Below are 143,813 nucleotides of genomic sequence, written 5' to 3' on the forward strand. Positions count from 1 at the left end.
TTCCCATTCTGGCTCTGTGGCTTGGGGGAAGGGGGTGGGGGATGTGGGGCATTCTGGGTCCTGTCCCAACGCCCCATGATGCATTGGTTCGCATCCCAGCAATCCCTGTGCTTCCGTCCACATTTGGCGCATCTTTCAACATTTTTTGTGCTGTGCGCTCTGTCTTCCTTTTCGGTCTGCGGGAATGGAGCCAGAACTGCTGAGGAGTATGCTGATGAGTCTCGCCAGCACATCACCTTTGGCAGTCGAGTTACTCCTTAAGATCCAAACTGACAGTGAGGACTCTGATGATAATATTGACTCAAGTAACACATACAACACGAGATTGCTTGTGGCATTCATGGACATGCTCACCACTGTGGAATGCCACGTTTGGGCTCGGGAAACAAGCACTGAGTGGTGGGATCACATCATCCTGCAAGTCTGGGATGACGAGCAGTGGCTGCAGAACTTTCGGATGAGAAAAGCCACTTTCATGGGACTGTGTGAGGAGCTCGTCCCCACCCTGCGGCGCAAGGACACGAGATTGAGAGCTGCCCTGCCAGTGGAGAAGCAGGTGGCTATTACAATCTGGAAGCTGGCAACTCCAGACAGCTACCGCTCGGTCGCGAACCAGTTTGGAGTGGGAAAGTCGACTGTTGGAATCGTGTTGATGCAAGTTTGCAGGGCCATTAATTGCATCCTGCTCAGAAGAACCATGATTCTGGGTAACGTGCAGGACATTGTGGCAGGGTTTGCACAAATGGGTTTCCCTAACTGTGGAGATGCAATAGATGGGACGCATATTCCAATTCTGGCACCAGCCACCTAGCCTCTGAGTACATTAATCAGAAGGGGTATTTCTCTATGGTTCTCCGGGCACTTGTGGATCACTGTGGGTGTTTCATTGACATTAACGCAGGCTGGTCTGGAAAGGTGCATGATGCACACATCTTTCGGAACACTGGCCTGTTCAGGAAGCTACAAGCCAGGACTTTTTTCTCAGACCAGCAGATCACTGTAGGAGAAGTCAAAATCCCCATTGTGCTCCTTGGAGACCCCACTTACCCTTTAATGCCGTGGTTCATGAAGCCCTACACAGGGAGCCTTGACAGCAGCAAGGAGCGGTTCAACAACAGGCTGAGCCGGTGCAGAATGACTGTGGAGTTTGCTTTTGGCCATTTAAAGGGCCACTGGTGCTCTCTGTATGGGAAGCTGGACCTGGCCGATGACAGCATCCCCGTGGTTATATCTGCGTACTGTACCCTCCATAACATCTGTGAAGGGAAGGGTGAAAGATTCACTCAGGCATGGACCTCCGAGGTTCAACACCTGGAGGCTGAATTTGAACAGCCAGAGAGCAGGGCTATTAGAGGGGCCCAGCGTGGGGCTGCAAGGATTAGGGATGCCTTGAGGGAGCAATTTGAGGCTGAAAGCCACCAGTAATGTCTGGTGCCCTGCACCAATGGTTCCAATGTGGTTCCAATGTGAGTAGGAATCTGTGTTTGCTACGCTGACTTGCAGTGCCTGTTGCTTTCCTGCGCTAAGTTATCTTTTCTTTATGCATTAATAAAGTTCTGGATGAGACCTTTGAAGAGATCAGTGAGGCCGATTACCCCGATGTGAGAGAGCACATCAATGCCCTATTCCGCCTCTAGGCATGCATGCAGCCCTAACCCTCCTCGCCCCAAGAGCCCGCACTGAATAACTTCCTTCCCAAAATAAAAGCCGCTTACTGGGCACCTCCTCTGGTGTTTGTCCTTCCCCAAGCACCAGCCGCCATGACTGGCTACCTTCCTCCTGGCTTGAGAACAGCTGCTGGCTGCATGCATCTAGGGATCTCGGGGTTTCTTCCTCCTCAGCACCCTCACTCCCGCTTTCCTCCTCCTCCTGCCTTGTTGCACTGGGCTCTGAAGTGTCCATGGTGGTACTTGAAGTGGAGGTGGGGTCACCCCAAGTATCGCATCCAGCTCTTTGTAGAAACGGCAGGTTGCAGGGGCAGCACTGGAGTAGTTGTTTGCCTTGCAGGCTTGTGGTAGGCATTCCGCAGCTCCTTCACTTTAACCTTGCACTGCAGTGCGTCCCGGTCATGGCCCCTTTCCATCATGGCCCTTGATATCTGCCTGAAGGTATCATAATTCCTATGGCTGGAGCACAGCTGGGACTGGACAGCTGCCTCCCCCCAAACACTGATGAGGGCCAGCACCTTGCCATTGTTCCATACCGGCGATTGCCTGGCGTGTGGAGGCATGGTCACCTGGAAAGATGCGCTGAGAGCACTCCGCCCCTGGCTGAGCAAACAGGAAGGGGATTTTCAAAATTCCCAGAGAATTTAAAGGGCGGGTCTGATGGTTGGTCACCTGAGGGCAGGGCAGTAGAGTTCAAAATGATGACCGGAGTGAGTAGAATAGGCATTGTGGGACACTTCTGGAGGCCGATCAGAGCACATTAACAGACCAGGGCGTCCACACTGGTGCCACAGCGCTCCAGCGAGGGCGCATCAAACGTTATGCCACTCGCCAATGTGGAGTACTAGGAGCGCTCTAGCCATGGAGTCAGAGCACAGTATGTGCCTTGCCAGTGTGGATGTGTCGTGAGTTAGCGTGCACGGGGCTGCTTTAATGCGCTCTAACTCGCAAGTGTAGCCATGCCCTAAGTGTGGCTTGGCCAAGGTTACAAAAGAAGTGATTCGCAGAATCAAGAATAGAACCCAGGAGTCCTGACTTCCAGTCCTTTTGTTCAAATCACTGGACATTCACTTCCTTTTAATAAACTAGAGGATTATAATCATAATTTTGGAGGTTTACTTACAGGCATCACAGACTTTGATTCTTCTAAGTTCCTATTGCCAAAGGAACATTCCTCTGCCCAGGTGAAGGAATTCAGCCTTTTGAATTGTGCAATACTGTAGATCTGTGCTGAGAAGTCTATCTTTGAGGAGGAAAAGGGTGATTGATTTCTTCAGGCACAGCTTCATGTATTATTTATAAAGCCAACGGGAATCTGGTGGGCGTGAAGACAATGTGGATGTGTTTGAAGTCATGGGAGTGGTGTTAACCCAAAGAGAGAACCGGCTGATGTGCTTTGCAATATGTAGGCTGTGTGGTGGTAGAGAGAGACACATAGGTGATTCAGATACATTAATGAAGAGAGTGACAGTGGTTGGTCTTAAAAACTTGCCAGAATGGGTTGAGCTAACTAGATAATGCGTCTGTTCTGTTGGCAAAGCGCCAAGCATTGTAGCATCTCAGTGCTGCCTGTGGATTAAAGACACCTGGAGAGCTGCCTGGGGGTGTGTGAGGGACTCAGCCGGTTCTCTATCAAATTCTGGGTGCAAGCAGGCCCCTCACTTGGAGCTCAATGCCAGCGCTCCACCCTGCACTAGGTGTGGTGCCTTCGAGTGCACTCTCAAATTTTCTTCATGCCAGTCCGGGGATGGCAGGGTGATGAGGAGAATCTTATGGCATGAGCTGATGGGAGGACTCTGGATATCATCTCACGAGAGCTCAAGAAGGGCGACAGGCCTGCACGCTGGTTTGGATAAATCCAGTGTGCCAGCTGATGGGAGGAGTGAAGGCCTCTGCCACTGAAGGGTTTGTGCCTGGACTGGATCCAGAGGCCGTGCATAGGGAAAACACTCTAATCCATTCCCTGGTGAGGGTGCTCACCTCCCACCTGTGCTCTGACAATCTCCCCCTGGACCTGCCCCTAGTGGAATGCATCTGTGAGTGACACATCCCCTGGGGCCAGGCAGTGCTGTAACACATCTGACTTCACCTCGCAGCACAGCATGGGACTTGCAGCAAATGGAGACAGACTGTGCCTGATACACCTGGATCATCACAGTTTGCTTGGCCACCAGGACCACCTAGACGATAGCCTGGAAGGCTGCTTGGGGCAGGATTCATGATAATTGAGGAGACGGCCCCAAAGCCCCCAACCCGACTAACTTTGCTCTCACAATATATTTTCAGCGCAGCGATAGGCTATCAAGCAACGTTCTGTTCTGCAGCAGCGGAGTTCCCTCAGCACAACCTTTGCTGCTGCTGCTATGATGTGAGGGGCAAAGACAGCCCAGCTCTTTATAATCCGATCCCTGGTGAGCTTTTAGCACTGGCAGTTTGGGTGGGGCAGGAGATCATCATTTATCTTGTAAACAGGGAGAACCTGGTCATTACGGTGGTTGGGCAAGTCAGTCTGAATGCCCTCAAAGTCGGTTTCGCCGTGATTACAATCACACTGTAAAGGCCAATGGCTTTGTGCTCCCAGGGGATCTTGGGATGTGCTAGTGAAATGCCACTGGGTGCTCAGTTTTAGAGCTCTGCCTGTGTTCTCTGAGGGGGCTGATTCTGCTCCCATACCAGCTGTAGACCACTGATTTCAGAGACTTCTGCCTGAGCTACACTTGGGGATAGTTTAGCACCTGATTCTGGTCTCACTTACACCAGTGTAAATGGAGAATATAATACGCTGGCCCTAAAACATTCTAGGCTAGATTTTGGAGTCATTTCTTTAACCTTCTGGTTTCGGATCCTTTACATGTGTCATAAACAGATAGTTAAGGGTTAATGTCTCTTTTACCTGTAAAGGGTTAAGAAGCTCAGTAAACCTGGCTGACACCTGACCAGAGGACCAATAAGGGGACAAAATACTTTCAAATCTTGATGGAGGCAAGTCTTTTGTTTGTGCTCTTTGTTTGGGGGTTGTTCGCTTTTGGGACTAAGAGGGACCAGACATCAAGCCAGGCTCTCCAAATCTTTCTAAATCAGTCTCTCATGTTTCAAACTTGTAAGTAACAGCCAGTCAAGGCGTATTAGTCTTATTTTTGTTTTCTCAACTTGTAAATGTTCCTTTTGGCTGAGAGGATTTTACCTCTGTTTGCTGTAACTTTGAACCTAAGGCTGGAGGGGGTTCCTCTGAGTACCCTGTAAAGTATTTTCCATCCCAATTTTACAGAAATAATTTTTACCTTTCTTTCTTTAATTAAAAGCTTTCTTTTTAAAAACCTAATTAATTTTTCCTTGTGTTAAGATCCAAGGGAATTGGATCTGAACTCACCAGAAATTGGTGGGGGAAGTGGGGGGGATGGTTCAATTCTCCTTGTGTTAAGATCCAAGGGGTTGGATCGGTGTTCACCAGGAACCTGGTAAAAAAGCCTCTCAAGGCTGCCCAGGGAGGGGAAGGTTTTGGGGGGACAAAAAGTAATCCAGACACTAAAATTTCTGAATGGTGGCAGTGTTACCAGATCTAAGCTAGTAATTGAGCTTAGAAGTGTCCATGCAGGTCCCCACATCTATACCCTAAAGTTCAGAGTTGGGGAGGAACCTTGACATGGTGCTAGTGGTGGGATTTTTTAGGAACCAAAAGCCAGTAGGATTTTTTTTCTTTTCTCCTGAAGGCAGAGGTGTTAAGTTTTTTTAACAAGGGTCTTTCTTAAGAGGAGGCTTCAAGCTGTGAGCAAGCAGCCAGCAAAAGGAATTTACAAGCTGAATTGTTTTCTTTCTTTCTACCTCTCGGGTATAGCTAGTTAGAAAGTCTCTGTTAACCAAGCAGCCCTGAGCTAAGTGCATCCCAGTTTCAGTAAACTGCAGAGGGGTATGGCCAGCACAAGAAAGCAGGAAAATGAGTACCAGTGAAGCAACTAACAAACTAAAACTGGCTAGGCTGGAAGCAACAAAAAAAGACAACAAACATAAGAGATGGATGGAACTAAAACAATTAAAAATTAATGCAAAAATAGCCAGGGAAGAAGCGGCCCACAAAAGAGCTATAAAAATAAAAAATAAAAAGATGGAAATTAAAAAAAAAAATAATAAGTTGGAAAGAAAAGAAAAAGAAAGGGAAAAAGAAAGAAAGCATGAACTGAAATTAGCAAGGACTAAGCAGGACGTACCAGCCAACCCTAACAACCCTTCTCCAGGTACTGTTTCCCATCCCAGAAAATTCCCCACCTACAAGGCAGGTGATGATACTGAGGCCTTCTTAAAAAATGTCGAAAGGGCCTGCCATGGGTACAGCATCTCTACAGACCAGTACATGATAGAGCTGAGGCCACAGCTCAGTGGACCCTTAGTAGAGGTGGCGGCTGAAATGCCTAAGAAACACATAAACGATTATAAACTTTTTCAAACCAAGGCCAGAATCAGAATGGGGCTAACACCTGAGCATGCCCGTCGGTGGTTCAGAGCCCTAAGGTGGAAACCAGATGTGTCATTTACCCGACACGCCTACCACGTTAAAAAGAATTGGGAGGCCTGGATATCAGGAGCAAGTGTTAACTCTCTGGAAGAGCTGACCTTCCTAATGCAAATGGAGCAGTTCTTAAAGGGTGTTCCTAAGGAAATAAAAAGGTACATCCTAGATGGAAAGCCCAAAACTGTAACCAAGGCAGGGGAGAAAAAGTGGCCAAAAAAAAAAAAAACTACTAGCAAGGGGAGCGAATATCAGAGGCAGCAAACCAAAAATAAACCCTATCACCGGGGGCAACCCAAGACCCCACCTACAACCCAAGAAAAGCCCCAGACACCCTATTGTCCCACCTCACCAGCCTCCAGCAACCCACCTCAGCCCAGTGACCAGTCAGCTGGGCGATGTTTTAAATGTAATGAACTGGGACATATAAAGGCCCACTGCCCCAAAAACCCCAACCAATTACAGTTCATTACACCACAATCACACCAAAAATCTCCAGGCCCAAATGCCTCTCAAATACCCTCGGAGCAAAGGGAAAACTTGAGAGTGGGCAAAAAGAAGGTTATCGCTTGGAGGGACACTGGGGCACAAGTGTCAGCTATCCACCAATCCTTAGTAAACCCCAAATTCATCAACCCAGAGGCCCAAGTGACAATTCACCCATTCATGTCAAAATCTGTAAACTTGCCTACAGCTGAATTGCCTGTCCAGTAAAAGGGCTGGTCAGGAATGTGGACTTTTGCAGTCTATGACAATTATCCCATCCCCATGCTACTGGGGGAAGACTTGGCCAACCATATGAAGCTGGCCAAGAGAGTGGGAATGGTCACCCGCAGCCAGGCCAAGCAAGCTTCCACACCCATCCCTGTTCCTGAGCCTTCCACAAGGGCCCCGTCTGTGTTACCAAAGACCCAGACCGAGGTGGTGGAACCAGATCCCCTGCCAACAACTAAAACAGCCATAGTGCATCCAGTCCCAAAACCGGAACTGAAAAAGCAACCAGCACCAGAATCATTGCCAGCACTGACGCCAGCGCTTGCAAACCCGTCTCCAACTCCAACGCCAGAGGGCACCAGCGGGCCTAAACTGGCAGAAGCAGCAAACAACCCTACCTAAGAGCCTCAGCCAGAGCCTGAAATATCACATAGTGCACCAGGGAAAAGCGGTTCACAATCAACTAAAACAACCTCATCATCTACATCGCTTCCACAGGGACCAAGCCCAAGTCCACAGTCTAAGAAGAAGCTGATGTCTCCAGCATCAAAAAAACAGTTCCAAGCTGAGCAAAAAGCAGATAACAGCCTTCAAAAAGCTTGGGTGGCGGCACGGAGCACCCAGCCGCCTCTCAGCTCTTCTAACCAATCCCGGTTTATTGTAAAACAAAAACTTTTATACAAAAAAACTCTTTCTGGTGGACACCAGAAAGACTGGCATCCTCAAAAACAGTTGGTAGTTCCAACTAAATACTGGGTAAAGCTCTTAAGCTTATCCCATAATCATCCCAGTGGCCATTCTGAGGTAAACAAAATCAAAAACCGGTTAAAAAAGTCTTTCCACTGGAAGGGAATGGGCAAAAACGTTGCTAATTATGTCCGGTCTTATAAGGTGCGCCAACAAGTAAAAAAGCCCCAAAACCAGGTCAAAGCCCCTCTCCGGCCACTCCCCATAATTAAGGTCCCATTTCAGCAAGTAGCTGTGAATATTCTGGGTCCTTTCCCAAAAAAAAAACCCCACAGGAAAGCAGTACCTACTAACTTTCATTAATTTTGCTACCCAATGGCCGAAAGCAGTAGCTCTAAGCAACACCAGGACTAAAACTGTGTGCCAGGCCTTAGCAAACATTTTTTCCAGGGTAGGTTGGCCCTCCGACATCCTTACAAATTCGGAAACAAATTTCCTGGCAGGAACCATAAAAAATCTGTAAAAAGCTCATGGGGTAAATCACTTGGTTGCCACCCCTTACCACCATCAAACCAATGGCCTGGTGAAGAAGTTTAATAAAACTTTGGGGGCCATAATACGTAAATTCGTAAATAAACACTCCAATAATTGGAACCTAGTGTTGCAGCAGTTGCTTTTTGCCTACAGGGCTGTACCGCATCCCAGTTTAGGGTTTTCACCATTCGAACTTGTGTATGGCCGTGAGGTTAAGGGGCCATTACAGTTGGTAAAGCAGCAATGGGAGGGGTTTACGCCTTCTCCAAAAACTAACATTCTAAACTTTGTAAGCAACCTACAAAGCACCCTCTGACACTCTTCAGCCCTTGCTAAAAAAAACCTAAAGGATGCTCAGGAGGAGCAAAAGACCTGGTATGATAAACATACCAGAGAGCGTTCCTTCAAAGTAGGGGACCAGGTTATGGTCTTAAAGGCGCTACAGGCCCATAAAATGAAAGCATCATGAAAAGGGCCATTCACGGTCCAAAAGCGCCTGAAAGCTGTCAACTATCTCATAGCATTCCCCACCTCAACCCTAACGCCTAAAGTGTACCATGTTAATTCTCTAAAGCCCTTTTACTCCAAAAACGTAAAGGTTTCTCAGTTTACAGCCCAAAAAAAAAAAAAACGCTAAATGGCCTAAAGGTGTCTACTACAACAAAAAAAGTAACGGTGGCGTGAAAGAGGTGAACCTCTCCACGGCCCTTGGACGTCTGCAGCAACAGCAAATCAAAAAGCTGTGCACTAGCTTTGCACCAATGTTCTCAGCCACCCCAGGACGGACCGAACGGGCATACCACTCCATTAACACAGGTAATGCACACCCAATTAAAACCCCACCCTACCAGGTGTCTCCTCATGCCCAAGCTGCTATAAAATGGAAAATCCAAAGCATGCTACAGATGGGTATAATCCGCCCCTCTAACAGTGCATGGGCATCTCCAGTGGTTCTAGTTCCCAAACCAGATGGAAAAATACGCTTTTGCGTAAACTACCATAAGCTAAATGCTGTAACTCGTCCCAACAACTATCCAATGCCACACACCAATAACCTATTGAAAAAATTGGAACGTGCCCCGTTCATCTCCACATTAAACTTAACCAAGGGGTACTGGCAAGTACCGCTAAATAAACCCGCCAAAAAAAGGTCAGCCTTCATCACCCATGCGGGGATGTATAAATTTAATGTGCTTCCTTTCGGGCTGCAAAATGCACCCGCCACCTTCCAAAAACTTGTAAATGGTCTCCTAGCAGAACTGGAAAAATCTGCAGTTGCCTACCTCAGTAATGTGGCCATTTTTTCTAATTCATGGGCAAAACACCTAAAGCACCTAAAAAAAGTCTTCAAGCGCATCAAACAGGCCAAACTAACTGTTAAGGCTAAAAAGTGTCAAATAGGCCAAAACAAAGTAACTTACCTTAAACACAAGGTGGGTCAAAAAACAATAAATCCCCTACAGGCCAAGGTAAATGCTATCCAAAAGTGGCCTGTCTCAAAGTCAAAAAAACAGGTCCAATCCTTCTTAGGCTTGGCCAAATATTACAGGCAATTTGTACCACACTACAGCCAAATCGCTGCCCCGGTAACAAACCTAACCAAAAAAACACAGCCAAATGCAGTTAAGTAAACTAATAAGTGTCAAAAGGCCTTTAACCAGCTTAAGGCAACACTCATGTCTAACCCTGTGCTAAGGGCCCCAAACTTTAACAAACCATTCCTAGGGCTTGGCTACACTTACAAATTTGCAGCGCTGCAGCAGGGTGTGAAAACACACCCTCTGCAGCGCTGCAAATTGCGGCGCTACAAAGCGCCAGTGTAGTCAAAGCCCCAGCGCTGGGAGCCGCGCTCCCAGCGCTGTCCGTTATTCCCCACAGGGAGGTGGAGTACGGACAGCGCTGGGAGAGTTTTCTCCCAGCGCTGGCGCTTTGACTACACTTAGCGCTTCAAAGCGCTGCCGCGGCAGCGCTGCCAAATGCAAGTGTAGCCAAAGCCCTAGTAACCACAAATGCATCTAAGCGTTGTTGAATCTATTTCCCTATGTTAAGTTCTCCTCACACCTTCTATGGGCCATCTTAATTATCACTTCAAAAAGTTTTTTTCCTCCTGCTAAGGATAGCTCATCTCAATTGATTAGACTCTGCCTGTTGGTATGCATACTTCCACCTTTTCATGTTCTCTGTATGTATAAATATCCCCTGTCTGTGTGTTCCATTCTATGCATCCGAAGAAGTGAGCTGCAGCTCACGAAAGCTCATGCTAAAATAAATTTGTTAGTCTTTAAGGTGCCACAAGTACTCCTGTTTTTGTTTTTTTTCTAAGCGTTGTGTAAAAGCAGTTTTAATGCAAAAAAAAAAAATCAAAAATTTCATCCTGTCGTGTTTCTCAGCAAAAAACTGTCTAAAAGAAAAAGCCACTGGTCAATCAGTTAAAAAAAATGCTACGCCATTGCGTATGCCCTAAAAAAGCTACGCCCATATGTTTGGGGACGGCATTTCCAGCTACAAACCAACCATGCTGCGCTAAAGTGGCTTCATACTGCCAAAAAAAAAAACAAAAAAGTTCTTCAATAAAGTTTAGCTCTCCAAAATTTTAATTTCAAAATTCAACACATTTCAAAAGCTTCTAACAAAGTAGCTAATGCACTCTCCCATAAAAGTTTCCCAAAATCAACTGGTTAAAAATTGTCCCTAAAATGAAAAACATCTTGTAGTTTTACATAATTAGTAGTATATATAAAGGTGCATGTGTTTTATTAATCTGTTTATTCTAAAGTTCTAAAAAAAAATTTTAGACAGTGGTTCCACACTGTCTAAAATTTGGGAGGCGTGTCATAAACAAATAGTTAAGGGTTAATGTCTCTTTTACCTGTAAAGGGTTAAAAAGCTCAGTAAACCTGGCTAACACCTAACCAAAAAACCAATAAGGAAACTAAATACTTTCAAATCTTGGTGAAGGAAAGTCTTTTGTTTGTGCTCCTTGTTTGGGGGTTGTTCGCTCTTGGGACTAAGAGGGACCAGACATCAATCCAGGCTCTCCAAATCTTTCTAAATCAGTCTCTCATGTTTCAAACTTGTAAGTAACAGCCAGGCAAGGCGTGTTATTCTTATTTTTGTTTTCTCAACTTGTAAATGTTCCTTTTGGCTAAAAGGATTTTACCTCTGTTTGCTGTAACTTTGAACCTAAGGCTAAAGGGGGTCCCTCTGGGCTATAGAAATCTAATTACCCTGTAAAGTATTTTCCATCCTAATTTTACAAAAATAATTTTTACCTTTCTTTTTTTAATTAAAAGCTTTCTTTTTAAAAACCTAATTAATTTTTCCTTGTGTTAAAATCGAAAAAAATTAAATCTAAACTCACCAAAAATTGGTGGGGAAAGGGAGGGGGAATGGCTAAATTCTCCTTGTGTTAAAATCCAAGGGGTTGGATTGGTGTTCACCAAAAACTTGGTAAAAAAGCCTCTCAAGGCTGCCCAGGGAGGGGAAGGTTTTGGGGGAACAAAAAGTAATCAAAACACTACAATTTCTGAATGGTGGCAGTGTTACCAAATCTAAGCTAGTAATTAAGCTTAAAAGTGTCCATGCAGGTCCCCCACATCTGTACCCTAAAGTTCAAAGTAAAAAAAAAACCTTAACAACATGGCACACAGGTTTTAATTTGCAGCTTTTCTCTGCAACCAGGAAGACTAGTAGAACCTTACTTTATCTTTAATGATGGCTGAGATGTTCATGTATTCACCTGACTCCAGGAGATGGGGTGTAGAAGGGCTCAGCCGAGGCTTATCCCTCCGCAGGGCTGTGGGGTATCCCACCGCCTCGCTACATGGGGCTTCAAGAAAAATACCAAATATTGCAAGACATGTGATGAAGTTGTGAGAGTTGGGGACAGTATTGCTATGACTGTGCCCATGACAGAGGCTGCACTGATTTAATGACATCGATGTAGTTACTGTTATATCCTTGGGGGCAGCCAGTTTAGGAAGAAATCACTTGAGGCCAGACAGCAGACAGCTAACAAAACTACCATTTTATTACAGACACAGAGCTCACCCAACCGGCCAAAACTGGCTGGGCTATCCCCTAATAATCTAACTCAGTTGTCATAGGAACAAAAACCATGACAACCAAATACACAACATATTCCTCCCCCCCAATAAGAACATCCCCTAAATAAAACACACACTAGACTAGAGAAGGAGGGTAGACTGCCTCAATTCCCGGCTAAACCCTGGTGATTATTTTGCCCCATAACCGTGGGTTCGCCCTAGCTAAAGATCCAGCCGATGAGGAGGCCTTCTGTCTCTAGGTGTATTATGGCAAACTTCTGGTGTTGTTGCACCCGAAAGTACCATGGGCTCAGGGTCCGCAGCACGAACAGATGAGGAGGTGGTATCAGCTCGTGCTGGGCAAAGGGGTATCTCAGCCGCCGGCAGTAATGGAGGAGAACAGTCAGGAACAGGTGATTCGTGATTCGGTGTCTCACCAGAAGAGGTGAAGTCAGACCACTCAACTGCAGATGTGTCCTGAGGAGTGGCATGACCTGGCAACAGCTGATCTACATGTCGCCACCAGGTAAGATTCTCTGCAGTCCGGACTGTGTAGGAAACAGGTCCTGTTTGAGTGATGATTGTGGCAGGGACCCATTTAGCTCTGGAAGTATAATTCCGAGCCAAAACTGGCTGTCCCGGACTAAAGGTTCAGTCTTTTGCTCTGGGTGCCCGTCTGATGACTTGATATTGCTGCTGACGTTGCACAATTTGTCGGGGTTCAGAAGGTTTCAGCAGATCAAAGCAAGTGGGCAGCTGTCGTCCCATCATTAGAAAGGCCAGGGATGCCTGGGTCGTAGCATGAGGTGTGTTTCTGTAGGAAAGTAAGAAGGTATCCAGACGCTTTTGAATGGAGTGTTGTCCCCTTGCTGATTTCAAAGTGTGTTTCATTGTCTGCACAAATCTTTCAGCTAATCCGTTGGTGGATGGATGATATGGTGCTGATGTGATGTGGTGTATCCCATTTGCCTTCATAAAATTTTGAAACTCCTGAGAGACGAACTGTGGTCCGTTGTCGCTCACAAGTTGTTCTGGCAGACCAAAACAACTAAAGAGTCCTCGTAGTTTTTGGATAGTACTCTCTGCAGTAGTGGACTGCATTATAGAGACTTCTGGCCATTTAGAATGGGCATCTACTGCCACCAAGAACATGCTTCCTTCAAGGGGGCCAGCAAAGTCAATGTGAATACGTTGCCACGGGTTTTCAGGCCAGTCCCATGGGTGTAGGGGTGCCCACTGGGTGCATTCCTCACACCCTGACATGACATACAAGCTTTTGCCTTCTCTTCAATAGCACTGTCCAATCCAGGCCACCAAAAATAGCTTCGTGCAATTTCCTTCATGCGCACTATTCCACAGTGACCGGAATGTAGCTGTTCTAACATCTGTGATCTCAGTGGTGGTGGAATAATGACACGTCTCCCCCACAACAAACAACCAGATTGGACCAATAACTCCGTCCTCCTGGACATGTAGGTAACAAGGTCGGGTGAGACCAGAGAGGTTTGTCGAGATTTTCCATGCATCACCAGGTCCATAACTTGGGACAATACTGGGTCAACGCGAGTTGCCTTCTTTATCTGAGTAGCAGTGATGGGTGTATTCTCTACCTGTTCAAAGTAGAAGATTTCCTTTTGGGCACTATCTTGATGTTTGACTGGCAAAGGCAACCTTGAGAGGCCATCTGCATTGCCGTGCAGAGTGGATTTCCGATATTTGATTTCATATGTGTGTGCTGAAAGTAACAATGCCCAACGTTGCATACGACTAGCAGCTAATGGGGGGATGCCTGTGTAGGGTCCAAAAATTGATGTCAGAGGTCGATGGTCTGTGAGAAGAGTAAACTTTTGCCCAAACAGGTACTGATGAAACTTCCGAATTCCAAAAACAATTCCTAATGCCTCACGTTCGATTTGAGCGTAGTTAGTTTCTGCTTTGCTTAGAGTGCATGAAGCAAAAGCAATAGGTCTCTCTTCTCCCGAAGGCATAATGTGTGACACGACTGCTCCCACTCCATAAGGGGAGGCATCGCAGGCCAATTGTAGGGGTAAGGATGGATCAAAGTGCATTAGAACTTCAGAATTTAGCAATGCATCCTTAGCTTTGTTAAATGCAACATCACAGGCGTCAGTCCACTTCCAGGCCTTGTTCTGCCCAAGGAGCTCATTAAGTGGTTTTAGCAGTGTGGCTAACTGTGAGATGAACTTTCCATAATAGTTCAGTAGTCCTAGAAACGAGCACAGCTGGCTTACATTTCGAGGTGGGGGAGCCTCCACAATAGCTTTAACTTTTGCAGGGGCCTTATGAAGACCTGCAGAATCAATGATGTGTCCCAAATATTCAACAGAGGGCTTGAAGAATTCACACTTGTTTTTGCGAACTCGTAGGCCATACTCTTCCAGTATTTGTAGGGTAGCCTCTAAATTCTTTAAGTGCTCCTCTTCATTTCTTCCAGTGACCAGGATATCATCCAGATAGTACTGAACTCCTGACAAGCCACACAAGATCTGGTTCATAGCCCTCTGGAACAGGGCGGGAACAGACGTTATTCCGAAGGGTAGGCAACAGTATCGATAAAGCCCCTTATGAGTCACAATAGTCAACAGCTCTTGGGACTTTTCATCGACGTGCATCTGTAAATATGCTTGACTCAGATCAATCTTAATGAACTTTTGTCCCCCAGCCAGGCCTGCAAAGAGGTCATCGATGCGGGGAAGCGGGTATTGCTCTGCACACAACACTGGGTTGACAGTGACTTTAAAATCACCGCAAATCCGGAGAGAGCCATCTTTCTTCACTTCTGTAATGTCATTTGCAATACCAAAAAGCTCAAAACGCTCAGTATACACATGCCACTGCTCTATATTCTCATCTAAAGGTTCCAGTGGCCTGGTCAGAGTAGCCATGATTTTTAGTTTCACTTTCACAGTCAGTGCAAACAAGCAGGTTTTTTGTTTGTTTGTTCTTTACCTTGACTTCTACTTCCTTCTGTTACTGGAGCAGCACTGGAATCCCATCCATCGTCGCCACTTGTTATATCCTTGGGGGCAGCTGGTTTAGGAAGAAATCACTTGAGGCCAGACAGCAGACAGCTAACAAAACTACCATTTTATTTACAGACACAGAGCTCACCCAACCGGCCGAAACTGGCTGGGCTATCCCCTAATAATCTAACTCAGTTGCCATAGGAACAAAAACCATGACAACCAAATACACAACAGTTACATTGGTGCAAAATCTGTGGGTAGACCAAATGTGAGTTTTAGCCTCACCAACTAGCGGAGATAGGGACTGAATGCCATGGTGCCTCCCTGTTTATCTTTTCACCCATTTTGTGTGATGGAGGGACTATTTAATTATCCCTATGTTAGAAGTTAGTCATTCATGTTTGTGACTTTGTCTTTTCCTTTCAAGTTAATTTCACCCTAATCTTTAGCTGGAATAAAATCTCTTTTTCTGACTTTTATTTCCTGTCAGTGCCATTCCGAATGTCCTAGAGGTCATAGGAACTGCATATTAGTGAGTAAAGCTGTTCCATTCCTACTCAAACAGGAGACACTGTGCTCTAGAACAGGTATTTCAATCAGTACTAAGGAGAAGCTGCCCACCTTGTCTCTCTAGTGTCCTGGGAGTGACACGGCTACAACAACCCTGCATATCCATAGTAACACAGATTACACACAACTACTATTGACATGTCATGAAATAAGGCACAACTAATGCAGAATATCAAATGAGAACCTACAAAATGACATTTTGAAACTTTCCGAGATGAAATTTCTTCTTTCATGACAAATGTTGATAAAATTGAGACGATTGTGACAAATTTCTGATGTCCCATAGGAAGCTGTACCTGTGGCTGAGCCAGCGCCTGGCCTCTAGCTGCAAGGAGAGGATGTGTGATAGCATGATAGGCAGCGTGGCCTACTAGCCTCAGCAGGGGACTGAGAATGGGGGCTGAGCTTAGCTCTGACTTCTCTGGGCAGATGTCTGAAGTGGGGTGCGGACACAGGGCTGAGGGTGATGTGAGGTCAGGGGAACTGCTGGAGCTCTTCAGGGTCAGGTGGGGGCTGAGATCCAGAACACTTCCCCTGTACTGCTGCATTAAGCTGGAGAACAGAATCTGGATCAAATCTATTTCCTTTTCTTCTTTCCAATACTGGTTCTCCTCTGTCCCCTCCACCTCCTGCCCTTTGTTTTACTTGAACTTGGCAAAATAAAGATCCAGTGTTTTGTCTGTTTTATTCCTGCAGACGTCTGGCCCCAGTCTCTGCCCTGGTTGTCCCAGTAGCCAGTGCTGGAGTTCAGTGTCTAGGAGTTTCTGCTCCCTGCAATTTTATGAGGACTCTGATTTATCTGAGAACGTCTGCAAGAGCCGTGTGTGAAGGCACTGGTACGGAGCTAGGGCTTTGCTGAAATGCAGCACTGGCATTTACACAATGGCAGAACAAAAAGGAGAGAGCAAGCCTGAGCTTTCAGGGCCTGACATGGGACCAGTCATCTGTGGAGGACCAAGGGAGCTGTAATTGCTGTAGTGAAATAATCAAAGCTGACCCTTAGAGAACGGATTATAGAGAGAGAAAAGCATTTCCCTGAATCAGCACAGAGCCCAGGCTTAGGGCTGTCGGCTACGTGAGCCGGCTCACGGATGGACTGGAGGGGGGAGCAGGCTGGCTGGCTCGCTTTGGCTCAGTCACACACTCCTGCCAGTGTGAGCAAGATCCTGGAAAACAGGCAGAGACCTGCGCTGACGTTGAATTCAGCCCCCAAACCTTTGGGGAATAGCAAATGAAAGACACAAAACCACGCGCTACAGGCAGGCGCCTGTGTACATCTATAGGGACAATCAGAAGCCAGGATTGGGATGGGCACATGGAGCCTTTCCCCTCCACCACAAGCATGAATACAGCCCAGGTGGGAAGCGGGCAGAATTTGTTACCCTCCCATGGGAGTGCCATCAACTGTATGCAGTGAGTTTTACCATTGGTTTCAATGGGAACAGGATCAGTTCCTACTTTTATGATAGGGACTGAAGACTGGGAGGGATCTCCTGGACCACTGAATCCAGGCCCTGCTATCACAAGCCACCCCGTCATATAATCTTGTTCACAAATTTATCAAACTCTATCTTCAAACCAGTTAGATTGTTTGCCCTCCCTGGTCCTATTGGGCAGCTGTTCCAGAGCCTCCCTCTTCTGATGGTTAACCTTCCTCTAATGTCCATCCTGAATTTATTCATGGCCAGTTTATCCTCATTTGTTCTTATGCCACCATTGTCCTTCAGCTTCAAGGGTGTTCACATCCTGCTGTATTTATAGAGAACAACCAGGGCCCCTTCTGCCTGCAAAACAAGCCGGGATCTTTCATTCTCGTCTCCTAAGATAGGGTGTCCATTCCCCTGAGCATCTTAGCAGCCCTTTTCAGCACCTCTTTTCTTTTGAATTCATCTTTCTTGAACATGGGTGACTGAACATGGACGGTCATAGTCTGGCTCCTAGGGGCTCTTAGTCAAGCTCTCATCTGCCCACCATGTTGGCTTTCCCAGCTTGGGACAAGGAGTTTGAACTTTGTTCTCATTCAACAGTTGCTTCCTTCAGGCTAGGGTGGAATACATTGGGAGGGGAAGGTGCCAGGGAAGCTTGCACCATCCTGTCTGTTTTGTAAGCCAACAGAGCCTGGCTTTTCAGAAGTGCTGAGCACCCAGAGCTCCATTTGAGATCCGTGGGAGCTGCGGGGGAATATCAACTGAGAGCAGTGAGTACTATTGTGTATGGCACTGGTGAGACCACAACTGGATGTTGTGTCCAGTTCTGATATTAAAGGTCTGTCTACACAGCAATGGGGCAGTGTAATTTCTAGCTCAGGTAAACATACACAAACAAGCTCTGCTAGCACCTAGGCTATGGCTACACTTAGCACTGCACAGCGCTGCCGCAGGAGTGCTCCCGCGGCAGCGCTTTGAAGTGCGAGTGTGGTCGGAGCGCCAGCGCTGGGAGAGAGCTTTCCCAGCGCTGTCCGTACTCCACCTCCCTATGGGGATTAACGTACAGCGCTGGGAGCCCGGCTCCCAGCGCTGGGGCTCTGATCACGCTGGCGCTTTGCAACGCCGCAACTTGCAGCGCTGGAGGGGGTGTTTTTTCACACCCTGCTGCAGCACTGCAAATCTGCAAGTGTAGCCAAGACCCTAAACTGACCAGCGTGGCTGCAGTGGCCTAGGCAGCGGCTCAGGTTTGCTGCCACTCCGCCCGACCCCTGGGTCAGTGCTCAGATGGCTAGCCTCATCTGCTCCCATGACGCTGCAGCTGCCCAGCTATTTTTAGGCACTAGCTCGAGCAGAGCTGGCACGTCTGTCCACCCGAGCTGGAACTCGCGCCTCACGGCTGCAATTGGACGTAACCTAAAAAGGATGTTGACACATGAGAACAAGTTCAACAAAAGAGCTCCAGGAATGATTTCAGGCCTGGGAACCCACTGTGAGAGTGAGACACTAAAAAAGCTAAATTGACGTAACTTAACAAAGAGGGGACATAATCACAGCCATTAAGAACTTACACAGGGAGAAGATTTCTGCTAGCAGGAGGCTCCTTAACTTAGCATAAAAAGAAAGCACAAGATCCAGTGGCTGGAAGCTGAAGCTAGAGGAAGCTGAAGCTGGAGATTAGGTGCGAACTTTCTAACAATAAGGATGATCAACCACTGGAAGAGCTTCCTAGGGGACATGGTGGATTCTCCCTCGCTAGTCTTTAAACCAAGATGGGATGTCACTTTCTAAAAGATCTGCTCTAGCTTAGCAGGAAATTCTGGGCTGGATGCAGGAGTGGATGGGTGACGGTCTCTGGCCTGTGGTAACAGGAGGTCAGACTAGACTATCATAATGGTCCCTTCTGGCCTTAGTGTACGCATCCAGGCTCACCAAGGGCTTTGGACCCCACGGCCTTCCCCAGCATCGTTCTGAACATTGTTTCACTTTCACACACAGGCAAAGTAGGTTTCTTTGGGCTATTGGAAGCCTACTGGAACTCTCACCAGCTGCCCCCAGAATCCTTGGGGCCAGTTATGGCTGGGGATAGAGAACCTTGGTTCCCTGGAGACTTTTCTTCTCCACTTCCACTTTGCTTTGGGACCGTGAGCACGGAAAAGTCCCTGGATCTGTCAGCACTGACTGGCGGGAGGCCCCAACTGGAGGAGAGAGGCAGGGTCAGGAGCCTGCGGACTCAGGGGAACTCAGTGGTGGAGGTGAGGGAGTAACAGCTCCCGAGGTAACAGACTGAGCCAAGAAATCCAGGTAATAAACAAGCTTCTAAATATCCCTGGGTTGAGATGTTCGCAGCTGCCTAGGGGGCTGAGCACAAAACCAGCACCTCGTTCAGTGCCTGCAGGGAAGCTGCCCTCCCAGGCGGGGTTTGAACATCCCAAACTGCGCAGAGAGGCAGGAAATGTATTGGGGAAGGAGGAAAAGGAGGTTGGAAGAGGTTCTTGAGGGGACTTCACTGTTATGGTGACTGACAGGCCCTACAATGGTAACAGATGGGGCCCTTCCCACTGGGGCTGGTTCTAAATGAGAACGGGCCTGTTCCCAGTTCCCTGCCCTGGATTCCTCTCGTGCCCTTTTGTGACCCTGAAGTCACCATACTGGGAGTTGCTATGGTCACTCGCACCAGTGTCCACGGTGAGAGTCTGACACTGCTCTGAGGCCTGTGTGGTGCCCAGCTCCAGAAGGTGAGCCCAGGCTGGAGCAGCAGCCCTGAATTTCAGCCTTAGCGCTGCATTCCCAGCCATTTCCATACCGTGGGCAGGGCTGTGCCCAGCTCTAATGGGGACGCAGCATCATGCACCTCGCTGTGCTGGCCTGGGTGCAGGGGCTCTGAGTCAAGCAAGGGCAGATCCTTCCTCTTGCACCTGGCCTGAGTTCCCTGGCTGGGCACTGGGAGCGCTGTAGGACTCAATGTGTGAGACCAGCGTTCTCAAACTGTGGGTCAGGACCCCAAAAAGTGGGTCACGACTCCGTTTTATGGGGGTTGCCAGAGCTGATGTTAGACCTGCTGGGGCACAGGGCCAAAGCCAAGCCTGATCCCACTGCCCAGGGGCAGAGTCCAAGCCCCACAACCTGGTGCCGAAGCTGAAGCCCCACTGCCCTGGGCCAAAGCCCAAGGGCTCAGCCATGGCTGGCGGGGTCAGGTTACAGGCCCCCCTGCCTGGGGATGAAGCCCTCGGGCTTCAACTCCCTCCACCCCCGCCCAGGGTCATGGGACTTGGGCTTTGCACCACCACATTGTGTTGCCAACTTTTTAATCGCTCAAAACCGAACACCCCTGCCCTGCCCCTGCCCCGAGGCCACGCCCCTGCTTGCTCTATCCTCCCTACCTCCATCGCTCGCTCTCCCCCGCCTTCACTGACTTTCACCAGGCTGGGGCAGAGGGTTGGGGTGCGGGGGGGGTGAGGGTTCTGGTTGGGGGTGCAGGCTCTGGGGTGGGGTCAGGGATGAGGGGTTTGGGTGCAGGAGGAAGCTGGGAAAGAGTGTTTGGGGGGGGTGCGGGCTCCAGGAGGGAGTTCAGGTGTGAGAGGGGACTCCAGGATGGGGCAGGGGATTGCGCTGCAGGGTCCTGGAGGCGCTTACCGTGGCTCCCAGGAAGCGTCCATCAGGTCCCTGCAGCCTTAGGTGCATGGGCTGCCAGGGAGGCTCCACACACTGCCCTTGCACCTGCAGGCACCACACGCCCCAGCTCCCATTGGTTGTGGTTCCCGGCCAATGGGAGCTGCGGAGCCGGCCCTCAGGTGGAGGGGAAGGGCAGTGCATGGAGCCTCCCTGGCTGCCCATGCATCTAAGGGCTGCAGGGACTGACGGCTGCTTCTGGGAGCTGCATGGAGCTGAGGCAGGCAGGGAGCCTGCCTTAGCCCCAGGCCTCTGCTGTGCCACTGACTGGACTTTTAATAGCAACCATACCCCTCCGCCTGGGGTGGCGGGGCTCGGGGGGCTTGGGCTTTGGTCCCCCTTCCTGGGATCATGTAGCAAGTTTTTTTGTCAGAGGGAGCTGTCCACGTGGTGAGTGGGGAGCGGAGTTACACGGTCCGCAGGGCGGGGTGGTGCTGGGGCCCCCTCCGGCCACCCGGAGCCAGGTGGCGGCGGCTCCCCCAGTGGTGCTGCGCTGCCACTTCGGGGTGGGCTTTTCCCCCAGCTCGCAGCTGCGCCGGCTTGCTGCACTTCCTGGGATGGCAGGAGCCCGGGGCGATGCTCTCCGGTGCTCTGCGCCGCGCATGGGGCCCTGACCATAAGAGCCAGAGGGACCTGCCGGGGGGTGAGGTGGGGAGTCCTGGTGGTGCTTACCTGGGGCGGCTCCCAGGAAGCATCTGGCAGGTCCTTCTGGTTCCTAGGGTTGGGTCGGGTTGCGGGGGGTGGGCAGGGACTCTCTGCCCGCTGCCGGCACCTGCTCCCCCCCGCCAGCTCTATGCCTATGCCTTGGTAGTGATGGTGAGTGGTCCCCGATATCGGGACAAAGGGCGTCCCAACCAATATGCAGTTAGGACACAGGACAAATGTGTTAAAATCGGGACTGTCCTGATAATATCGGGACGTCTGGTCACCCTAGGGCTCACTTCCAGTCAACTGGCAGATCCCTAAGGAGCTGCAGGATCCCCATTGATCTGCAAGGAGCCAGGACAATCTGCACAGAGGGTTCTGCAATAGGTGCCCTACCGGGAAGGGGATGGGGCAAGGAAGGGCATTTGCCTTGTGCTGACTAGGAAAAGGGGCTGAATTTCGGTCAGGCTCAGCAATCCCTGCGCTGAGTGAACACAAGGCCTTGGTGGAGCAAATGTAGCAGCAGGAGCCCAAGGTAAGTGAGTTTGATGAAAGACAGTGGAGAAATTAAGGCTGAAAGCAAGATTAGGCAGCAAATAATATTAAAACGATGTCAGAGCAGTGGTGAGACACGCAGGAGAAGCTCCAATGGCAGGAAGCAAAGGCTGTGAGTCCAGCAAGGAATATTTTTTTACCAAGACCCACAGAGCAACACTGGGTAAGCACATGCCAGCATTGTCACTCTTGTGACGTAGTGTGAATCTTGCAGTAGTTGATGTTTTTTCTTAAAGCCCCAGCTCCTGAAGCCAGGTGAATACATGAGACTCTCAGCTTTGTTTATATAGATTATAAAAGTAAGTCTCTAGCCTTCATGGGGAGAAAAGATTGAATATGTTACCTGCATGCAGCTTATAGGCTCCAATAGGAAGGCAAAGAAAAACACCTTTTTTTAAAAACACTCTTAAGCCAATCTCACACCCCGTTTTGGGGCCAGACTCCTAAATTTGGAACATTCTTCTGGCTCCCTAAAACCATAACAGAAAATGTCAAGCACCCGCCCACCCCCCATCCCGGCAACTGAGAAAGACAGCGCTTCTGGCTCGGCACCTGCCTCATCTCACCCAGAACAGCTGGAGGAGGCGGTGCCCAGCTCCTGGGCTCAGAGTATTCACAGGAACTGTGGGGAAGTGAATTGAATTCCCCCCTCTGCTGGAGAGGGGGAAAGGATTTGAGCAGAGATCTCCTACATCTCTCAGGAGAATCCTTAAACCGCTGAGCTGTGATATTCTGATGTGGTGGGGGCTCCCTCAGTCTCTCCCGTTGAAGCTGTTCCATGCTGTATAAATATTTGAGTCACTGGGCTAGAGAGAGAGGGTGACTCTGTAGCCTGGGGGTTGGAGCACCCACTTGGGAGGTGGACACTGGGTGTCAGGTGCCCCAGGCTATGGGGTGGTTCTCTCTCTCCCCCCCGCTCTCTCTCCACATGGAACAGCATCAATATGAGAGACTGAGGAAGCTTCATAGGCACCAACTTCTGCTCCCGCCAGTGGGTGCTCGACCCCCCTCTGCCCCCGGCCCCCCCACTCCACCCCTTCCCCCAAGTCCCCTCCCTTGCCCTGCCTTTTCCCCACCTCCTCCCTTGAGCGCGCTGTGTTCCCACTCCTCCCGCTCCCTCCTGGAGTGCTGCCAAACAGCTCAAGGGAAGAGGCGGGGGGAGCCTGGCTGCTGGTGGGTGTGGAGCACCCGCTAATTTTTCCCCGTGGGTGCTCCAGCCCCAGAGCACCCACGCAGTCTGCGCCAATGGGAAGCCCCACATGGGAGTCTCCCAGACCTCCGTGGTTCGCGCACTCTCCTGAGAGGTACAGGAGACCCCTGTTCATACTCTTTCTCCTCTCAGGCAGAGCGGGAATTGAACCTCCCACATCCCAGCTGTGTCCTCTAAGCACTGAGCTGGAAGTTCACAACCTCCTCCTGTCAGGCTTTGAGTGGGGCCTGGTTTGTGTCCCTGGAGCACATCTACCGGATTGCGCCCCCAGGTGAGGTAGGAAGAGAGGAGGGCCTGTCTTCCCCAGTTTGTGACTCACTCTGGGGCTGAGGTGGAAGATCAGTGCCCAGATGCCCACAGGGAGGCCGCACTGTGCATGCCCAGGGCAGAAATTTAGGTGCAGAGGGAATGTTTACTCTGAAAATGTAGGTGCTGAAGAGTCGAGGTGCCTACAGTGTTTGCCAACAGCTGAGCGGAGGGTGTGGGATCACAGGGGAGCCCACGTAACTGTGGGGATCTAGGCTACAGTCACTTGCTCTGGGGGTTTCTGCAGTAGAAGACAGGGAGGCTCCTAGACACTGCCCGACTCCTGCACACTTCGCCTTCCCTCGCCTGGGCCTTGGAGGCAGCTCCTGTGAAGAAGGGGAGGGCAGCAGGGAAGAGTGGCCAGGGATTGTCCCCCCACAAGTACCCACTAGGGAAAAGTCACGGCAGGCTACCCTATGGGAACCTTCCTCCATGGAGGCCTAGGGGCAGCTGCTGAGTCAAGATTCCCAACAGCCTGGCTCCAATAGAGCCACCCTGCCAGGGGTATCAGAGCCAGCCTGCAGGCACTACAGGGGCCTGGCTGCAGAGCTCTGGCCTCTGACCTGCAGATCTCTGGTGTGGGGAGGGGCAGAGGGGAGGAAGAGGAAAGAGGGGATCTTCCGGGGATTTCCCTCCTCCAGGCCCTTTCACAGGGAAGATTTCTTTAGAAGGCAACTGAACCCTACATAGATCCCTCAGGATCTGACCCTGTGATGCCTAATAACAGCTCTTTGTGTCAACGGAGCTTTAAAGCACAATGTCTGAGATAATGCAATGCACCTAGGTCTGGGCCTGAAGGTCACTGGGGCACGATCTCCATCAAGAGCTTTGTAGAACAAGAGCCCAGTCACCCTAGAGAAAACGTTAACATTTCAGAGCAGTTGGATTAACTAGGGAATTTGTCCCACTAGCAATTCCATGCACAGTCAGAGGGGCTTTGTAGTTCTATTGAGTATTTTGCAGCCATTTCCGTTTCCAAGTCACATTGTTCATCTAAATTATTCCAGCCTGATTCATGCTAATCTTGGGAACTAAGAAAACAAATAAAATATCTTCATTTCTTGTTTAACAAGGCAACTTTCCAGGTCCAGGGATCACCTGAGCAGTGTAGCCTACTATAAAGAGTACTTCCGGAGTCAGGTTCTTATCTACAATTACAGAAGGTAAATACTGGATCTTGTATGTAAACTGGGTTTCAGATCAAATGGTGGTAGTCATTAGCATTGATATCAGTATAGCTAGAACATGATTGGCTGGCAAAAATGCTTTTGGTGAAATGCACTGTGATGAAGAAGGCTTGCAGAAAGCTTCTGAAATCCCAATTAAACTCAGGGTGTTGGTGTTGGAAGGAATTGAACAAAATTTTTCCATCAAAACTTTTGTCCATTGGAAAATGCCTTGGCATGCTGGCAAGGAGTAAATTTCATCCCCTGAGAATAGGTTAACTAGGGAAACATCAGCTGTTGTAGTTCAACAAAATCAGCCCAGGACAGTTAAACTAGACTGGGCGAATCACTAGAAAATAAACTCAGGGCCACCACTCTTGCCTTGCCATGGAGATAGATTCTACTGAGACCCCCCTCACTGCTGCTAGCTGCAGGTACAATAGGATCAACTGGCAGACTGGATGACTTAATAGATTTGAACTTAGGTGATTCTTTTATTTTATCAGCAGTTAGTCTAACACTCTGGGGGAAATATGGCACGGTTGGATGCTAGATAGACCAGTATTTCTGCAAAGCTTGAGATATCAACTAAATATGAATGGGTGTCTATGACAGGGCTGCAGGGACTGGACCTGATGACCCAGGAGGTCTCTTCGAGTCCTATATTCCTAAATAAAACAATTCTCTCCCCTTTAAGGTTCCACTTTAACCAGAGGCGACCAGTGCCTGCCAATGGGGAGGGGAAGGAGGAGGGCAGCCAGCTTCGCAGTGTTGCCGAGCATCCTCAGTACAAGCGAAGCAGCAAACTGGGGAGGGAGGGACGTTACCCTCCATGACCCCCCACACATTGCCTCTGCCTTTAACTATAGGTTAATGATTCACTCTCTGTTTCTCTTTTGTCCTTCCTGTGATATAGCTTTTGCTCTGTAGAAACAATGGTAACCACAGCTGACAACGATCCAGTGGATATGGGACTGGAGTGGCTCTCAGGAGACCTGGGTTCTGTTCCTGGCTCTGCCACTGACTTGCTGGGTGATCTTGGGCAAGTCATGGCACTGCTCTGTGCCTCAGTTTCTCCATCTGCAAAATGGGGCTAAATTATACTTCCATGGTGAAGTGCTCTGAGATGGATGGATGAGAGACGAGCCAGCTGGGTATTACAAGTGGATTTTCAACTATGATAACACTTTGAAATGCTTTATTATTCAAATACTATGCATTGTGCTGTCTTCCCAGATTTTGATCTCTGCTTGCTGTGATGCTGACCACAGAGCGTGGTACGGCCAAAAACAACAGCTACTCAACCTAATCATAATTCTCTCCGTCCTGAACTTTAGTGTGACTTTGGTCTTCAGTGTGTCCAGAATCCTGCTGCCAGCTAACTCACCCTCCAGACTTGACATCTTTGGGGTTTGTAGTTGAGTAGACTCCCTCAGACTATTCAAAATTTACATTTTTTTCTCCTTTTTGCTTTACAGCCCCCTAAATCCAGCCCGTCTCCATCCGGCGTTTGCACTGCTCTCCAGCTGTGAGTTCCATGGCCAGCGTGAGGTGCTTTAGGGAAAGCCTGCTGTTTGCCGTGCTGCTCCTCGCTGAAAACATGCAAAGAGATTCCAAGGCTGGTAGGGGCCATTGTTATCCTGTAGTCTGGCCTCTGGCACAGCATAGGCCAAAGAACCTCCCCCAGGGATTTCTCATCATGGCCAGTAACTTGTGGTTAAACTAGAGTCTTTAGCAGACAGCTAACCAGTGTTCCCTCTGAGCTTGTCACTTTGAGTCCTTAGCATTAGGGGCAAGGCTACAACCTGTGTACCTGAGTGGACTCACTCCAATCTCTACAGCACTCTCAGGTGCTAAGGGTACGTCTACAGTGCAAAAAACACCCCACAGCGCCAAGTCGCAGGGCCTGGGACCTAAGTTCCCTGTAAGTTGTGTGGCAGCAGCCTATTTAGCACCATGCAGGCACTCAGAGAACCCGCCCGGGGACCGGCCAGGGGAGGGGAGGGGAGGGGCACCCCTCCCTCGTCCCCAACCTAGCCCGGCCCCCAGCCTCCTGCGGCCGGGGTGGCCTGGACCGGCCATGGCCAGGGTGCCCCTACCCTGGCCCGAACCCAGCCAGGGTGGCCCATCCCCAAACCCAGCCACAGCTGGGGAGGCCCAGCCCAGACCCAGCCCAGATCTGCCACGGTGCCCCAGCCCCGGCCCAAACCCAGCCCCGGCTGGATCTGCAGGGCCGGGGGAGGGGTGCCTATCCTGCGGCCCCAGCGTGGGAGGTGCTGCAGCGGGGAGAGGCACCTTTCCCCCCCAGCCCAGGTGCTGCTGGGGGATTCCACTCTCTCTGCCGGAACACCCTCCTGCACCCCAAACCCCTCATCCCCAGCCCCACCCCAGAGCCTGCCCCCCCCAGCCAGAGCCCTCCTCACCCCCCACCCCTCTACTCCAGTCCTGAGCCCCCTCCCACACTCCGAACCCTCAGCCCCATCCCCACCACATGCATTTTGTTATGTTCACCGATATGAAGGTCCTGTGTCACATCACTTCCATAGCGGTGCACATAACAAAATTCATTCTGCACTTTTTTTTTTTTTTTTATTTACATGGGTGAGAGAAATTCAAGGGAACCCTGCCTGGGACCTGGGTCAGTTGACTCAGGCTGGGGGCTAAAAAATAGTAGTGTAGATGTTCCTGCTCAGGCTGGAGCTGGGCTTTGAAACTGAGGGTCTGGGAGCTCGAGCTCCCACCGGAGCAGGAATGACTACACCCGGCCCGACCTCCATGAGCCTGGGTCATTTGACCTGGGCGCTGGGACTTGGCACGGTGGGTTTTTCTTTGCAGTGTACACAGAACCCTAGGTCAACTAATGGTGTTGTCATGGAAAAGCCTGATCAGGTCATTTTATCTCTCTCTTCCTTCCCCACTCCCCCCAGCCCCCCCTGACCCAGTGCCCTAGTCATAGCAGAATTGCACCCCACAGGGTTTTCTCCCATGGGCTGGCCAGTGTGTTTTGAAGGTAAACAGCAAATCAAACACAATTTGCCACGCCTGTATTCCCAAGTGCAGACAAGGTGAGAAAGAGCAAAGCAACTAGCGGGCAAAGGCTTGAAGCTCCATGTGTCAAAGCCACCACCTTCCACGTTGCCCTGCTAACAGCACTATCCTTGCCCCAGCTGCGAGCAGCTCTGGCTGATATTAGAAGGGTACAGGGCAAGCAGGACAAATGCTGCAGTAAATAACCCAGCAGAGGCCAGGCCTAGTCTCCTGCACTCTCTGTTTCACAGCTATTCTCCCCTAGGGAAGCGTAGGTTGTTTTCCCCGTGATGCACATTAACTGCTATGTGCATGCCTGGGGGAGTCCTTCACACACAAAGAGCTGGAGGAGGGGAATGCAAGATACAGGAATACAGAGGATCCAGGTCAGAGCTGCCGTCTTTGTCCTCCAAACCTTCCCTATACTTGTTCCATCTCCTGGAGCTCCCTGTTCCCTTCATCCCTCTCCACGGCCTCTGCTCAGCTAGCTCAGTCCCTCCACAATCTTCCCACATGAGCCTTCTCCTCCACAGCACTCACTGTCTGGAAATCTATTTCTCACTTCCTGGCTGCCTGTCTTAGGGCAGGTCTACACTAAGGGCGGGGGTCGAACTAGGGTACGCAAGTTCAGCTACGTGACTAGCATAGCTGAACTCGAAGTACCCTAGTTTGAATTACTTACCCGTCCAGACACCGCGGGATCGAAGTCCGCGGCTCCAAGGTCGACTCCGCCACCGCCGTTTGCAGTGGTGGAGTACCGGAGTCGACCGGAGCGCACGGGGAATTCGAACTATCGCGTCCAGATTAGACGCGATAGTTCGAACTCTGAGAAGTCGAACTCACCGCGTCGACCCGGCAGGTAAGTGTAGACTAGCCCTCAGGAGGAGTGGTTAGTAGCACTAATTTCCACAGCATGCTGCTTCCTGCCAGCAGGCCTCAGTCTGCCATGGAGGAACCGTCTCCATGGGTAAGAAGGAAGTCCAGACACCCTGGCCATCCGTTCCTCAGCCTCCCTGTTGAGACTGCAACATTCACGGTGATTGGGAGATAAAGTGATTCCACCAAGGTCTTTTTGTTCTGTCTGTACAGTGCCTAGCACAATGGGGTCCTGGGCCACGGCTGGGGCTCCTGGGCACAACTGCAATAGAAATAATTAATAACAACACTCAATCACCCAGCAGATGCTAACAAGGACTGATCACTGCTAGCACCCTCCAACTGGTGAAAAGCATCTGTCACCATCACTGCCCTGCCTGAACAATGCAGTCCAATAGCTCTCAATTCTCACAAAGATCCTTGTTACAAGAATCAGAGAAATGTCAGGCTGGAAGGGACCTTGAGAGGTCCTCTCATCCAACCCCCTGCACTGAGGCTGGATCAAGAGATCCTAGCGCATCCCTGCCAGGTGTTTGTCTAACCTGTTCTAAAAAACCTCCAGTGACGGGGATTCCACAACCCCCCTTGGAAGCCTGTTCCAGAGTTTAACTACTGTTATACTTTAAAAGTTTTTCCTAATATCTAATATGAATCTCCCGTGTGGATTTACCCAATTCACCCAGATTACAAAAATCTGTAAACTCCCCAGTATTCTCTGTGACTATAATCTGTGTGTTTGTGTTCCTCCTGCTTTGCAATCTGTAATGCTTACTGTAAACGTCTGACTACGGGTTGATTATTGTCTCCTGCTAGCAATTCAGCCATGTTCCCTGTACAATAAGAAAGAGACTCAGCATTAAAAAAAAAATAGAACTTTATTGTGTGCAAAGAAACAGTCAACAACATTAAAGTGCCCCCCCCCAAAAAAGTGAAAACAGTCTAGCCACAGTGTCATGAGGGAGTCATGGGGGAGCCGTACTTTACTCTAAACCCCCTGTCCAGAATGGAATGAAATGCAGGTGCCGTCTGTCTGGTTTTCACAGGCCGTGTGTGTAGCTGCAGTTTGCCCTGTTTTACCCTGGTGTGGAGTGGTGGGGTACACCGTGCTGTCAGCCATTGCGTTCGGGGTGCAGAGCACCGGCCATGGAGTTCCAAGGATTGGAAAGGCTGCAGAGGAGGGGGTTTGTGGACATGTAGGCCAACGATGGTCTGCAACAATTGTGTTTTGTGGCCTGATTAAACCCAGGATATCTTGGTGCAATCCCCAGTGAGCCTCTTGGTCCTTGTCCCTCTCTTGCAGCAGCCAATTTCTGCCATTTCTCAGTCTGTCTCTGTGGTCTCGGGCATATGGCCCCCCAAGCCCTGTGTTCACAGACCGAGGCTGGAGAGAATCAGAGGAGTTCATCGAACATATCGTATCCCTCCCTAATCCTCGTCTTTCCTCTCCTGACCAGGGTCAGACATTCACAGGATGACCTCACAAGACCCCCGCGGTAGAGGCAACTGACTGAAACAGACAGATACACCATTAGCTTTATCATTACAAAGCCTTTAGCTTTGGAGTGCCTCCTATGGCACCGCTCTGCGGCACTACCCATGGTACCTGGGAGCTTTAGTGAATAGTGGCACCGTTTTCATAGGCAGTGGTGATCTTGGCTGATATTTCACTCCTAAGGGTGACACAGGCACAGAGAATACAGCTGCTGGTGGTGTTCTGAAGCCCCCTGGCCCTTGTGCTATCAGCCTGTTTACTGCAATGGTGCCAGCCAAACTCATCGCAGAGCGGGATGGGAAGAAATAAGGCTGCCTCCCTAGAAATCTTCAGGAGAGGATTGCAGAGTATCTCCATGATCTCTCAAGAGAGCAAAAGGGACATCTCTACTCAGATAGCCAGAGTACTCCACATGGCTCTCACGGCCTCGCCCAGTGGTTCTCAACCTTTCCAAACTACTGTACCCCTCAGGAGTCTGATTTGTCTTGTGTACCCCAAGTTCCATCTTACTTAAAAACTACATGCACTCCCTGCAGATGGCATAGCGCTTACAAAAGCTTTTTTCATTTTAAGCTGGCAAGTCTGGCACTCTGAGAGCTTTCTTTGAAAAACTTCTACTGGCTGACTCACATGCACAGGGTGTTTTGCCTTCAAATGTTGTTGCAAATGCTTCATACTGTTATTTGATCATTTCTCGGCAAAGGAAACAAAGCTTGAGATGGATTTGCTATTTGTAGATGTGAATCCAAAAGCAATATATTCCTTGCAGAACTGACGACAGGTTTTTTTTCAGTCATTTTCACTTTCTTACAATTTTCACTGTCACCACTACTGCTGCTTTCAGCTCCTTGTGTTAAATATCTATCCAGTTTTACATCACAACTGCATATACACCATGACAACCTCAACTTCAGTAACGTGCTTGCATACATCAGTAAATGACATAAAATGCATGTCTAATACAGTGTGTATACGCACATTATGTTACCGTATAATATAGTATATAGCACAATATAAACAAGTAATTGTCCGCATGAAATTTTAGTTTGTGCTGACTTTGCTAGTGCTTTTTCTGTAGCCTGTTGTAAAACTAGGCAAATATCTAGATGAGTTGATGTACTCCACAGCAAACCAAAGAATTGAAAAGCAGAAGCCGACTCTACCTCTGTTTCTTCTGCATCTCCCTCAGCACAGGACCCTGATCTGGTGTGGATTGTGTAACTGGACTGCCAGATAATTTTTTTAAAGTATTTTCTAACACTACACCAGTAAAGTAACCAATTAAAAGTCAAACCTTTGTTCTGTAACAATTTTTCACAGGCATAAAACACCACATTGTACCATAAACAACATGGAGTCTGTGCCATGTGCTGTCCACGTCCAGGAAATCTGAATGCAGGACTACATTCCCGCACACAACTGTGCAATCCCCTCAGTGCGCCCTGGGACGGATGGCAGGAGTAGCGATTACCGGGTGCTCCATGCCATGGCAGTGGCAGCGTGTAGGAACAAATAGGGCAAGCGAAGGCCCAAAGAGAATCCTGCTCCAACGTTAACCACCAGAGCCCAACATTGCTCGAGTGTCACTGGATCTGGGCTCTGGCGGCCATTGCTTTCAGTTGCGACCCTGGTGAATATTTCCGATCGTGGGCACTGGTGGGAAGTGAAGACTGGAGTGGTTAAACAGAGGAAATGCCACAGTCACCACTGCATCGGGCTGGGACAGGAGGTGATGATGTGAGAGCCAGCAGGGAGGCCCCAGTATTCTGTTCCTTCTGCCACTAGCCAGCTGGGTGACCTGGGGCATGGCACCTCCCCACCTTCCACCCCCCTTTGTGTGTGTCAACTGTAAGTTCTTTGGGGCAAGGACTGTCTCTGTGTGTCTGTGCAGTGCCCACACACAGTAATGGAGCAATGCTAAACCAGAGACCCCACCTCTCTCCAACCTGCTGGCAGGATCAGAGCTGTTTCCCAGTCTAAGCTGGCAGTAAAGCTCTTTATCCTGACAGCCCTCTGTCTTGCACTGCTTTATAAAACATGCCTGAAATGGCTCTTACTCACATATGGCCCCTAAGTCCCCTCCCTGCCACACACACAACCCTCTGACATGTGTTTGGTGTGTTCAATACAGGCTAGCTGGCCTGGCTGGTGGTGGGTTAGAGTCCAGGTGCCACAGTCACTCAGGTGCATAGCCAGTCCACTTTGCAGGAAGAACATAAGAACTGGGTCAGACCAATGGTCCATCTAGCCTGGTATCCTGTCTCTGACAGTGGCCAGTGCCAAGTGCTTCAGAGGGAAAGAACAGAACAGAGCAATTATCAAGTGATCCACCCCCTGTCACCCATTCCCACCTTCTGGCAATCAGAGGCTAGGGACATCCAGAGCATGGGGTTGCATCCCTGCCCATCCTGGCAAATAGCCATTGATGGATCCATCCTCCACAAACTTATAGTTTTGGCTTTCACAACATCCCCCGGCAATGGGGGGGGGGGTGTGTGTGAGAGAGAGAGAGAGAAAATACTTCCTTCCGTTTGTTTTAAGCCTATTGTCTCTGGATGTCATTGGGTGATGCCTTGGTTCTTGTGTTATGTGAAGGGGTAAATAACACTTCTTTATTCACTTTCTCTATACCAGTCATAATTTTATAGATCTCGATCATATCCCTGCTTTTTCGTCTCTTTTCCAAGCTGAGAACACAGGCTAAGTCACTCAAGTGCTGATAGTCCTCCGCTGCCTTCGCACAACCCTCCCATGTGTCCAGGTCAGGCAAGTTCTCCCACAACTCACTGGGAAAGAACCACAGAGCAGCTCAGCTTGCTGCAATACGAGGAACCATGGGATGTACCCCCAGAAGTCCTAGTGACATACATGGGGGATGCCCTTCAAGCTGCAGATCTCATGCTCCAAGGACAGGCTCCTGATTGGAGGGCACTTCCCCATACACCCCACCAGGGATGCTCTCCTGGAGCACCCCACCGTAATGCTACACACACCCCAGGGATGGGGTCCTGCCCCCCTCAGATTTGCTGCCCCAGGCTGAGAAATGCCTGATTTGGTTGGGTTTGTGGTCCCACTGGGCACAGGGACTTGAACCTTGGCTTCCCCTCCCATCAGCTGAGTGCTGTAACCACTAGGCTGAACAGCCGTTCTCTCACCTGCACTTTCTGGCCCAGCATGAGCTATTTGCTTTTCAGGCATTTGGTTTTTCCACAAAGCCTGGACATTTTCTGCAGAAAGCTGGCACCGTCTGCAAAACACCTTCATTCCATCAAAAACCCACTTTTCTACTGAACTCACTTTAGACAGAACGTTTTCAACCAGTCCCTCTGAGGATGCAGCTCCTCTTGTAGGACTCACTCCCGCCCACCTGTCTGGCACTGGCATGCCAAGTCCATCCCCCCAAAGGTATATACAGGCTGGGTGCCCTGATGGCAGCTGTTCTTCATCCTTCCTGGGCTCGGTGTCAGGCCAGCGGTGGTATCAGCCATGCCGGTGAGTGCAGGGCAGAGAATGCTCCTGGCCCTACACAGGCCACCACTCCCTTTCACTCTGACACATCTCAGATAGGGTTGCCAACTTTCTAATCATACAGAATCCAACACCCTAGCCCCGCCCCTGCTCACTACATTCCCCCTCCCTCAGTGGCTCACTCTCCCCCACCCTCACTCACTTTCACTGGGCTGGGGCAGGGGGTTGGGATGTGGGAGGGGCTGAGGGCTCTAACTGGGGGTACGGACTCTGGGGTGGGGCCAGCAATGAGGGGTTCAGGGTGCAGGAAGGGGCTCGGCGATGGAGCAGGGAGTTGGAGGGGGTGAGGGCTCTGGCTGGGGGTGCAGGCTCTGGGGTGGGGCTGGAGACGAGGGGTTTGGGGAGGAGGAGGGGGTTTCAGATGCTGATCTGCAAGCCCCCCCGGCATTCATTTAAAGAGCAGACACATCCCAGAAGGGGCCTCAAATATCCATGCTACATGGCAGCCTAGCTCATTCACTCCTGGGGAATTATATTACCACAGCAATAGGTCGTGCACATCAGGACCCCTGGGAAGACCCGTCCCTTCTCTTCAGTCATGTCACTGTACAACTCCCAATAAACTGATGCAGCCTCTCAAATTAGAGGCGATCGCAATTAGAGAGCAAATTAAGGTCAGACAAACAATTATGTAACTCAGGGACCGGGAGGACTTGATGCTAATGGACAAAACTCACAGCACTAAGAAGCCAGAGAAGAAGTCCAGGAATCCATTGAACCAGACTGGCTGAGTGGGGACCATTGTCACCAAGTACAAGGGGCTTTTGTCTGCATGGAAAGTGCAAACCAAACGGCAGGTGGGAGGGTGCAGAAATGGTTGTGGAGGGCCATGTCCTGAGCCCCAGCTCCTCCCACCCCCTGGGAGGTGGAGTCATTTGCATCATGACACTCTGCTTACCAAAGCTGAATTTGCAATAGATTGGGCAAGGTCTCCTGGCCCTTGGAGGCGCGGCTTTTTGTCTTGCGCTGGGCACTGCCAGCGCTGCCCTCTCTCAACACCTGGCAGTGGTGTTGTCTCTCCTGCCTTGGCCACTTCCAGCTCTCCCCTTTCCTAACTTGGGAGCAATTCCACCTCTCTTGTCCTAGGCACTGCCACCCTTCTTGGGACACGGCTGAGTCTCCCGTCCTGCAGCTACCAGCTCCAGTCTTCCATGGTATCTGGCTGTCTTCTCCTGGTCACGGGCATCCGGTCTCATGGGGGCATGGCTGGCTCTGCTTATCCAGGGCACTGCCATCTCTTCTCTCTCCTGGTTGCTGGGGTTCAAAGTCATGACTCTAGAGCAGGGGTAGGCACATGTGCCGAAGGTGGCACGCGAGCTGATTTTCAGTGGCACTCACGCTGCCCGGGTCCTGGCCACTGGTCCGGAGGGCTCTGCATTTTAATTTAATGTTAAATGAAGCTTCTTAAACATTTTAAAAACCTTATTTACTTTACATACAACAATAGTTTAGTTATATATTATAGACTTACCCTTCTAAAAACGTTATAATGTATCACCGGCACATGAAACCTTACATCAGAGTGACTAAATGAAGACTCGGCGCAGCACTTCGGAAAGGTTGCCAACCCCTGGCCTGGAGCCATCGGCGAGCCACAAACATGCCCCAGCAGAGAGGATGCTCACAGGCATTAGCTCAGCACAGGCTTCTGGCTGGCAAGCTGGGGCAGTTGTACTCGCTTAGCTAGCAGGAGAAACCCATCTCCAGGGGATGCTCTTCACATGTTGTCAAGTATCAGAGGGGTGGCCGTGTTAGTCTGGATCTGTAAAGGCAGCAAAGAGTCCTGTGGCACCTTATAGACTAACAGACGTTTTGCAGCATGAGCTTTCGTGGGTGAATACCCACTTCGTTGGATGCAATTCACCCACGAAAGCTCATGCTGCAAAACGTCTGTTAGTCTATAAGGTGCCACAGGATTCTTTGCTGCTCTTCACGTGTTGGCACCCACAGTGTGGAAGCTGTTTGCTGTTGGTGGCAGTGTCTTTCTGTTGTGTGATGTAGCCACTCTCCTCGGCCCAGAGTTTGTCTGGGGGTTGGATTCATTTGGAAACTAGAGTGAATTTGTCTGAATCATAGGCCACAACAGGCTCCATCAGCACTGTAATCAGCAGGGATTGGGGGAGATTTGTGGAAATTGTACTGGAGTCTGAATAGCAACTCTAGTTTCATCCTGTAGTAAAGAGGAACCATCCGGAGCAGATAAAATAAGAGTATACCCCACCCTCCCAAACTGCACCTTCCTCTAAGGATGGGTGGTCTTATGGTTAAGGCATCAGCCTTGGCCCACCCATTGTGTGACCCTGGGCAGTTCATCTTCATTGCTCTGTGCCTCAGTTTCCCCATCCGTAAAGTGAGGATTATGATACTGGTCTGTCTCACAGGGCTGAATTCACTGAGAGTTGTAAAGTGCTTTGAGATCCTCTGATGGGAAGTGCTCGAGAAGGGCAAAGCATTAAAGAGAAGAAAGTCAGTGTGGTTGAGGCGCAGGACTGGAGCTCAGGGGATCTGGGTTCAATCTAAAATGATGGGTGAAAACATTTCTACCATGTCTCCTAACCCCTCCCAGGACTAGGGGCTTGACTCCCAGCTCACTGAAGTTGAGGGATACTCAGCTGGAGGAATGTATTAGTAATGGGACATTGAGCCATTCATCTCTTGGCTCAGCCCCATGTATTCCATAACTCCTTGTCTGTGGAATTAGCTGCACAATCCAGCCTCACTGCAGAACTGGGCTCCAAGATCTAGGCTTTCCAGACCATGTGGTAGCAGACAAACATGCAGTGCTGTCTTCCAGGCTCTGCAGAGAGCCTCAAATGTTGGCTCTGAAAGGTGTGAATTGCCCTGTTCATCTCAGTGCTGTGTTAACTCTGAAACTTAATGATGTTTTAATGCTCAACACAATTATGTGTGTCACTATGTAAATCCACCTCAGAACTAATGAGCATTATTACTGAATATCGCGGCTGAGAATTTAAGGAGAGACCAATATGGAAGCTAAACTCCCCTTTTGACTCTGAGAAGAGGTCTATCCAGGCATAAGCACCGATTCCGTGGGTGCTCTGGACCTCAAGCATCCCTGGAAAAAAATAGGGGGTGCTCAGCACTCACCAGCCACAGCTGTTCGGCAGGGCCGCTGATCAGCTGTTTGGTGGTTGGCAGGAGGCACTTGGAGGAGGGCGGACAGCAGTGAGCAGAGGCGGGCAAGGAGGCTTTGGAAGAGGGGACAGGTGGGGCACGGCCTCAGGGCAGAGCAGGAGGTGGAGTACCCACCAGGCAAAATAAAAGTCAGCACCTGTGTATTCAGGATGGAAACTGGCTGACTTGGCTAATTTTGCATGCTGCTGCCAAGCTTTACCTGCTGAGTGGATGAAAAAAAGATTTCAGTTTCCAGGGCTGCCAGCCTAGCACCTTTCATGAGCATTAAAACTCATTTAAGAAACCAATCGTGATCCATGACCTTATCAGAACACTGTCATGAAAAGTGTAGCCTTTCTAATCACTTCCTGCCTAGGAACTGCATTGTATTACAGACACGCATGGATCACCTGACCCTGTCTGCCTGAAGTGCTAGGAGATGGTTTTCATCAGAGATACTGGCATTTCATAATGGTTGAGTGAGTCTGACAAAAAGGCAGTCATTCTGAGTCTAAGGGACTCCGCTGACTACAACCTAATCCACTTCAGGCTACTTAAAATAATACGGGCATTATATATTGTAACGGGAAAACTGTGATGAATCTGCAAGCCATTGCAAAGTGATTCAAATTGCTCTAGGGATGCAGGGGGATATTTTTAAAAGCACCTCAGGGATCCATGTGACTCGTACTCCCTTAGCTGCTGCTGAAAATCTGCCCCACAGTCTCACTGTGAAAGGAGTTCAGATGCTAGAATGCAAAAGCAGCGCTGCCAACCCTCATGACTGTATCATGAGTCTCATGATATGTGATGTTCTTACAGCCCCAGTAGGTGTTGGGGCAGGTTTTGTTTTGTTTTTAATTTTCTGGGAATTGTCAGGTTTTATTTTAAAATTTTAAAAACGGGAGAAAATTGGTAAAGGCTACAAGCGAAGGGCAGCAGGTGAAGGGTGCTTGGTTCTCACAGGGGCCGGGGATGGAAATAGGGTGCCCATTGCTGCCAGGGGTGGGGGAGGGGTGCCCGGTGCTCCCGGTGGTCAGGGATGGCTGGGAGGGGTGCCTGGTTCTACAGGGGCCGGGGCTGGAAATAGGGTGCCCATTGCTGCCAGGGGTGGGGGAGGGGTACCCAGTGTTCCCGGTGGTCAGGGATGGCTGGGAGGGGTGCCTGGTTCTCACAGGGGCTGGGGGTGGAAATAGGGTGCCCATTGCTGCCAGGGGTGGGGAGGTTCCCGGTGCTCCCGGTGGTCAGGGATGGCTGGGAGGGGTGCCTGGTTCTACAGGGGCCAGGGCTGGAAATAAGGTGCCCATTGCTGCCAGGGGTGGGGGAGGGGTACCCGGTGTTCCCGGTGGTCAGGGATGGCTGGGAGGGGTGCCTGGTTCTCACAGGGGCTGGGGGTGGAAATAGGGTGCCCATTGCTGCCAGGGGTCGGGGAGGCGTTCCCGGTGCTCCCGGTGGTCAGGGATGGCTGGGAGGGGTGCCTGGTTCTCGCAGGCCCAGGTGTCATGGAGAGGGTTGCCCAGTACCGGGGGGGACAGGGGCACTTGCCATGTGGCAGTTGAGGAAGGTGTCAGCTCCCTGCAGTGGTCGGGCAGTCTCAGCTGCCAGAACCTGACTCTGCCCTTCTTGCTCCCCTCCCCACCCCTCACGAAGGAACCGGACGGGTCAGGGCCTGGAGGGGAGTGGATGTACAGCCCCTCCCCGGCCAGACAGAGCCTCCTCTTGACTGCAGCCATTCAACACAGCCCCATCCACTTCCCTTGCAAAAAATTCCTTTGTGATCCAGTGTGCCTGGGGCAGCCCTCACTGAAAATGCTGAGGTTGGGGCAGGCTGCAAAAACCAGAGCAGATTCTCCCAAAACTGATGGTTAACAGAAGTTAGACTCACAGCCAATCACAAACTGTGCTTCTGATCCCCCCCACTGGTTATCAAGAAGTCAAAAATGAAATCACCCAGCCCCCTTTCTTGCATTCCAGTTCTCTGGCTCCTGATGAGCACATAGGTCCAGTACAGTGAGAAGTTATTTAAAACCTGTGCTCAGGGCCAGACATGTTACCAGGTCAATATTAGTTTGGATCTTACCTGAACTATCACGCTGCCAGTCAATCCTTTACCAACTAAAACTAAAGATTTATAGAAGAAAGAAAGAACGAGAAGAGAGTTGTTAAATGGTAGAACAATCAGATACATACATGAGACTACAAAATCCATATATCAGGTTCTTAGTGGTGTTGGTGAGTTTGCTGGCTTGAAAGTCCTTCTTGAACACATCCACAGATTAAACGGGTCTATCAGTCCTTTGTTCAGAGCTTCAGTTTGTAGAGAAGTTACTCCAGAGGTGAGAAGCAGGAATGAAGACAAAATGGAGATAATGCAGCTGCCTTTTATACCTTTTTCCATGAGGCTTGTACTTCCTTTGTCCCAAGGAGCACATAGCATGGAAAAACCTCAGAGTCCCCTGTCCATAGGCATGTCCCTACAAGTCTGCTGACTCCTAAGGTGAGTCCCTGGCTTTTTTCAATGGGTTCATTGGACAGATACTGTCCCTTGATGGGCCATCAAGCAGGCTAGTGCTGATGCCATTCTGTCTGAGGGTGTCACCCAGAAACACAGCACAAGTTTTGAAATACAGATATACCTTAGTATCAGAGGGGTAGCCGGTTATCTAACTCACAATACAAACGTGAGACAAACATCTAACCAAGATTATCGTACTTGGCAAATCATAACATTTTCACTGACACCTTATATGGCATATCTGGTAAGATTTCTTGCAACTTTATAATATTGGTATTAATAATATTATAAAGTGTCTCTTATTCCATACAGTGTCACATCCCTGGTCCCAAATAAGCAGAAATGTGGGTGAAAATGGGTCAAACCCCAAATACCGGCTCTTTCAAAAACCGGGACATTCTCAGGGAAAAATCCGTAAATACCAATAACGAAGGGCTTTACAAGTAAGGGACAGCCAGGGTGTGCCAGGCTGGCATGGCTGTGCCAAGCTGCTGGGCACTGGGATTTGGCCCCAGGTGTACTGGTATATGGGCAATAAATTAACTTCCTCTGTGTCCTGTCTTGCCAGGGGCAGGATTGTTTCCACTGAGAGAGGAGAGAAGCTGGACCGGGAGAAGCTGAAAAGAAACAACCCATAGAAAGTTATAGGGAGAATTGTGCTGGCTACCAGCCCATTTATCACCAGTCTCCCATCAGGTAATCCTGCAGCCCTGGGCCAGTTTACCTGGGACTAGAGAGGGCCCTGCAGTAGTAAATGGCAGAGTGTTGGTAGGTGCTTTAGAAATATGTATAACATGAGTAATAACAGTTGGTAGTAATCCATAATTGACATTGAATTTGTAATAATAGTTTTGTATCTGATGCACTGGGAGGCTGCGTCTTTCCCCAGCAGTGGGATGGGCACATGGTCTAACTGTGCTTTTCAATAGCTAGCTACTATGATCCTGTAGGTCAGAAGCTGATCACTGACCTGGCTGTCAGTTAACACCATTATGGTTGTTTCAGCCACAGCATCGGTGCAGGTGCAGCCTGCTGGTGAGTGGTTCGGTGTCCTCCACTGTGTCTGAGCCCAGAGAACATGAATTTGCTACAGGCCCAGCTGGACGATTGTAGCTCTGTAGCTGAAGCTATAGCTCTGGAGACCCCTGGTGCAATCCTGGTGAGTTGGCCGAGATGGTAACTCGGCAGACAAAGGGTTTCCAAAATGACTCCTGACTCTGAGGGCCTCCATTTTTGAGACACTCGAAAGGGGCTGATTTTCAGAGGGCAGGTTCAGGGTTTTCAGCATTTTTGGAAAACCAAGTCCTTTGAAGGTATCTCAGCTTGGCACCCAAAACTTGGGGACCCCCAATCCCTAGTCACTTTGGAAGCTATTGGTCCTGGGGTGCCGTGCTGCTGCTCAGAGTAAAATAACCTAACTTTGTAAAATGAAACAACATGGGAGATTTTTGTGCCAAATTTTAAAATGCAAGAGCCCAGAGTTGCACCCCCAAAATCAAACACACACAGGCCAACGCCAGCGACTATTGTTGTCAATGGGAGACCAGAATTAGACCCCCCAGGAGTAAAATTCAGTCCTCCACATAGAGGGCCTATGCAAGCCTTGTGCGGCTTTATGCCTTGGGAGCAATTTCACCCATAGTGCATAAAGGTGATGCAGTGGGTAACTGCCTCTGCAAAAGAGGTGATTGTGGGTGCTCACTCATTGGGCACCCAGTTGCTGAGTGACCTTGGCCAAGTTGCTGTGCCTCAGTTTCCCCAACTGGAATATGTTACCCTGCTGGAAAACCCACTGATGAAAAGTGCTCTGTGGTTTGGGGATGATTTTTATGTATGACTAGATGTTAGGAGCCTATTGGAAAACCAGTACTTACAGCCCCCAGCCTCTGTCTCTGCCAAGTACTGTCCACAACTGTGCAGGGCTAGTGCATTATTCCAAGGAGTATTTCACAGAAGGCTGCATTTTTCTAGCCCCTTGGAAATGATTAGCTGAAAGCGCCCCACTCTATTTTTGGCACCCCCATGTGCGTTGCTTGGGAACAGGAGCAGCAACCAGCAGTGAAGTTGTTAGCTTGTTGGTAAATTGCTGAGCCTGAGCATCCAACAGCATCCAAAGACGTAAGGCCCCTGAAGTCTGCACTGGGCTAAGTTGGAGAGGAAAATACACTTCAATAAAATCCTCTCCCTTCTCTCTGAAGGCATGATGGTCTGAGGGATGGTAAATTGGCTCTGAGAGCCGACCTCTAACCATCAGACCAGGTATCCATCCAGACTGAGCCCTCGGCACACACTTTGTCCCATTTGATCCTCCACTTTCTGCGAAGCACACTGAACGAGGGAGTGAGTGCTCTCCTGTGACTGTCATAGCCAGTCACAGGAGAGCAACATCAAGGGACGGTGAATACGCAAGCCCATTATGCTGTAGAACATATTAGCCCCTTGCACTTCTACAGGTCTTTGCCTCAGAGGGCCTCAAAATGCAGTTAACAAAACCGACTATCTTCTGACTCTGCTCCGCAGAAAGGTGAGGATTGCCCCCATTTTACAGATGGGGAAACTGAGGCATGGAGCCATGACATGACTCGCCCAAAGTCTGATGGTGAATCAGTAGCAGAGAGAGGAATAGAAGTCTGGTGTCCTGGCTCCCAGTCCACTGCTCTAGCCACTAAACCTCATGATTGCCTTATATGCTACCTAGGGCCTTATATGCCTTATATGCACCGTGCACATCCAGAGGGCCTAATTCTCCACTGCCAGCCATGCCCCCTCCCAGTGTAATCAGCTCCCTCGCTTCTCTGGCCTGCCTATATGCTCTCTCCACTCTGTCCACAGCCCCACCCACACTGCTGCCCCCCAAGCCAGAGCCACTGTGGAGGTGGCAGAGAGTTAGGGTGACCAGACAGCAAATGTGAAAAACCAGGATAGGGTGGTGGGGGCGGGGGCGGGGGGAGTAATAGAAGCCTATATAAAAAAAAGACTTCAAAATCAGGACTGTCCCTATAAAATCAGGACATCTGGTCACCCTAGAGAGGGTACAGGCAGCTCTGTGGGGGCCCCCTATAGCAGGGAGCATTCCCCGGAGGGGCCACGGGCCTGCCCTGCAGTCACTTTGCCCCAGGTTAGCAGGTGCAAAGGGGCCACAGAATTAGGCCCCTTTGGTCCCTCTGAAATCAGTCAGGGCTGGGCTGCACCATAATTTCCTGCTGTTGAACGCTTCAAACCCTGATGGGTAAAAAGGGCGTTTTGTTCCATGTCTCTAGCTCTGCTCTCACCGCACCGTCCAACATAAACGTTGCTTGGGAATTTGGGAGTGTCACTTCGTGCTAAACGTTCCTTGAACTGCCACCTTCCCCTCCCCTGTGAATGCCGTTCACTGCCACAGTCCGGGCATGCTGCCAGCGTCCGTCCTCCCCCTGCTGAAACCCTGCAGAACGGCTCCCAGTCTGGGCCATTCAAGTCTCTGTTATAATCTCTCTAGCGCCTCATTCTCAGCCTCATTTCTCAGGAGTGAAAACCAGCATGGCCTGCGTCCTCGGGGGGGTTATAGGCCTGGATTTCAGCTGGAGTTGGGTGCCCAAATACCTTGGAGGCTCCACGCCTAAAGCTTATGTTTGTCACTATAGGGTGAGTCATCCCTAGAGAGACCAGCTAGCCCTGGTCTTTTGGGAGTGCACGGACCAGAACCCCATTGTGCTTGGCCCTGTCCAGACACAGAAGCAAGAGTCTCTGCTCCGAAGAACAGACCATCTCAAGGCTCACGTACCACTTAAGCCTTCCAAATAGGGTTGAAGTTGCACTTAACTGGGACAGGGACCTGGAGCTGGGACCTTTATGAGCATCAAAGGTTACACTTGCCTGTAAATTGCTCTTGGCGCTTGGATGCTGCAGGTCAGACACATGCCGAAATGCTGAGCTGGAGATTCACCTGGTGGGGCCACAGTTTGGAACACACTCAGGCACAGAGCCTTCAAGTGGGATCAGTGGGAGGTAGGCTCAGAACATAGGATCTGGGCCTCAGCTCCCATTCAGGACCAAAATAAGGGCCAGGTTTGCAAAAGTGCTCAGCTCTCAGCCAGATTTTTATAAAAGCTCAGCAGCAGCCAGAATGAGCACCCTGTGAAAATACTGTCCCTAGTGACCACACCTGACTCTGGTGCCCACAGAGCTCTGGGTTCTCTGATGGGGTGGGCTCCCCACCCCTGGAAGATTTGAAATAGGCTGGGTGGGCCCAATCAGCCAGTTAAGCTCCAACCAGGGGAGATGTAGGCTGAGTGGAAGGCACTAATTAGAAGGAAGCCCACCTGTGAGGGACTAGACAGGGCTTCTGTAAAGCCAGGGGCTGATGACAGTGGGAAGGGTGCAGTAGGGAAGAAGCCTGCAGTCTCTCCCCCCGAGGTAAGGGAGAAGGAACGGGGTAGGTGATAACAGCCCATGAGGGCCCTAGAAGGCCTAAGAGAGAGGGGTCTGATGAGGAAGGCTGGTGAAGGAGAAGCTTAAAGAAGCTCAGCAGGAAGTAGTCCAGGGAAGAAAGCAGTAAGATTGGTAAAAACCCAGAACTTAACTTCTCGCCGGAGGGCCTGGGACAGGAACCCAGAGTAGAGGGTGAGCCTGGTTCCCCTGCCATCCACTGCAGAGGAGTGTTTCTTGGGGCAGTGACAAAGTCTCTGCAGGAGTGACACAGTCAGGGCAGCAGGTGTGAGGGCCTGAACCACAGGAGACCTAGCAGAAAAACAACAAAGAAACATGCTGCACATTCCACGTGTTTTACTAAATGGCAGTTATTGTGGTTCTTGATTCCAACTCTGCGAGGTCTCCAAATAGCTGGGAGGGAGCATATGCTCTGGAATGCCTTCGCTTCGTGCGAGTGCGTGTCAAGAATGGCTCTTTATTCCTGGCCAGGAGAGCTTGTTACCAGAACCTGCAAAAGAGACATAGCGGGTTAAATAATGAGCCTGGCTTGGGAAATGAGTTGATAGCTGCTGAGAGGGTATTTTGCTGCCAAACGCACCCCCTGGGGTTACTTTTATCCCTGTGTGATTTCTTTGTAACTAATCTGCTAAAAACTTTATTCCTTGCCTGGTATTTCAGGGCAAGGTCAGTGTTAATGCTCCAGCACAGCATCACAAGGGCAGCTGAGTGCTGATTTGATATGAAAATATTTCATTAGCACAGGAATGCCTCTGTATCGGGGCTAATGCCGGAGCTTAGAACAATCGTGGCAGCTAATAAAATGTGTCTCCTTGTTAACAGGGAGACTTTGCCACTGTGTCTCTAAACGAGAGACTTTTCTTGGTCTATTATTGACATTTTCAGCCATGTGAGAGGCTACAAACTCATGGCACGGAATACAGAAACAATTGTATTTCTTAAGTAGCACACAGGAAGGCCTGGCTTTGACCCCGCTTTCCCGCCAGAGGCTGGCAGGACTAACCTCCTCCCAGCCTGGGGCTTCATTCAAGAGTTGAGCTCTGCTCGGATGTAAGGGTTGCAGAAAGGTTTGCTCAGCTCTGGGATGACAATGGAAAAGGTGCACAGACTCCCCTGGAATAGCCAGGTGTTAGCTTAGCTTGCACAGCTGCCTGTGTCAAGGGCTCTCTTCCCAGGCTGGTTTCCCATCACGGCTTCTTCGGCCTTTAGAATGAATGACTCATGATCATGCCCAGAGGGGGGGCTGGAATCTGAAACATGAAGCCAAATCCTGACCTTCTACCTTTAAACACAGCAACTTTGATCTGAAAACAGGCCTCTTTGAAGAGCAATTCAATAGCAGGAAAGACGGTTTTGTTTCTACTAGACCATGGAGACACGAGTCTCTCGGAAGCGTAGCCAGGGTAATGAGCCATGCCCGACGGCCAAACCTGTGTTAACCTGATCACCCTAAACATGAGGCCTGGCAGTAGCAGTCCTGATGCAGCATGCTCAGTGGCCCGCCCCTGGCAGATGCAGCAAGAGTTTCCAGTGAGCACCACCTGGAGAAACCAGGCTAGAAAAACATCCCCAAAACAGACAAGGAAACATCCGCTGGGAACATGTTACCGGGCAGAGGGATGGACCCCAGGGTGTAGAAGTGGGGTGCCAGTGAGGTGGAGAGGGGCATCCACTAGAGGAAACAGAGAACCAGTTGGCAGCCATGATGCCCATTCCTGATCCTCAGTCCTGCTCCCCATGTCCACACCCTGACTCTGCTATCCCACCCACAAACAATCCATCTCCTTTTACATTCCCTGCTACCACCACTGCTGCTCCCTGTCTTGTCCTCTCCCACCACCTTCCCATGCCCCACAACCCTGGCTGTCCCATCCCACACTTCCATGGCTGCCCCCATCGCTGCAGCTCCACGCTGCTCACCACTTCTTTTAAAAAACACGGAAACTCCACCCTCCAAAACTCTATGATCTTCGAGTTCAGCTTGTTCAAATGCATTTCAGCTGTTAAAAATCAAGGAAACCACCTGCTAAGATAATATTAACATCCTCCCAGCATCACAATACTCGGACACAAACACTCTCCCAGGCTCCACAACAAAGTCCCTTTCAGTTCTAATCTAGAACCACACACAACACACCCATGTGATTCAGAACCGCCGCTCCCCCCCCCCCCCCGCCCTGATGTGTCTGTTGGGAAGATATCTGAGCCTGGCAGGTTTAGCATTTGGGCACTGGCTGCTTCCCAGCTCTGTTCACTTGCGCAGGCTTTAGCCTGCCACTGAGTGTTGGGTGCCCTGAACTCCAGCCTGGCACTCCCAGGAGCAGCCCGCAGGCAGCACGGTCGGGCAGGGCGTGCGCCAGTGAACGGGAAGCAAGTAGCAGCAGGGTGCTGGAGAGCGGCATAGAAACTCATCACTTAGGAATCAGTTCTGCACCCTGTCCTTGTGCTGCTGGCCCATAGTCAGGGAGGGGGAGTCTCTCAAGTCATAGCAAGGGAGCAGGGCCTGACTTGCCAGCACACTGGTCCAGGCGCAAGTGCTCAGATGCCTCATTAGGTTTAATTCTGCTGGTCTGTGGCTTTTTAGCCTAGCTCCCACTGTTGGTTAAGGGGGTGCCCTGGGGCTGGACAATACCCCTTGCAACAGCAGCGCGGCAGCAGAGCATGGCTGCAGGCGTCAGTGGGAAATGGCTCACCCACAAGAGCAATCTGGGTTTGGTCATCTTGCGTCTCACCCCACACGTCAGCAAAGAGCTGAGATAACCAGGCCCCTGGCTGCAGAGTCGCATTCTCAGCCCCATTGCTTGCTGCAGAGCCATCATGCCCAATGACCTCCAGCTGAGCCCTGCTGCCTGTGGTGCCTCCCACCATGGGGTCACGTCTTGTCCCGCCAAAGGCTGTGTTGGCAACTTGCCAGGAGCCTCTAGGCAGCACTAAATTTCATAGAATCATAGAATATCAGGGTTGGAAGGGACCTCAGGAGGTATCTAGTCCAACCCCCTGCTCAAAGCAGGACCAAACCCAACTAAATCATCCCAGCCAGGGCTTTGTCAAGCCTGACCTTAAAAACCTCTAAGGAAGGAGATTCCACTACCTCCCTAGGTAACCCATTCCAGTTCTTCACCACCCTCCTAGTGAAATAGTTTTTCCTAATGTCCAACCTAAACCTCCCCCTCTGCAACTTGAGACCATTACTCCTTGTTCTGTCATCTTCTACCATAGAGAACAATCTAGATCCATCCTCTTTGGAACCCCCTTTCAGGTAGTTGAAAGCAGCTATCAAATCCCCCCTCATTCTTCTCTTCTGCAGACTAAACAATCCCAGTTCCCTCAGCCTCTCCTCATAAGTCATGTGCTCCAGCCCCCTAATCATTTTTGTTGCCCTCCGCTGGACTCTCTCCAATTTATCCACATCCTTCTTGTAGTGTGGGGCCCAAAACTGGACACAGTACTCCAGATGAGGCCTCACCAGTGCTGAGTAGAGGGGAATGATCACATCCCTTGATCTGCTGGCAATGCCCCTACTTATACAACCCAAAATGCCATTAGCCTTCTTGGCAACAAGGGCACACTGTTGACTCATATTCAGCTTTTCGTCCACCGTAACCCCTAGGTCCTTTTCTGCAGAACTGCTACCCAGCCATTCAGTCCCTAGTCTGTTGCATTAAATTTGCAACTAATGGAGCCTAAATTTTCAATGTAAGAGTGAAGCCTGCAAAGATGGCAGGCTCCAGAACGCAGCAGAGCTGGGATGCTGAGAAGAAGATGGAGTAGAGTCTGCTGGGATACGCAGGGCCTCCTTCTCGTCCTGGCTGTACACTGCAGTAACCCCATGGGCTTGGCTCCTGGACGCTGCTGTGAGGGGAGGAGCTGAGCTCCAGTTCCCACAGACTTTGGAAGCCCTCGTTGCTACGGATAAGAGTGGTCACAGGTTGAATGTTTAAACTCACACAGGCCCCATTGGCTGGCCCAGCTGTCTCGGCTGTCTTTGATGTTTTCTACTGGAAGGCTGAAAAGCACTTACTGAAATATATCGTCCCAGCTTAGCCTCTGGATCCAGCCACCAGCATGATTCAAAGGGAGGAATTTTAATTGCCTGCATCATTAACACAGGTGGTAAATAGTTGCTTGGAGCCCAGTTGCAGCCAGCAGGGCCTCCCCAGCATCATTGCTGGGGCCTTGAGAGCACGTCACTGCAAAGTCAGGTTGTTACAGGCTGGGCTGTGATCTAAGGGAATGTTCCCTCCCAAAAGTTTGGTCAACATCTTCATCACGGCCCTGTTCGTCTTTCTGAACCAAGCTGTTTTGTCCACACACTTGGCCTGAGGTCTAGTCTTACATTTAATCCTTTTGTAGTGGGGATAGGAGTCCTTTTAAATGTGAACCCTCTAGTGGCCTCTCTGTGTTGTAGAAGCTGCCAGAGTAGCAGTGTGTGCGTAGCTGGGCTTGGCATGTTGTGCAGAGTTGGCAAACACTGTTATGGAGACCCTACTGTGTCCGTGTGGTTCCTCAGTATTCGTATTGTTGTGTAAAGAACAAAAGCCATGAGCTCCTTGCCCTGAGTGGGATGTGCTCCCACTCTCGTGTAGATTGTCACTAGGACAGATTGAATTTCATTAAGGGCACATGAATTACGAAAACTCACTGAAAAAATGTCATTATGATCGAGCGAGGCAGCAGAGCTGAAAAGCTATTCAGAAGACACTGTTAGGTTCTGTCAGGGAGGGTGAGAGTCAGAGCAAGTGAAGTTAATCTAAAGTCTTTTTCCCTAATCCCTTGCGTGTTTCTCTTCTCTGTGGTCTCTTGAGACCCGAGACAGATCCAGATTGAAGAGTTTATTTTACTCATGGTTTAGTAACTAAGTCGAGGTTGTTTGAGGTGTGCTCTGGAGCAAGGCTCCCTGTAACCTTTGTCTGTGGAACTGCCAGTTCCAGAGAGGGTGCTGCAGTCTGGGGGCAGTGGGCCACCGGAGCCCTGCTCACTAGATCTGCTCCCAGGAGGAAAGGACTTCTCAGAGTCGTCCTCTGCTCACAGCTAAGGAGGCTAAATCCTTAGACCAGCTTGTGACTGTAGCCCCAGCCTTGAGCAAAGGTCGCTCTGTGATGGCACCACCCAGAAACGCTGGGACTCAGTCACCGCCCTGGCTTCCTCCTTGCCCCTGAGGGGCTGTCATTTACTCTGGTAATTTACTACCCACATGCCCTGTGCTAGCTCAGCTCCCCTGGCCTGTGAATGAGTGTCTGCTCCTTCCCTGCTCACTGGCTCCACAATGAGCAGGTGAGTAGCCACTGTCCTCCCACACCTGGAGCCCAAAATTCTGGGTGGCCAGCATGGGGATGAAAGGGCAATTCTCATTCCCTCTGCAGACAGTCTGCCCCATGACCTGTGGACTCCCTCCTGCTCATTAAGGTCTGAGTGGGTGTCAAAGGGTGTGCCTGCCCTCTGGCACCCCCTGTTGGCCAAGCATGGCTCTGCAGCACCCTGCCTCAATTTCCCCTTCACAGGTTGCCAGGTGTGATGGAGTAGGGACTGTCTGTGTGGGGGTTGGGAGAGCCGGGGAGGACTTTAGGTGATGGACAATACCTGAGCCTGTAACCTGAGCTAGGCAGGGGGGAGGGGAGGTCAACACCTTGGCCCGGGAAGCTAAACAAAGGCAGGGAGCTGGCTGGAGAGGGGTGGGCCAGTTTCAGTTTGGGGCTGGGTGGTGCAGTGCAGGGAATCCCAAGCTGGGAACAAAGCTCCCTGCACCCCCAGAAGGACCAGATTGAGGGGTCCTGGCCATATTTCCAAGCTCTGCATTCCTGTGCCCAATAAACCTTCTGTTTTACTGGCTGGCTGAGAGTCACTGTGGGTCCCAGGAAGAGGGGTGCAGAGCCGGACTCCCCCACACTCCGTGACAACTGGTGGGAGCGGTGGGATGTACTGCACCCCGTGGACGGCGCTTCCTGCAGTAAGTGACTGGGAAGCAGTAAAACAAAGGGACGATTGTAGGGGTGATTAACCCCTGGGAGTGTGTGACCAGAGAGAAGGACTTTGCAGTAACAGGGTCCCCCAGGGGATCACAGCGAGCAGTCCCAGGGGCGGAGGAGTCTGCGGCTCGACCCTGGCAGAGAGGGGGTGACCTGAAGGACTGGCACACTAGGGGTCCCTCTGGAAACCGTGGGGAGCGGTGAGCACCCCGGCCTGTGAGTGGCCAGCAGAAAGATGTATGCTAAGCAGCGTAAGTGCGACCTGGTGCAGCTGTGCAAGCAGAGGGGGCTGCGCAGTGGGAAGCTCACCAAAGACCAGCTGATTGCCCAGCTGGAGGAGGGAGATCGGGTGAATGAACTGATCCCTGTCTCTGAGGGAAACAGCCTGGCAGATGCAGCACAGGCACCAGTGTCTGTCCCCACTGGGAGTGGTCAGCTGGCTGCTGAGGGCTTCCTGAGACCCCCCATTCCTATACCTAGGGGGAGGGGGAGGGGGAGGAGGAGCCCAGTGACTACCGAGGACACCGTGACCCCCCCCCGCCCCCGGCCAGCAGGGCATCCTCCCAGCGAAGCTCACCCCCCAGCAGGGGATTGTCCCGGCGACACTCGGCATCCGTGGAGTGCAAGTGGCTGGAATGGGAGAGAGAGCTAAAACTGAGAGAGCTGGAGGATCGTGAGAAACAGAGAGAACATGAGGAGAGACAGAGGGAACATGACCAGGAGGAGAAAGAGCGACAGCGTCATCATGAGCTGAAGCTGGCGAGGCTGGGGGGCAGCGGGCCCCCGGTTGCGGTGAGTGAGGGGGGACCCAGGACTGCGCGGAGCTTTGATAAGTGCATCCTGGCCCAGCATAAGGAGGGGGAGGACATGGATGACTTCCTGGATGCCTTTGAGAGGGCCTGCGAGCTGCATCAGGTAGATCCCACAGACAGGCTCCGGGTTCTCACCCCCTTACTGGACCCCAAAGCCGTGGCATTGTACGGCCAGCTGGGAGAGGAGGAGAAAGGGAACTACAAACTGTTCAAGCAGGCCCTGCTGCGCGAGTTTGGGCTGACTCCTGAGAGGTACCGGGAGAGGTTCCGGAGTCAGTATAAAACCCCTGAGGTCTCATATCTGCAGCTAGCCATCCGCATGGATGGATATGCCAGCAAGTGGGCAGATGGGGCCCAGATGAAGGGGGACGTGGTTAAAATGCTGTTACTGGAGCAACTGTATGAGCGGTGCCCATCTGACCTGAGGCTGTGGTTGAGAGACCAAAAGCCAGAGAACCCGCGACATGCAGGGCGGCTGGCCGATGACTATGTGAAGAGCCGGTCGCGGGGTGGCAGGGAGGAGCCCCAAAGGAACAGGCCTGCCGCAATGCAAAGAGAGAGTCATCCTGGGACCTCCCAAAGGGGGAATAGGGAGAACCCCCTCCCAAGAGTAACGCCCAGCATCAGGGACAACCGACCGGTTCGAGGGGACCAACGAGACATGAGCTGCTATCAATGTGGCCAGAGGGGCCACATATAGTCCCAGTGCCCCAGGCTCAAGGACAGACTGAGCAGACCGACCCCACACCGGGTTAACTTGGTAGAGACCCAGCCAGATGAGGGGCAGCGTTCGCAGGAAAGGGGGGCTGGCCGCGTACCACCTGCAAAGGAGGGAGGAGGGCCCCAGATCAGCTCCTCTGGGGGGCTGAATGCTCCAGGCTCCGAGTTTTTGGTTTACAGGGTGGGCACGGGGCTACCCCTCCGAAAAAAGTGCCTTGTTCCCCTGGAGGTAGATGGGAGGAAGGTCACTGGGTACTGGGACACGGGCGCAGAGGTGACGCTGGCCCGGCCCGACGTGGTGGCCCCAGAGCGGATGGTACCCAACACCTACTTGACCCTGATGGGTGTGAGCGGGACCCCATTCAGGGTGCCCGTGGGGAGGGTACACCTGAAATGGGGGGCCAAGGAGGGCCCCAAGGACGTGGGGGTACACCCACATTTGCCCACGGAGGTGTTAATGGGGGGGGACCTGGAGGTCTGGCCAAGCAACGCCCGGGGTGCCCTGGTCGTGACCCGTAGTCAGAGTCAGCGCAGGGCACTGCGCCCTGACAACGGGGAAGGTACTCTGCCCGAGGTGCAGGACCCTAACCTGGTGGGGAGGGAACGCCCAGATACATGGCTCAGAGAGGCTGCGGCCTCAGACCCAGCCAGTGGGAGGGAGCAGGTCCCCATTCCTGTCCCAGCTGCTGAGTTCCAGGCCAAGTTGCAGAAAGATCCCTGCTTGCGGAGGCCAAGGGACCTGGCCGACCTCAGTGCGGTACAGACCATGAGGAGAGGTTGCAAGGAGAGGTTCCTGTGGCAGAAGGGGTTCCTGTACCAAGAATGGGCTCCCCCTGGGGAAGTAGAGTCATGGGGGATCAGGAGGCAGCTGGTGGTTCCCCAGAAGTTTCGCCACAAGCTCCTGTACCTGGCCCATGACATTCCCCTTGCAGGGCACCAGGGAATCCGACGCACCAGGCAGAGGCTGCTACAGAACTTTTACTGGCCTGGGGTCTTTACCCATGTCCGACAGTACTGCCGATCCTGTGACCCCTGCCAGCGGGTGGGGAAGGCAGGGGGGAGGGGAGGTCAACACCTTGGCCCGGGACAAGGGGAAAGCAGCTTTGAGGCCTTTGCCCATCATAGAAGAACCTTTCCAGAAGGTGGCCATGGACATAATGGGACCTCTCAGCAAGACGACCCGGTCGGGGAAGAAATACATTCTGGTGGTGGTAGATTTCGCCACTCGCTACCCTGAGGTGGTGGCCTTGTCCTCTATCGAAGCAGACACCATGGCAGATGCGCTGCTGACCATTTTCAGCCGGGTGGGGTTCCCCAAGGAAGTCTTAACGGACCAGGGGTCCAACTTCATGTCGACCCTGCTCCAGTCCCTGTGGGAGAAATGTGGGGTCCAGCACAACTGGGCCTCAGCGTATCACCCCCAGTCCAACGGGCTGGTGGAGAGATTCAACGGGACGCTAAAGATGATGCTAAAAACATTTATGAACCAGCACCCACAGGACTGGGACAAGTACTTACCTCACCTGCTGTTCGCGTACAGGGAGGTACCCCAGGAATCTACTGGGGTTTCGCCTTTCGAACTGTTATATGGAAGGCGGGTAAGGGGGCCCCTGGACCTGATGAGAGACGAGTGGGAGGGGAAGGCCGCTCCCGAGGGAGAGTCAGTGGTGGAGTATGTCCTGACCTTCCGAGAAAGACTTGCCGAGCTCATGGGCCTGGCCAGGGAGAATCTGGCCCGAGCCCAAAAGAAGCAGAAGGTCTGGTACAACTGCACAGCGTGGGCCCACGCCTACACCACAGGGGATCAAGTGATGGTTCTCATCCCCGTGAGGAAAAACAAACTCCAGGCTGCCTGGGAAGGGCCCTTCAAGGTTGTCCAGCAACTGAATGAGGTAAACTATGTGGTGGAGCTGTCGAACCGGGCGCACCACCGCCGGGTGTACCATGTGAATATGATGAAGCCATACTATGACGGGGAATGTGGTGCTGGCCGTGTGTGGACAGTGGGAGGAGCAGGGAGAGGACCCTTTAGTGGATCTATTCCCAGGGACAAAAGCTGGTTCCCCCCTGGAGGCAATTCCCATCTCTGATCAGCTGACCCCGACCCAGCATGCTGCGATCAGAGGGGTGCTGCATCTGTACCGACAGCTGTTTTCCAACCAGCCTGGGCGCACTAATTTGACTGTCCACCGGGTGGAGACCGGGTCACACACCCCTATAAGATGCTCCCCTTTTCGGGTCACCGGGAAACCTGCCCAGGACCTAGAAAGAGAGGTCAGAGACATGCTGCCCTTGGGGGTGATCCAGCCGTCTTCCAGCCCTTGGGCCTCACCGGTGGTGCTGGTCCCCAAGAAGGACAGGTCGATCTGGTTCTGTGTGGACTATCAAAAGCTCAATGCCATCACCGTATCTGATGCCTACCCCATGCCCAGGCCTGACAAGCTCCTAGACAAGCTGGGAGGTGCTCGGTACCTCACCACCATGGATCTTACAAAGGGCTACTGGCAAGTGCCGCTGGACGCAGATGCCAGGCTGAAATCGGCCTTTATCACCCCGCTGGGGCTCTATGAGTTTCTGACCCTGCCCTTCGGCCTCAAGGGAGCGCCGGCCACCTTCCAGCGCTGGTGGATCAGCTACTGAGGGGGATGGAGAGTTTTGCCGTAGCGTATATTGACGACATCTGCGTCTTCAGCCAGACCTGGGAGAACCACGTGTCCCAGGTTAGACGAGTGCTGGACAGACTCCGAGAGGCTGGGTTAACCGTGAAGGCTGAGAAGTGCAAGGTGGGGATGGCTGAAGTATCTTACCTGGGCCATCGGGTGGGGAGCGGCTGCCTAAAGCCGGAACCAGCCAAGGTGGAGGTGATCAGAGACTGGACTGCTCCCCAAACCAAAAAGCAGGTCCAGGCCTTTATCGGGATGGCGGGGTACTATCGAAGGTTCGTGCCCCACTTTAGCGCCATAGCCACCCCCATCACTGAGCTGTGCAAGAAGGGGAAGCCAGACAAGGTGGTCTGGACCGAGCAGTGCCAGGAGGCTCTCCGGGCGCTGAAGGAGGCTCTGGTCAGTGGCGCAGTTCTGGCAAACCCAAATTTTGACAAGCCCTTTATGGTATTCACTGACGCCTCAGACACGGGCCTGGGGGCGGTGTTAATGCAGGAGGATGAAAAGTGGGAGAGACACCCCATCGTGTACCTGAGCAAGAAGTTGCTACCCCGGGAGCAGAACTACATGGCCATCGAGAAGGAATGCCTGGCCATGGTGTGGGCCCTTAAGAAACTAGAGCCATATCTCTTTGGGCACCACTTCACCATGTACACCGACCACTCTCCCCTGACCTGGCTGCACCAGATGAAAGGAGCCAACGCCAAGCTCCTGAGGTGGAGCCTGCTCCTGCAGGATTATGACATGGTCCATGTGAAGGGAAGTGCCAACCTGATAGTGGACGCGCTGTCCCAAAGAGGGGGCCCTGAACTTCCCCGGGTCACTGGGCAGAGTGACCCCGCTCAGTTCAGTCTCGAAGGGGGGAGAGATGTGATGGAGTAGGGACTGTCTGTGTGGGGGATGGGAGAGCCGGGGAGGACTTTAGGTGATGGACAATACCTGAGCCTGTAACCTGAGCTAGGCAGGGGGGAGGGGAGGTCAACACCTTGGCCCGGGAAGCTAGACAAAGGCAGGGAGCCGGCTGGAGAGGGGTGGGCCAGTTTCAGTTTGGGGCTGGGTGGTGCAGTGCAGGGAATCCCAAGGTGGGAACGAAGCTCCCTGCACCCCCAGAAGGACCAGATTGAGGGGTCCTGGCCGTATTTCCAAGCTCTGCTGTACCCTGCATTCCTGTGTCCAATAAACCTTCTGTTTTACTGGCTGGCTGAGGGTACGTCTACACTACAAGACTATTTTGAATCTACTTAACTCGAATTTGTGGAATCGACCTTATGAAGTCGAATTTGTGTATCCACACTAAGGACACTAATTCGACTTTGTGAGTCCACACTAACGGGGCCAGCGTCGACTTTGGAAGAGTTGCAATGTGGGAAGCTATCCCACAGTTCCTGCAGTCCCCGCTGCCCATTGGAATGCTGGGTAGAGCCCCCAATGCCTGCTGGGGGAAAAAATGTGTCGAGGGTGGTTTTGGGTAACTGTCGTCATTGAACCGTCAATCACGCTCTCCCTCCCTGAAAGCGCCGGCGGGAAATCTGTTCGCGCCCTTCTCTGGTCAGTTACAGCACGGACGCCACAGCACTGCGAGCATGGAGCCCGCTGCGATCATCGCTGCACTTATGGCCGTTGTTAACTCCTAGCACCTTATCGTCCACCTCTTCCACAGTCAGCTGCTGAGAAATCGGGCGAGGAGGCTCCGTCAGCGCGGTGAGGAGAGTGGCGCAGACCTCTCACAAAGCAGGGTACGCCGCGCAGTGGAGATCATGGTGGCAATGGGTCAAGTTCATGGTGTGGAACGGCGATTCTGGGCCCGGGAAACAAGCACGGACTGGTGGGACCGCATAGTGCTGCAGGTCTGGGATGAATCACAGTGGCTGCAAAACTTCAGGATGCGTACGGGCACTTTCCTTGAACTCTGTGACTTGCTGTCCCCTGCCCTGAAGCGCCAGGACACCCGGATGCGAGCAGCCCTGACTGTGCAGAAGCGAGTGGCCATAGCCCTCTGGAAACTTGCAATGCCAGACAGCTACCGGTCAGTAGCAAACCACTTTGGCGTGGGCAAATCTACCGTAGGGCTTGCAGTGATTCAAGTAGCCCACGCAATCATTGAGCAACTGCTCTCAAAGGTAGTGACTCTAGGAAACGTCCAGGTCGTCAGAGATGGCTTCGCCGCGATGGGATTCCCAAACTGCGGTGGGGCTATAGATGGGACTCACATCACTATCCTGGGACCAGCCCACCAGGCCAGCCAGTACATTAACCGAAAGGGCTACTTTTCTATGGTGCTGCAAGCACTGGTGGACCATAGGGGACGTTTTACCAACATCTACGTCGGGTGGCCGGGCAAGGTTCATGATGCGCGTGTGTTCAGGAACTCTGGTCTGTTTAGACGCCTCCAGGCAGGTAGTTTCTTCCCGGACCACAAAATAACGGTTGGGGATGTGCAGATGCCTACAGTGATCCTCGGGGACCCAGCCTACCCGCTAATGCCCTGGCTCATGAAGCCCTATACAGGCGCCTTGGACAGTGAGAAGGAACTCTTCAACTACCGGCTGAGCAAGTGCAGAATGGTGGTGGAGTGTGCTTTCGGACGTCTCAAGGGGAGATGGCGGAGCTTACTCACTCGCTCGGACCTCAGCGAAAAAAATATCCCCATTGTTATTGCAGCTTGCTGTGTGCTCCACAATCTCTGTGAGAGCAAGGGGGAGACCTTTATGGCGGGATGGGAGGTTGAGGCAAATCACCTGGCTGCTGATTACGCTCAGCCAGACAGCCGTGCCGATAGAAGATCCCAGCGGGAAGCGCTGTGCATCCGGGAGGCTTTGAAAGCTAGGTTCCTCGGAGAGCAGGGTAACCTATGACTGTCCACTTGATTACAGAGAAGCTGAACCTGAGCCTGTTTCAGTGACTGTTGACTTCGATCTGCGGTTACATACCCCGTTCTCCAGGTTTCCCCCCTTCCAACACACGTTTTAAAATAAAGTTAATGGAACACTGATTATCAACAAAGTTTCCTTTAATTATGAATTCCTGTTCTAGGGTTCAAACATGGACACAGACTGTGGTGGGTACGGTGTGCACTGATGTACAGACTGCTTCTACAGTAGAGGAATGACAGGCTCCTGCTCCTACAGCGGTCTCTGGGGGGAGGACGGTTGCGGGTGGGTGTGCAGGAAGGGGTGGCTTTGCAGGAAGGGGTGAGGGGTGCCGTCTTTGGGACGGAGTTTGGATGCAGGCTCTGGGCTGGGGGTTGGGGCATAGGAAGGGGTGAGGGGTGTGTGGGAAGGGTGAGTATGTGTCCGTGGATGAGGGCTCTTGCTGGGGCTCAGGGCATCGGAGAGGCTCGTGGCTAGGGTGGAAGGGCATGGTAAGTGCAGCCTGCCTTGCCATTTGTGGATGGCAGGCGCTAGGACCCTGGGGCAGCATACACCTCACAGACTGACCCGGGGCAGCATACACCTCACAGACTGACCCTGGTGCCTAGTGACTGCAGTCTGTGTGTGTCCTGCTGTTGATCCTGCCCCCAAGTCTGTACCCTGGTAATGGAGGCTGTCCTATGCAATTAAAAAACCCCTCCCCCCCTTCACACAAAGTCTTCTGACAAGAAAAACGGGACGGAAACAGTGAATAACAACAAACTACTTTTAATACTCAACTACACAGTGGGGGGATGAAACTTGGATTTGGGACTGGGTGATCCAGGAAGGGAAGCACTTCTCAAAATTTATGGCATCAGAGCTGTGTGGTACATGAGCGCTCTGCTGGGGTGCAGTGACAGTTTTCATGGCCCCTAGCACCCCTCCTTCTTGTTATTTTGGGTGACGGGGGGACAGGACTTTGTGGCGGGGGATTGCGGTTGCAGATACAGTGCAGGGGGGCTCTCTCCTCCTGCCTGTGGTCCTGCAGAACATCTACAAGGCGCCGGAGCATGTCCGTTTGCTCCCTCATTAGCCCAAGCAGCGTTTGAGTCGCCTGCTGGTCTTCCTGCCGCCACCTGTCCTCCCGTTCGATGTGTAAGCGCTGGTGCTGACATAGGGTCTCCCTCCACTGTCTCTGCTCGGCTGCCTCGGCTCTGGAGCAGGCCATCAGTTCCGAGAACATGTCGTCCCTAGTCTTTTTCTTTCGCCGCCTAATCTGCGCCAGCCTCTGTGAGGGGATGGCGGGCAGTTCGTGAAAGAGCCGCAGCTGTGTGATGGGAAACGGAAGTGATTTCCTTGAAAAGATACATGTTTGCGAACACTGAACACAGTCTACTCAGTTTCTGTGAACAAGACCATACAGGGCACCTAGTCTCACGAGCTCTCAGGACAAGTTCGAGATTTCGGAATACGCTTTCAGTGGCTGCGGTCTTGCACCGGAGATCGGACAAGCGGGGCGGTACAGCTGAATCCGTTTATCAGCCAGGCCTGGTAAGCCCTACACTATAGGCTGCTTAACAGTTAATGGATAGCTGTGCCCTCCCGCAGAAGGCAATCTGGAAAGCATAAAGTCTGACCCTGTTCCAGCCCCTCGCGGCTGTGCCCGGGAAAGATCACTGTATGCTTTTCCTCTGCGGCCTCCAACACGTGGCTGTTAAACGAAGGTCTTTGCTATGCAAAGTAAAAGTCAAGCATTCACAATAGTAACAGTACACTAATTGCCCTACTTAGATGCAGCAGTCGCCGAACGACATTACCCTGAGGCGGATCACTCGGAGAGAGAGAGAGAGGATGCTGCGAGAATCCCTGCACAGACCAGGACCGTATGCAGCCATGCTGGTCGAGGCAATGATTCCGCTTTACGTGAGGATGGCCTGGCGCGGAAGAGTGTGCTTCCACGGAGCACCAAATAAGGCACCTCTCCCCAGGAACCTCCTGCGGAGGCTTTTCGAGCACCTCTACGAGAGCTTCGTGGAAGTGTCCCAAGAGGATTTCTCTTCCATCCCTATATGTGTGGACCTTCTTTTTATATAGTTTTATATGGAAAACTTTTTATCTAGTTTTTATATAGTTTTTATTCCTGTTTTTTAAGAAATAAATGTTTCCATGTTTATAACACTTACCGACTGATCCTTCCCCTGATTCTGAGTCCGTGTTAACGGCCGGGCAGGGTTGGTAGGGGATCTCTGTGAGGGTGATGAAGAGATCCTGGCTGTCAGGGAAAGCGGTATTGTAAGCGCTGTCGCCTGCGCCATCCTCCACAAACCCTTCCTCATCTTCCCCATCGGCGAACATCGCCGAGGAACTGCCCGTCGACACTATGCCATCCTCAGAGTCCACGGTCACTGGTGGGGCAGTGGTGGCAGACCCACCTAGAATGGCATGCAGTGCCTCGTAGAAGCGGCATGTCTGGGGCTGGCCCGGAGCATCCGTTTGCTGCTCTGACTTTTGGTAGCCTTGTCTCAGGTCCTTGATTTTCACGCGGCACTGCGTTGTATCCCGGCTGTATCCTCTGAGTGCCATGGCTTTGGAGACCTTCTCGTAGGTCTTTGCATTCTGTTTGTTGGAGCGCAGCTCCGAAAGCACAGACTCATCGCCCCACACAGCGATCAGATCCAGGACTTCCCAGTCTGTCCATGCTGGGGACCTCTTTCTATTCTGGGATTGCATGGACTCCTCTGCTGGAGAGCTCTGCATCGTTGCAGGTGCTGCTGAGCTTGCCCCGATGTCCAACCAGGAACTGAGATTCAAACTGGCCAGACAGGAAAAGGAATTCAAATTTTCCCGGGTCGTTTCCTGTGTGGCTGGTCAGAGAATCCAAGCTTGGACTGCTGTCCAGAGCGTCAACAGAGTGGTGCACTGTGGGATAGCTCCCGGAGCTACTAAGTTCGATTTGCATCCACACCTAGCCTAATTCGAGATAGCCATGTCGAATTTAGCGCTACTCCCCTCGTCGGGGTGGAGTACCAAATTCGAACTAAAGGGCCCTCTAGGTCGAATTAAATGGCTTCCTGGTGTGGACGGTTGAGCGGTTAATTCGAATTAACGCTGCTAAATTCGATTTAAAGTCCTAGTGTAGACCAGGCCTGAGAGTCACTGTGGGTCCCAGGAAGAGGGGTGCAGAGCCGGACTCCCCCACACTCTGTGACACCAGGAAATATCCAAAAAGACTTGTATCCAATTACAAACCCCTTTCTTGGGGACTGGTTTATTAATATAAAATAACCCACAAGTAAAGTCAAACCCAAAACAAAGTCTCACTCTCCCTCTGGGCACAGTGAGGGTTGCCAGCCCTCCAGGATTGTTCTGGAGTCTCTGGGAATTAAAGATCAATCTCTAATTAAAGATTGTGTCATGTGATGAAACCTCCAGGAATACGTCCAACCAGAAATGGCAACTCTGATGCAGCCCCTGCTCCCTGAGACCTGCCCAGCTCCAAGCTTCTCTGCTAGGCACAATTTCCATCCCTCCCAGGCGCTGCTCAGTCTCTCTCCTTCATGGTCAGGGAGTTGTACTCGTCTCCTTCTTACGCCAGTGTGTCTGGACTCTCAGCCATTCCTCCTGGATTCATAGACTCCAAGGCCAGAAGGGACCATTGCGATCACCTAGTCTGACATCCTGTACAGCCCAGGCCAGAGACCTGCCCCACAACAACCCCTAGAGCAGAGCTTTGGGAAAACCAGCCAATCTGGAGTTAAACACTTCCAGTGATGGAGAATTCACCACGAAGCTTGGTAAGTTGTTCCAATGGTTAATTCCCCTCCCTGTCAAAAGTGCACCTCATTTCCAGTCTGAATTTGTCCAGCTTCAGCTACCAGCCACTGGCTCACATTAGAATGTTCTCTGCTAGCCTGAAGAGCCCTTTATTAAATATTGATTCACAATGTAGATACTTATAGACTGAAATCAAGTCACCCCCAGTTAATAGATAGACTCAAGGAGCTCAGTCACTATAAGGCAGGTTTTCCAGTCCTTCAGTCATTCTCGTGGCTCTTCTCTGAACATGCTCCAGCTTATCCAGGGCCGCCCAGAGGGGGGGGCAAAGGGGGAAATTTGCCCCAGGCCCCGGGCTCCGCCCCTCTCCTGGAGCCTCAGCGCATTAAGCGGCGTCCTCAGACAGCGCCGCATCGTGTCTCCGGGGGGGGGGCCCTGAGCCCTGCCCCGCTCAGAGCCGCGTGGTCAGGGGGCGGGGCTGCGAGCTCCAGGCTGAGCTCAGCTCCCTCCGCTCGTCGTGGAGCTCCCAGCTCCGCCCCCTCACCACGCAGCTCTGAGCGGGACGGAGCTCAGGCCCCGCCAGAGACACGCTGCAGCTGTTCAGCGAGGCACTGAGACTCCGGGTGAGGAGGGAGCCGGGGGTAAGAGGCTGGGGCCGGGGGGTTGGATAAGGGGCAGGGTGTCCCAGGGACAGTCAGGGCACCGGGCGGTCAGGGGGCAGGGAATGGGGGGGTTGGATTGTGGGCGTTCGGGGGTGGCTAGGGGTTGGGGCAGACAGGGAGCAGGGTGGGGTCCCAGGGTGGTGGTGGTGGGGGTCTCTGGGGGACGGTGAGGGGACAAGGAGCAGAATGGGTCAGGGATTCTGAGGGGGATGGTCAGTTGGGGGGCAGGAAGTGGGTGGGGGTCAGATAGGGGGCAGGGCCAGGCTGTCTCGGAGGCACAGCCTTCCCTACCCTAAAGCTCATTCAGCAGTTTGAGGCTTGCAGAAGAGCCGAGCTGTTAGCTTTTCCATTAGGGCTCCCATCCCTTTCACTTCTCAAATACCAAATTATAGTCTATAATTTAATTTCAGTGCCATAGAGAGATTCATGTCAGGGGAGGGTAGCTTCATTTAAAATTAGCCACTGGGGGGAAGGATCACATGAGAAGAGCAATATCCTTTCCAACACTACCAAGGGAGACCCCCTCCCCTGCATTCCCTGAGGCTTCAGAGGGGTTAATTCAGTGGTTCTCAAACTTTTGTCCTGGTGACCCTTTCACGTAGCAAACCTCTGATGCGACCCCCCCTTTATAAATTGAAAACTCTTTTTTATATATTTAACACTATTATAAATGCTGGAGGCAAAGCGGGGTTTGAGGTGGAGGCTGACAGCTCACTACCCCCAGTAATAACCTCGTGACCTCCTGATGGGTCCTGACCTCCAGTTTGAGAACCCCTGGATTAATTTAATTTTAGCATCCTGTGTCCATTCACATGCATGTGCTATTTTGAGCATTTCAGTTTTGACAACATAGGCTCATCCCAGATTCTGGAATAAGCTCAAATGCTCACTTCGTGGAGTATGTACATAAGCTATAGTAAAGAAAAACCCACAGTAACCGTCTCCAGTTTGTGAGGGACCACATGGAGACAGTCTCTAGGAAACAGATAAATGCATGGAGATTAACGGTACGTCTACACTACGGGACTATTCCGAATTTGCATAAACCGGTTTTGTAAAACAGATTGTATAAAATCGAGTGCGCGCGGCCACACTAAACACATTAAATCGGTGGTGTGCGTCCACGGTCCGAGGCTAGCATCGACTTCTGGAGCGTTGCACTGTGGGTAGCTATTCCGTAGCTATCCCATAGTTCCCACAGCCTGCCCCGCCCCTTGGAATTTCCGGGTTGAGATCCCAGTGCCTGATGGGGCAAAAATCATTGTCACGGGTGGTTCTGGGTAAATGTCGTCAGTCACTCCTTCCTCTGGGAAAGCAACGGCAGACAAGCATTTCGCGCCTTTTTTCCCTGGATTGCCCTGGCAGATGCCATAGCATGGCAATCATGGAGCCTGTTTTGCCTTTTGTGACTGTCACCGTATGTGTACTAGATGCCGCTGACAGAGGCGATTCAGCAGCACTACACAGCAGCATGCTTTTGCTTTTGCATGACAGCAGAGATGGTTACCAGCCATACTGTACCATCTACCAATCCATAAATTGGTAAAAAGATGATCATGACTACCAGTTGTTTTGCACCATTTGCTGCTGTCATAAGTGCCTCTGGCTGCTCTTAGCCAGGGGCGCAAAAGCCAAAATTGGGAATGACTCCCAGAGTCAATCCCTCCTTTTTGGTATCTAAAAATAGAATCAGTCCTGCCTAGAATATGGGCAAGTCCCCTAGAATATGGGCAAGTGTACTAGAGAACCACTGTATCAGAGAGCACAGCTGCTCTGTGTCAGATCCTGCAGAAATTATGAGCTGTATGCTATTCACAGGGGGTGCTCCCGCAACAACCCCACCTGTTGATTCTGTTCTTCCCCCAGCCTTCCTGGGCTACTGTAGCATTGTCCCCGCACTTGTGTGATGAAGTAATAAAGAATGCAGGAATAAGACACACTGACTTGTTAGTGAGAAATGAGTGGAAGGCAGCCTCCAGCTGCTATGATAGTCCAGACAGGACAGTAAGGAGTGTGGAGGAGAGGAGCCCAGCATCCCTCTGCTAGTCCAGGGGCAATTGAATCTTTTTTTTACACATGAAGGGTGGGGGCTGACAGAGCTCAGCCCCCTGTTGCTATGACAATGATGATTATCAGCCATACTGCACCATCTACCAGTAAAAATTAGGGCCAGGCACCCTTGATAGACCTCACCGATGCTAGTCTGCATGGTTACCAGTCCTTTTGCACTGCCCCATGTGCCAATAGGCTGATGATGAGGATGGCTACCAGTCATTTTGCACCATCAGCCACCCATGGCGGGGGGGAGCAAGGATGTTGGTGTTGAGTGCTGCAGCATCGGGTCTATCTGCAGCATTCAGTAAAGATAGGGTGACATGTTAAAGAGTCAAGAGAGGATTGTTTTCCCTTTCACTTCTGGGGGTGGGGGTCGGGGTGCGTAAATTGCTGAGCTATGCCCTGACCCACCGCGGACACTGTGTTTGACCCTAGAAGCATTTGGAGCTCAGCCAAGAATGCAAATACTTTTCGGAGACTGCAGGAACTGTGGGATAGCTTGAGTCCTCCAGTCCATGAGCGTCCATTTGATTCTTTGGCTTTCCGTTACATTTGTCACGCAGCAGTGCGCTGAGCCCCTGCTATGATTTTGAATTTCGTCTTCTGTAACGGAGCACTGATAGAACAGATTTGCCTGCCCTTACAGCGATCACATCCGCATGGTCCATGCGGGAGCTCTTTCTTTATTTTGATTTTTAACTGCATCGCCACACGTGCTGATCTGAGCTCCACGCTAGGCAAACAGGAAATATTCAAAAGTTCGCGGGGCTTTTCCTGTCTACCTGGCCACTGCATCCGAGTTCAGATTGCTGTCCAGAGCAGTCAGTGGTGCACTGTGGGATACCGCCCGGAGGCCAATACCATCGATCTGCGGCCACACTAACCCTAATCCGATATGGTAATTCTGATACTAGCGCTACTCCTCTCGTTAGGGAGGAGTACAGAAACCAGTTTAAAGAGCCCTTTATACCAATATAAAGGGCCTCTCAGTGTGGACGGGTGTGGCGTTAAATCGGTTTTACGCTCCTAAAACCGGTTTAAACGCCTAGTGTAGACCAGGCCAAAGTCCTTTAATGGCTATTAGCCAGGATGGGTAAGGAATGGTGTCCCTAGCCTCTGTTTCTCAGAGAGTGGAGATGGATGGCAGGAGCGAGATCACTTGATCATTACCTGATAGGTTCACTCCCTCTGGGGCACTTGGCATTGGCCATTGTCAGTAGACAGGATACTGGGCAGGATGGCCTTTGGTTTGACCCAGTATGGCTGTTCTTATGTTCTAACCTAAATGAACCCAAAGTTATGGAGACAGATATGAGTCAAGGAAGCCAGCAGAGTATCAGAAACCTGGAAAAATCTCTGCCTGGATGGGCTCAGGTGATTGGTTACAAGCTGAGGTGGTTCAAAAGTTTTGGATTTTTTTTTTAAGCAGAATTTTTTTATTGTTTAAAGAAACAATCAAATACAGCAAGCAGCAAATATTTGGCCACACACTTCTGAAACCTCAAACCATATTCAGGTTTTGGCAGACTAATTTCAGCTTTTCATTTAAAAAAAACACAACAAATTTTGAAGGAAAGCAGACATTGTCCATGATTTTTTTTCTGCTTTTTAAAAAGCCCTAGTTTTCGATCCAGAAAAAGTTTTGATGGAAAATATTTGTCCAACCCTTTTAATGAGCTTTAGTGCCTTTTAGCACTAGCTGATGCTGAGAACCAGTGATACCTTGTAAAGAAGTTTTCTCAAAATTGGGTTTGTGCCGAAATGCGGACGGTTTATTATTCCCAGGGGCGCCTGTGGAGGGGAGCAAGTGGGGCAATTTGCCGTGGGCCCCGCAAGGGCCCCCAGGAGAATATAGTATTGCAAAATTTCTTTGCCCCAGGCCCCCTGAATTCTCTGGGCGGCCCTGAGCTTATCAACATAATTCTTGAACTGTGGGCACCAGAACTGGACGCGGGATTCCAGCAGCAGTCGCACCAGTACCAAGCACAGAGGTAAAATAACCTCTTGACTCCTATGCAAGATTCCCGTTCACACTTCCCAGGATCGCATTAGTCCATTTGGCCACAGCATCACACTGGGAGCTCATGTTCAGCTGATTACCCACCACAACCCCCATCATTTCCAGAGCCTCTGTTTCCCAGGGTAGTCCCCCATCCTGTAAGTCTGATGTTCATTCTTTGTTCCTCCTGCAGCTTCCCCAGCTGATTCCTTCAGGAACCCTTTCAGCAGCTCTCCCCAGCTCTGCAGCGGCTCTTTGGGACTTAGATGTTGCAATGCTAATCATTGTGGCGCCTAACTTTGAAGTGCCTAGAAAATCACAAGAATAAAGGAGGGGAAAGTGATCAGGAACAGTCAGCATGGATTCACCAAGGGCAAGTCATGCCTGACTAACCTAATTGCCTTCTATGATGAGATAACCGGCTCTGTGGATGAGGGGAAAACAGTGGATGTGCTATTTCTGGACTTTAGCAAAGCTTTTGATACAGTCTCCCACAGTATTCTTGCCAGCAAGTTAAAGAAGTCTGGGCTGGATGAATGGACGGTAAGGTGGATAGAAAACTGGCTAGATGGTCGGGCTCAACGGGTAGTGATCAATGGTTCCATGTCTAGTTGGCAGCCGGTATCAAGTGGAGTGCCCCAAGGGTCGGTGCTGGGGCCGGTTTTGTTCAATATCTTCATTAACGATCTGGAGGATGGTGTGGACTGCACCCTTAGCAAGTTTGCAGATGACACTAAACTGGGAGGAGTGGTTGATACGCTGGAGGGTAGGGATAGGATACAGAGGGACCTAGACAAATTAGAGGATTGGGCCAAAAGAAATATGATGAGGTTCAACAAGGACAAGTGCAGAGTCCTGCACTTAGGACGGAAGAATCCCATGCACTGTTACAGACTAGGGACCGAATGGCTGGGCAGCAGTTCTGCAGAAAAGGACCTAGGGGTTACGGTGGACGAAAAGCTGAATATGAGTCAACAGTGTGCCCTTGTTGCCAAGAAGGCTAATGGCATTTTGGGTTGTATAAGTAGGGGCATTGCCAGCAGATCGAGGGATGTGATCATTCCCCTCTACTCAGCACTGGTGAGGCCTCATTTGGAGTCCTGTGTCCAGTTTTGGGCCCCACACTACAAGAAGGATGTGGATAAATTGGAGAGAGTCCAGCGGAGGGCAACAAAAATGATTAGGGGGCTGGAGCACATGACTTATGAGGAAAGGCTGAGGGACCTGGGATTGTTTAGTCTGCAGAAGAGAAGAATGAGGGGGGATTTGATAGCTGCTTTCAACTACCTGAAAGGGGGTTCCAAAGAGGATGGATCTAGACTGTTCTCAGTGGTAGAAGATGACAGAACAAGGAGCAATGGTCTCAAGTTGCAGAGGGGGAGGTTTAGGTTGGACATTAGGAAAAACTTTTTCACTAGTAGGGTGGTGAAGAACTGGAATGGGTTACCTAGGGAGGTAGTGGAATCTCCTTCCTTAGAGGTTTTTAAGGTCAGGCTTGACAAAGCCCTGGCTGGGATGATTTAGTTGGTGTTGGTCCTGCTTTGAGCAGGGGGTTGGACTAGATGACCTCCTGAGGTCCCTTCCAACCCTGAGATTCTATGATTCTATGAATAACACAAAGCCTGAGTTTGGCACCAAGGCTCCCTCTACAATGAGTCGGGGAAAGACAGGCACATAAGGATGTGTCCACAAAAGCCAGCACACTAGGCAAGAAGCCACCGAAACTAGCCAATGAGAGATGCCAATGACAGGGTGTGTGCTAAGTCCCGCCCCTCTCACAGAGGCCAACACCAGCTTCTGGGCTGCAGGGAGGTGCCTAGCTCTGTTTAGTAGTCCACAAACAGGAACACCGTGTCAGAATATCCCATTGCTCAGTGCTTAGCGCACTCTTGTGGGAGGTTGGAGACCCCTCTTCCAATCCTACCTGCCCCTCTGGCAGAGGGAGGAGTTGAACCTGGGTCTCCCACATCCCATGCTGTAACCACTGGGCTAAAAGTTATAAAATGGGCACTACCTTCTTTTCCTCTGGCTGCATTCTGAATGTGGCCTGATCTGGTGGCCAGCCTCTGAGCAGCCTAATGGATTGGACCCTGCATGCAAATGAATATCTAGACCATCCTGGTTCATGAATCGCTGTGAGGCTTAGGCAGGAGATAGGTGTCCAGATGCCTAGAGGCAGAGATATAGGTACCTCAGGAGTTTTTACCCTAGAAAGTTAGGCACTGTGTGAGTTAGGTACCTACAGGGTTAGGCAGGAATTTGTGGATCTCAGTGGAGCCAAAACTGGGACTTGGGCATCTAAGTACCTCTGTGGATCTGGGCCCAGGTGTGTGTCCTTAAACCCAGCTGGCCAGCAGGTAATCTGTCCCAGGTCCACCCTCTTAAAGGGGGCAGTCACCCTGTGAAAGTAGGGTTCCATCTTAAGAACATAAGAATGGCCATACTAGGTCAGACCAATGGTCCATCTAGCCCAGTATCCTGTCTTCCAACAGTGGCCGGCGCCAGGTGCTTCAGAAGGAATGAACAGAACAGGGCAATTTATCGAGTGATCCATCCCCTTGTCGTCCAGTTCCAGCCTCTGGCAGTCAGAGATTTAGCATTGTGTTTCATCCCTGATGATCTTGGCTAATAGTCATTGATGGACCTATCCTCCATGGACTTAGCTAATCCTTTTTTTAAACCCAGTTATATTTTTAGCCTTCAGTACATCCCCGACAACAAGTTCCACAGGTTGACTGTGTGTTGTGTGAAGAAGAACTTCCTTTTGTTTGTTTTAAACCTGCTGCCTGTTCATTTCATAGGGTGACCCCAGTTTGTGTGTTACATGAAGGGGTAGATAACACTTCCCTAGTCACTTTCTCCACACTAGTCATGATTTGATAGACCTCTGTCATATCCCCCCTTAGTCATCTCTTTTCCAAGGTGAACAGTCCCAGTCTTATTAATCGCTCCTCATACAGAAGCTGTTCTCTACTCCTAATAATTTTTGTTGCCTTTCTCTGTATTTTTTCCAATGTTGATATATCTTTTTTTGAGATGGGGCAACCAGAACTGCACACAGTATTCAAGGTGTGGGCGTACCATGGATTTATACCAGAGGCAGGCAAACTATGGCCTGCAGGCTGCTTCTGGCCTGTCAGACACTTTTATCCAGCCCTCGAGCTCCTGCCAGTGAGCGGGGTTGGGGGCTTGCCCCACTCCGTCTGCCCTGAGCTCCCCAGCCCCCAACTCACAATTCCCTTGATGAGCACCATCTTCCGACATGCAGAGCCACACTGCACAGGCGCGATTTCACCGCGCTGTCTCTGGGATCGGAACCCCACCCCCATGCGGCTAGGGTGACCAGACAGTCCCAATATTTAGGCGTTTGTCCTGCGTCCTGACCGATGTCCCGGTATTTCGTGGCTTTCCTTTTTTTTTTTTTTTCCTCCGCTGGTGCACCCCCAGCCCCCCCCCCCCAATGTGTCCCGATATTTTCTTCCTCTCATCTGGTCACCCTATATGTGGCAGCCCCACCCCCCCAATGCGGCAGCGTACCCAATCCCCTCCCAGTCTCCTATGGCCCCACCCTCAAGAGCCTTGAAACCACCCAGGGGCCGCAGCTGTCCCAACTAGGGTGCCTCTGCCCATGACAGTGCCTGGTAAAGCCGCCTTGGTGTCACTGCCAGCGGGGCCCCTAGGAGTCCCCAGTACCGCCCCTGTAGAGGCCGCCCCCCTTGCCACACCCATGTCTCCCGCCCACCACAATCAGCTCTTTCGTAGCGTGCAGGAAGCTGGGAGGGAGGGGGAGGAGCGAGGACGTGGCACACTCAGGGGAGGAGGCAGAACTGGGCGGGTGCGGGTGGAGTGGAGGTGAGAAGAGGCGGGGCGAGGGTGGGACCTTGGGGGAAGGGATGGAGTGGGGGCAAGGCCTGGGTCAGAGCCGGGGATCGAACACTCCCTGGCACTTTGGAAAGTCGGTGCCTGTGTTACTTTGCATTTATCAACCTTGAATTTCATCTGCCATTGTGTTGCCCAGTCACCTAGTTTTGTGAGATTCATTTGTAGCTCTTCACAGTCTGCTTTGGACCGAACTATCTTGAGTAATTTTGTATCATCTGCCAACTTTTCCCCCCACTGTTCATCTTTTCCAGATCATTTAGGAATATGTTGAATAGGACTGGGCCCAGTACAGACCCTGGGGGACCACTGTGAAAAATGACTATTTATTCCTGTCCTTTGTTTTCTATCTTATTGCCAGTTACTAATCCAGGAGAGGACCTTCCCTCTTATCCCATGACTGCTTAGTTTTCTTAAGAGCCTTTGGTGAGGGTCTTTGTCAACGTCTTTCTGAAAGTCCAGGTACACTGTATCCACTGGATCCCCCTTTTCCACAGGTTTTTTGGCCCCCTCAAAGAATTCTAATAGATTGAGGCATGATTTCCCTTTACAAAAGCCTCTTCTTCCACAAACCATGCTTGTATGTGTCTGACAATTCTGTTCTTTACTATAGTTTCAACCAATTTGCCAGGTACTGAAGATGGAGTTACTGGCTTGTAACTGCAAGGATTGCCTCTGGAGCCCTTTTTAAAAAAAAAAAAATCATTGTCACATTAGATGTCTGCCAGTCATCTGGTACAGGAGCTGATTTAAGCAATAGGTTAGATACCACAGTTAGTCGTTCCGCAATTTCATATTTGAGTTCCTTCCAAACTCATGGGTGGGTATCATCTGGTCCTGGTGACTTATTGCTATTTAATGTATCAATTTGTCCCCAAACCTCCTCTACTGACACCTCAATCTGGGATGTTTCCTCAGATTTATCATCTAAAAAGAATGGCTCAGTTGTGGGAATCTCTCTTGCATCCTCTGCAGTGAAGATTGATGCAAAGAATTCATTCAGGTTCATTCATCCACAATGTCCTTGTCTTCCTTGAGTGCTCCTTTAGCATCTCAATTGTCCAGTGGCCACAATGATTTTTTGGCAGCTTCCTGCTGCTGATGTACTTTAAAAAAATCCTGTTAGTTTTTGTGTCTCTTTCTATTTGCTCTTCAAATTCTCTTTTTGGCCTGCCTCATTATACTTTTACATTTCGACTTGCCAGAGTTTGTTCCTTTATATTTCCCTCAGTAGGATTTGACTTCCAATTTTTAAAGGAAGTCTTTTTGCCTCAAATTTCTATTTCACTCTGCTGTTTAGCCATGGTAGCACTTTTTTAGTCCTCTTTTATCGTGGATGTTGTGTTTTTTGTTTTGTTTTTTTTAATTTGGGTTATACATATAGTTTAAGCTTCTATGTTGTTTTTAAAATGTTTCCATGCAGCTTGGGAGCATTTCACTCTTCTGTCTAGGTCCTCATGTAGCACCCATCACTGCAATGACTGAATGTCTGTGGTGGATTTATCCTCCAGCCCCTGTGACGTTGGGAATTGCTGTCCTCCCCCATTGTACTAATGGGGAATTTAACCATAATAATACCTACCTCTCATGCAGCACTTTTCAGCAGTAGATCTCAAAACACTTTACAAAGAGTTAAATGTCATTACCCCCTTATATTGATAGGGAAACTGAGGTTCAGAGCAGGACGTGACTTGCCCAAAGTCACCTAGCAGTAACAGAGCTAGGAATGGAGCCCAGGTCTCCTGAGTCCTGGTCCTGTGTTTTAGCCACTAGGCAACACTGCTTAAGACTGTTTTAAGGCTGCATAGACCATCCTGCCTTCATTCCTGTTCATGTTAAGCTACTAAGGGAGACAGCAAGGCATTTTGTCACTCACCAATATGCACATCATTCATGTTTCCTTTTAGACAACTCTGGATGCAACCATTTGTGGGTGCCATCATAAACTGAGTCTTGATGGCAGAGAAAAGAGTGCACACAGCCCAGGTAAATATTCCTTTGCTTAATGTAATCCTGGTACTCTTCATTTGTCAGATAATAATATAATCATTTTTATTATAAGTTATGCCTACTTAGCCTGCAGGCTGGCGGTGCTGGCATGGACTCAGGAGATGTGAGTTCTGTTCCCACCATGGCCAGAGACTCCCTATGTGATCTTGGGTAGGTCTGTGCCTCGGGTCCCAACCTGTTAAATTTCTGTGCCTCAGTCTATTGTGTGTAAAATGGGGATACAGGATGTCTCTATCTCCCAGATGAATGTTTGGGAAGTGCTTGGACCCTGTTCTCCAGTAAAGAGAACCATAGCAGAGCCTGCCAATGAATGCATCAGTCAATTCCTTGGCCTTGTAGCCTGTTTTCCTCTCCTCTTGGTTATTGTTCAGTTGAGCTGCCTAAGAGTTTGCAGCAAAGGTCTGTGCGAAGCCCGGACTTTTGACGTCTGCTCACCATTAAGCTCTGATAGCACACTCGCTCCCACAACAGCTCTTCCTGAAGCACGTGATCACTCCCTGGTTCATCCCATTCCCAGCTAGCAGCCCCAGCCTCAGAGGTGGAGTTACTTAGCCTGACCAGGATAGCCCAGAAAGTCACCAGATCAGTTTCTGGAGATACGTTGCAGTTGTTCACCCACAGAACATGGCAAGGAATCACGGAGTAATCTCCTTAGGGCATAAATGCACCTCAGTAACTGTTAGCCCCACCTCCTCTACAGCCAACTCATGATGAGTCCAAAGAATCATCATGTTATAAGAATTTAGACCATGGCATCAGAGCAAGCTTCCCACTGAGTTACACTCTGTGTGTTTTCTGCAGTGAAAATGTAGCAGGATCAGTGCTGGAATTATACCAGGTTTGCATCCTAGTATTTGATAAAGGAGCCCTGGGAGCTCTAACCGTGAGGATGCAGATGGAAAAAAAAAAAGAGGGATAGTTCAGTGGTTTGGGTGTTGGTCTGCTAAACCCAGGGTTGTGAGTTTGATTCTTGAGGGGGCCATCCAGGGATCTGGGGAAAAATCAGTACTTGGGGCTGCTAGTGAAGGCAGGGGGCTGGACTCCCTTCCAGATCTATGAGATAGGTATATCTCCAGTTCAGGCAGGATCTTGAGAAAACTTGCCAAGAGGGGAGGTTAGATAAAGGCCTTGAGCATAGTGTGACCCAGATTCTGAATCATGCCTTACTCCAGAATTAGTTGTCCCAGTGAAATCTATGGAACCACCTCTGGAATGAGGCACTACTCAGCATGAGTAATGGTGCATCTCCACTGGAACTGAAGGTGTAATTCCCAATTCAAGGAGACATAACTGCACTAACTCTCAGCGAATTAGTGTGCTATAAGCAGAAGTGTAGCTGCAGCAGTGCAAGCGCTGGGAGGGGCTAGCCACCCTGAATCCAAGCGCATCCAAGCTGGTGGGCATGTACACGGGGCAGCTAGCCCCTGCCACCATCATGGCTACGCTATATTTTTAGTGCAATAATTTGATCAGCGCGAGCAGGAGTATGTCTGCTCAAGCTGGAGATTACAACCTCCTGCACCAGTGTAGCTGTACCCTCAGGATGGAAGAATCCAGCCCTAGGATGTTTGAAAATGGTTTTCATATATGGCTTCCCAATCCCTCTCTTCTAACGGAACTTGAAACACAGCTTGTTTAGTCCAAGCGAAGCTCTATTCCACATCCTTCTCCAAAAGCAAAGTCAAGATTTCCTGAAAGGAGCAAATTAATCACCGTGGGTACGGAACATGAATGTAGCCCTTTTCTCTCTGGAAATGATCTGAGGCCCACACCTGTGACTGTATCTGTTATTCCACGGATTTCTGGAAGAGCTTGGACAAACCATGTTCAGCCTGTGGTGTTGTCACAAGTTCTTTGCTCTTCCCTGTTCATTATTCACGCTGTGTGACTGGTATGGCATTGTTTCCACTCCTGGACAGAATGACTGAAACTTTACAACAAGAGAATAACAACTGATGAACAGTGTCTACTGAATGAAGGAGAGTGCACTTCCCGGTCTGGTTTGGACAAATATTTATTCCTCTTTCAATGTATTGGGATCTGTGAACATTGACATGTCCCAGCCTTTCTGCAGTAAGGGAGCACAGGGTGGTGAGCCCCTCCCTTGTCCTTCCTACTTGTCTGTAGAGCACCTACCACATGGTGGGTGTTCCCAGACAGAAATAACAGATAACAAGAGTGCTACACGGCGGTCATCCAAGTACAAGAAAAAGACACCTTGTTGGAACATTGCGATCCAAACTCTCCACTCTTATTAATAAAAGTATTTTGTAACTAATCTACCAACTCTGTGCTGAACATGATGGTTCTGATGTGATCTGCACATTCTAACTAAACATCTCTTCGCCAAATAGCCACGTTGGAAAACCAATTCCCTACATCTCTCCATTCCCTTGTGTAGACAGGACCTGAGGGCTGAACTCCAGCACTGATCTCTAGATTCCAGTTAAGATGCATTCCAACTAGCACTACCCTCAGACTAAGTCAGGAAGGTCCAAGACTAAAGTTCCTTGTGGTGCGAGTAGATAGAATGGAATCTCTGCCAAAGAGGCCACTGCGACACCAGCACGGGCAGCACTCGGGGACGGGGAGGGATGAAGCGCCTCAGGCTGCGAGCATGGCCCCTGTTGGAAGGCTCTACCTCTTCTAGGGTCCAGGGAACTGAATAAAGAAATGTGTTGTCTTGCTTTAATCCTTTGTCCTTGGAACCCAAAGGCAGAGGGCTTGGCTACACTTACAAATTTGCAGCGCTGCAGCAGGGTGTGAAAACACACCCTCTGCAGTGCTGCAAATTGCGGCGCTACAAAGCGCCAGTGTAGTCAAAGCCCCAGCGCTGGGAGCCGTGCTCCCAGCGCTGTCCGTTATTCCCCACAGGGAGGTGGAGTACGGACAGCGCTGGGAGAGTTTTCTCCCAGCGCTGGTGCTTTGACTACACTTAGCGCTTCAAAGCGCTGCCGCGGCAGCGCTTTGAAATGCAAGTGTAGCCAAAGCCAGAGCCGTGTGTTGCACACAGCACGCTCTTGAGAAGTTCTGTGTTCACTGAATTGTGGGCAGAATTGGAAATAACCCAGGGAGAAGGAAAAGGGAGGAGGCTGCTCCTATCCACGTAGAACCCGGCTCTCCCCGAATGCAGGGCTGACCCCTTTAGTTTCAGTTGGAGGCGGTGGGGGGAGTTCACATCCAAAGGATGTGAAGCACAAGTATAGTCTCTGCTATTTTAGGGCAGGTTCACTGGGACAATATTAAGCTGGTGAATTAATGACAATCAGTCCAAAAAGTGTGGCTGACCACAGCAAGTATGCAATTCCTGGGCACAGGGCTAATACTGTAGCTGGATTTACAAAGAGGCTGGGTGGGTTTATGTCTAGCAGTAACACTGGTTGTTATGGGAGATAAAAAAACTGGTAATTAAACCTCATGCTTCAAGGGAGCAAGCTGATTAATACTCAGGTCAGGAAGAAATTGCCCATCCCCCAACTCATCATTCCACAAACTGGACAGGCGAATAAGGGATATTTTTACTGTTGCCTGACATATCAGACATTGCCATGTCTAGAACCTGCAATCTGGTGCTGAGATCTGTCAGCTCTAAAGGTCCTGTGTAAAACCCCCTCAAGAAGGGAACGCTGTGGATTGGGGCAGGGTAACAATCATAGAATATCAGGGTTGGAAGGGACCTCAAAAGGCCATCTAGTCCAACACCCTGCTCAAAGCAGGGCCAATCCCCAGACAGATTTTTGCCCCAGACCCCTAAATAGCCCCCTCAAGGAGTGAACTCACAACCCTAGGTTTACCAGGCCACTGCTCAAACCACTGAGCTATTCCTCCCCCCAAGTGCAGTACTGGTACCAGTACCAGTAGGGTGAAGACAGGAGGTGTCTGGCTCAGCACTTCTCTCTGGCCAGGGGATGATGGCAAGGCCCAGACCTCTTTGATGCCACTGGCCAAGCACATCAGGGAGGGAGCAGGATGAGACACTTCTGGGGGAATGTGATGGGGGTGCAGAGGGCCAGGACTGGGGGACATTTCTGGGTAGGGGAGATACTGTAGGGAGCTGAAGTGGGCCTGGTGGGAGGCAGAGAGGTGTCTCACAGCTGGTGAACTGCCAACTCTGGCAGCTGTTGACAGTGAAGCTGTAACGGCCCAGGCCTCTAGGAGTTTATTAGCTGATTTCCTCACCCCAAGCCAGCATCTGCCTATGCTCCAAGGGTGGGGGTGGGGCTTTTCTTGCATAACAGAACACAGAAAGCTTATGCCCAAATAAATTTGTTAGTCTCTAAAGTGCCACAAGGACTCCTTGTTCTTTTTGCTGATACCGACTAACATGGCTACCCCTCTGAAACAGAACACAGATAGATACCACTCTCCCAGATGCCAGGTTGTCTCACAGATTCTGAGCCTACCTGGCCTATTTATTATTTACCGTCTGGCCAGGTGGGTGCTCAGATTTCTTCTCCCCAAAGCATTTAACAATTCTTCAACTACCTGAACTGCTGTGGAGCAGAGGCAGGCAGGGCAGAATGCATTAGGGACACTTGCAGCAAATCAGGCAGGAAATGCAAGAGTGTTCCGTAATGAGGGGGCATTCCCCGCACAGCCTGTCACTCTGCTAACAGAACACCTCTGATCCGGGCGACTCTCCAACAACCTTCCAATAACAGGGAGCATTCAGACAGAAGGAGAGATGGGAAGGGTTGCTGGGAAGTTGTACCCTCGTTCTGTCACTTGTTGCTAAGAGCTAGTTGTCCAGGGTGCGAGTCCTGTTTTATTTCCCTTTCAGAGCCTAACTACTGTAACTATTTACTATCCCTCAGGAGCCTATTTAATATCCCCTGGGGTAGCAGTAACTCCTTTCATATCCAACTCCCTTTCCAAATTAGTGGAAGCTCCCAAATTTGAGAGGCTCGGTGCTAGTGGGAGCCAGGAACCTGCCAAGTTTGAACTCTAGCTCGGGGAGATGAGGGTTTGGATTAATCATCCTGCCTTGGTTTTCCCTAGTAGACAGGAGAGTGAAAATACTTACCTGCCTAGCAGGGCAGTCGTGGGACCGCTAAGTAAAGTGATTGAATTCTAGTTGGGGTGGTGGTGTTGGCTTTTAGTAGTTTGAAGGCCTGGAATCCTTGTACTTCTTTTCCCAGGTGGACTCTTTCAAGGAACAGGCAACCCTGACTTGATAGCTTTGTTTGGACCTAAAACATCCTTTGCCTCTTTTTATTCTTCTGTTATTAACTGAGATGGGCGTGAAAGTAGAATGAATTATATTGTAAAAATAAGAATGGATTAAGAAATGTTGGATGTACCTTTAAGCAGAAATAAAAAATGTTGAAATACAGGTGTCAGGAAAAGAAACATTAGGCATAAACAATGAGTCCACTTAAGCTAATGGTGAAACATTAACAGAAGATTGGTGATAGTTAGTAAGTAAATAAGATACGCATGTCTAGCCCAGGTAAACTTATCAGATTCTGCTTCCTTTGTTATCTTGTTAAGTTCAAGCCCTTTTATCTGTATAAATAAGATAGTTTGTGTCTTGTCTGGTGCTCACATTATCTGGGTGTTATTAGCAGAGCGCTGTGCTAATAAAACAGAGTGGTCTGACAAACTGTGAGTCCTGAGTCTAACTTTGACAGAGGCCAGACACAAAACCCTGAATCCAGCCATGTCACACTTCAGGGGTGTTTGAAATCTGAACCCAATCCAAATTTTCACCTGACTTTGTAGTGGACTATGCCAAAACCCTCAGATTGTCAACATCCCCAAATCTGAGAATGTTTCAAATCTGGGTCCATATTTTACAGTGTGAGCCCAAAAGCCATATGATAAAATGTGTTAGGCTTAATACTTCTGGTCTCTTCAATTTATGCCATATGCTGTCTGTTGTCTTCACAATTGGTCAACAATTTTTTTCAACTTTTTTTTTAAATTTAATGGTTTGATTTAAAAGTTGGGACTTTCATTGAAAACCAAAACTTTTTGGTTTTTCTACAAAAACCCATAATTTCTCTCAGGAAAAAAGTGATTTTTTTTCCCAACCAGTTCTAGGTTTTTTTCTTGAGCAACTTATCTAGGGATGCAGTGGGATCTCTAGCACTTGCCATCTTTAAATCAAGATGAGATGACTAAAAATCTGCTATAGCTCAGGCAGAAATTATGGGTTTGATGCAGAGATTATTGGGCGAGGTTCTCTGTGTTATGCAGGAGGTCAGACTAGTTATTCTTAGTGGTCCCCAGAAGTATAAATCTATCAGTCTCGATTATTGAGTCCTTGAAAGCCTGGGGCTATAGTCTGCAGGGAAGATGCCCTGTAGAAAAGAACTGTGCAGTACTCCAGTGACAATACATTACAAGGCACTTAAATAGAAACTTTAATTCCGGAATCTAAACGCATTTAAGAAATATTAGAACTAGTCAAAAAAAGGAGAAAGTGATTTTTTTTCTCAATTTTTGTTCTTCTTTGTTGTCAATTTCAAATTTTGAAATTTGAAATTGACAACAAACAAGAACAACATTTGAGAAATTTTGATCAGTCTGTATTTGGTGGAAAAACAGGAAAGAAAATCAACAACAATTTTTTCTAATGACATTTTTTCCTCATTTTTTTTAAATTCCATTTTGAAAAATGTGACCCAGCTCTAATTATTCTCTGCATTTTATCCATGAGGGACTCAAAGTGTGGTCCTAAACTCCATCGACTCCAATACAAGGGAAGGCTAGTCCAGCAGTTGTGCAGGGAGGGAGACTAGGCTGCTGGTTGGACCTGGGAGACCTATGTTCATTTCCTTGCTCCACCCTAAGCTTGTTGTGGGACCTTGGACAAGTCATTTAAGCTGAAATGGAAGTTAGGAGCCCAAATACCTTGTGGAGCTGGGCCTGCCTCTGGTCTCCCTGCACCTCCGGCCCCTAGATGGTAACAGCTGCCCTATCTGCCAGGGTTGATGAGAGTAAGAACATTAAGGACTGGGCCCTGTTCTGATATTGTGGGAGAGGATGGCCATGGACAGAATGGGGACTGGGATTTGGTTTCAGGGAATTCAATGCACACATAGCTTGTGACTTGCCCACAACACCACACACAGTCTTGCGGACGCAGGCATTGAAACCCCATCACCTGTACTCCTTACAGGACACGCTCTCTCTGGGACGTGAGGGCTGGATGTGCTCTGGTTTTATCTGAGGCATGGCATACATCCAATGCCCCTTGCCCCCAAGTCTGCTGGCACGGCCAGCCGGAGCTGTGCCTTTAACATCTGGGGTGGATCGTAATGAATGTTCTTATCTTGTAGCTTTTCCCCAGCATGTGCAAATACAAGTGAAAACTCCACCCTTTGCTTGCGTAAGTGCTGGCACATGCCATGCTCAGACTTACGTAGCTGCCCTAAGCACGTTTACTTAAGCCATGAAACGGGTGCTGGCAGGGGTGAAAGTAACTGAGGACACTTACTGGTACGGGGGCGGGGGTGGCTCTGGCCCCCACAAGGGGTGGGGCCTTGGGTAGAAGGGGCAGGGCTGGGGTCAGCATCCCCCAGCCAGCCCTTGGCCCACGCCACCCGGGGCTCCCATGTTGATTTAAAGGGTCCGGAGCTTTGCACACCGCTGCTGAGGTAACAGCAGCAACGTCTGGAGCCCCCGGCCCTTTTAAATCGCCAGCCCTAGGGCAGCTGCTCCCTTTTCCCCCCCGCCCGTCAGCTAACCCCCCCCTCCCCCCAGCCGCCAACGGCCGGGGGGGGGAAGGGGCAGGGATGTTAAAGCACTGCAGGGTCATTTGCTGCAGCAGCGCTTTAACATTGCTGCCCCTTCTCCTCCCCCCCCCATCCCCATCGGAGCTGGGTATGGGCCGGTGCAGATTCTTACCGGTACAGAGTACCGGCCCCTACCGGCTCACGTTCACCCCTGGGTGCTGGTGATAGAGCTTAGATCATTTAACCTTGGCTCCACATATTTACTGGGCTAGGCCCCAGCTAGTTATGTGGAAAGCCGTGTCCAGCTGAATTCTGCACTGAGGATTTGGGAACTGAGGTTCATGTGTCTGTGGGAACTGATTGTAGCCTGTAGCTTCTGAGAACCCCTGCACTACCCAGGAGCAAGGGAAAGGTGTCTCTGATTGAGGCCCAGTCGTAGGGTGGCCCCACCTGGAGCACCCTCCTGTGGCAGGTTGCAGCATGACAAACACATCAGGTGCACCCTGCCACAGCTTCCCCTTTCAAAGTCCCCAGTAAATCCACAACAGGTGCTTTGACACAATGTCCTCCATGGGGCTGGTTTACTATAAAATTCTCATGCAAATAGTCAAGTCCCCCACATTTAGTCCATTTCTCACCCCAGCACAAACGGTCATTGAACTGAAGACTTCTTGTCCCACAATGTCCTACATTCCACACCTCAGCACCTTCAACCATGCCTGGACTCTCAGTCCTCTTCTGGCTTTGGACCACCACCCCTATCCCTTCCAACTGGAGTGCAACATCAGAGCCTCCACGGCCTCTCTGCTGGGAGGTCATCTTTGCATCCATCACTCCTATCACAGTTCCTCTGGGCCCCGCTCTCCGGCCCCAGAGATGTCAGTGAGTAAGGCCCTCTGCTGCTCCCCAGACTTCAGCCCTCCAGCTTAGAACCAGCAGGCAACTCCCTCTACTGCTCCCTGCTCTTATACCAGCAAACCTGGCTTGCTGCTCTCCTGCCTTCAGCCTTCTCCCAGGTCATACCTTCTATAGCAGCTCTTCCTTCTACTGAGCCAGTCCCGCTGCCTCTAACTCACCAGGACTCTCTTCCCCTCATGTTCTCCCCAGTGCTTTATAGCCTCCAGGTCCTGCTCTGCCCTCTTAATTGGCCAATAGGAGCTGCGTGGGAGGCACCTGTGGGCATAGGCGGTGCACAGAGCCGCCTGGCCACGCCTCCGCCTAGGAGCCGAACATGCCGGCCGCTTCCAGGAGCTGCCTGAGGTAAGTGCCATCCAGCTGGAGCCCGCACCCTGAACCCCCTCCTGCACCCCAACCCCCTGCCCCAGCCCTGAGCACCTCTTCATCCCAAACCCCTCATCCCTGGCCCAACCCCAGAGCCCATAACCCCAGCAGGAGCCCACACCCCCTCTCATACTCCAACCACCTGCCCCAGCCCTGATCCCCCCCAAACCAGGAGGCCCCTCCTGCACCCCAAACCCCTCCTCTCTGGCCCCACACCAGAGCCTGCATCCCCAAATGGAGCCCTCACCCCCCTGCACCCCAACCCCCTGCCCTAGCCCAAAGCCCCTTCCCACATCCTGAACCCCCCATTTCTGGCCCCACCCCAGACCCCGCACCCCCAGTTCAAGCCCTCACCCCCTCCCGCATTCCAACCCCCTTCCCGAGCCCAGTGAAAGTGAGTGAGGGTGGGGGAGAGCAAGCCACCAAGGGAGGGGGAATGGAGTGAGCGGGGGCAGGGCCTCAGGGAAGGGGTGTGACAGAGGCGTGGCCTCGGGGAAGGGGCGGGGCTAGGGTGTTCAGCTTTGTGCAATTAGAAAGTTGGCAGCCTTACCAGGAATACATCCAACCAAAATTGGCAACCGTAGGCTGGGATCTCCAGCGCGAAAGCCCAATAAACAAATGATCCCAAAGCAGAACTCCTGCCTTTCTCTAGCAGCAGTCAAGACCTGAAATTTTACTGCTCCTGTCAATGCCCCTCTTGTAATTTTCCAGTCAAGCTGTTTTGCTGGTTTGCAGCCTTGAAGCATTTCAGGAAGAGGAAAGCAAACAGGGATCAAAAGCCCCTGGAATGTCTCCTTCAATCAGGTGATGGCTGATCCTAATGTCCGAAAAATGTTAATGCCTGTGGTGAGAAAAACCCTGTTCCGATTAAAGCTAATTAGAAAAGTCTTCTCCTGACAAGGCTGGATTGTATTAGCCAGAGACACTGGAAAACACTTTAATACTTCACTAGAGCCGAGCAAGTAACTGACTCTTCAGGTCAGTGGGCAAACTGAAATTTTAAAAGAACTATCGGTCAATCTGAACCAATGTTTTCATTTTTTTTCTTGCCAAAACGCAAAACTGAAAACCCCTCATTGCAGGTCCAACCAAACATTCATTTTCAGGTGTTTTATCTGTTTGGTTTTTTTAATTAAACCAATCTACATTTGTAAACAAAATGTTTCAAAATGAAAACTTGAAATTTTCATTTATAAAATGTCAATGAGATGTTTTGACTTTTTTAAGGACTTTCGCCCTTTTTAATACTATTTGCTGAATTTGACCCAAACTGATGAACAGTTTTGATCAACTCAAAACTGCATTTTTCCATGAATAAACTCTTAGCTGAAAAAATGCTTCCCAGCTCTGTAACTCACATGTGACACCATCTCACAGAACAGTTCTACGGTGCACATTAGTCATGGTGCTTCCAAGCAAGTGGACTTCAGAGAGATAATTTCATAGCTTCCAAGGCCAGAAGGGACCTTTGTGATTATATAGTCTGGCCTCCTGTGTAACCCAGGCCAGAGACCTGCCCCCACAAGAATTCCTAGATCAGAGCTTTTAGAAAAACATCCAATCCTGATTTAAAAATTTCCCGTGATAGAGAATCCACCCATGAACCTTGTTAACTTGTTCCATTGATAACAATTGACTGGTAAAAGTTTATGCCTTATTTCCAGTTTGAATTTGTCTAACTTCAACTTCCAGGGCCGGCTTTAGGCCAATTCAACCAATTCCCCTGAATCGGGCCCCGCCCCTAAGAGGGCCCCGCACCCAAGCCCTAGTACAGCGTACCGGCAAGAGCCAGTGTGCTGTACCGAGGTGGCCCGGCTTCCCCAGGGGGCAATTTAAAGGGCCTGGGGCTACCCTTTAAAGGGTAGGGCTGCAGGGCTCTGGGGGCTATTTAACAGGTCCAGGGCTCCGGCTGCTTCTACCGCCCTGGCCCTTTAAACAGCCGCTGGAGCCCCGCCGCTTCCCCAGGGTTCCCGCGGCTATTTAAAGGGCTGGGGCAGTAGAAGCAGGGGAGCCCCGGGCCCTTTAAATAGCCCCCGAGCCCTGGGTTGCTGCTGCTACCCTGGTGGGGGAGGGAGGAGGAGGGGGCACTCACCATACAGGGTGGCTTGTACCCCCTGTACCTGCACCCTCTGCCCTGCCCGCAGCCAGTTCCTGTCTCCAGCCAGCCCCGCACCCCCTGCCCGCACCAGCCCCGCACCCCTTGCCCTTGCCCTGCCTGCAGCCAGACCCTACCTCCAGTCAGCCCCTGCCCTGCCTCCAGCTAGCCCCATGTCCACTGGTGCCCTGCAGTTCCCAGGGCACTAACCCTGCACACCTGCTTCAAGGAGGGGGGCAGGGAGCAGCTGGGACCCACCCATGTGCACACCCTAGGGTGACCAGACAGCAACAATTGGGACATGGGTGGGGGATAATAGGATCCTATTTAAGAAAAAGACCCAAAAATTGGGACTGCTCCTATAAAATCGGGACATCTGGTCACCCTAGCACACCCCCAGGGAGTGGCGGGGACCCACACATGTGAAACGGAGCTCATTTCTCGTTCAGGCCCATCTTTTTAAAAAAGAACTTTAGGTAGGGTTAACATACATCCGTATTTTCCCAGTCATGTCCAGCTTTTTGGTTCTTAAATCGCCACCCAGGAGGAAAATACGGATGTATGGTAACTCTATTGGTACAAAAAAATACATACTATGGCACATCCCTTAAATCAGAACTTTTTATAGGGAACCGGTTGCTAAGAAATGAAAGGCTTTTTTTTACATTTTTTTTTGTCATCCCTGCCAGGGCCCCACCGAAAATGTTCGAATTGGGCCCCGCACTTCCTAAAGCCGGCCCTGTCAACTTCCAACCATTGGATCATGTACCTTTCTCTGCTAGATTGAAGAGCCCATTATTAAATATATAATAACCAGTCACCCATAACCTTCTCTTTGTTGTGCTAAATAGATTGAGCTCCCCGAGTCTATCACTCTAAGGCAGATTTTCTAACCCTTTAATCATTCTCGTGGCTCTTCTCTGAACCCTCTCCAATTTATCAACCTCTTTCTTGAATTGTGGGCACCAGAACTGGACACAGAATTGCAGCAGTGGTCACACCAGTGCCAAATACAGAGGTCAAATCAACTCTCTGCTCCTACTCAAGATTCCCCTGTTTATGCATCCCAGGATCGCAACCAGAGGTCCCTGCACCCCAACTCCGCAGTCAGATGTGACTCTCAGCCAGACAGTAAAATAGAAGGTTTATTAGATGATGGGAACACAGTTTAAACAGAGCTTGTTGGTACAGAAAACAGAACCCCTCTGTCAGGTCCATCTTGTGGGGTGGGGAGCCCAGAACCAAGTTCTGGGTCTCTCCCCATTTCCCCAGCCAGCTCCAAACTGACACTCCCTCTTCTGGCCTCTGTGTGTCTGTGTGTCTTCCGGAGCACCCACAGGGAAAAATTGGTAGGTGCTCTGCACCCACCGGCAGCCAAGATCCCCTCCCTGCCCCACCTCACTTCCACTTCCACCTCCTCCCCTGAGTGCGCCGTGTCCCCGCTTCTCTGCCTACCTCCCAGTGCTTGCCACCGCCAAACAGCTGTTTCGCAGCACCACAAGCTCTGGGAGGGAGGGGGAGGAGCGGGAACGCAGCACGCTCAGAGGAGGAGGTGGGGAAGAGGCGGGGCTGGGGCGGGGATTTGGAGAAGGGGTTGGAATAGGGGCAGGGAGGGGGTGGAGTTGGGGCAGGGACTTTGGGGAAGGGGTTGGAATGGGGGTGGAGCAGGAGCAGGAGGGGTGGAGTTGGGGCGGGGCTGGGGGCAAGGGCAGGGTCGAGCACCCATCGGCACCAGCAGAAGTCGGCACCTATGATATGTCTATGGAGACAGACCCAAGCTCGCTAGGGTTACAGTGCAGTGCAGTTTAGCAAAGAGAAGGTTGAGGGGTGACTTGATCACAGTCTATAAGTATTCACACAGGGAACCAAATATTTAATAATTGGCTCTTCAGCCTAGAACAGAGAGGGATAACGCGACCCAGTAGCTGGAAGTTGAAGCTAGACAAATTCAGACAGGAAATAACAGGTACCTTTTTGACAAAGAGGGTAATTAACCAGTGGAACAATTTACCAAGTGTTGTGGTGGAGTCTCCATCACTGACCATTTTACAGTCAGACTGGGTGTTTCTCTAGGAAGCTCTGCTCTAGGAATGGGGCAGGTCTCTAGCCTGTGCTGTGCAGGCGGGCAGACTAGGCGATCACAGTTGTTCCTTCTGGGCCTGGAATCTAGGACTCTCTTACGCTGCCTCCGTGCGAACTAGCCCTACCAGTGATTACCCAGGTTCCAGATGGTCTAGTACAGTCCATGCTGGAGAACATGCTGCCGCAGCTGCACGGCTGCAGGATCCTGGCTGGCTCCACTAAAGCTAGCACGGGTACGGCTGCTCAGACGATAATCACCCCCTGGGGTTAATGACGACCTCCTGGTGTTAAAACGCTGACATGTGAGTACTCCTCAATCAAGGGGTTGTGTTGTAAAGGACTGTGGATGGGCTTATCAACCAGCTGCTTTTGAGCTGAGTGTGGGGTCCTCCTGGCACTGAACTGCACAAAGGCCCAGCCAGCGGGATCCTAATGCCGGCCTGGCTCCAGCCCAAGACAGACGTTGAGGTCGCCACCTGGGGGATTTGGCTGCCAGGGCCATCCCTACCCATATGCAAAGTACGCAGCTGTGTAGGGCACCAGGGAATTTGGGGCACCACATTTCCTGGTGCCCTGTGCTGCTCCGTGCTGCTCCAGCCCCTGCCTCACCTCTTCCCGCCCCTGCCCCGCCTCCACTCCTCCCCTTCCCCAAGCCCCTCCCCTCCTCCACCCCAGCCCTTCCCGCCCCTGCCCCGCCTCCACTCCTCCCCTTCCCCAAGCCCCTCCCCTTCTCCACCCCACCCCTTCCCGCCCCTGCCCCGCCTCCACTCCTCCCCTTCCCCAAGCCCCCACCCTTCCCCACCCCTGCCCGCCCCTGCCCGCCTCCACTCCTCCCTTCCCCAAGCCCCTCCTTCTCCACCCCACCCCTTCCCGCCCCTGCCCGCCCCTGCCCCGCCTCCACTCCTCCCTTCCCCAAGCCCCTCCTCCTCCACCCCACCCCTTCCCGCCCCTGCCCCGCCTCCACTCCTCCCCTTCCCCAAGCCCCCTCCTCCACCCCACCCCTTCCCGCCCCTGCTCTGCCCCTCCCCGCCTCCACTCCTCCCCTTCCCCAAGCCCCTCCCATCCTCCACCCCACCCCTTCCCGCCCCTGCTCTGCCCCTCCCCTACCTCCACTCCTCCCCTTCCCCAAGCCCCCTCTCCTTCTCCACCCCACCCCTTCCCTACCCCTTCCCGCCCCTGCTCCGCCCCTGCCTCGCCTCTACCCCTCCTTCCCCAAGCCCCCTCCCTCCTCCACCCCACCCCTTCCCCACCCCTGCTCTGTCCCTGCCCCACCTCCACTCCTCCCCTTCCCCAAGCCCCCTCCTCCTCCACCCCACCCCTTCCCGCCCCTTCCCGCCCCTGTCCCTCCCCAGCCCCGCCCTGCTCCCCTGAGGAGTGCAGTGGGGTTGGGCCTGCACTCACCGGCAGCGGGAAGTGTAGCGGCCTGGCCCCAGCCACGCCACCGGTGAGTGCTGGGGTGGTTCCCCACCCGCCCAAGACAGCCCGCCCCTCCCCCACGGAGGCCTGGGCCCTGCCCCCCCATAGGGGGGCTGCATAAGGCCTCAGAATAGCTAGGGGTGGCCCTGTTGGCTGCCATTCATTTTAATAGGCACCGGGCACCCAAATCCTTCAGGCAGCTCTGCCAGACTTGTCAGTAACTCGTTGTGGAATAGAGAGTTCACGGCAGAGGAAGGAAACTCAAGCTTGACTTGCCTGTAGTGGTTCTTAGCCTGGAAGGAGCCTCTCCAGCCCCTGAGGAGATGAGATGCTAGACCAGTGGCTCTCAGACTTTTGTGCTTTCACACAGCAAGCCTCTGAGTGCGACCCCCCCCTTATAAATAAAAACCACATGTTTATATATTTCACACCATTATAAATGCTGGAGGCAAAGTGGGGTTTGGGGTGGAGGCTGACAGCCCACGACCCCCCATGTAATAACCTTGTGACTCCCTGAGGGGTCCCAAGCCCCAGTTTGAGAACCCCCGTGCTAGACATCCAGCAGACCAGCCCCTGTGGCTCACTTAACCAAGCCATGACCAGGAAAAAGCGTTTGTAGAACACCCAGTCTGGTGTTTATCACTGTTACAGCATCACCAACGTCAAGTGTTCAAACATCAGGACTCTGGACTCCAAAATTCATGAGATTGGCTTAAAAATCATGAGGTTTTAAAATATAGTAAATGTGGGGTTCTTTTCATTTAACTCCTGGGGTTGGACCCTTTGGGGGTTCACACTTTCAAGCTTTCCTGTGCAACCAGGAGGGCTAGAAGCTTACTTTGTTTTTAAATGGAAACTGAGATTATCCCCTGACTCCAGGAGCAGGATCTCTAGGAGAAATATCAAATATTGTGAGACTCATGCTAAAATCTCAAGGGTTGGCAACACTCAGCAGAGGTCTGGGAAGCTGCATCACAATTTGTGAAGTGGATGGAGATGCTTGGATGCCAAGCGCTGCTATTGCTGTCTGACCCCCGAGCATTGTGGGGGTTGTGGGGAGGCACCAGTAAGTGTAATTGTTATCCCCACACCTGCACATCATCCCATGTGACACGCTGGTAGCACTGCCTGGGGGTGCAGATCCTTGCAGGATGCAGGTAGGATGAGTCCAGCCTGGTGATTCAGCTGCGGGAGAGAAGCACTAACTGCAGAGCTAAATGTAGATCGCAGCCTTTTCTGGTGCTTTGTGGTGCGCTAGACTAGAGCATATTTATAGCAGGGACGTGTACACAGCCTTGTAAGGGCTCCTGAGGGATTCCTGGGAGATGCTGGGCAATATACAGGGTTTCCTCCCATCAGCTACACTCGGGTGCTCTCTGCCTGATCACATTAGGGACACTGCTCTGCTGATGGAAGAGAGGGAGGGAAAGCAGGAAGAGAGTCACATGTGAAATTCCCAGTGACCCCTCTGGGATACACACATGCATGTCCCAGGAGCAGAGCAGACATTTGTAGAGAAGGACGTTTGTACCAGGGCCGGATTAACACAGGGGCTGTAGGGGCTGCAGCCCAGGGCTCCGGGCTAAGGAGGGCCCCGGCGCAGCGCATGGAGACATGCTTTCCCCCTCCAGGGGCACGCAGAGACGTGCCAGCAGCCAGCAGCTACTGGGAGCAGCGTTGGGCCATGGCATGCAGGCAGGCAGCCTGCCTGAGCCTTGCTGTGCCCCCAGCTGGGAGCCACCTGTGGTAAGCACCTCTCGGCCAGAGCCTGCACCTCACATACACACCCCCAACCCCCTGCCCCAGGTCAGAATCCCCTCCTGCACCCAGACCCCACACCCCCTCCTGCACCCCACCCCCTGCCCCGGGTCAGAATCCCCTCCTGCACCCGGACCCCGCACCCCCTCCTGCACCCCACCCCCTGCCCCAGGTCAGAATCCCCTCCTGCACCCGGACCCCGCACCCCCTCCTGCACCCCACCCCCTGCCCCAGGTCAGAATCCTCCTGCACCCGGACCCCGCACCCTCCTGCACCCCACCCCTGCCCCGGGTCAGACTCCCCTCCTGCACCCAGACCCCACACCCCTCCTGCACCCCACCCCTGCCCCAGGTCAGAATCCTCCTGCACCCCGACCCCGCACCCCCTCCTGCACCCCACCCCCTGCCCCAGGTCAGAATCCCCTCCTGCACCTGGACCCCACACTCCCTCCTGCACCAAACTCCCTCCCAGAGCCTGCACCCCTCACCCTCTCCTGCACCCCAACACTCTGCCCCAGCCTAGAACCCCCTCCTGCACCCAAACTCCCTCCCAGAAAGAAACTAAGATAATAGCTGTTCTAAGGTAAGAATTAGGGTATTTTGAATTAATGTAACTATATTCTACATGTTTTAAGACTGAAATGTAACTAAAGAACAGCTTTATGTTAATTAAAAGGCAAGTTTAGTATAGTGTTAATAGCCTCGGTGCCATAATTGTGATCATTTTGTTTTACATTAGGAAAAAGACGTGTATACGGGGACCCCACAAAATCCAATAGCCCCGGGCCCACAGGAGAGTTAATCGGGCCCTGGTTTGTACCATACTACTGGGCCTCTCCCTCACGGAAGGAAGTGCTGCGTCTCCGGGGTTTTCCCAGGCTCCCCTGGGAGTGACATAGGCTGGCAGCCGGGGATGGGGCAAACCTCTGGCCTGGTTATCGTTATCCATGGAGACCAGATCTACTATGCCAAGTACTGATGACATTGGGGCTTCCAAATAAACTGATATCCTGGGAGATCTGACTGCCCAGCCCTTCGCAGCTCCTCTGTGCCCTGTGAGCAGGAGCCAGGCAGCACAGAGCAGTGTCATCTCTGCCACAAACCCCGGGGCATCAGCATCCCCCTTCTCCCATCCCAGGGCTCCTGCACTCTGCGAGGAGCAAGGTGAGGCCTTGGAATCTGCACACTTAGGGAGGAGGAGAAAGGGCCCTGCTGGTGACAGCTCCCCGCTGGCCCTACCCACCCCTAATCTCTGGAGGTGGGGAAGGGGCTAGTAGGTCTCCTGTCCTTCCCCCAACCACTGAGGAAGGGCAGGGCTCTGGGATGTGGAACCCCCTCCCCCAGCCCCACCGGCCACTGTCTCTCAAGTGGGCCCCAACTATGATAATCAGGTCTCTCCGACCTGTATGTGAGACCCACCTCACGCCAGGGTTACAGCTGCATCCCCCCGCCTTGCCGGATAGAGCTGAACAGCGCTGACTGGGGATCAGAGACGGCAGCATCAGCACAGGCCCCAGCAGCAGCCCTGGTGAGTGGCTTATATGACTAGACATTCCAGCGGGGCCTCTGATTGGGGCTGGTGAAATGGGTTGGATTGGCAGCCCCGACTGCTGCCCTGCTGTATCTATCCCCAGTGCAAGCAAAGCACAGGCAGCCTCAGAACCAGCCATCCACTGGTGCCCCACCCTGATCTGCAGGAGTGCCACTGGGAGCGATTGGGGAGTCTCAATCCTTGGCCTCTCTGCTGGCGTAGCTGAGAAGAGGCCACTGGTGCCACTTTAGTGCTGGCTGTGTTGTGATGCAGACACCTGTCCTCTGGAGCTGGAACGAGGGGCTGGCTTTTAACCCCCGAGTTAACAAGTACAGGGGCCCATGGCATAGCCATTATGCAGTCTGCTCTGGGGAAACCAGGCAGATGCCTCCGGGATCACATGTGTACATTACCCACCAGGGAGGGGTGGTACAGGTGTGCCGCTACATCTGATCCATAGAGGGTACAAGTCTGTTACGTGCAGCATTGCAGAGTTTCTTCAGCTCCCACTGTAGCAGCTCATGCTTTTAGCTCTGGGTTCCCCGGTTCAGTCCCTCAGGGCCGTCCTTAGGATTTATGGTGCCCTAGGCGGGATTATTAAACTGGTGCCCCTGTGCCTGTCTTGCTCTTATCAACATAAACATAAGCTTACACTATTGGAAAATTTGCCACATGCATGTTATTAAAACCAGTTTAACTTAATTAAGCACATTGTAATGCTGATGCACTAGCACTAAAGAAGTAGCACTATAGAAAAAATTCTGATTTGACAGAATGATGCAAATAATATAATTTTTTTTAATTTGTCAACATTTTATTGGAAATTTATATGAAGAGGTATTGAAACAAGGATTTGTTTTTAATTAAAAGCAATCTTTCTGGCTTTTTTGGCTGCAAAATCAGTAATAATGTCATCGTATGACAAAGACAAAGTGTTGTCTTGTTTGATTGCAAGAATAACAAGACCAGTCAAGTGTTCCTGACTCCTTGTAGAGCGGAGATAGTTTTTAATGAGCTTTAGTTTTGAGAAACTCCGTTCTCCTGATGCTACTTTACAGGAATTGTCAGTAGAATATGAGTGGCAATGTACACATTAGGATATATGTCAACAAGTTTGCTGGTATGAATAAACTGTACGATGTCCATAATCGATTTTGCATGTGGCAACATTGATGACAGTGTACTCAATTCTTCATACAGTTCAAGTCCATTTAAATCAAAACAATCGCCGTGCTTCAGGAGGCTCTCTAGGTCAGGGGTCCCCAATGCGGTGTCCGTGGGTGCCATGGCGCCCGCAGGGGCTTCTCAGTGCACCTGCATACTGGCCATTGGACGAGCATTTGTCAAAATGCCGCCAAAATTAGATGGCATTTCAGCAGCGACGCCTCTGGATGATGCCACTTGCTGCCGACAAGCAGCGTCATCCAGAGGCGTCGCCGCTGAAATGCCGCCGAATTTTGGTGGCATTTTGGCGGATGCTCATCCACCGCCACAGTCCTTCGTCTGGCAGCTGCCAGACGAAAAAGGTTGGGGATCACTGCTCTAGGTTCTTGCAATTTGTCATTAGTTGCTCTTGTTTTCCTATTTCGTTGAATTTAGTCCCGTACCAGCTGAGTGAATGGAACCCCAGGCCGACAGCGGGTTGAGTGGCTCAGCCAGGGTCTCAGCCACCGGCCTGCTCAGCCCACTGCCAGTCTGGGGTTCCTTCGGGGTCCCCAGGCCAGCAGTGGGTGCTGAGTGTGGCCAGCGGCTGGTACCCCGGGTGGCAATGGAGTAGCAGCCAGAACCCCAGAGCAGCGGCAGGCTGAGCCGCTCAGCCCACCACTGCGTGCCATCAATAATCAGCTCGTTTGCCACCTTTGATACTTGTGCTGTAGGTTGCCAACCCCTGCTCTATACACTAGTAAGGAGATGAGCATATTACAGTTGTTGGAGGGCTCTATTTAGCAGTAACAGGGCTATAGGAAAGTCAGTCAACATTTTTTGTTTCTATGATGAAAACTGGCCCACTCCCTTCCCCATACCAAACTTGTCACAAATAATTGTCAACAACTTAATTTTCTGTTTTTGGCTAAGATATTGATTTTTTTAAAAAAATATTGAAATTGAATTCAGGATTGTTAGCAAGCATTTTTGGCGAACAAATTTGTTAAATGACAATCTAAATGGCAACACAATACTGCTTTCATGCTTGGCTCACCCCCAGGCCTGAAAACTGCAGGACCCCAAAATCCATCTCTTGGGGTGCAGAGTGGCAACAGCAGCAGCAAACCCTCAGGTCTGATCACATACCAGTGGGCAACAGACCATTGTGAAGTTAGCACAGCATCTGACCTCAGGGACGGGGCACCCATGAAGCCATAGCAGCTCATCCTGCCCTGCGCAGCTCCCCCTGGATGAGATGGATCACTGCCAGCCCAGGAGAGAGACATGCTCCCCAGCTAGGGTGACCAGATCCAGATGTCCTGATTTTATAGGGCCAGTCCCGATATTTGGGCTTTTGTCTTATATAGGCACCAATTACCCCCACCTAGGGTGACCAGACAGCAAGTGTGAAAAATCAGGATGGGGGGGGGGGGGGAATAGGAACCTATATAAGAAAAAGACCCAAAAATCAGGACTGTCCCTATAAAATTGGGACATCTGGTCACCCTACAGGTGTGTTCCTTCCCCCACCCCTTCCCAGAGACCCCAGCAGCCAATCCCCTCCCTCAGACTGTGCTGCATTCGGCTCTCTCTAGGACCCAGCAGCCCTGCTCTTACATGCTCCACTGCTTCCCATCTGTCCGGGCTGGGCAGAGCAGTGCCCCCAGACCTAGTGGTGCCCTAGGCGGCTGCCTGTTCTGCCTGGAGAGGAAATAACAGAAAGCAGCAGGAGCTGCAGGGAGAGAGAGGAGGAGGAGCCTCTTATGTGCCTCTCGAGCACCCCCAGGAGCCTGGACTGATTCACACCAGCTTCTCAGGGAGCTTCCTGTTTCCTGCTGCTTCCCTGAACCCACTTGAGGAGAACAGGCAGTCAGCTGAAGCAGTAGGAGTCAGTTAGGCCCTTAAGACGCTGAGATCTTCCCTCACTCAGGCCCTGCTACCAGCCTGCTTATTTGTCCCCTTCAACTGAATGTTGAGAGCCACAGAACAGCAGCCATGAGTGAAAGAAGAACACGCCCTCTGGGGCAGCATTCAGAAAAAGAAAGCAAAGGAAGCTTTTCTATCTAAGCAGGAAGGAGCTCTCCTGAGATACATAGACACAAATGTTCACGCTGAGCCTTCCGGCCCCAATGAGGATGAGTGGTGAGGAGATGCCTGATAGTTAGATGCCTGTTAGTCAGAGTGCAGGTGACCTGGCAGCTCCTGCAGCATCCGTATCTCCATCTCCAGCGGATGTAACCATGCACATTCCTTCACTGTAAAGTTAACCTGAGTTATAACGCAAACGTTGCCCCTAACTTGAGTCCTGTCCATCCACAGAATCCTTTCGTTCAAGTGCAATCGTGCTTTTCACTCAAGTTGGCCGGGCCATTGGGGTACAGGCCAAAGCTCAGGCGATCACCACTTGTCAGCTGCTAACACTGCCACTGTCCGATTCTGATTATTTACACAATGCCAAAGCGCCTTCCAGACAAGCGTACAGACAAAGAGGCCTGACTGCTTTCCCTTCCCAGCACAGCCAATCCTGATTGATCAAAGGCCCCCAAAAGTATGTTTCAACAAATAATGAATTTTGGCTTCTTTTTCTTTGCCTACTGGCTCTGGAGTCTTTCAGGGCCACGTTTTCAGGCTTTTCTCTGCAACTGGGGTCGTTAGAAACTCTTATTTTTTTAATGAAAGCTGAGATTCTCCCCGAATCACTTGACTTGAAATCTGGGGCTGTAAGAGAAACACCAGCTCCCATGAGACTCACGACACACTTGTGACAATTGGCAACATCACGTACACCACATTTTACACCAGGGCTGGTCCACTGACTTCAGCAGAATTACTCCAGATTTACACTAACGTGAGAACAGAATTTGGCCTAAGTTTCCTGCCTCTTGGATTCTTATGATACTGGTGTCCTAGAGATGGTGAAACACTTCTGTTCTAGCGGCAAAGAGTCCTGTGGCACCTTATAGACTAACAGACGTATTGGAGCATGAGCTTTCGTGGGTGAATACCCACTTCGTCAGACACATGCATCACCCATGAAAGCTCATGCTCCAATACGTCTGTTAATCTATAAGGTGCCACAGGACTCTTTGCCACTTTCACAGATGCAGACTAACGCGGCTTCCCGCGATACAGTTCTGTTCTAGAATGTCTTTTACTATTAGTGCTATGCATGGAGGCATCCGCCAGGACTGGGCCCCATTGTGCTGGGCACTGTACAAACACAGTGGAAAATACAGTCCCTGCCCCCAGGTATCATGTTTTGCCCCAGACATACCCCATCATCACACCCTCAGTGTTCCTGCAGTGGCACACATAGGGCTTTATGGGACTTGAGATCAGGACTAAGCAAGAGCAGCAAATGAGCTCTGAAACGCAAAGATCCCATGATGTCAGCAAGGAAGAGGCTGGAACACAGGAGTCAGTAACCCGTGTGTGCAGAATGGTTTTCGCCAGGGCCAGCTCCAGACCCCAGCGCACCAAGCGCGCGCTTGGGGCGGCATTTTGCTGGCAGGGCGGCAGGCGGCTCCGGCAGACCTTCCGCAGTCATGCCTGCGGGAGGTCCACCGGAGCCACGGGACCAGCGTGCCCTCCGCAGGCACGTCTGCAAGAGGTCCCCCGGAGCCGCAGGACCGGCGACCGCCAGAGTGCCCCCCGCGGCGCGCCGCCCTGCTTGGGGCGGCGGGATTCCTAGAGCCGCCCCTGGTTTTCACACACAGGGCCGAGCAACCGTTAGGCTAATAAGGCTTTTGGCCTTCTTATTTTTTAGGCCCTACTGGCCCGGCAGGGGGCGCGGCCGGGACCGGGGTGGGTCGGGGGAGCAAACTTGCTCACAGCCCTGCTGGAGCGCTCCTGCCAGCAGGGAAGGCAAAGCAGCCCCCTGCGGCTTGGCAGGAGCTCAGCCGGCACCGTGCTGCAGGAACACACTGCCAGGGATCCGGTTAACACTGGTGACCGGGCACTAAAAATCCGGTTACCGTGGGAACCCGTGCCAGCCGTGGGGGTGGTTTGAGCAGGTATTGCCCCCCCCCCTCATTTCTCCAGAGCTCTGCTTGGCTGTCAGGGAGGGGAGAGGCTCCCTCTGTCCCTCTCCTGGGCAGAGGCTGGTTCCTAGTGCCCATCACCGTCCTCTTCTATGTGTGCTGGGTCCCATTTGTGGGCAACTGGTGAGTGCCTGTGGAGGGGCAGGGCTGGGGGGGGGGGGAAGGGGCGGTACCAGAGCGGTAGGGTGGGAAGCTTGCACAGAACCTGCCCACACTCTCTCCAGCTCCAGCCAGAACTACTGCCCCTCCTAGGTATAAGGAACGAATTCCCACACGTGTGTAGGAAAAACAAAACAAACCATCTGTACAAGGGTTTGCCGGGGCTCGACCCTCTCCAGGGCGGCGGGAGCCACACTGGCTAACTACACTATCCCATTCTGGATACCAGGCCTTTAACTTTTACAGAACCCCCCATCGAGGGCTTCAGATGTATGATGCACCGTGTTCAACACTGTATTGTTCCAATGTTTTTCTTTGATGTATTCTTCTGTACTGGGATGCACAGGCCACCAAGTTCTTCCCTTATGCTCAGCCTAGTTCCACAGGACAACGCAGCTTTGTATTTTTAAGGGGTTGCAAAAGTACTGGAGGAAGCTCAGCCCACAGTGTTGTAGGTTTCTCCCTCCCCTCTCCCTCAAGGATTTTAAATTCACGTCTTAGCAGGCTGTGATAGAAAGACTGGCTGAGTAGGCTAAAGGCAGGTTCTGTCCATTTGCTGGTTCTCCAGCCGTTCAATCCCTCATAAAAATACCTCGCATTTGATTTCTTTTGAGTTTCATTCCAAAAACTTAAAGCTAAATAAACCTGAAGCTAGTCCTCATTTTTCTGCCCCAACTCAAGCTAACGTCTTTCCCAAGTGGAAAATGGTGGGTGAGCCTGGAATGTGATTCGAGAATGGAATGAGAACACAGACCAATTCCTGCTGACAATTACACCTGTGTAGCCTTATTGACTTCAGGGAGAACAGATTTTTGCACAAGAATAGATTTCGGTCCCTTCTGCTTTTTCACACCTGGTATAAGCAGAATCTCATCACTTTCCTCCCCTAAACTCTGAGTTCTTTAAGGGGAAAAATAAGCAAGGTCTGCTTGATTTACGCCTGCAAATGAAACAGGAGCACCAGCCTTAAACAAACACCAGCCCTGATGTAACAAGGGTGTCACTACAGCAGCCTTGGCTGGACTGTTCTTTTGAGAGATCCTTAATGGTTCTTTTAAGATGCTGATTTTCAGTGAAGTCTTTTTGTTCAGCGGGGCAGAGACACAACAGGGAATAGCTCTGTTTTGTCAACTCCTAGTCATTCAAAAGCTGAAAGGCTTTAGATTAAGTTTGTTTAATGTTTGTACGGTGATTTTGAAGAACTAACATAGTACAGAAGTGCTAAATATTATGACTGGGCAACCATCTAAAGATCTGTATCCCTTCTAGTTGTTACCTTTTTCTTACAGAAAGCTTAAAACAAACAAATGCAAACCATAGAGGGCTGCTGCACACGGAATTCATGTTTAAACCACCTCATGTCAGAGCTGCTGATCACACATTCCAGAATAGATAATACTTAGTCCTGCCATGAGTGCAGGGGACCGGACCAGACAACCTCTCGAGGTCCCTGACAGTCCCACGATTCTATTCTATTATCCTAATTGTAGCAGAGTTTGGTGACAGAATGGCCTGACGTGGTGAATCGCTGGAGTGTAACTACACAAACTGGGTATCATCCCACAGATAATATTTGGGTTCAGTGTGAAACCAGTAATTCATTGTCCTCAGCCAGTGCAACACTGGGAGGCAGCTTTCAGAGCAAGACAGCCTAAAATACAATGTCACCCAATGTAATTTTCCCACTACTACTTCCTCTGCTTCAGTGGATTTTACACCTGAGTGGTTTTCTTTTACATAATAAAAGCTGGCTGCCTCCCAGAGTGCAATCAGAGTGAGATAGGGTGTGGGGTGTAGCTTGTGGAAAACACCTGCAGGGCTTGGGTTTGCACCATGCATGTGGACAGCTGAGAGTAGAAGCACCAGGTGGAATGAGCAGCAAAGAGTCCTGTGGCACCTTATAGACTAACAGACGTTTTGGAGCATGAGCTTTCGTGGGTGAATACCCACTTCGTCGGATGCATGTAGTGGAAATTTCCAGGGGCAGATGTATATAAGCAAGCAAGAAGCAGGCTAGAGATAACGAGGTTAGTTCAATCAGGGAGGATGAGGCCCTCTTCTAGCAGCTGAGGTGTGAAAACCAAGGGAGGAGAAACTGGTTTTGTAGTTGGCAAGCCATTCACAGTCTTTGTTTAATCCTGAGCTGATGGTGTCAAATTTGCAGATGAACTGAAGCTCAGCAGTTTCTCTTTGAAGTCTGGTCCTGAAGTTTTTTTGCTGCAGGATGGCCACCTTAAGATCTGCTATTGTGTGGCCGGGGAGGTTGAAGTGTTCTCCTACAGGTTTTTGTATATTGCCATTCCTAATATCTGATTTGTGTCCATTTATCCTTTTCCATAGAGACTGTCCAGTTTGGCCGATGTACATAGCAGAGGGGCATTGCTGGCATATGATGGCATATATTACATTGGTGGACGTGCAGGTGAATGAACTGGTGATGGTGTGGCTGATCTGATTAGGGCCTGTGATGGTGTCGCTGGTGCCACAAGACTCTTTGCTGCTTTTACAGATCCAGACTAACACGGCTCCCCCTCTGATACTTGACACCATGCAAGGCACTGCATTTAGCCGTATGGAGTGGAAATCCATCAACCTCATGAAGAAACTTGCACAAATACAGACAGATATACTCAAATAAATTTGTTAGTCTCTAAGGTGCCACAAGTCCTCCTGTTCTTTCTTCAGGTGGAAAGAGGTGAGCAGGATGGGGAATGTTGCAGTGTTCACCCTCATACAGATGAGCACTCCACTACCCAGGAGGAAGGAGGCCCAGGAGAAGGCCAGCGTAGCATCCCCTGTGCTACCTCTTACTCAGAAGTGGCTGGTTGAAGAATTGAGTGTCATGAGAGTAGAATAAACTTGTTAATTTGACATAAATAAATAATATGTAAATACGTGTGTAGAGAAATGGTTGATGACTTCATCATTTTTTTCCAATATGTCATTCATACTTAGGCCCTTCCCTCCCATTAGCCTCTGGCCTTGTCTACACTGGCACTTTACAGCGATGCAACTTTCTTACTCAGGGGTGTGAACCTCCCGAGCGCTGTAAGTGTCAGCGTTGGAAAGTGACAGTGTAGACAGTGCACCAGCACTGGGAGCTACTCCCCTCAGAGTGGTTTTTTACAGCGCTGGGAGAGTTCTCTCCCAGTTCTGGTGCCATGACTATACAGCCACATTAAAGTGCTGCCGTGACAGCACTTTAACGTGCTAGTGAAGACATGCCCTCAGGCTCACGGTACAACACGAGCAACAAGTGAGCGGAAGAGGCAGCAGGGAGATGTTGAGCTGCCAGGGTCCTGCTCACCAGAACTGATCACGGTAGCGAGCAGCTATGTTGTCATTCTAATTTCAGAGCAGCTGATGCCATAGCATGACCACTGAGAAATGTACTGTGTGAACAGGGTTACGAGGGGCCTAAGGCTAATGAGAGGGAAGGGCCTAAGTATGAATGACATATTGGAAAAAAATGATGAAGTCATCAACCATTTCTCTACACACGTATTTACATATTATTTATTTATGTCAAATTAACAAGTTTATTCTACTCTCATGACACTCAATTCTTCAACCAGACACTTCTGAGTGAGAAGTAGCACAAGGGATGCTACACTGGCCTCCTGGGCCTCCTTCCTCCTAGGTAGTGGAGTGCTCATCTGGGAGGAGTGGTTGATATGCTGGAGGGTAGGGATAGGATACAGAGGGACCTAGGCAAATTAGAGGATTGGGCCAAAAGAAATATGATGAGGTTCAACAAGGACAAGTGCAGAGTTCTGCACTTAGGATGGAAGAATCCCATGCACTGCTACAGACTAAGGACCGAATGGCTGGGCAGCAGTTCTGCAGAAAAGGACCTAGGGGTTACAGTGGATGAAAAGCTGAATATGAGTCAACATATTCTTGCATCCGAAGAAGTGGGTATTCACCCACGAAAGCTCATGCTGCAAAACGTCTGTTAGTCTATAAGGTGCCACAGGATTCTTTGCTGCTTCTATGAGTCAACAGTGTGCCCTTGTTGCCAAGAAGGCTAATGGCATTTTGGGTTGTATAAGTAGGGGCATTTCCAGCAGATCGAGGGACGTGATCATTCCCCTCTATTCAGCACTGGTGAGGCCTCATTTGGAGTACTGTGTCCAGTTTTGGGCCCCACACTACAAGAAGGATGTGGATAAATTGGAGAGAGTCCAGAGGAGGGCAACAAAAATGATTAGGGGGCTGGAGCACATGACTTATGAGGAGAGGCTGAGGGAACTGGGATTGTTTAGCCTGCAGAAGAGAAGAATGAGGGGGGATTTGATAGCTGCTTTCAACTACCTGAAAGGGGGTTCCAAAGAGGATGGATCTAGACTGTTCTCAGTGGTAGAAGATGACAGAACAAGGAGTAATAGTCTCAAGTTGCAGAGGGGGAGGTTTAGGTTGGACATTAGGAAAAACTTTTTCACTAGTAGGGTGGTGAAGAAATGGAATGGGTTACCTAGGGAGGTGGTGGAATCGCCTTCCTTAGAGGTTTTTAAGGTCAGGCTTGACAAAGCCCTGGCTGGGATGATTTAGTTGGGTTTGGTCCTGCTCTGAGCAGGGGGTTGGACTAGATGACCTCCTGAGGTCCCTTCCAACCCTGAGATTCTATGATTCTATTCTAGGATTCTATGAGGGCGAACACTGCAACATTCCCCGTCCTGCTTCTACCCTCAGCTCTCCACATGCACTGTGTGGGGTGTAGAGTCCATACATTGGGAGAAACCCAAGCCCTGCAGGTGTTTCTCCCAATGTATGGACTCTACACCCCACACCCTATCTCACTCTGACTGCACTCTGGGAGGCAGCCAGCTTTTATTATGTAAAAGTAAACCACTCAGGTGTAAAATCCAACATTGAATTTAATCTGCCAATCTGCCATTTAGTTGCCTAGTCACCCAGTTTTGTGAGATCCTCTTCGCAGTCTGCCTGGGACTTAACTATGTTGAGTAGTTTTGTATCATCTGCAAATTTTGCCACCTCACTGTTTACAGATCATTTATGAATATGTTGAATAGGACTGGGCCTAGTACAGAACCCTGGGGGACACCACTATTTACCTCTCTCCATTCTGAAAACTGACCATTTATTCAGGGGGGGAGGGATAGCTCAGTAGTTTGAGCATTGGCCTGCTAAACCCAGGGTTGTAAATTCAATCCTTGAGGAGGCCACTTAGGGATCAGGGGCAAAAATTTCCCTGCTAGTGAAGGCAGGGGGCTGGACTCAATGACCTTTCAAGGTCCCTTCCAGTTCTAGGAGATTGGTATATCTCCTATTATTATTCCTACCCTTTGGTACCTATCTTTTAACTGGTTACCAATCCATGAGAGCACCTTCCCTCTTAGCCCATGACAGCTTACTTTGCTTAAGATCCTTTGGTGAGGGACCTTGTCAAAGGCTTTCTGAAAATCTAAGTACACCATATCCACTGAATCCCCATTATCAACATGCTTGTTGACCACCTCAAAGAATTCTAGTAGATTGGTGAGGCATGATTTCCCTTTACAAAAACCATTTTGACTTTTCCCCAACAAATTATGTTTATCTGTGCCTGAACCAATTTGCCCGGAACTGAAGTCAGACTTACCCGTATGTAAGCAGAGTCAGGACATCTTGTGGTGAATTATAGCGAGTGTGGAAAAGAATTTCAGGAGCTGAACTTGTTTGCATAGGTACACCCCACCCCACCTAGCATAGCCCACAGCAGCCTAAAATGGTCACTTTGACAGCTGTGGGATCCCCAATTTTTAATAAAGGAAGGAAACAATGTGGCATCATATTGGGGAAACACCACAAACAGGATTCATAACATAAACCCCGAGCGAAAGACCCACCAGTAAGTTTTGGCAATGTCCTTTTCCCCTTAGGGTCTTAAGTCCAATCACGCCAAAGTCCAACAACCCAAAAGTCTCTGTCCCTGGTCAGTGCTGCCCCAGAGTTCAAATGTTTATCTGCAGAGTTTTACCCCCCCAGTCTGGGTGGAAATGGGGGGGGGCACACAGGGTGCTAAGGGGCACCTTACGTGGGCCGGGGCCAACTGCCCTGCCTCTCCGTGGCATTCTGCTGCAGCCTTCACCACGACCGGCTCCACTCCACCAGCTATGCCTCTCCTCCAGCCAACCCGTGAGCCGCTCCAGCCATCCCCGCAAACCATTCCACTCCACTCTGCTCTGCTCGCTGTTCCGTGGGCCACTCCAACCATCCTGCAAACTGCTCAGCTTGGCTCCGCTCCGCTCACTGTTCCATGGGCTGCTCCAACCGTGCTGTAAACTGCTCCGCTCTGCCAGCCGCTTAGCGATAGAGCTTCAGGCTCCCCCACTAGTTAACACAGCACTCAGTGATCTCAGCTCTGTAAGTTTAGCTCTTTTAGTGATTTCAGCTTGTAGTAGGGGAGCCCCAGTGCTGGTGCACCATTGGCCCAAAGTCAGTTCAGTTCAGCAGTCTCTAGATGGACTCCTAATGCAATCAAAATTAGCTCTGCTCTTCAACAGTGGAGAGAGGTGGTGCAATTGGTATTCCAGGCCCTCAGAAGGGGGCCCATACCATCAAGTACACACACCAGTCCCCAGCCTCTCTCAATTCACTGGGTTTTGGCACCCATGTCCCTTGTCTAGTGAGTGCTATTTAGTTGATGGTGAAGTCCTCTGTCATAAAACAGGTTCATAGTCCCTCATTCACATAATCAGGGTAACAACACTTTATTCCTCCTGCCCCAATAACAGAGAACATTGCACTTAGAGGCATAGAATTACTGAATTGGAGACTGAAGCCAAGAGAGTGGATGATCAAACACAGCCCAGTGTTTGATACAGGGTCTCTTGAAATCTCACTCTCCAAAATTAATTCCAAGAAGGTTGGCACTGTCAAAAAAGCCTAAAAGAAACCGTTCAAAGAGCTGGGGAATTCGGAGTTCAGATCACAAGACATTTCCAAGAGCAATTTAAAAGACAGCGAGAGCGAGCGTGGGGGGGGGGGGGGGTTCTAAGTTAAAGGTATAGTCCCGCAAACATTTGACAGTCTAGAAATTTGCAGTGGGATCAAAATGCCAGTGTGGGGGAGCACCAGGCCCAGCAGAAAATCCTGCCTATCTCCTGGAACCAGGGGCGGCTCTAGGCACCAGCAAAGCAAGCACCTGCTTGGGGCAGCCCATTTGCAGGGGTGGTATGAGAGCTGAGAACCAACAGGGGGCTCTGGGAGCTGTAGTTCCTTGGTTAGCTCCCTGCCTATAGAGCCAGCCCTGGAGCAGGGAAAGAACTACATTTCCCAGCATTGCCTTGGCCACTACCAACTGGAAAGGAAGGAGGGGGACCTCATGCGGCAGTGTGCTGTGAGTGCTGTGGATGGCAGGGAGGCCATATTTTAACATTCAAAAAACAGGACACTCCAGGGGGAGGGACGCCCCACCCTGCCACCATCCACTCCCTCCAACTGCCCCCCACAGAAACCCCAACCCATCCAATCCCGCCCCGCTCCCTGTCCCCTGATCGCCCCCTCCCGGGACCCCTGCCTCTAACTGCCCACCAGGACCCCACCCCCTATCTAAGCCTCCCTTCTCCTTGTCCCCAACTGCCCCCTCCTGAGACCCCCAACTTCCCCCAGGACCCCACCCCCTACCTGTCCCCTGACAAACCCCTGGGACTCCCATGCCTATCCAACCTGCCTGTCCCCTGACTACCTCCCGAACCTCCACCCCATCCAACCCCCTTCTCCCTACTCCTGACTGCCCCCCTGAACCTCTGCCCCATCCAACCCGCCCTGCTCCCTGTCCCTTGACTGCCTCCCCGGAACCCTCTACCCCTTCTCCAACCCCCAGCCCCCTTACCGTGCCACTCAGACCAGCGTGTCTGGCTCCGCACAGCGCCAGACACGCTGCTGCATATATGCTGCCATGCTCCCCCGCGGAGCCCACAGTCCCCCCCCCACACACACACACACACCCAGCACCTGCCTTCCAGATTTGAACACCTCAAAATTCAGGAGTGCTCAAGTTCAGTTTGGGCAGCTGTTACTTCATTTCTCCCAAATCAAATATACTGATCCACTGTAACTTGCTGTAGAAAAAGCAGGATAAAATTGAGCAAGAAATGCTTGGTTATTAGGACTGGAATTGCTATTTTCAACAGCCATTGCCTTTTTGTTTGTTTGTTTAAAAGGAAGACAGTGATATTGCATTGGCAAATTCCCCATAGAAAGAAAGAGTGGAACAAAAGAATAATAAAGGCACCTCAACTTTTCCTCATTTATGGAGGACAGTCTTATAATATGCATCCAGATATCCTCCAATCACACAAGCTGAAAACTGTTCCACTTTACTGCACCTCTGTAACCATATGGGAACCAATCCTGTCTGTGTTTTGTGCACATCCAAAATTCCTGCTGAATGACCCGCCCTGGGAGCGAGTTACCAGTGACCCAGGGCTGTGGCGGAAGGAGGGTGCAGGTGGGTGGGGGGAGAGCCCAGGGCTGGGGCGGCAGGAGGTGTGGGGGGGGCACTGGTGGGGGGAAAGGGGGAAGCCCAGTGCTGGGGTGGCAGGGGGTGTTGGGAGGGGGGAGCCCAGGGCTGGGGCAGCAGGGAGGTGCGGCGGGGAGCCCAGGGCTGGGACGGGGGGCAGACAAATATTTTTTTGCTTGGGGCGGCAAAAAACCTAGAGCCGGCCCTGCCTGGAATTCGAGCTTGGGCTGAGCTCTGAATGTGAGTGACCCCATTGTGGCTCCCATGGATCTGTGTCCCACCCACCCACCTTCTCCCTGCACATCTGTCCCCTCACTGGGGTGAGCTGCAGTAGGACATCAGCTGAGCTGAGCTGAAGGCAAAGGGTGAATGCTGCATGGGATCCTTGCCCCCGTCACTACACAATCTCTCAGTCACCTGTCCTGGCCAGCACACAGGAGATCACTTACTAACACACTCACATGGCACAATAAGCTCAGCAAGCACCAGGCCAGGTTCACCTGAGGCAGGAACAGCAAATAGGCTGAAACTCACCACTGTACCCAGACATGAACTGCAGATAACAAGCCATCTCAACACCTCAGGTCACAAAGTTTCGGGGGAGGAATCCATTGATGTTGACAATTTATCTGAGTTCATCTGCTTCCTCAGATTCAACCTCCTCCTCTTCTCTGGCCTTCTGTGCAAAGCCCCCTGCACATCTGTGGTGATATATTCAAATAGTAATAACCCCCGCTGTATATCCCACTGCCCCCCCCTCACCTGGACAGCTATCCTGTGTCCTCAGAATCCTCTGGCTCCTAACCAGCCCCATGGGGCAGATGGTACAGGAACTGAAGCCTCCCCCACCTGTCTAAGGTCTGTCTGCACTGCAGTTAAAACCCCAGGTGCCCCATTCCAGCTGACTCAGGCTCAGAGTGCTCAGACTAAGGGGCAGTTTAATTTTGGGGTAGATGTTTGAGCTCAGCCCAGAGCCCAGGCTCTAGGGCCCTGCGAGGTGGGAGGGTCCCAACATCTACATTGCAACTAAACATCTCCGTGAGCCCGAGTCAGCTGGCATGGGCCAGCCTAGGGTTGCCAACTTTCTGATTGCAAAAAACCGAACACCTCTGCCCACCCTACCCCTTCCCTGAGGCCCTGCCCCGCCCCTTCTCCGAGGCCCCCCTGCTCACTCCATTCCCCCTCCCTCCGTTGCTCGCTACCCCCACCCGCACTCACTTGCTCATTTTCACCAGGTTGGGGCAGGGATTTGGGGTGCAGGAGGGGGTGAGGGCTCTGACTGGGAGTGCGGGCTCTGGGGTGGGGCCGGGGATGAGGGGGTTGGGGTGCAGGAGGGGGTTCCAGGCTGGGGGTGACTGTGGGGCCAAGGGGTTCAGAGTGTGGGAGGGGGCTACGGTCTGGGACGGGGTTGGAGTGCCAGCTGGGGTTGCAAGCGCCAGGGTTGGGTCAGAAATGAGGGGTCCAGGGTGCAGGAAGGGGCTCCCGGCTGGGGCAGGGGGTTTGGTGTGGGGGGTGCTGAGGGCTCCAGCTGGGGGTGCAGGCTCTGATGTGGGGCCGGGGATGAGGGGTTTGGAGTCAGGAGGGGGTGTGGGCTCTGGGAGGCAGTTTGGGTGCTGGAGGGAGCTGGGGCAGGGGGGTTAGGGCGTGGGAGGGGTGCAGGCTCTGGCAGGGGGCTCAGGGCTGGGGCAGGGGGTTAGGGTGCAGGTTCCAGGAGAGAGTTTGAATGCAGGAGGGGGTCCGGGATGCGAGCTCCAGGCGGCGCTGACCTCTGGCAGCTCCCGGAAGTGACCAGAATGTTCCTGTGGCCCCTAGGTGCAGGGATGGCTAGGAGCCTCCACGTGCTGCCACCATCTGCAGGCATCGCTCCCACAGCACCCACTGGCATGCGAAACCTCTGTGGCTGCCCCGCACCTAGGAGCCGACTATGCCAGCCGCTTTCAGGAACCATGTGGAGCCAGGGCAGGCAGGGAGCCTGCCTTAGGCCCGCTGCACAGCTGACTGGACTTTTAACGGCCAGTCAGCAGTGCTGGCCGGAGCCACCAGGGTCCCTTTTCAAGTATGTGTTCCAGTCGAAAACCGGACGCCTGGCAATCCTAAACCAGCCACAAGTGTCTAATTGCAGTGTAGATATGTCCTAGGCCTCTGGGTGGCCTGCTCTGGGAACTCCAGCTAAGCTCTGCCCACTCTTCCTGTGTCTAAGCCACCATCTCCTTGGATGGACACAGGCCTTCCCTCCTGTTGTTGTTTGCGGTGTTGTTGTAGGTGTGTCAGTCCCAGGATATGAGAGAGACAGGAAAGGTGAGGCCATATCTTTTATTGGCCTAACTTCTGTCTCTTCCACTAACAGACATTGGGAAATGAGTCACCTCTCACCTGATCTGGCAGAAATCCAGAGTCAAGAGTTCACTGCTTCCCAACCTGCCGAGATCAGCTCCCGGGATGAGAGCCCCAGCTCGCTCTCAGCACTTATCTGGGAGCTCCCATCCCCTCTTTATCTGGTGGTTAATTACAGCTCCCGGTTATTGTTCTGGTCCCCTTCCAATTACCTACACATCCTCAAGGCGTGCTAAGCACCTAACAATCAAGGGACCTGATTCTGCTTGCCAGCCCCACACCTTCAGGCATCATGAGTCAGGGCCCCATAAATGCTGAGCTTTTACAACACAGTAAATTTGCCTGTTGCTCACATAACATCAAGAGGGTTAATGGCCTGCACTGCCAAGTAGAGTGACTCAGGCTCTGTTTCTCAGTACAGAAGTTATTAGTGGTTCAGTGCTGGGGGTGTCAGGCTGGCCATGTGAGGTTATTTATTAGTGAAGTTCCTGAACACCTCCCAGCCAGATGTTCACCACTTGCACCAGCCTGCCTCTGCCTGGGCATGAGAAACACTCCTGCAGCAACTCCACATTCAGCACTTCCCAGATTAACCACATGGCCCTTGAGCCCACTGCCCTGATCCCAGGACCCCACAGCCCTCGCCCAGGACCAGTCCCTGCCCCACGCCAGGTGAAAGATCGCTGAGGAGGTGGGGGCAGCAAACCAACTGCAATGCCATTAGAGAGCCTCGAGCCCCTGGAGCCCTGTCCAGGCTTCCTGGCCCAGAAATGGTGAAGCGAGTGAACGTGTAAGTGAACATGCAGAGATGGGGCTGCTCCCAAACCTTTGATCCAGGCACTCACAAACCCTGGATCCAGACACCCCCTGTAGTTTTGTGGCTTGAGCCTATCTCTAGGTCAGAGACAAGGCTGAGTGTGGCCTGAGGCCATGATAATAGGAGAACCTAAGATTCCAAGGCAAGATGCCAGCCAAGAAGAAGGGTGTGTCTAGCAATGCTTGTTTTATTCATCTCCTTGATGGCCATGTGACTGACAGCCAGAAGGAAAGGGATCCGATGAATGAGGGGCTGAGTGAAGGAAAGCCCATTGACCTTGTGCATGTGGATGAGTCACCCATGCCTGCATGATTGGGTTGTTCATCATCTCAGGACCTCCAAGGAGTTAATCAGGTGTTAATCAGGGCTGCTGACGACTGTCCTTTGCTGAGCAGCCATGGATGCAGCGTGGCTTGGCAGGATCCTGTATGTGCTGCCTGCGTCACGAGTCTGCTGGAATGGAGGGCTGCTGGGACACTAGTAAGGGCCACAGGATTTCACCTAGAGTACGGAAAGAGAGTGAAATTCACCCCTGTACAGACGACCCAAGTCTATGGACCACCTAGGTTCCACTTGTGCCCGCTGGGTGGTCACCGTAGGCCTTTGGTGTGAATTTCACCCAGTGGTGATTGACTGTAAAAACTACAGCTGCCCACTGCCAATTCACCAATAGGGAGCCAGGGTTGAAACAGACTTCAGTAGTGCATTGTCCGTCCAGCTGTAGAACTGAGCTCTGCTCATTCTGCAATGGTCTGGTAAGGCCATAACCTACAAAAACAAAGAGTGTGAATCACTGTTGCTCTGATTCAGTTTTCACTCAGCTGATGGGCCCAGATAAGAGGGAGGAAGGCTCCCCACTTCCACTTTGTCTAGATTTGGGTTCTGATTCCAAGTCTATTGAAATAAATGGAAAGCCCTGCTCCTATCTATCTATCTATCTATCTATCTATCTACACACACACTACTGTAGTATCTGAGCCTCTCACAGTTACCCTCACACAGCCCCAGTGAGGCAGCCCAGGGTGTTATCCCCATTGTACAGATGGGGACCTGAAGCCCAGAGAGGCAAAGTGACTTGTCCAGGGTCAAACAGGAAAGCTGTAGTGCAGCAGGATCTCCCAGGTGCTAAGCTGGTGCCCTAACCACTAGCCCACCCTTCTTGTCTTTGTTCAGTAATTCCCCCCTAGCCATTGGTGGCTTTTCTACCCCTGGTGGCTACCCTGATCCCTGGGATACACAAACAGGTCAATCTCAAGTAGGAGCAGCGGGGTTATTTGACCTCTGTATTTGGCACTGGTGCAACCACTGCTGGAATCCTCTGTCCAGTCCTGGTGCCCACAATTCCAGAAGGATGTTGATGAATTGGAAAAGGGTCAGGGAAGAGCCATGAGAATGACTGAAGGATTGGAAAACCTGCCTGATAGTGATAGACTCAAGGAGCTCAGTCTGTTTTGCTTAACAAAGAGAAGGTGAAGGGGGTGACCTGATTCCAGTCTGTAAGTACTTACATGCGGACCAAATATTTAATAATGGGCTTATCAATCTACCATAAAAGGTCTAACATGATCCAGCTGCTGAAAGTTGAAGCCTGACAAATTCCGACTGGAAATAAGGTGTACATTTTTAGCAGTGAGGGTAGTTAATCATTGGAACTGCTTACCAAGGTCATGGTGGATTCTCCATTACTGGGAATTTTAAACTCGAGATTCGATGTTTTTCTAAAAGCTCTGCTCTCAGAGTTATTCTGGGGAAGGTCTCTGGCCTGTGTTATGCAGGAGATCAGATTAGACCATCATAATGGTCCCTGTGACATTCTGTACCTTGGGGAAACACCCTGTGACCCCCCCCCCCATATTCCTCATTTGTATATTGTTGTGATCTTACATATAAAGCATGCCTTGTAAGGTGTCAGAGGAAAGGTTATGATCTGCTGAAAGTCATTTCTCGATCCATATATGTATATCATTAATGCATATGGAGTTATGAGAATTGTGTTGTATGGTTGTCACTAAAATATGCTGTAAATTGGGGGATCAGCCAGATATTAGCTCCCTAGAGGCAACAGCAAGGAAATTAGCCAACACCTGGGTAGGGTGTCAATCAACCCATCAGCAACCAGTGTCCAGCAAGGGAGCTACAATGCAATGACTCACCGGCATGAGGCCCCACCAGGGGAATTGCTCAACCTTGCCTGGAGACTCTGGACTTGTGTTTTCCCAGCACATGGACTGAGGGTATAAAACAGACACAGTGGCCATATGCTGGGCCTTTCTCCTTCACTCACCTACGCTGCAAGCAACAAAGACACTCTGAAGACTCCAACTGAGGGGACTGGCCCAGATGTCAAGGGTGAAATCTGTGTACTAGGAACTGCAATATCCAGTGGGGTGCAAAAAACTGCTTAATCTAGATCGGGGTTGGCAACCTTTCAGAAGTGGTTTGTCGAGTCTTCATTTATTCACTCTAATTTAAGGTTTTGCGTGCCAGTAATACATTTTAACATTTTTAGAAGGTCTCTTTCTATAAGTCTATAATATATAACTAAACTATTGTTGCATGTAAAGTAAATAAGGTTTTTAAAATGTTTAAGAAGCTTCATTTAAAATTAAATTAAAATGCAGAGCCCTCCAGACCGGTGGCCAGGACCTAGGCAGTGTGAGTGCTACTGAAAATCAGCATGCATGCCATAGGTTAAGAACATAAGAACATAAGAAAGGCCGTACCGGGTCAGACCAAAGGTCCATCTAGCCCAGTATCTGTCTACCGACAGTGGCCAATGCCAGGTGCCCCTGAGGGAGTGAACCTAACAGGCAATGATCAAGTGATCTCTCTCCTGCCATCCATCTCCATCCTCTGACGAACAGAGGCTAGGGACACCATTCTTACCCATCCTGGCTAATAGCCATTTATGGACCTAGCCACCATGAATTTATCCAGTCCCCTTTTAAACATTGTTATAGTCCTAGCCTTCACAACCTCCTCAGGTAAGGAGTTCCACAAGTTGACTGTGCGCTGCGTGAAGAAGAACTTCCTTTTATTTGTTTTAAACCTGCTGCCTATTAATTTCATTTGGTGACCCCTAGTTCTTGTATTATGGGAATAAGTAAATAACTTTTCCTTATCCACTTTCTCAACATCACTCATGATTTTATATACCTCTATCATGTCCCCCCTTAGTCTTCTCTTTTCCAAACTGAAGAGTCCTAGCCTCTTTAATCTTTCCTCATATGGGACCCTCTCTAAACCCCTAATCATTTTAGTTGCTCTTTTCTGAACCTTTTCTAGTGCTAGAATATCTTTTTTGAGGTGAGGAGACCACATCTGTACACAGTATTCGAGATGTGGGCGTACCATGGATTTATATAAGGGCAATAATATATTCTCAGTCTTATTCTCTATCCCCTTTTTAATGATTCCTAACACCCTGTTTGCTTTTTTGACCGCCTCTGCACACTGTGTGGACATCTTCAGAGAACTGTCCACGATAACTCCAAGATCTTTTTCCTGACTCGTTGTAGCTAAATTAGCCCCCATCATGTTGTATGTATAGGTTGGGGTTATTTTTTCCAATGTGCATTACTTTACATTTATCCACATTACATTTCATTTGCCATTTTGTTGCCCAATCACTTAGTTTTGTGAGATCTTTTTGAAGTTCTTCACAATCTGCTTTGGTCTTAACTATCTTGAGCAGTTTAGTATCATCTGCAAACTTTGCCACCTCACTGTTTACCCCTTTCTCCAGATCATTTATGAATAAATTGAATAGGATTGGTCCTAGGACTGACCCTTGGGGAACACCACTAGTTATCCCTCTCCATTCTGAGAATTTATCATTAATTCCTACCCTTTGTTCCCTGTCCTTTAACCAGTTCTCAATCCATGAAAGGACTTTCCTTTTATCCCATGACAGCTTAATTTACGTAAGAGCCTTTGGTGAGGGACCTTGTCAAAGGCTTTCTGGAAATCTAAGTACACTATGTCCACCGGATCCCCCTTGTCCACATGTTTGTTGACCCCTTCAAAGAACTCTAATAGATTAGTAAGACACGATTTCCCTTTACAGAAACCATGTTGACTATTGCTCAAGAGTTTATGTTTTTCTATGTGTCTGACAATTTTATTCTTTACTATTGTTTCAACTAATTTGCCCGGTACCGACGTTAGACTTACCGGTCTGTAATTGCCGGGATCACCCCTAGAGCCCTTTTTAAATATTGGCGTTACATTAGCTAACTTCCAGTCATTGGGTACCGAAGCTGATTTAAAGGACAGGTTACAAACCTTAGTTAATAGTTCCGCAACTTCACATTTGAGTTCTTTCAGAACTCTTGGGTGAATGCCATCTGGTCCCGGTGACTTGTTAATGTTGAGTTTATCAATTAATTCCAAAACCTCCTCTAGTGATACTTCAATCTGTGACAGTTCCTCAGATTTGTCACCTACAAAAGCCAGCTCAGGTTTGGGAATCTCCCTAACATCCTCAGCCGTGAAGACTGAAGCAAAGAATCCATTTAGTTTCTCCGCAATGACTTTATCGTCTTTAAGCGCTCCTTTTGAATTTAGATCATCAAGGGGCCCCACTGGTTGTTTAGCAGGCTTCCTGCTTCTGATGTACTTAAAAAACATTTTGTTATTACCTTTGGAGTTTTGGCTAGCCGTTCTTCAAACTCCTCTTTGGCTTTTCTTATTACACTCTTGCATTTAAGTTGGCAGTGTTTGTGCTCCTTTCTATTTGCCTCACTAGGATCTGACTTCCACTTTTTAAAGGAAGTCTTTTTATCTCTCACTGCTTCTTTTACATGGTTGTTAAGCCACGGTGGCTCTTTTTTAGTTCTTTTACTGTTTTTCTTAATTTGGGGTATACATTGAAGTTGGGCCTCTATTATGGTGTCTTTAAAAAGGGCCCACGCAACTTGCAGGGATTTCACTTTAGTCACTGTACCTTTTAACTTTTGTCTAACTAACCCCTCATTTTTGTATAGTTCCCCCTTTGAAATTAAAGGCCACAGTGTTGGGCAGTTGAGATGTTCTTCCCACCACAGGGATGTTGAATGCTATTGTATTATGGTCACTATTTCCAAGCGGTCCTGCTATAGTTACCTCTTGGACCAGCTCCTGCGCTCCACTCAGGATTAAATCTAGAGTCGCCTCTCCCCTTGTGGGTTCCCGTACCAGCTGCTCCATGAAGCAGTCATTTAAAGTATCGAGAAATTTTATCTCTGCATTTCGTCCTGAAGTGAAATGTTCCCAGTCAATATGGGGATAATTGAAATCCCCCACTATTATTGGGTTCTTAATTTTGATAGCCTCTCTAATTTCCCTTAGCATTTCATCATCACTATTACTGTCCTGGTCAGGTGGTCGATAATAGATCCCTACTGTTATATTTTTACTAGAGCATGAAATTTCTATCCATAGAGACTCTATGGAACCTGTGGATTCGCTTAAGATTTTTACTTCATTTGAATCTACACTTTCTTTAACATATAGTGCCACTCCTCCCCCTGCACGGCCTGTTCTGTCCTTCCGATATATTTTGTACCCAGGAATGATTGTGTCCCATTGTTTGCTCTCAGTCCACCAGGTTTCTGTGATGCCTATTATATCTATATCCTCCTTTATCACAAGGCACTCTAGTTCACCCATCTTATTATTTAGACTTCTGGCATTTGTGTACAAGCACTTTAAAAACTTGTCCCTGTTTATTAGCCTGCCTTTTCTGATGTGCCAGATTCTTTTTATGTGACTGTTTATCATCTGATCCGGCCCTTACATTATACTTCTCATTCCTCTGCTCCTGACTATAACCTGGAGATTCTCTATCATCAGACTCTCCCTAAGAGAAGTCTGTGTCCGATCCACACGCTCCTCTGCAGCAGTCGGCTTTCCCCATCTCCTAGTTTAAAAACTGCTCTACAACCTTTTTGATGTTTAGTGCCAGCAGTCTGGTTCCACTTTGGTTTAGGTGGAGCCCATCTCTCCTGTATAGGCCCCTCCCATCCCAGAAGTTTCCCCAGTTCCTAATGAACGTGAACCCCTCCTCTCTACACCATCGTCTCATCCACGCATTGAGACTCTGAAGCTCTGCCTGCCTACCTGGCCCTGCGCGTGGAACTGGGAGCATTTCTGAAAATGCCACCATAGACGTCCTGGATTTCAGTCTCTTCCCTAGCAGCCTAAATTTGGCTTCCAGGACATCTCTCCTACCCTTCCCTATGTCATTGGTACCTACATGTACCACGACCACCGGCTCCTCCCCAGCACTACACATAAGTCTATCTAGATGCCTCGAGAGATCCGCAACCTTCGCACCAGGTTGCCTACTCCTGATCTAGATGTTGCCCCATCTAATAGGGTTGAGAGGTTAGACTGTGTGCTTATATTTTGTTTTATTTTGGTAACTAACTCAGACTTTTTGTCTAACACTTAATATCACTTAAAATGTATCTTTTGTAGTCAATACATTGGTTTTACTGTTTATCTTTGACAGTGAGTTTGTATGAAGCATGGGGCAAATCTGCTCAGGTTTTGCAAAGACTGGTGTATGTCCACTTTCCACTGATGAAATGGTGAACCAGTTAATAAATTTGCACTTTCTTTTTAAATTTGTTACCTACCAGTAAGCTGCCTGACTCCTTTGTTTGTTTATTTTTGTGCTTTCAATCCCTTTTCAGGGGGTCTGTCCTTAGGCCTATCCTCTCAGCAACATAAAATGCAAAACAAAAAACAACCGATTGATCCAAATGCCCAGCCAGGTGGTATCAAAAAACCCAGCACAGGAGCCAGCGGCCAGCCTGAGAGTATCCTTCAGGCCAAGCACTGTACCCTCCTAAGGGATCAGCTCCCAATGGAGCCAGGCAGCAAGAGACTTGAGCCCGAATTCAGTCAAGAACAGGCCATTTGAAATAAAAGGGGATGGTGCTGGACCCGAAAGGCACCGAGAGCAGGGCTGGGGGAGTTACTCTGGTAAAGCTCCTCTGGGAGGGAATTCCTCTTCCAAGGAGTTTTCCCTAAGAAAGAAAACTCCCCAAGCTCATTTTAGGAAGTGGGACCCGTGGCAGGGGCACAGGTTGGGAGGGAATCCAGATTACAAAGGGCTTTGCTGGAGGAGCAGGATGATCTGTTTCCAGTGGAGTACAAGGCAGTGCAGTTTCACTGCTGATGGGGGCGCAGGCAGACAGGACAGGTGGTGCTCATGCCATCCACAGCCCTGGATGGGTTGGGTAGACCTCCTGTCCTCCCCTCAGCTCTGTAGTGCTGAATGCAGAGCAGCTCCACCATCAGGGTGGGGGAGGATTCCTGTCCCTGACCCCTGGCAGCAAGCAGTGCAGAGCCTATCTGTTGGTTAAGTACTTGCATGGCCCCTCACCATAGTATCTGTGCAGCTCACAGTCTGTAACATGCTTATGGAAGCAGGGCAGGGCTGTTATCCCCATTGTACAGAGGGGAACCGAGGCACAGCGAGGCTAAGGGATTTGCCCACGGTCACACTGGAAGTCTGTAGCTGAGCTGGGAATCAAATCCAGGCTAGTAGCATCCTAACCACTGTGCCACCCTTCCCCTTCCATGGAGCCACCCTTTGTGCTGCTGCTCAGGACTGGGGCCTCAGTGCGTGACTGGGCGCTCAGACACACCAGGATGCATTTTAATACTATCATATCACAGCAGTTACAGATTTGTTTTCATTTCAGTGCTTAAGTAAAATATTTAATGTTAATGGCTGCCTTGTCCTGGGATAGCCCAGGCTGAGCTCCAATGGCCATTCCGAGACACCCCAATCTTCTCTTCCCTACAACAAATTCCTCTGGGGCAGCCATTTTCCACACAGGGTCTCAGGCCAGGGGTGACGTTTTTTGGAAAACCTGAGTAAAATTAGCCGAGCTATTTTTGAGGAATGCAGGAGTGAAAACAAGACACGTCCCCCAGATGTGCTAGTCTGCAGTGTGGTGGCTATCAAACTCGTACCTGATTTAAGCTAGACTGGGCTTGTTATGTAGATTCTGTGGAGAAAACAAAATTTGGTCATTCTAAAGTTAGGCAGGATGCCAGCTTTGCACATGTGGAGTCAATTTTTTCCCTTTTTAAAAGAGAGAGGGTAACGTTTAAGATCAGGATGGACTCACTATCCTTCAATATTCATCAGCCTGAGTCTTATTTACTCCAAGGCCCATTTACACTGCTCTGGCAATGCAAAGGGGCTTAAAAGTGGGAAAATCAGCCCCTCCACGCTGCCAGAGAGGTATCAAAGGGCCTCAGCTTAAATGCGAATCAGGCCACCACAACTTTAAAACTATCAGACTGAGTCTCTACAAATCTGGTTTGGTTTTTAAGCCCCACTGAGCTGCAAAAAATTGAAAGTTATGGACCCTTGACACTGCCAAAGGTATTCAGAGCTGAGACAACCTTATATTTATCTCAGGATGGCCTGGGGTGTGAAGCTGTCCTAACGTGAAGATGTGGGATCAGGATGTTTTGTTTATATGAAATACATATTCCTCTCTGAAAATGATCTCCCAGCATCCTCTGGGCTTTTTCCTTTCAGCCAGGCCTGGAAGTGGAAAGACAGAAATGTATATATCAAAAAAAAATCTGTTCTCATGAACTTTTCAACCAGGCTCCCATATCAAAGTAGGTTCAATAAATCCAAATAAAAACTAGACTCAGGTTTTGTCTCTTTGAAAATAGTTGCACTCACTTTTTAATCTGTCTAGTTGAATTGGTACAAACTCCTAATGTAGCTGCATTTAAACTGGGGTAAATCCATTTAGCCAGGCTTGGTAAATTACCAAATTAGGCTAAATTGATTGAAATGAGGTTTAAACTGGTTTAAGAATGTCTACCTTAGGGTTTGCACCAGATTAACTAGATCAATTTAAAATCATCTTAACCTGGTGCAACTTTTCTAGTATAGATAAGGCCTCAGAGGGAGCACCCCCAAATAGAACCTAAATCCATTCAGCACCAGCGGAGCCATTGTCTCCTTATCCGGATATGTAATGCTGAGCCGGGGAACTATGCACGGTGGCATGAAGCTGTGCTGAATCTCCCAGGAGGAGAGGCTCTGGGGAGTGGCTTTTATTTGTCACTGAAACAGCTCCTCATGTATTATTGATTCAGTCTCTTGTTTAGCTAGCACAGTCCCTGAGAGACCAAACTGCCCTTTCATCTCGCCCCCTCCCCCCGCTCTTGTAGCCCTTTGTTCCAGTCTCCCTCCCCCAAGCAGGGTTAGTGGAGCATCATCCTGACCAGCACAGAGCTCCTATGAGTCAGGTAGTAATTACTCTCCTCACAAGAGGTTGTAACCTCGGATCTCCTTGTGACCTGTAATTTCCCCTCCTCTATGTTAAAGAGGCTAAGCGATGACATTATCACTGGCAAAAAGCAATGCTGGCTGGACTGCCAGTGCAACCCCAGGGAGCTGGCATTTCCCAGGATGGGGGCTCCCAGACCATGCTCAAACAACGGACACACGCTGGCAGCTGGCCAGAAGCCTGAGGGCTACATCTGAATTGCAGAGTAGATTGCAACTGGCCTCATGTTTAATAGGGAGGTGAGGCCCATGAAGATCACAGGCTGGGCCAGCCTGGCTGCTCAAGACAGCATTGCAAGCTAGGATCCGTAGGCCATGGTTCAGCATTGAGGCACATGGCTGCAGGCTGCATTCCACTTCCTTGTGAGCCTCTTCAGCCTTTGGAGAACCATGTGCGCAAGGTGCAGGGTCTGAATTCACCCAGGCAGCCTGTTTTCTTGCCGCTGTTTGGAGGCCTGTAGCCATGTAACTAAACGGAGGGGCTGGTCTCTGTGCACTGGGCTTTTAAACCGTACAGGCCTCTGTCTCTCAGCCTGGGGCAATTGTGAGACAGCTGCTGTTATTGTGTTTCAGTACAGGGCAGGGCCGCCCAGAGGATTCAGGGGGCCTGGGGCAAAGCAATAAGAAAAAGTTGTAATACTATAGAATTGCCCCACTTGCCCCCAGCTCTGGGCGGCCCTGGTACAGGGGCAGAATGTTATGCAATCAGTCATTGTGTGCTCACCCTCTCGCTCTCTCTCATGGAGACTTGATATTTGTTCTTTCTTTCTTTCTTTGCACTGTTCCTTAATTTCAAATAAATAAAAGTCACCTGCACTGCTCTTATAAATGGGGACCACAACCACAGCCACATAAATCTGGGGCCCTGTTCCCAAAACTCAGCTATGGACTGGCTGCCTGACCTGCACTATCCTTAACTGGGCCCTGGGGTCCTAGGCCACCGTGCCACTCCCCTGATCCTGGAACAACTGGTGACACCAGAATTGTCCCTGGGGTAACTTAGAGCAGCCCAGGACATAGGGTGGCCACCTTTCTATTTGCTGGTAACCGGACCCCCAAGGCCCTGTCCCCTGTCCCGCCTCTTCCTCAAGGCCCCATCCCCACCCACCTCACCCCCCCAAGGCCCCACCTCTGCTCCCCCTCTTCCCTCAAGGCCCCGCATCCTGCTCTGCCTCAAGCCCCTCCCCTTCTCTGCTTCTTCCTCCCAAGGCCCGACCCCCACTGCTCGCTCCTGTCCCCACCTCCCTGCAGGTAGGAGGCTGCCCCGTAGGGTTGTCAGGCGTTCGGTTTCCAACCGGGACGCTCGGTTGAAAAAGGACCCGGGCACGGGCAGCTCTGGTTGGCACCGCTGACCAGGCTGTTAAAATCCGGTTGGCGGCACAGTGGGGGCCTGGGGCTGAGGCAGGCTCCCTGCCTGCCCCAGCTCCACACAGCTCCTGGAAGCGGCTGCAGGTCCTTGCAGCCCCTAGGCCAATGGGTGACCAGGGAGGCTCCACGCACTGCGCCTGCCCCTAGTGCTGGCTCCACAGCTCCCATTGGCAGGAAACTGCAACCAATGGGAGCTGCAGGGGTAGCGCCTGAGGGCGCAAGGGCAGCACGCAGTCCCTGGACACCCATACACCTAGGGGCCACAGAGACCTGGCAGCTGCTTCCCAGGAGCCATGGTAAGCACCGCCAGGACCCCCCCCACTCCCTCCCGCACCCAACCACCCTGCCCCAGCCCAGAGCCCCCTCCTGCACCCCAAAGTCCTCATCCCCAGCCCCACTCTAGAGCCTGCACCCCTAACAGGAGCCCTCACCCCGCTCCCGTACCCTACCCCCCTGCCCCAGCCCAGTGAAAGTGAGTGAGGGTGGGGAGAGTGAGTGACAGAGGGAGGGGGGATGGAGCAAGCGGGGGAGAAGGGGCAGGGCAGGGGTGTTCGGTTTTGTTCCATTAGAAAGTTGACAACCTTATGCCTTGGCTGGGCAGGGGCTAGCCTGGATTAATGATCCGGTGCCTCCCCCTGCCCCACAGTAACTGAGCTTTTGGTTCAGGTGCCATTTAGGATTCCCAGGGGCCTGAAAACCGGGTACCTGGCAACCCTAAATGGCACCCAGACACAGGAACCAAAAACCGGACTGTCTGGGTAAAACAACCCTATCAGGACAGCTGCGATCTGGCCTCTTCCATCCTAGTGGTTGGCATATGCATGAGAACTGGTTGGGCTGGTTCTGTGCCACCCAGACAAGGGGAATACTCAGCTGCCCTTTTAAGGCAGCTTTCCCCTTGCCTTGCACTGCCAGAGCTGGGGCTCAGGATCACACTTAGATTGTCCACTCTCTGAGCAGGGACTGGCTTTGTGCTCTGAGTTTGTACAGCGCCTGGCACAATGGAGGCCTGGTCCAGGACTGGGGCTCTTAGATTCTACAGCAATACAAATGAATTGTAATAATAAAACCAACTGAGGCCAAGCTTCTCAAGGGATTTAGGCACATGACTCCCATTGAGGTTCTGGGCCTGAGTTCCTTGTCCTGGTCTCCTCTCAGCCTTCAACATCTGCAGTCTTGGCCATTCCACCCCCTGACCCCCTTGGAGACTTATCCTATTGCCACCATATTTGTAAAGTTAGGGGGCAACATTTTCAAGCTCCTGTGTCCATCTCCTAAATCCACATCCAGGCACCCGACCAAAGCTTTAGAGGAGACCTTCACCTCCTGGGTTGTCAGCCTGGCTCCTTGCACATGCACCAAATGCATCTGAAAACCAGCACCTGATCTGCACTAGCCCAGGAGCTGACAGGAGCTTGGTTCAGAGTCTGGTACTCTCGGTGCCCTTTTCCTGAGGAAGGCAGGAACAAGTGATAGCTGCAGGCTGCTCTACCTTTCCTTGGCTTCTCCATCCACGTCTTCTCCTGGGTCTTTGGATTTCATTCATCACTTTCTCCTTTAATGAGCAAATAATTTCCCTTCCTCTCCCACTTTGTATTTAATAAATTGCTCATTAAGGCTTCAGCTTTAATTGCTCTGGCAGAGGTCCAGTGTGTTTCCTATTTCTTTTCTTTAATTACTTGACTTGGGGAAAACAGCAGGATGGTGACCCTGTGGGTCCCTGATCTATAGCAAGAGGCACCAGGGAGTTCTCTGAGGTTCCACTGTGGTAGGTTGATTTTAGCTTGGAAGGTTGAGGTACCACTAGCCAGTTGCTGGACTGATATCCCAGCAAAGACTGGCAGCTTTCTAGCAGCACAAACCATGATGGAATCAATTGGAATCCGTACATTCCCCCTTGCCCAAGGGACGGGCCTAGTGTGAAAGCCCTGCACCTTGAGGTCAGGAGGTTTGTTGTTGTATAACCTGCCTTGTATGGTTTGTGACAGGAATCAGGCAGCAGGGATGGGGATTTCTCCAAACCTGCGCACTCACTAGCCTGAAGAACGGGTTAGACCAAAAGGACCTTAGCCAGGCTGAGATCATGTATCTCTGAAGCCAAGTGGAGAAAACATTCATGCAACAGACACAGAGCCAGTGAAGGCTAGAGAATGGGGATGCTGCTGTTTATTTTTGTGTCTTAAGGCCTGAACCAACACCCACTGACTTCAAGGGAAAGGATCCCACTGACTTCAATGAGCTCTGGAGAAGATCAGGCCCATAGTCCATAAGAGTCCAGTGCAGGGATAGTCAGAGCTCAGTGGTTCAGGAGACAAATTAGCAATCAGCATTACCCAAAGAGCCACAGTCGTGTGAATTCATTGATTCATTTCCTATAGCGCTAGAGCTTCATATTTAAACAGTACAATGGGAAATCATATCGATCTCATTCTCACAGCAAAATGACTGACCAAGCATTATTATTTTATCAGCTGCAATTGGTTAATAACATAGTAACAGCACCCGGATTGGTCAATAATTAAATCACCCAGTGTTTTAATATCATGTGCTGCAAAGAGCCGCAGGAGACACATTAAAGAATCACTTGTGGCTCGCAAGCCTCAGTCTGAGAATAACTGTTCCAGTGCTTAATTTGTAACGAAAGAGATGCTGGGGCTCCAAATGGCATCCTCCTCCACTCAGCACGACCTCACATGCACCAGACATGCAAAGTCAGACCTTGCATGCAAGTGTAGAATTGCATGGGGTACTAAACACCACTGGCAGAAGAGGTGCCAGGGCTCCGCCCCGGCTTGAAAAAGGGAGCCAAGGCTGAGGCCTGGCAAACCCCAACACACATGAAGCTCTGCATAACACAGAGGTTCTTGAGTTGTGCTCTGTGATTCACTGGTGGGCTACAGAACGCATGCGGGGGTCCCTGGAGGTCTGGCTGGTCATGTGGCGCTGGTTTGAATTATCTCCAGCTCATAAATTACACTTAAAAAACAGTGCAAATGCACACATCCCTGGTGTCACCTTCCCATGTATGCGGTCCCTGAAGTTAAACACAGGAATGGGATGTCATCGCAAATGGCATGGGGAGGGAGACTGCACCATTGCAAAGGAGAGCGGAGGTTGGGGCCAGGCAACGGGGAATGGGAGGAGAGATGGGGGCCGGGCAATGGGAGGAGAGATGGGGGCCAGGCAATGGGGAATGGGAGGAGAGATGGGGGCCGGGCAATGGGGAATGGGAGGAGAGATGGGGGCCAGGCAATGGGAGGAGAGATGGGGGCCGGGCAATGGGGAATGGGAGGAGAGATGGGGGCCAGGCAATGGGAGGAGAGATGGGGGCAAGGCAATGAGAGGAGAGATGGGGGCCAGGCAATGGGGAATGGGAGGAGAGATGGGGGCTGGGAAATGGAAGGATAGATGGGGGCTGGGCAATGGGAGGAGAGATGGGGGCCGGGCAATGGGGAATGGGAGGAGAGATGGGGGCTGGGCAATGGGAGGAGAGATGGGGGCCGGACAATGGGAGGAGAGATGGGGGCCGGGCAATGGGGAATGGGAGGAGAGATGGGGGCCAGCCAATGAGGAATGGGAGGAGAGATGGGGGCCGGGCAATGGGGAATGGGAGGAGAGATGGGGGCCGGGCAATGGGAGGAGAGATGGGGGCCAGGCAATGGGAGGAGAGATGGGGGCCAGGCAGTGGGAGGAGAGATGGGGACTCGGCAATGGGGAATGGGAGGAGAGATGGGGACCAGGCAATGGGGAATGGGAGGAGAGATGGGGGCCGGGCAATGGGAGGAGAGATGGGGGCCAGGCAATGGGGAATGGGAGAAGAGATGGGGGCCGGGCAATGGGAGGAAAGATGGGGGCCGGGCAATGGGAGGAAATATGGGGGCCGGGCAATGGGTGGAGAGATGGGGGCCAGGCAATGGGAGGAGAGATGGGGCCAGGCAATGGGGAATGGGAGCAGAGATGGGGCCGGGCAATGGGAGGAGAGATGGGGGCCAGGCAATGGGAGGAGAGATGGGGGCCAGGCAATGGGGAATGGGAGGAGAGATGGGGGCTGGGAAATGGGAGGAGAGATGGGGGCTGGGCAATGGGAGGAGAGATGGGGGCCGGGCAATGGGGAATGGGAGGAGAGATGGGGGCCGGGCAATGGGAGGAGAGATGGGGGCCGGGCAATGGGGAATGGGAGGTGAGTTGGGGGCCGGGAAATGGGAGGAGAGGTGGGGGCCAGGCAATGGGAGGAGAGATGGGGGCGGGCAATGGGAATGGGAGGAGAGATGGGGGCCAGGCAATGGGAGGAGAGATGGGGGCCAGGGAATGTGAGGAGAGATGGGGGCCAGGCAATGGGGAATGGGAGGAGAGATGGGGCCCGGCAAATGGGAAATGGGAGGAGAGATGGGGCCAGGCAATGGCAATGGGAGGAGAGATGGGGCCGGGCAATGGGAGGAGAGATGGGGGCCGGGCAATGGGCAATGGGAGGAGTGATGGGGCCAGGCAATGGGAGGAGAGATGGGGGCCAGGCAATGGGGAATAGGAGGAGAGATGGGGCCGGGCAATGGGGAATGGGAGGAGAGATGGGGGCCAGGCAATGAGGAATGGGAGGAGAGATGGGGGCCGGGCAATGGGGAATGGGAGGAGAGATGGGGGCCGGGCACTGGGAGGAGAGATGGGGGCCAGGCAATGGGAGGAGAGATGGGGCCAGGCAATGGGAGGAGAGATGGGGGCCAGGCAGTGGGAGGAGAGATGGGGACCAGGCAATGGGGAATGGGAGGAGAGATGGGGACCAGGCAATGGGGAATGGGAGGAGAGACGGGGGCCGGGCAATGGGAGGAGAGATGGGGGCTGGGAAATGGGAGGAGAGATGGGGGCTGGGCAATGGGAGGAGAGATGGGGGCCAGGCAATGGGCAATGGGAGGAGAGATGGGGGCCAGGCAATGGGAGGAGAGATGGGGGCCAGGCAATGGGAGGAGAGATGGGGGCCAGGCAATGGCAATGGGAGGAGAGATGGGGGCCAGGCAATGGGAGGAGAGAGATGGGGGCCAGGCCAGGGGCAATGGGAGGAGAGATGGGGGCCGGGCAATGGGCAATGGGAGGAGAGATGGGGGCCAGGCAATGGCAATGGGAGGAGAGATGGGGGCCGGGCAATGGGAGGAGAGATGGGGGCCGGGCAATGGGCAATGGGAGGAGTGATGGGGGCCAGGCAATGGGAGGAGAGATGGGGGCCAGGCAATGGGGAATAGGAGGAGAGATGGGGGCCGGGCAATGGGGAATGGGAGGAGAGATGGGGCCCAGGCAATGGGGAATGGGAGGAGAGATGGGGCCGGGCAATGGGGAATGGGAGGAGAGATGGGGCCGGGCAATGGGAGGAGAGATGGGGCCAGGCCATGGGAGGAGAGATGGGGGCCAGGCAATGGGAGGAGAGATGGGGGCCAGGCAATGGGGAATGGGAGGAGAGATGGGGGCCGGGCAATGGGCAGTGGGAGGAGAGATGGGGGCCAGGCAATGGCAATGGGAGGAGAGATGGGGGCCGGGCAATGGGAGGAGAGATGGGGGCCGGGCAATGGGCAATGGGAGGAGTGATGGGGGCCAGGCAATGGGAGGAGAGATGGGGGCCAGGCAATGGGGAATAGGAGGAGAGATGGGGGCCGGGCAATGGGGAATGGGAGGAGAGATGGGGGCCAGGCAATGGGGAATGGGAGGAGAGATGGGGGCCGGGCAATGGGGAATGGGAGGAGAGATGGGGGCCGGGCAATGGGAGGAGAGATGGGGGCCAGGCAATGGGAGGAGAGATGGGGGCCAGGCAATGGGAGGAGAGATGGGGGCCAGGCAGTGGGAGGAGAGATGGGGACCAGGCAATGGGGAATGGGAGGAGAGATGGGGACCAGGCAATGGGGAATGGGAGGAGAGACGGGGGCCGGGCAATGGGAGGAGAGATGGGGGCCGGGCAACGGCAATGGGAGGAGAGATGGGGGCCGGGCAATGGGAGGAGAGATGGGGGCCAGGCAATGGGCAATGGGAGGAGAGATGGGGGCCAGGCAATGGGAGGAGAGATGGGGGCCAGGCACTGGGAGGAGCGATGGGGCCGGGCATTGGGAGGAGAGATGGGGGCCAGGCAATGGGGAATGGGAGGAGAGATGGGGGCCGGGCAATGGGAGGAGAGATGGGGGCCAGGCAATGGAGAATGGGAGGAGAGATGGGGCCGGGCAATGGGCAATGGGAGGAGAGATGGGGCCAGGCAATGGCAATGGGAGGAGAGATGGGGGCCGGGCAATGGGAGGAGAGATGGGGGCCGGGCAATGGGCAATGGGAGGAGGGAGGGGGGCCAGGCAATGGGAGGAGAGATGGGGGCCAGGCAATGGGGAATAGGAGGAGAGATGGGGGCCGGGCAATGGGGAATGGGAGGAGAGATGGGGCCAGGCAATGAGGAATGGGAGGAGAGATGGGGGCCGGGCAATGGGGAATGGGAGGAGAGATGGGGCCGGGCAATGGGAGGAGAGATGGGGGCCAGGCAATGGGAGGAGAGATGGGGGCCAGGCAATGGGAGGAGAGATGGGGGCCAGGCAGTGGGAGGAGAGATGGGGACCACGCAATGGGGAAGGGGAGGAGAGATGGGGAGCGGGCAATGGGGAATGGGAGGAGAGACGGGGCCGGGCAATGGGAGGAGAGAGATGGGGCCGGGCAACGGCAATGGGAGGAGAGACGGGGCCCGGGCAATGGGAGGAGAGATGGGGGCCAGGCAATGAGGAATGGGAGGAGAGATGGGGGCCAGGCAATGGGAGGAGAGATGGGGGCCAGGCAATGGGAGGAGAGATGGGGCCGGGCAATGGGAGGAGAGATGGGGGCCAGGCAATGGGGGATGGGAGGAGAGATGGGGGCCGGGCAATGGGAGGAGAGATGGGGGCCAGGCAATGGGAGGAGAGATGGGGGCCGGGCAATGGGAGGAGAGGTGGGGGCCAGGCAATGGGAGGAGAGATGGGGGCCGGGAAATTGGGAATGGGAGGAGAGATGGGGGCCAGGCAATGAGGAATGGGAGGAGAGATGGGGGCCGGGCAATGGGGAATGGGAGGAGAGATGGGGGCCAGGCAATGAGGAATGGGAGGAGAGATGGGGGCCAGGCAATGAGGAATGGGAGGTGAGATGGGGGCCAGGCTATGAGGAATGGGAGGAGAGGTGGGGGCCAGGCAATGAGGAATGGGAGGAGAGATGGGGGCCAGGCAATGAGGAATGGGAGGAGAGGTGGGGGCCAGGCAATGGGGAATGGGAGGAGAGATGGGGGCCAGGCAATGAGGAATGGGAGGAGAGATGGGGGCCGGGCAATGGGGAATGGGAGGAGAGATGGGGGCCGGGCAATGGGAGGAGAGATGGGGGCCAGGCAATGGGAGGAGAGGTGCGGGCCGGGAAATGGGGAATGGGAAGAGAGGTGGGGGCCAGGCAATAGGAGGGTAGGCGTCCTGAGACAACAGCATCGCTAAAGTGTGGTTCATATTATACTGCAGTTAGAGACACCCACATACACACACACACATGCTCCTAAACCATGTCAGTTACACACAAGAGCAATGAGCTCCATGTTACAGCAGGAATGGACTCGGCCTGCCCTGTTCAAACTGAGTTCAGCCCAGGTTTATGCTCTGCATGTGCATCCCCAGTACCTGGGCTCCGGGTAAGTTTTTTATTGATTTATCATTTCGGAGGTGGCTGACCCAGGAAATCTGTCAGGGTACATGTGGCCAGCTGGCCAGTCTTATGGGCTCAGGATCATCCCAAATGTCCTGGATTTTTTGTACCTCAGAGGTGGGAGCCCTAATCACAAACACTGTGTGTCTTCTGCAGACTTCTGGCATTTGGGAAACCATCTTCTGGGAATCGGGATGGGTCCAGAGAACCAGGACTGCATAGATGGGAAACAATGATATTAAAAAGGGTTACACTCATCTCTCTGCTCAGTGCCCTCCACAAGCTCCGTTAGTGGGGACATGCAGCATGGAAACATGGGCTTAAATCAGTTTCTACTTTTCCTTTGAAGCTCACCTTCACAGTTACCGATAAAAGACAACACTTATTAAATCCAGAGGCTGGATTCGTTTGGACAGGCAAACACCCCAACTTTCTCCAAATCGCAGCTGAATCTATGGAGACAGCAGGAGCCTGAGGATGGCATGAGAACAACTTTTGTCAGGAGATTTCTTGTACTTCCTCCTTCCCATCAGGATATAAATCCCATCCAGACACCCTTGCTCGTGCATTTCACTTGTATTTTGCCCCTCTGTGGATGAGGGGAAAGCAGTGGATGTGCTATTCCTTGACTTTAGCAAAGCTTTTGATACAGTCTCCCACAGTATTCTTGCCAGCAAGTTAAAGAAGTATGGGCTGGATGAATGGACTATAAGGTGGATAGAAAGCTGGCTAGATCTTTGGGATCAACGGGTAGTGATCAATGTCTTGATGTCTATTTGGCAGCCGGTTTCAAGCGGAGTGCCCCACGGGTCGGTCCTGGGGCCAGTTTTGTTCAATATCTTCATTAACGATCTGGAGGATGGTGTGGACTGCACCCTTATCACGTTTGCAGATTACACTAAACTGGGAGGAGTGGTTGATACGCTGGAGGGTAGGGATAGGATACAGGGGGACCTAAACAAATTAGAGGATTGGGCCAAAAGAAATATGATGAGGTTCAACAAGGACAAGTGCAGAGTCCTACGCTTAGGAAGGAAGAATCCCATGCACCGCTACAGACTAGGGACCGAATGGCTAGGCAGCAGTTCTGCAGAAAAGGACCTAGGGGTTATAGTGGATGAGAAGCTGGATATGAGTCAACAGTGTGCCCTTGTTGCCAAGAAGGCTAACAGCATTTTGGGCTGTATGAGTAGGGGCATTGCCAGCAGATCGAGGGACGTGATCATTCCCCTCTATTCGACATTGGTGAGGCCTCATCTGGAGTACTGTGTCCAGTTTTGGGCCCCACACTAAAAGAAGGATGTAGAAAAACTGGAAAGAGTCCAGCGGAGGGCAACAAAAATGGTTAGGGGGCTGGAACACATGACTTATGAGGAGAGGCTGAGGGAACGGGGATTGTTTAGTCTGCAGAAGAGAAGAATGAGGGGGGATTTGATAGCTGCTTTCAACTACCTGAAAGGGGGTTCCAGAGGCTGGAGCTCGGCTGTTCTCAGTGGTTCCAGATGACAGAACAAGGAGTAATGGTCTCAAGTTGCAGTGGGGGAGATTTAGGTTAGATATTAGGAAAAACTTTTTCACTAGGAGGGTGGTGAAGCACTGGAAAGGGTTACCTAGGGAGAGGTGGTTGAATCTCCTTCCATGGAGGCAGGGGCGGCTCTAGGAATCCCGCCGCCCCAAGCAGGGCGGCGCGCCGTGGGGTGCGCTCTGGCGGTCCCCGGTCCTGCGGCTCCGGGGGACCTCTTGCAGACATGCCTGCGGAGGTTCTGCTGGTCCCGCGGCTCCGGTGGAGCATCCGCTGGCATGCCTGCGGGAGGTCCACCCGAGCCGCGGTACCAGCGGACCCTCCGCAGTCATGCCTGCGGGAGGTCCACCGAAGCCGCGGTACCAGCGGACCCTCCACAGTCATGCCTGCGGGAGGTCCACTGGTCCCGCGGCTCCGGTGGACCTCCCGCAGGCATGACTGCAGAAGGTCCGCCAGAGCCAGCTGCTGCCCTGCCGGCAAAATGCCGCCCCAAGCGCGCACTTGGCGCACTGGGGTCTGGAGCCGGCCCTGCGTGGAGATTTTGAAGGTCAAGCTTGACAAAGCCCTGGCTGGGATGATTTAGTTGGGGATTGGTCCTGCTTTGAGCAGGGGGTGGGACTAGATGACCTCCTGAGGTCCCTTCCAACCCTAATATTCTATGATTCTATGATCTCCACTGCAGGGTGGCAAGCACTATGAAGTCTGAAAAGGATGCTGAGAAGGAAACCAATCACATTTATCTTGAACCTCAGAAATTATCCCTCTTGAGTTAAGAGCCAAGATTAGATGGAGTTTTTAATCTCTCCATAATTGTTCACCTATCCCTAAATAACCGGATTAAGATAAAAGTAACATTTCAGATTTCCACAGCCCTTTTCATCCAAGAACTTTTACAAACATTAATTAAGCATCAACTTCCAAGGTACATTTTACCAATGCCGTGTTGCCGGTTCTCACAGTTTTATTACAAGTCTCACAACAATTGAAAGAACAAGGAGTACATGCTGATACAGACTAACAATGCTACCACTCTGAAATCTGTCACAACAGTTGATGATTCTCTTAAAGCCCCAGCCCTTCAAGTCCTGTCCTTACATGAGAATCTCAATTTAATTCTTTGCAAATGAGTTTCTAGCCCTCTTGGTTATAGAGAAAAGCTTGAAAATGTGATCCTGAAAGGCTCCAAAACCAGAAGAAGATACATTTTAAAAATTATTTTAAATCTTGTGATTTTTAAGCCAATCTCATGACTTGTGAGGTTTGATCTTTGGGTTGGCCAGTGAGTAAACTGAGTCACGGGGGGGTTAATGACTTGGCTACATTCACACAGCAAGTAGTGACAAAGTCAAGAAGAGAGCCAGGAGTTCTGTCTCCTAGTCCCCTACTAAAACTGCTAGCCCCTACTCCCTCCCTATCTAGTCATATCAAGTCACATTAACCCATTGAAGGCCTCTGAAAATCTGTGAAAACAGGGCCACAGTGTTACCCCAGTTCAGCTGCGATTCTCTGAAATCAATTTAGTATCTCCAGCATGAAAAGGGAGTAACTGGGGAGAGGGGTCAGGCCCACAATGTGCAATGGGAGAGGAAGGGACCTCAAACCAAATGCATCACACAGAACAGAGCAGCCAGTGCTCAGCCTGCAAGCACATAGCCGGAATGCATCACAAGGACCTAGGCAGCTCCATGGAATTATTAGTAGACTCCCGCCACGGAGAAGGAAGTCTTAGGATGCTTTTTTTTAAACTATTTATTTAGAAAGTTTTGCCAAGTTTACAAATCCCTGCTATGTAACTATCAGAAACAAAACAATCTTTAACAGCAAGTAACTCTTTTGTTTTACCTGCCTACTGTAATTTTCACTCCATACATCTGAAAGTGGGTCATAGCCTACGAAAGCTTATGCTCTAATAAATGTGTTAGGGCTTGGCTACACTAGTGCTTTACAGCGCTTCAACTTTCTCGCTCAGGGGTGTGAAAACACCCCTCCCCCCCGAGCGCAGCATGTTACAGCGCTGCAAAGCACCAGTGTGAACAGTGCCCCAGCGCTGTCACCTAATCCCCACGGGGAGGTGGAGTACCTGCGCCGCGACCACACTCACACTTCAAAGCACTGCCGTGGGAGCGCTCCCGCGGCAGCGCTTTGGAGTTTCAAATGTAGCCAAGCCCTTAGTCTTTAAGGTGCCACAAGACTCCTTGTTGTTTTTGTTTAAAGAGACACTATACAGGAAAATAGTCATCAGATCTTTCTCTTTAAGAGGGTGTTACCATATTACAGAGTGAGCCTCATTACAGCACCTCTGTTATTTGGAGTGATTTTCTTGAATTAAGAGACACCTCTAGATTCACATATTTAACAGACCGGGTATGTCTATCAAATGTTACTCTTCAAAAAATTGGATCGGTGTTCTGGTTTTTCTGCTGGTGAATGTACTTTGTCTGAGTAATGAATAAAAGGTAACTGAATATCTAAGTAGTTATCTGTCCTCTGTCTACTGTCATGTGTATGTAACTGGTGTGTCCATTTTTCCACAGCTACAACCTCCCATCTTTTTTGAACCACTCCTCAGTGATTGTCTCTGTTTCTTTTCTCCAATGAGAGTTTACCAATAGCTGAGCAGCTCCCAGCAGAGCTTCATTCTTCAGTTCCTTTTATGTGACTCTTTCCACCAGCTCACCCCAGGACGGTTACCAAACGATTCTCTGGTAATAAATAGCCAACAATTTGTGGTATTTGGCTATGGATTGCAGTGTAACCAATACTCTCTAATGACTGGCCACGTAAGGAGCCTTGTAAAGCACCTATGAAATCAGTCCACGCACCATCTCGGAGGGATCGTTTTCAGGGGGGAGTTTAGTTGCAGAAATGAGCTTTCCTTAGCAAGAAGTTCACCCTAAAAAAGGCCAGCTCTGGACCCCAAGCCTGGGGCAGTGGAAAGCCATTGTCTTCATTGTTCTCTTGCCAATTGCGGGTAAGCACCTGTACTGGGGCTGTCGTGCTGGGGCAGGTCAAGGGTGAGTCTTTCCAGCCTGGGGGAATTTTTTACTCTTCCCTGAGTCAGCAGAAGAATGTGTCTGTGTTTGAAGTCTGGGGCCCTGTTTTAAACTTGCCTCTACAGAACTACTTCTAAAGGTTAACCATGACTGCAGATTGATAGCACTTGACTAATTACTGTTCAGGGCATTGCTTAGGCAATGGGCACTAATCTCTCTGTGTTTGCTGCTATAGTGATGGGTGCTAAAGGAAACCCAAAGACAAACAGATATTCCAAATGGAGTACTGCCAAGAGAGCCTGCCAGCTGAAACCAACTCAGCAGGGCTCATCCTACTTATTTGGGGGAGGTGACTCCCAGCTGAGAGCCGCTCAGGCTGGCCAAGAGGAGGCAATACCTGATCTGGAGGTATATCTCTGCTTGGGTGGACTTACTCATGAGCTTTGGTCGAGCTAGCGTTGTAGCAGTGTAGCTGTGGTGGCGTGGGCTGTGGGATAGGCAGGCCACCCGAGTATGTAGGGTCTCATACAGGCTCATGCTCGGGGCAGCTACCCATCCGACTGACCATGCCATTGCAGCTACGCTGCTATTGTTAGCACACAAGCTCAGTCAAATCTAGTGTGCCACGTCTGGCCAAGCTGGAAATCACACCTGCAGTTCCGGTGTAGACGTACCTGTAGTTTAGTCAAGCTCAGCATGGCTTCTGCTCTCTGGGGTGAGGGGAGACTCATGCAGGGTAGGCTCCCGGTCTGCCACCTGCATGGTATCACAGCTGAGACCTGATCACCCCAGCGCAAGCCTCAGCCGTGCTGACGGGCTGGAGGCTCACAGAATGACTAGCTCTTGGGTGGCTGGTTGCCACTCTAGAGTCTGGCCATACCAAGAGCTTTCTGATGAGTGTTCTGTGCTCAGGAATGGCTGCATCAACTCCTGTTCCATCCAGAAAGGCAGGGGAGAGATGTTACAATGAGAGGCCTCTGTGAGACCCTGATGGGAAAATACTCAGAGCTAGCGAGGAAGCCCTGTCCCCACTGCGGCTCAGCAGAAAGCCGTTCTCCAATGTCAGCACAAACTCCACCCCCACCCCAGTAATGTAATGACCATTTAGAGGGCTGTCCCTTCAAACACACAGACGGAGGAATTGCCATACCTAGGGTGACCAGACAGCAAATGTGAAAAGTCGGGACACGGAGGGGGGGTGGGGGAGGCATGTAATAGGAGCCTATGTAAGAAAAAGACCCAAAAATTGGGACTGTCCCTATAAAATCGGGACATCTGGTCACCCTAGCCATACCCAGCCAGACCAGGCTCCTCTCAGCCAGTAGTGACCAAGACCAGCTGCTTTGGAGGAAGGTGCTCAAACCCCGGAAGAAACATTTATAGAATAACCTGCCTGTGATTGGCTCCCATTTCTCTGGGAGAAACCTACCCATCATTTCTGGGGGCCTTCTGTGAAAGTCTTTCATATACCTTGGAACAATGTACCAAGGGTCGCGGTGGATTCTCCATCACTTGCTATTTTTAACTCAAAATAGGGGTCTTTCCCCTAGATCTGCTCTAGGGATTATCGTGGGGCAGTTCTCTGGCCTGTGTTATCCCAGAGGTCAGACTATCACAGTGGTCCCTTCTGGCCTTGGACTCTAGGAGCGTTGGGTACAAGGTGCATTCCTTTCGGAGTAGCTTTCCCCACACAAGGTTCACATTGTTTCTATGCACAGGGCAAGTCCCTGTCCCTGTGTGCTTGGCACAACTTCCTGCCCACTTGCCAAGCCCTAAATGGGTTCTTATGTTCACCCAGTTTTTTGTTTCTCATGAAGTCTGATGCCTAGAAGGACAGCTGTCGAGCAGGAGCGGGGAGCATTGGTGCCATTCAGCTGGGGCAGGCTGACATGGCCGCGTGGGAGTCATAGCTGGCGTTGTTATGCGGCTTCTGGGATGAAGATGCACTCAGAGGCAGGCCAGCAGCTCCAACACTTGACTGGGTAGCACTTGAGAGGCACATTCGAGGAGTTGTAATGGGAGGAAGTGAGCAGCAGGCAGCAATGCGGCCCTGACATGAGTGATGTCTTCATGATGAATGATTGATAGGGGATGCAGACAGTGCTGCCTGGCCGAGATTACCCTGGGAACCCACCAGGAGAACCTTTAAGGTGATTTTACCCAGATGCCTCCTGCACGCCAATCCTCCAAAGTGTAGCAAGCACGTTTAACTCCTAATCCAGCAGACCCAGGTTAATCCTTAGGGACTGACACATTTCCCCTGGGTTCAGTTGGGCTGTAGGGTGCTCTGCAGGGGCGCTGGGTGGCTTCTGGTTGCTGGGAGAGAAGGTTGGGGACACTTAGGAGGAGCCAGTCCTGACCCAGCCATTCTCCCACCCTTCTAGGAATGTTTCCATCCCTACATCCAACTCTCCTGATGTGACCTTCTTTTCCCCATTACTGTCTGTAGACACCTTCCTCAAACCAGCAAATGGCAGGGCGATTGTGTCACCAGCTAGCTGGGTGTGGACGTGGGGCTGGGAGCTGAGGAGGTGGACAGGCAGCAGGGGGTCCCAGAAGGCCAGGAGCATTCTGGAGGAGTTGGAGGGAGGTGGACAGGAGGGATCAAGAGTGGGGAATGGAGAACTATGGCTGTGGGGTGGGGTGGGATGAAGAGGGTAGGGAATGGAGCTGTGCAAATCACAGATTTGTGGTTCACTGGCAATTCTGAAAAATTGGGGAAAATCGTTTAGGGCCAAACCAAAAATGAAATTTTTTGAAATTTTCAGCACATTGGAAAGTAAAAAAAAATCATTTCCAGTCGAATGAAACATTTCAGTGTTGACCATTTTAAAACCTGATTCTGTTTTTAATCAAATTGAAGGAAATTTTGATATGAACAGCCATTCCCAAACAAAAAAAATCCATGTTTTAGTCTGAAAATTTCTAAATGAAACAGTTTGATTTTTTCTCAATTTGGGGTTTTGGGGTTGTTTTGTTGTTGTTTTTGGGGGGAAGGGGGGCTTGGCAACCGAAACAATTCAGCAAAACCTACACAAATTTGTGAAATGTTTTGATATAATTGAATCTGTATTTTTCATTGAACAAAAAGTTTTGGACAAAATATTTCACCCAGATCTATTCTGGAGCCAAATTGGTGATAATCTTGTGCACCTCATTGGCCCCTTCCAACAGAGGGTCTCAAAGTGCTTTACCTGTGGTCATGAATGTAACCCGCAGCCCACACCAGAGCCACTCTGGAGTGACATGGGTGGAGCAGAGTGGGGAGTCAGACCCCAGAGGAGTTAAAATAAATGTACAATAAAGAAGACTTGTGTTGCTCTAGATTCCTTATTCTCTTGGGTCAACCAAATAATTAAGGATAGACAGAGACAGAGAGGGAGGAAGGGAGAGCTCTCTCACAAATGAAAGAGGTAATTATTGGTATTTTTACCACTGGATGGGTTGACAGGGGCTCCTGGTCTCATTCACAGAGGGTTGGGATGTTTCAAGTGGCAAAGAGAATTTGTTTAGGAAAGATATCTCTGGGAGATGGGTATGTTTCATTGTCCTTATACTGCAACTGGGGGAAGTGAGGTATGGAGAGGAGAAGAGGCTTACCCAGACTCCTATAGTGAGTTGGTGGCAGAGTGGGGAATGGAAAATCCCAGAGCTTCCACTCCCAGTCATGTGCTTTAACCACTGGCCCATGTTCCCTATCACTGCTCTGTTTGCTTGGCTCCAGACCCTCAGAGAAGAGCACACCAGGCAAGCGAGCTCATCTTTAGTTTGCAAAGGATTAATATGTGGTTTTGTGCTGGACTCCTCACCACTCTGTCATCAATGCATTATCCTGAGTGACTCATCCATGTGAATGTCTCCAGGAACATGGCCTGTCTCTCACGGACCGTCATGGACATGTCAGCCTCCCTGCAGTGGAATTCTCCCCGCAGCTCTGGGCAGTAGCCTTGCAGGGCCATTTCCATATAGAAACAAAGTGGGAGATGGAGAATACGCATTACATAAATACAGCGCCGTTGTGTGCCCAAAATCTCCCTGTGCCTCCTCAGCTGTTGTTTCTGGGATGTGTTTGGGTGCAAGAGTTTCCTCTCCCTGCCTGGACTCCCCTTCCTCTTTGCCATGAAGCCAAGTTGCGTGTTTGTGACATCACAGTTTGTTGGCATAGAAGTGACTCTGACATCCCACATTTGGCATTATGACTCCTTGCAGGATACCGTAGGGAAGCTGGGAAGGAGAGACGCTAAAGACTAAGGAACAGATTCTGATCTCAGTGTGCTGGTTGCAATACTGAGTAAATCTGCTGAAATCAGCTGAGTGAGTTCAGATTGATGCTGAAGTGGCAGAGATCAGAATCTGACCCTTCTATTTTCAATATAATTAGTCAATATGGCAAGAAAGGCGATGTTTGCTTAGAGACCTCTCACTAACTAGAGATCCTGAACCAGCATCTACTTGTGGCAGGTCAGGTCTGCTGTAGTGGCCCCTACCATATGGCACTGACACCCCACTTCCTATCCCTCTCAGGCCAGCCTTCTCTGAGCTTCTAAAGCACATTTCCCCCCATAATCTGGGAGTATTAACCTGACCCTGTTGGTGCTAAATGTATTATCTTCCCCTCTCTCCCACCTCCTTGGCCGCTTCCCGCATCATTTCGTTTTCTTTGAATTTTGTTTATTTTTACTCCTTTCAATTTAACATATTAAAACAGCTTAGACATTACAGTGATGGGTGTTCTTCAGGATAGATAGATAGATAGATAGATAGATAGATAGATAGATAGATAGATAGATAGATAGATAGATAGATAGATAGATAGATAGATACTCTAGGTCCCTTGGCAATCATTAAGGATACAGTCCAGAGCAATCTTTAAAACAAGCAATCAGAAAAGAGGAGCAGATCTCACCCAACCCAGCAACCTACCATCTGGAAAGAAAAGAGCAAAACGTCAGCAATCTAAAGACCCCTCTCAACACCTCGGTCCTCCCCAGATGATGGACTTTGCAGCCCGTCGAAAAATTCAGCCAGGGCAGGGGAGAGAGTTCCAAAGCAGCAGGTGCCTCCTTCCTGCAGCCAAGAGAGAACTCAAATGAGGGTGGATCTCTGGGGCCTCCTTAAACTCCGGCCATGCTCTCTCCCTGCAGCTGGTCTGTGCCCCTACCTCCCAAAGGGAATCAGGTACCTGTTGCCTTCAGGCTTGAGCAGATCTTGCTAGAAAACGGTTCATTGCTGATGCTGCCCAAACCCCTCTCTCCTTTGGAGACTGGGAGCCAGAACCTCAGCTGAGGTGTTAGCAAGAGCTGCAGCTCTGACCCAGTGCTGGGCATGGAGGAGCTGCGATGGCCAAGGACAAGCCGTGCTCAGTGGCTGTGATTACAACCAGGTCCGACAGGTTAATTTGACAAGCCTGTAGGTTGGCAGCAGCTATTGGGCTTAAGGCTAGAACAGGGTTTAACTCATGGGTTGCCAGGCCCTTGATCCACTCTCCCTTACAGCCACCAATGAACTGCCTGCCCAGCTGTAAACTGGGACAGGTGGGCTTGCATCTGCCTGCTCCCAGAATTTCAGTAGCTGTAAACTGGGCCGACCAGCGGAGAGGCCCCGTGTGTCTGGTGGCCAGGGAAAGCAGTCGCCTCAGCAGGGTAAAGCTTTGAAATAACCTTGTGCTGCAGCCTCCCCATGCCCCACTCTTTGTCCAAACTTTGCCAGACCTGCAGCTGAGGTGAATCAGCCGAGCTCCCCTGAAATCCCTGTGTCCTGATTTACTCCAGCAGAGGATCTGGCCCGTCTGGTCAGACTAAGCTCTGTGGGGCAGGGAACTGTTGTTTCACACGTCTGTTAAGCACCAAGCCTAGTTAAGGCCCTATAGAAATAATAAATCACTAATAGAATTATACTAATTAGACTAATTTCCAGAGCATTCCTGGGAAATGATGGAACATGCTTGTGTCTCCGAATTTCCCATTAGCCAATCAGAGATTGCATTAGAATCATAGAATCATAGAAGATTAGGGTTGGAAGAGACCTCAGGAGGTCATCTAGTCCAATCCCCTGCTCAAAGCAGGACCAATCCCCAACTAAATCATCCCAGCCAGGGCTTGGTCAAGCTGGGCCTTAAAAACCTCTAAGGATGGAGATTCCACCACCAAACTAGGTAACCCATTCCAGTGCTTCACCACCCTTCTAGTGAAATAGTGTTTCCTCATATCCAACATAGACCTCCCCACTGCAACTTGAGACCATTGTTCCTTGTTCTGTCATCTGCCACCACTGAGAACAGTCTAGATCCATCTTCTTTGGAACCCCCTTTCAGGTAGTTGAAAGCAGCTATCAAATCCCCCCTCACTCTTCTCTTCTGCAGATTAAATAACTCCAGTTCCCTCAGCCTCTCCTCATAAGTCATGTGCCCCAGCCCTCTAATAATTTTTGTTGCCCTCTGCTGGACTCTCTCCAATTTGTCCACATCCTTTCTGTAGTGAGGGGCCCAAAACTGGACACAATACTCCAGGTGTGTCCTCACCAGTGTCAAATAGAGGGGAATAATCACATCCCTCGATCTGCTGGCAAAACCCCTACTTATACAGCCAAACATGCTGTTGGCCTTCTTGGCAACAAGGGCACACCGCTGACTTATATCCAGCTTCTTGTCCACTGTAACCCCTAGGTCCTTTTCTGCACAACTGCTGCTTAGCCAGTCGGTCCCTAGTCTGTAGCAGTGCATGGGATTCTTCCTTCCTAAGTGTAGGACTCTGCACTTGTCCTTGTTGAACCTCATCAGATTTCTTTTGGCCCAATCCTCTAATTTGTCTAGGTCACTCTGGACCCTATCCCTACCCTCCAGCATATCTACCTCTTCCCTCATCTTAGTGTCATCTGCGAACTTACTCAAGGTGCAATTAATTCCATCATCCAGATCATTAATAAAGATGTTCAACAAAACCAGCCCCAGGATCGACCCCTGGGGCACCCCGCTTGATACCAGCTGCCAACTAGACGTCAAGCCATTGATCACTACCCATTGTGCCCGACGATCTAGCCAGCTTTCTACCCACCTTATAGTCCATTCATCCAGCCCATACTTCTTTAACTTGCTGGCAAGAATACTGTGGGAGACTGTATCAAAAGCTTTGCTAAAGTCAAGATATATCACATCCACCACTTTCCCCATATCCACAGAGCCAGTTATCTCATCACAGAAGGCAATCAGGTTGGTCAGGCATGACTTGCCCTTGGTAAATCCAGGTTGACTGTTCCTGATCACCTTCCTCTCCTCCAAGTGCAGATCATCTTCTCTTCCACTTCCCAGAAATGTTCCCCTCCGTGTGTTATTCCCAGTTTGAGCAATAGGCTCATTGCATGTTTCTAAGGCTGCTGGGTCACTGGCATGTGTTGGTGCCAGTTTCTGAGGGGAGGTGTCTTAGGCCGAGACCCATAAAGGTATTAGGCACCTGCCATTGATTTCAATGGGTGCGAGGTGATGAAAAACCTTTGAGGATCTGGGCCTCAGTCACCAGACCGTGCAAGGAATGACCCTTATTAAATGGGTGGTGGTGTGGCACAGTCGTGGCCCAGCCGTGGCATCAGCAACAGTGCCAATGAAGTTGCAGCATGTGGGGCCAGCCATGGACTCAGGGTATAGCTCCCCCACAGCTATTGCTGCCAGCTGGAGGGGACATGGGAATGAGTGCTGGGTGTGAATGTGGGGCGAGGGAGGGGGAGAGAAATAGGGATGGCTCCAGAAAAAACAAATGCAACATTGGGGTTGCCAACTTTCCTATTGCACAAAACCAAACACCCTTGCCCCGCCCTTGCCCTGCCCCTTCTCTGGGGCCCTGCCTCCCACTCACTCCAGCCCTCCTCCCTCCATCGCTCGCTCTCCCCAAACCTCACTCACTTTCACTGGGCTGGGGCAGGGGGTTGGGGTGTGGGAAGGGGTGAGGGCTCCAGCTGGGGGTGCGGGCCAGAAATGTGGGGTTCAGGATGCAGGAGGGGCTCTGGGCTGGGGCAGGCAGTTGGGACATGGAGGGGTGAAGACTCCGGCTGGGGGGTGCAGCCTCTGGGGTGGGGCTGGAGCCAAGGGTTTGGAGCGCAGGAGTGGGCTCAGGATTGGCACAGGGGGCAGGGGTGTCCTGCCACTGCCTCACCTGGTGCTCCTGGCTCTTGCCACGGCCTCACCCAACACCCCGGTGTCCTGCCACTGCCTCACCCGGTGCCCCTGGCTCCTGCGACCACCTTACCCAGTACCCCGGTGTTCTGCCACTGCCTCACCCGGCGCCCTGGGGAGTGGAGCAGAGTGGAGCTGGCTGAGCCCTGTAAGCAGCAGATCAGTTCTGGTGGGGCCTTGGCCCCAGTGCAGCCTGGAAGTTGGGCATGGACCCTCCCCAAGCCAGGTGCCCAGCACCGTGCAGGGACAGGCTTAGAGCCAGGCCAGTTGGGAGGGATGGGGCAGGGAGCAGCAGGGATGGGAGAGCACAGGTAGCACTCTGGGAAGGGCAGCATCCCCATCAGGGTCCCCTGGGACTCATTGCACCCTCAGAGCGACACCCCATCCCCAGGAGACTCCCACTGTCACTGTACCCCCAGCCCCAGAGAGATCTCAACCCCACTGCCTGTCAGTGCACCTCCAGCCATTCAGCCCCAGAGAAACCCCCCATCCCCAGAGAGACACCCCCAGCCACACTGTGTGTCAGTGCCCCCCAGCCATCCAGCCCGAGAACAGCCCCCCCCCCCCGAAAGACACCCTCAGCCACACTGCCTGTCAGTGCACTCCCAACCCCCTTCCCCCAAGAAAGACCCCAACCCCACTGAATGTCACTGCATCCGCCTGACACCAATCTCCCAAGATGTGTTTTAGTTCATTAATTCATATGAAGCCGTGTGCCTCATTGGAAAAATCCCACAATAACTAGGTAGAGTTTTATGAGATAACAACTGGAGGCTTTTCGTACGTATTCACATGGATACACATTTATGAACTGTCTGTATCCAGTGCGTGAAAAACTTACTTTGGCTGGGACTACAGCAGACCCCCACCAGGCGTTTTTTAGACCACGTTAAGCCCTAGGAGCAGAGGCCTTTCCTTCCTGCAGACAGGGATGTTTCTGGCTGCATTGTTTTCATGGCATTCCTTGGGAAATGATTCATGGTACTCTTGGAGGAGACAGCTTTGAACAGCAAGGCGATAGCTTGCTGCTTCGCATTACTGCTCTGCATCCCATGCGGGAAACCTGAGGTCCACTACCAGTCCTGATCCTTTTCCGGGGCAGAGAATGCTGAAGCCCGCACTGGTCAACAGAACAGACCCCCTCCTCGCTCCCATCCTCTTTAATACAGGCATATGACCACAGAGGCTTTATGTCCCAGCATGCATTGCTGCATCTTGATCCAAACAGCATCTGCTCTTAGCAGGACGGAGCATCTCAGGCTGGGCAGCAGCTCCATATTAGAGTTCAGAGGTGACCACAGTCTATTGCATTTTATGCAAATAAAACACAGTTCTCGGGGTCTTGGCAAGGTGCAGGGCCGGCTCCAGGTTTTCCGCCGCCCCAAGCAGCAAAAATAAATAAATAAATAAATAAAAGCCTTGGCAGCGCAACCGCGCCGCTCCTCTCTTCGGCAGCAATTTGGCAGCAGGTCCTTCGCTCCAAGAGGGACTGAGGGACCTGCCGCCGAATTGCTGCCGAAGACCAGGACGTGCCGCCCCTTGGTATTGGCCGCCCCAAGCACCTGTTTCTTTAGCTGGTGCCTGGAACCGGCCCTGGCAAGGTGGCAACATGGCAGTGTGCCCTAATCTAGCAGCCATCCCACCCATGAGAAGAGCATGGCGTTCTCAGCTGTCATGTGACCTGCCAGGATTAGTTCTGGAGCTAGACCTGTGAGAGAAACTGAGCAGGGCCTGGAAGATCCCACAAGCCACAGACAAGCTTTTCTCTGGAGCCCTCCTCAGAGGATCGGCACTGCCCACCTAGGAGTGACAGGAACATGGCTGCTTGGAAAATGTTTGGATTCTTTCAAGACAGCATCAAATTGTTCTTTGTTTCCAGCTCGCCGTGTTCATGGGAAATGGGTCTGTGCCTTGTGAACATCAGCCACAGACTCTGCCAGAGAAAGGCTTGCGAAAAGCAACCACCAAACTAAACAATAAACCAAGTGGCATCGTACCAGCTAGAGAGAGCAGATTCTGGAAACAAATGTCCATTCTCTTTTGTAGGGATGACTTCTCTGGAACGTCCAAGCTAGGGTGACCAGATGTCCCGATTTTTCATACTTGCTCTCTGGTTACCCTAGTCCAAGCTTCCTAATTCCCAGCTATGGGTCCTGAAATCAACAGCACCAAGAAATTCATCAGACCCTTTGTTTCTGAGTCCCAAGTTAGCCAGAAATGTTATGTTTGCCCATATGCAAAGAGCAACAAATACTTTTAGCTTGACTGGCTTTGATTAGTAATTAAGGAAAACAACAGCAAGAAAGAACAAAAATAAAGTTCTCCAGCAGAGAGCACAATGTGTGTGTCTGCGGTAAAATGCAGATGGAGGATCCAGAAAACAGATGGCATCACAGTTTCATGTCCCACAGAGTTGAGGCAGTGTTGCAGTTTTATTGCCAGGCTGGTGATATTTGGTGTTTCTCCTAGAATCCTGTGATTACATGAGAATCTCATGTAGTTTTAGCCTTGATGGTAGCAGAGAAAAGCTTGAAAATGGGAACCAAGAACAACCTAAGGCCCCCAAGCCAAAAGGTAATTTTTGAGCATTTGGGGTTGGTAATGCTGTCAAGGGCCCCTGGAGGGAGAGGGATGTGGGAGAAGTGGCTGCTTCACTTCTTTCCTCTGTCACTTCTTATTTTCCTTCTCTCCTTCTCCCTAGCTGTGAGCTGACAGAGCCCATCACACCTACTCCCTGCTTCCTCTGCTCCTCTCTGGTAACTCTTGGGCTGAAGTCTTATTTGCTTGGATTTCTAATACCTCTCCCCCATCACACCTGGGACAGTTTATTGTCCATTATCCCACAACCCATTAACTCCTGATGGCTTCTTCTAGAGACAGCCGTTCTTAGCACAATGGAAAGGAAATGCTGCTCCCCGCTGTGCCAATTCAGCAGCACCCCAGGGATAAATGCCTGCAAAAACCGTTCCTTTTTCCTCAGAGTAGCCCACGGGGCTCCCATGCCACCCCCCATTTAAAGAACCTAGGGTGTTGGCTGGGTGACATTTGCACCTCATGGCAATGACACTAAATAATACACTGCCCGTAGACCAATCTGGGACCTTCTCATCTGACTCATCTGTACCAGTAAAAAGAACAGGAGTACTTGTGGCACCTTAGAGACTAACAAATTTATTTGAGCATAAGTTTTCGTGGGCCAAAACCCACTTCATCGGATGTATGGAGTGGAAAATACAGTAGGAAGATATAGATATAGATATAGATATAGATATATACACACAGAGAACATGAAACAATGGGTGTTACCACACTCTAACGAGAGTGATCACTTAAGGTGAGCTGTTGTCAGCAGGAGAGAAAAAGAACTGTTTGTAGTGGTAATGAAAATGGCCCATTGCCAGCAATTGACAAGGAGATGTAAGGAACTGGGGGTGGGGGGAGGAAATAAACATGGGGAAATAGTTTTACTTTGTGTAATGACCCATCCACTCCCAGTCTTTATTCAAACCTAGTTTGATGGTGTCCAATTTGCAAATTAATTCCAATTCATCAGTCTCTCGCTGAAGTCTGTTTTTGAAGTTTTCTTGTTGTAATATTGAGACTTTTAGGTCTGTAATCGAGTGGCCAGGGAGATTGAAGTGTTCTCCGACTGGTTTTTGAATGTTGTAATTCTTGACGTCTGATTTGTGTCCATTTATTCTTTTACGTAGAGACTGTCCAGTTCTGTTTCATCTGTACCAGTGTCCATGCAGAAGCTGCCAAACTGACTTTGTGTGGCTGCACTGGTCATGCAGCCTGACTGTGTTTGTGCTGGTGCATTCTGTGAGAATCTGGGTGGCTGTCCCAAAATGCCTCAGTAGGGGGACAGAGCCACTCAAGGATGAGCACACAGAGCAGCACCAGCAGCCTGGGCTATAATGCATTCTGGGATATCCTCCTGCACAGATTGCTGGGAGGAGGGAGGACTGGCCAAGTGGGTACACAGCATGGCTCAACCCTGCGCCAGTCAAGTCCCCTGGCAAGACTGCAGCATCGTTGCCACGATTACTGAGTGTTCCCATGCTACCTGCCCACACAAAGCATGTTTCAAGCTGCCATGGCTGCAAACTTGGTGAACAGCTGCCAGCTGTTGTACAGAGAAAATCAAACTGACGACAGCCAGACAGTGCAACACCAAGACCAGAGTCCAGTGCTGTGCAGACCCGCGGAGCAAGTTATGTGCGCGTCACCGTAATCATTCTGCCCACCAGTCGCTGCTCCGGGCCCCGGCCATTAATTCCTGTCTGCAGTGATCAGCTTCCAGTGGGTTTTTTGCAGGAGATTAGTCTTACCAACAAAAGCACAATCAGGCTTTTGGAGCCAGGAAGGGGGCAGTGTCTGCAGCTGAGAGTGGAGTCATGTCTGGTGCTCTGCATTGGGCATGTCACATTGGCCCAAAGGCTGCACACTCTGCATTCGGTGAGGCTACAGAGTTGAGTTTATGCACGGTGGAAAATGTACTGGATTACAGCAAGATTCGCTAGGTCAGTGGTCCCCAACCTTTTCCGTCTGGCCAGACGACAAGCCATGGAGGACCATGGCGGTGGACGAGCATCCGCCGAAATGCTGCCGACAAGCGGCAACGTCAATAGGCGTCACTGCCGACAAGCAGTGTCATCCAGAGGCCTCGCCGCCTAAATGCCATCGAAAATCGGCGACGACGCCTCTGGATGATGATGTTTATTGGCAGCATTTTGGCGGATGCTCGTCCGCCGGCCAGTACACGGGCACACTTAGACGCCCCAGCGGGTGCCATGGTGCCCACAGGCACCGCATTGGGGACCCCTGCACAGGGTAACTGAGCTCACCAGCCCAGATGGCTTCCGACTTTGGTTCTCAGTTGGAATGATGATGACAATAATTAAAGAAGGAGATTTGTCTAGGGGTGAGAGCCCAGCCGTGGACGTCAGAACTCCTGGGTTCCTTTCTCATCTCTTGCTATGACTCAAAGTCATTTAACCACAGCATGCCTCAGTTTCCCCATCTGCAAATTGGCCACAGCTGCTATGTGCTATGCTATGGCACCACATGGAGAGGTAAGAGATGGGAGAAGAGGAGACAGGCAGGTGCTGGCCAGCTGCTGCTGACAGTGCTGGTGCCAGGAAAGCGGCGGGGCTGAGAGTGCTGTCAGGAATAGGTACAGCTGTATGAGCCAGGACCCGTCCATCTGGGCACAGTCAATTCAGGCATGTTTGAGAATCACAGATATGCTGCTCCCCCTTCCCCATCAGAGCCATCAGCTCTGCAGCAGGGGTTCCCTGCACAACAGCTGAGAAAAGCAAAATGGCCCTGCTGTGTGCTGGTCCTAACCCACCATGTGCCTGGTGGAGACACCCTCTGTCCTCCCTGCCCCATGAACAAAGGAACATGTGCCTGTGATCGGCTGCCCCAGGGAGCGGGGAGAAGAGCCCCTTTGGGGCTGCCAGTAGATGCAGGGGATTAACTAGATACTAGAGCATTCAATCAGTTGGCAGAGGGGTAGCATCTACCTCAGGCACTTCTGCCACCCCCATCACCACAATATCTGAGCACCCCCTAGCAGGAAATGGATTTATCCTCACAGCCCCGCCAAGAGGCAGGGGCAGGGCTACTGTCCCCATTAGGAACTAATGCAAAGACAGACCACTGGACTTGCCTAAATCCGCACAGAAGGTGTATAGCAAAGCTGGGAATTGATACCAGCTACCAGCCTTCTGGGAAGCACCATGCCCTCACCACAGTGGGTAGCAAGCACGGGTATAAGAGCCCTCACACTGCTGGTCACGGCTTCAAGGATGAACTGGCCTGCATCCCGCACAGGCCCCAGTGATGACAGGCACACACCAGCTGGGAATCAGGGCCAGTGATCCCCTAGTCCTGCTCGTGAGGTGACTACACCCCATGTTCTCTCCTCCTCAGACACAAGCTGCTCTTCAAAAAACAGAAGACGGAGACTTTTCTTTTTCCCCGTCAGCTTCTCCTGAAGTGTCTGCCTGGAATTACTAGGACAGCTGAAGGGGTAGCTGGCTTTTCTATGCAGTGATTTATGTGTTTGCGAGGGGAAGCTATAGAAATCCCACCTACCCGCCTCTGAACTAGTCATCCCTTGGCTCTGAATGTTCCTTCACTCCCCAGCCAGGGACTGTGGTTCTCCACAGCTCCCTGCAGTTGTGGTTTGCACAAGGGTCTTCACCTCAGCCCACAGCTCTGCAAGGTCATCTGGGCTTCCCCGCCTGGAGAATGAAACCAGCTAAGCCTTGTTTGGATGAGGGTTTCCTCTGCTCTGCATCAGCTGCTCTCCACTGGGCTTCTGAGAGGCACCTCAAATCTGTCCTGGGAAAGGCTTCCCAGGAGAACCTGCTGGACAGTGTTCGCTTCACTCCTTCTCTTGCTGCCTGTTTCCCCCTGCACCCTTTGTCTATCTTGTCAATTTAAAATGTGGGCAGTGTGGTATAATGAGTAGGGCACTGGACTAGGACTCAGGAGATGTGTGTTCAATTTCTGGCTCTTCCACTAGCCTGCTGGGTGACCTTGGGCAAGGCATTTTAACCTCTTTGTGCCTCAGTTTCCCCATCTGTACATTGGGAATAATGACCCTGAGCTCTGTTGTAAAGAGCTTCGAGATCTACTGATGAACAGCCCTAGAAAGAGCTAGGTGTTGTTAGGGACTGTCACTTACTGTGTGTTAGTACAGCACCCGGCACTATGGGAGCCGGATCTTACTTAGCTGGTCCCATTCACTACAGATAATATTGCCGTAAAAAAGTCCTTTTTAATGAAAGTAAAAATGTGCACCTGTATCTTGCACTGGCATGTGCGCAGCTGGATCTGTGACCCCCAACAGAGCTGAGTGCAAGCCTGGGACCGTACTGCATTGATGGGC

The 143,813-nt window shown here is 51.1% G+C and overlaps 1 long non-coding RNA gene across 1 annotated transcript; it reads left to right on the forward strand.

Moving 5' to 3' along the window:
* The first annotated feature begins 23,409 nt into the window (after positions 1-23,409).
* LOC120387745 lies at positions 23,410-26,302 on the forward strand. Its single transcript, XR_005590318.1, has 3 exons — positions 23,410-23,486; positions 24,595-24,684; positions 26,166-26,302. It is a non-coding gene; the product is annotated as an uncharacterized LOC120387745 (long non-coding RNA).
* Positions 26,303-143,813: the final 117,511 nt, after the last annotated feature.

This window comes from Mauremys reevesii, linkage group 21 (assembly GCF_016161935.1).
Source record: "Mauremys reevesii isolate NIE-2019 linkage group 21, ASM1616193v1, whole genome shotgun sequence".
Classification (NCBI taxonomy): Eukaryota; Metazoa; Chordata; order Testudines; family Geoemydidae; genus Mauremys; species Mauremys reevesii.